We start from the raw sequence: 144,179 nt of genomic DNA on the forward strand, positions 1-144,179 counted from the left end.
TGTTTTAGGGATACGGGGGTGCTCCCAGGAAACAAGGGAGTGATCTCCTTGGACTCTTTGAAAAATAAATTAGGAAACAAGATAATAACCTGCTTGATCAATTGCAGGACACTGCCCAAACATGCCTAACAATGAATGGGATGTGATGTTCCTGACCGAAACATGGTTAAAGCACCAGGGTTTTAAAATCTACTGCGCAAATAGGATAGGTGAAAAAAGAGGGGCAGGTGTAGCCACTATTGTGAGGGATTCTTGTGAAATCTCCACTACAGAGTTACAAACATGGGCATAATAGAAGGTCTGATTTTGGTATAAATACCTTACCCACATCCTCCTTTGTGGGGCTCTTGATCTACTGACCACCAGATTGCCCTCTCAGTTTAATCCCAGATCTATGCAACTTCATTGCCCAAAAGTCATTGCAACATGCTAACTATACGTCCATAGGAGATTTGAACTTACATATTAAGGATCGCGGCTGTGTTTGTGCCTCTCAGCTAACTATGTCACTCAATGGGGCAGGCCACATTTTAGATTTAGTATTCTCGAATATTCCGTCCTTGGAATGCCGAGACCCCACAACAAGTGGTCTGGACAAACCACTACTTGGTCCCTTTCTCGTTTGGTTAGGAAATATTACAATCTGGTAGAGAAATCTGCAACATGCTAAAAAGTAATTGGAAGAAGCTAAAGGCTGATATCCTGTGCCCAGAGTTGTTGGAGAGTCAACCACAATTAACTACCAGGTGGAGCTCTGCCGCCTTGGACAACATAGCTCTGGCCAGATTAGACAGAATATCAAGAAATTCTCCATCGAGCCCATGGTTCTCCGAGGACCTCAGAGTGGAAAAAAACAAATGTAAAAGAAAAGAACGCCACTGGAGGAAAGATTATAGCCCATGGGCCAAATTGACCTATAAGGAAGCCCTAAAAGAGCTACACAAATCGATGAGGGTGGCAAGAAGGGACTGCTTTGTGAAGTGCATTAACAGCGCGGAGAACTTGAGCAAAGAAATCTTCAGGCTAATTAGCTCTTTCACTAATCGTGTGGCACTTGAGAGTAAGATACAACCGTCCCCTTCATTGTGCTTGAAGTTATCGGACTTCATTGAGAACAAAATTCAGAAGGTCTATGACACCTTCAGGAGAAGGATGGAAACAGCAGAAATGAAAGCTGTGGGAATCCGCAACATTGAGGGATCTTTTACAGAATTCTTCTCCATCTCACAGCAGAAATCCCTGGTGGAGATCCTGAAATGTAAATCAGGGTCCCCAGAGGATTCGTGCCCTCCAAAACTGTGGAGGACATTGGCGCACCTGATCAATCCCACCCAGAATCAGATATGGAATACCTGACTCTCCAGGGGAATCTTCCCTGATTCATGGAAGCATGCTATATTATTGCCCCTCATGAAAAAGCCTAATGTGGACCCGAGGAGGTTTACAACTCCCGCCCGATTTCGCTACTGCCAGCACCGGCAAGGAGGCTGGAAAAGTTGATTCAGCGCCAACTGCCCAACTTCATTGATAGGCATGACATTCGCATGATACGCAGTCCATTTTTCGGCACTGCTGGAGGTGGCAGTGTCAGTATGAATGACTGTGGACACGGGAGCTTCAACGATGCTGGTGCTCTTGGACTTGTCCGCAGCTTTCGACACGGTGGATCACCAAATTCTACTAGATAGACCTAAATTGATGGGACTAGGAGGGATGGTTCTCTCCTGGTTACAGTCTTATCTCAGTGACTGCACGCAAAGGGTCACTCTCCAACTCTTTAAGTCGGAAGCCAAACCACTGTGGTGCGGGGTACTGCAGGGCTCAGCCTTGAGCCCGCTACACTTCAATGTATATTTGGCACCCCTTATTTTGCTTTTTTCCAAATGGGAAGTAAAGGCTATATCTTATGCGGATGACACCCAGTTGGTATTCTCCTTCAAGGATCACTCTGTGGACTCTTTCACCAGCTTTAAGGGATGCCTGAAGGAAGTTAAAACTCAATACAGAGAAAACTGAGGTCCTGTTCTTTGTCAAGGTGTGCAGTGATGTACATGTAATCAGATGCCTGACAACTGGCCCACATGTCAGGTGGATGGTGTGAAGAATACTTTGCTACAAAGCTTGTCCAACCAACTACAGCACATCATGATGCAGTGCTGGAACAGCCACTCTGGAAAAATAGGTCCTATCTTGTAACTTCCATAGTAGCCTGGATGGTCGTCTTTTCTTGGGGCACTGACACCGGTGTCTTTTGAGAACTGACAGTAGGCAGCATGTCAAGGCGTTATTTTAATACAATTTTATTGTCTAAAAGTCGCTATTCGCTGTATGCATTTCTAATGTTCTAACAGTTTAAACTAAGCCTAAAAAAGTTACATTGCTTTTTGCACAGCGCAGTGGACGCGTGCATGAGGCGCACTGCACGCGTGCATTAAAATTCAATACGGAGAAAACTGAGGTCCTGTTCTTTGGCAATGCATGTCCTCTATTTTCCTGACTTTGGTGGCCGGCAGAAATGGGACTGCCACCTAACCCCACATCCATGGCAAAAAACATGCTTGTGCTTATTCTCAGAGACCCTACTTATAAAAACCAGAGACGTCTGGAGTAAGTGGTAAAAAACTCCGCCACAGCTGAGTAGGCGAGATATCCTATATATTGGATGTTGGTTAATCAAGCTTGAAAGGAAAATTTCCCAGAATTGTGCATAAATCCTTTGCATAATACCTTTACATAACTTTCTTGGACAGTTAGGGGCCGATTCCGATCATGGAAAACCCCGGTACGAATCGTAGTTCGGAGCGTTTTCTCCATACGACTCGTACCCGGGAAATCCACATTACAAACCAGCAAGTATGATTCGTCCCAATATCCCATTTCCGTACGATTCGTAAAAATTTACGAGCGTGCAAAAAATACCCACAATTGCGATCCGGGACATCTTGTACGTGACGTCCAGACGGAGTCAGGCAGTATTCTACGGACCAGCAAGTACGATTCGTGCCGACGTCACTCCGCACGGATATATTTTTCCGGCTGCCAAAAACTCCCGGGAAACTGAGGACGACGCGAACAAGGCGCAGCGGTACGCGACGGACAGCCATGGACCCCATCCTACGTGTCATCCCGGCCCTCATAGCCTACGACCTGGTGCACCGAAACCGCCACGCACGCCACAGAAGGTCAGAACAACACCCAGGGGCATGGGGGTGCGAGGGGCAGAAAACATAACCTCTACATAATTAAAAATATACCATATACTGTACATACCTGACCTCCAGGGACTGGTCACTTTGGGGGGCGTGTCCACTAATACCCACGCATGCGTACCCATCACCACCACAATGTTGGTACGGCCCGTACCCACGCCCTCAGAGCGTGGGTACGGCCCATAACACCATTGTAGTGTTGACGTACTGGTACGCGTGGAACGGACCCTACCCACGCCCTCAGAGCGTGGGTATGGCCCGTACCACGCGTACCTCTATGTCACCACTACAATGGTGGTACAGGCCGACCCACGCGCTGAGGGCATGGGTACGGGCCGTACCAACATTGTAGTGGTGACGGGTACGCATGCGCTGAGAGCGTGGGTATGGTTCGTACCAACATTGTAGTGGTTATGTTGGGGAATTTGTGGTAAGGATCCTACCCATGCTATGAATGCGGGGTTATGGACCGCATCACCCGTACCCCTAGGGCACCAGTACAGAATGGATACAAGGCGTACACACGCCACAAATGTTGGCTTAGGGCCTGGTGCAGCATTTAATCAGTATATTGGTGTGTGTGTATGCACAGGACAGCAGTGTACTGCACCAAGGGTGTGGGTGGGTGGGTGGGTGGCTGCAGAGGACTCCAACCAGTGCCCAGAGACATGGGGGTGGCTGCATATCACTAACAGCAGTGCCCAGAGACGTGGGGGTGGGTGCATATCACTAACAGCAGTGCCCAGAGACATGGGAGTGGGTGCAGAGGAATTACAGCAGTGCCCAGGGACATGGGGGTGGGTGCAGAGGAATACCAGCAGTGCCCAGGGACATGGGGATGGGTGCAGAGGAATACCAGCAGTGCCCAGGGACATGGGGGTGGGTGCAGAGGAATACCAGCAGTGCCCAGGGACATGGGGGTGGGTGCATATCACTAACAGCAGTGCCCAGGGACATTGGGGTGGGTGCAGAGGAATACCAGCAGTGCCCAGGGACATGGGGGTGGGTGCAGAGGAATACCAGCCGTGCCCAGGGATATGGGGGTGGGTGTACATCAGTATCAGATGCACACAACTTCATGTGTGTATGTACGCATCCCTAAGTTTGAACTATGATGATAGTGCCCTAACAACACATCACTGACAGCAGGGTCCCACTCACAGGAAGATGGATGTCTTTCCCCCAATGCATGACACACCACATGTGGGTGTGAGGACAAATAACACATGCATACCCACCCATGGTAGATGCAGCACAATACACACTCTGAGATCAGGACACAAGACTGTATAGTCATGTAAATGTGCACCAAAATAAGAGATCCAAAGGGAACACACACTGTCAGGCACATCCCAGGACTGATACGAATGTACAGGTGCTGGGCCAGCCACCAAGATCTTGGCACTCATGGAAGGAATAGGGTGGAATTCCCACAGATGCAATGCCCACAATTGTCAGTCAGGTGCCCAAATACTCTGCAGAACAAGTAACATTTGTGTGCTAGACCGGGATTACACACATGAATAGTGCTGAAAATGGAGATTTTCACAATGAATGCATTTACACATACTCAATACACAAGTACAGTGACTACCAAGGATGGCACAGACGATGCAGCCGCAGACATCGGTGAGCAGGCTTGGCCATAGTTTAAGGGATCCGTCATCAAACAAAGGAAATGTAGACACAGGTCAGCACAACAATTGGGCAACTCTTTGCAGGGAAGATGTCAGGTGCCACAGAGGAAGGAACACTCCTTGGGACAATGTCTTCAATCCAAAGCAACACACACTAACAATGAATCTTACCAGAGACATTGTAATGGCACGCAGATACCATGGTAAACCTCATGACCATCAGACTAAAACATTTCTCCGAACCATAACACATTACCACAACACCAACTCCATGAGCCTCAGCACCACCATCAAGTACCTGTAATGCAATAGTGTTCAAAGTAAAAAAAAAGGCTTTATTCAGCACAAAAAAATCTTTGAACATAAGACTATATACAAAGGCCAATGGCCAGTCCATTATTGAAGTCCTTGGGGGGACGTATGGGACAGCGTCTCCCCCTAGCTTGCCTGCTCACTGGAACCCTCAGGTTCGTAGACTGGGGGGGCATCATGTGGGGAAGCCACAGGCACCGCAAGGACAGGAGGGGAAAGGGTAGGTGTGGTGCGTGCAGGGATGGACCTGTCCAACACAGGGGGGTAGCAGCGCCAAAGGTGCAGGTCAGCTCTGCGTTGCACACCGCAGCCAGTGCGTCCAGGGTAGCCCCTGCACCACAGGATTGCCCAGGGTCAAGGGAGGGTGTGGTGGGCGTGGCATGGGGTGCTGCGCTCATGGTGGAAGGGGTTGAGGTGGGAGGTGGACTCAACTTCCCTGCCTGGGGACTTCCTCGCCTGCTTCTGTGGTGGTGGCTCAGCGGGGGTGAGGTCCTGCCCAGCCAGAAACATCTGCTGGGGTGACAGTGTAACAGTGGAGCCAAGAGGGTTTTGAGGCATGCGAACTCACACTGTGGCTGTGTGTCAGCCTTTTAGTGCCCGACCCTGTGGGTGTGCCTAACTCCCCCTGAGTGTGCGTGCCAGGAGGAGTGTGCTTGCCCTTCATTGGTCGTGTGCTGCCTGTGTCTGGTGTGGTGTGTGTGTGGGAAGGTCTGTGTGTGCTTGGGACAGGTATGGGAGAGGGTATTGTAGATGTTTCCGTGATAGGGGGGGACGCAGAGCTGCAGGAAAATCACTGCTGCCTGTAGGGAAGAGTCCGTGTAACGCAGAAGCCGTTGTTGGCCAGACAGCATTGCTGACATGCCCTCCATGAACGACACCATCTGGGTCAGCAGTCTGGTGTGGCCATGGAGGACCTGCAGCACCGATGCCTGCCCAACCTGCAACTGCCGATGGATGTCCACAGACTCTTCACTGAGGGCAGCAGGGGTGACAGGGGCAGGGGGTGCGGTGCCTGGCCCGAAGGAGACATGCAGTGGCTCTGCATGGGCAGAAGGGACTGGAGCTACTGGGAGGGCGCTGATTGGAACAGAGGAGGCGGGGACAGATGGTGGGCTGCTGCTAGATGGTGGAGCAGCCTCCGCCTCCTCGATGAGGTCAGACTCGGACCCGTCGTCGTTGTAGTTGGTGTCGCCACCAGACAGGTCCTCTGACTGACTCTCCACGCCCTCCGTGCCACTGGCTCCAGCAGACTCCGAAGCACTGGTGGCACTGGTGCTGGGTCCCTCCTCCTGGTCCGTGCAGGTGTCTCCCTCGGTTTCCATGGATGACGCTGTGGGCAAGGAGAAAGAACACAAACCATCAGTCACCTGTATACATCTGACACATGAGTACAAAAACATGAGGCAACACTGCATATCAGGAAAGCATCATGAGTACCAGCTACATTATTCCTTACATATCTAAGCCCTGTACTCCCCAGTTGTTAGACCCACTATGCCACTTGGACACAAGGGAAAAAAGGACATACCTTCATTACAAATGCAAAGAGAATATAGTGTCTGTGATCAGGTGAGCACAGCAATACAATGAAGTCATGCCACCTCTTGGTTACCCTGAAACAAACAGTAGTGGTGCACACAATCACAAATGACACACCTCAATACTCCAGGTGTCCCCACACCTTGCGACCTGTAAGTACTGTGCAACACAAAAAAGAAAAGTGTTTCATCCCTTGGTACTCACAAGACTAATCACAATTGACATGTTTAGCATGTTCGAATGTGCCAATTTGTACACAGAACACACATGTGCCTGCATGAAATAAGCCTAACAAGGAGGCGCAAAACGAAACACATTTACACAGTCATTGAAGGATCTGGCAGCTTTGCTAAAGAAGCCACTATTGTAAATAAATGGTGTAGCAGAAAGTACATTTACATGTGCCCACTGAGCTATGGATGACTTGACACCGGTACTTTTGTATCTCCACCATCAAAGGACGTACACAAGAACCATAACACTGTAGTAACATGAATATGGATAATCTGCCAAACACTTTAATTATGACAGTGGCGTATAACAAAATGTCCAAGTGTGTTACATGAAGGTGTCAAAGTGGATTGGTGTGTACCTCCTTTTGAGACATCTGTCATGCAGGCACATTCTTGTGCAGAACCACTAAACATCAAAGTCAAGCATGTTAGACATGGAGAGCTGTTGACGAATGTTGGGATTGGCAAGGGACAATCCTTTCTGACTAACTACTTCAATTATGTTTGTTGGCACATGGGCATCCGTTACCTGATGACACTGTTGTCCACACATAAGACACAATGCCTGTCATGTGGAGTGGAACACATGGCCAAATCCCAGACAATGCATAAGAGAATGGGCCTGCAATAGTGATGGAAATTAGCATAGCTGTACTGTGGAGACACCCTCATGGCAAGGCTGAATGTCCACACACATGTACGCACACCAAGACAAAAGTCCCCTGCACCAGGAACACACACAGGTGCCAAAAGTGCATGATCAGGAATCATGTACTTTAAAAATAACACATCCTGCTAACCTCAAACAATAACCCCACTGCCAACATCACTGGGTCACTGCACGGTGATTCACTGCCGTGCCAATTTGCACACACATGTCAGACCTGGAAAGGAGTAATCAGGGTAGTCCATGAAGGCCCCTACCGCACAAACTCACCATACATGGGACAATGTGATTGAGACAGATCAAGAAGTGACACCTCTTAACCAGGGATAACTAAAATGTTCTGCGAAAAGTCACAAAGGTACACATCAACTCCTGAGTCTGGCATTACATTTTTGTGACATACAACCAGCAACTGATACTTGTGAATAACCACACAGGCAATGCACAGTGTGAGTATGCACAAGACTAATGGTGTATCCCTGTACAGGGGACACATGTATCACATATTGGATAAGTACAAATGAGCACAGTGAAATATGCCACTGATGAAAAACTATGCTGAACACACAGAGAATGGCCAAACTGTCGTGTGACACACATGATTGTGAGGCCTGGGTGTCTCAGGGGATTGTGGTGGTCACAGTGATCCGTGGCCATGGTATTAGCTGACTGTAACCTTAGCAACTGCCATGGCACTATGCATACCTCCCACACATACACATCATGTCTGAGCCCACAACATTGGTCATGCATGCTGCAAGGGTGTGTGGTAGAAACCTCACACTCCTATGTTGAGACTCATCATGAGTGCTTAAGAATATGGACCCACAACATAGTGAACAGGTCAGGGCACAGGCAAGGTACCAACACATGTCACACTCTACCCTCCCACATGATGCAGAAAGCAATGTGCAATGGATTAACTGCCAGCCTAGATGACCATGTGCTAATCTGATTACACACAAACAGGGGACATATGTCAAGGAGGGGAAGGGATGAATCAGAGCACCGGTTGACATTGGGGAACTTTAAATGCAATGCACATATGCACTACAGCAGTGGATCCAGACTGCAGAGCATTGCCAAAAGCTGCTGATACTCAACACAACTAACATCCATGTACCTACCCCCTCCTTGCTGCAGTCTCTCCTGTAACTGCCTATCCAGGTCAGGGAAGACCACCGCCAGGACACGCATCATGTGGGGGGCCAGGCGTCAGCGCCCTCCGTGTTTTCGTGGAGGTGAGAGTCTCAGCTGGACCCGGGCGATCTGCCGCGTCCAGCACCGGATTTCTTGCCATCTCTTCCTCACTTGTGGTAGGCGCCGTCTTTGATCCCCGTGCCCTGACGATCCACTTCCAGATCTGACCCTTCTCATAGGCAGTTACCTGTGATGAGGAAAAAAAGTGAAACAACATCACTACACCAGCTCCATGTACCATAGACACACATTTTAACATCTATGCAATGTTGAACAGGGCAGAGGATGCTGCCAAGGAATTGCTGTATACTCATATACACCTTGTCCTCTGTGGAAGTCCCAATGCACTACATGGCATTAAAAGTACACAGATGGCAGAAGCGGTGCAACACACTCCATTATCATGTCACACACTGTGCTTCACATGCAACAGCAGGCTGATGGACAGCACCTCCAAGCACACACATGCCGCAGTCCACTGATGCAACCCCAGCTGAGTACACAGACACACACAGGCACTGAGCAATCACCTGCCTTCTCAACAGCAGATACAAGCCTCACTCTGCACATGTGCTACTTGACTGTGGGTTGTCACAGGTGTTGTGCGAGCTCAGCAAGTCAGACACACAGCACAGCTTCATTCTCACATCAGATGGGTCGAGCTGTTGCCTCCTCCATGCAGCTGTGGTGCCACACTTCACATACACACTCACCCACATGACAGTGAACATTCACACACATCAATGTACATGTGGCATACACATCACTTGGACACTCCCACCACAGGTCCACTCAACTCATACACATCTGTGGGTACTGTCACCTGTCACACCGGGGGGAACACACATTCACCTCCGGACTGTATTTCTAAAAACTACCAAGGCGTTGCAATGCTGAATGTGTCATGCACTATGCAGTGAATGTCACGAGTAAGCACAATGCAAGGCTGGAGTGGACACAGGAACTACATCATGCTCTGCATAAGGTACATAACCTCCCCCCCCCCCCGGGACACACTCTAAACAACATTGGCTGTCTGCCCCTCTTGGACACAATGCCAGAAGTGTAAGTAACAATAAAGGTGCACAGTCAAAGGTAGTGGAGTCAGCACTCACCTGTTCCCCTGGTCTCACATACAGGCTGGGGTACTGTTGGAGGAGCACATCCAGCAGGGCCTGGTTCTCCTGGGTGAATGGCTGTGCCCTCTCCACAGTCCTAGACATGGTGCCAGAGGAATACAAGGCTGCAACAATTTTGTCGACTGGAAAGTTGTGCAGGCAAGTGCCCTCTCAGGGGTGCTGGCTGCCTTATATTTGCCTTGATCAGGGGCTTTCACTTACAGGAATACATGGTGATTGGTCAGACTCCTTAGCATCCTACGTTTACACCAATCCCTTTAAACCTACACCGATGACACAAATCTGGATGATTCAAATTTTGAGCATCATTGCAAGGAAACCACCACTTTGCAACATTGTCATTTTTGACCAACTGACTCTTCCTGCCCACCTGAAGGCAAAAGTTGAAACTGAAAGCTCTGTACCCATGACAACCAGCATTTTTTAGTGGCCAGAATACTTTTAGAATTTGATTTTTGAAAATACACACACATGTACGGTGCGTTTCACACGTACACGTACACGTAGGGCACCTCTATGATAGAGTTACGAACTGTACACACGCTCGGAGAGTGCGTGTGTACGGTCCGTACCATGCGTACAGGCACGGGGCTGGTGTAGGTCCTGGGGTACAGTGCGTACATATGTGGGTGGGGGGTAGGTGCGTACATACGTGGGTGGGGGTATGTGCGTACATATGCGGGTAGGGGGTAGGTGCATACATATGCGGGTGGGGGGTAGGTGCGTACATACACGGGTGGGGGGTACGGTGCGTACAGGCATGGGGCTGGTGTAGGGCCTGGGGTACGATGCGTACATACGTGGGTGGGGGGGGTAGGTGCATAGATACGCGGGTGGGGGGTAGGTGTGTACATACGCGGGTGTGGGGTAGGTGCGTACATATGCGGGTGGGGGTAGGTGCATACATACGTGGGTGGGGGGACGGTGCGTACAGGCACGGGGCTGTTGTAGGGCCTGGGGTACGGTGCGTACATACGCAGGTGGGAGGGTAGGTGCGTACATACGTGGGTGGGGGGTAGGTGCATACATACGCGGGTGGGGGGTAGGTGTGTACATACATGGGCGGGGGGTAGGTGCGTACATATGCGGGTGGGGGTAGGTGCGTACATATGCAGGTGGGGGTAGGTGCGTACATACGCGGGTAGGGGGGTAGATGCGTACATACACGGGTGGGGGAGGTGTGTACATACGCGGGTGGGGGGTAGGTACGTACATATTTGGGTGGGGGTAGGTGCATACGTACGCGGGTGGGGGGGTACAGTGCGTACAGGCACGGGCTGGTGTAGGGCCTGGGATATGGTGCGTACATACGCAGGTGGGGGGTAGGTGCATACATACGTGGGTGGGGGTAGGTGCGTACATACACAGTGGGGGTAGGTGTGTACATACACGGGTGGGGGTAGTTGCGTACATACGCGGGTGGGGGTAGGTGCGTACACATGCGGGTGGGGGGGTACGGTGCATACAGGCACGGGGCTGGTGTAGGGCCTGGGGTACGGTGCGTACATATGCGGGTGGGGGTGTAGGTGTGTGGAACGGACACTACCCACGCCCTCAGAGCGTGGGTACATTGCGTTTCACAGCTTACAATGGGGATAGTATGCACTCACAAAAGCTATGGAGGTCTCACACTTGCACAAGGCTGTACATCAAGTGATTGTCAGGGCAGTCCTTCATGTGCATGGACAATGCGTGTCAGGCATTGATATGTCACATGTATCATCATGTGTTCTCACAATAGATGTGTGACAACCTGTGTCCACATGTCATGTGTGATGGGGCACTATGTACACACCTCTCCTTCCCACTTAGCACCTGTGTGCATGTAGTACAAACATGTCAAGCACTGCATCACTGGAATGGCACAGTCAACCACACCCGCAAGTGTCCCATGATGCCAGGGACAGTGACACTACCACCTGACATCTAACTACCAGCGTGCCCTGATGTGACTATGTCATGTGTGTCATGTGTTCCCATGAGCTTGCTGTTGCTGGTCCGTCAACTGGATCTGCTGTTTCTGCATCCAACATGTGTCTGTGTGTATATGTGCATGTCGCACATATACGCACAACATGTCACATGTGGCTTCACACGTAACGTGTGTCTGGATGCTCGGAACATGATAGTTGTTTTACATGAGGACATATCTGCGATGTCTCCATGTCTGTGTTTCCATTACTCACGTGTACCCCTTCATTGCAATGTGTGTGATCTGTATATTTATGATGACATGTGACATGTGCGTCTAGGTGGCCGCCAGCTGTCTGTATGAGATGTAATCCTTGTAATGCAGATATGTGGATGTATGTTACTCCTGTGATGTGTCTGGTTGTTCACTTACACTGGCACATAGCTAGTTCCAGGGCATGTAATGTAGAATTTGACAATCAACGGGTGTAGCTGTGTCTTCGTAGGAGTATCACCTGGATAGCAGATGCGTCCGGGATGTGTTGCACAGACCATACTCTGAATTTAGCTGATGTGTAGTAATAGCATAGCATGTGCTCAGTTCATTGACCTAGATGTCATCATGTACTCACCCTTCGTCATTCTTTCTGATTTAATACAGGGCACCGCCTCTACCCCGACCAATGCCAGACTTGGGTGCCATGAGGGAACGTGACTGCATCAGATGCTACCGCTTCTCGCAACAGTTGATTCAGAACTTAACCGCGAGGCTGGCACCACACCTCCAACCGTGACACAGCTATCCTACTGCGCTGACCCCCAAGATGAAGGGGATGGCAGCCCTACATTTTTTTGCCACTGGTATGTTTCAATTCACCATAGCTGATGTTGGTGGCATGTCAAAAACTATGTTCAGCCGTGTCCTGCATGATGTTTTAGAAGCCATGTTGCAGCATATGGATGAATTCATCCATTTCCCGACTCGTGAGCAGTTGACAGGTGTCAAGGGTGAGTTCTATGCCCTGGGAGGGATGCCCCATGTCATTGGGGCCATTGATGGGACACATGTGGCTTTGGTGCCACCACAGGCACAGGAGGTAGCCTTTCGCAACCGTAAGAATTATCACTCTATTAATGCCCTGTGGTGTGTCTTGCTAACATGCATATTTCCCATGTCTGTGCACGTTTTCCAGGGTCAGCACACAATGCCTACATCATGAGGTGTAGCAGGGTGCCAGAAATGATGCAGCAGCTGCACAACGAATGATCATGTCTTGTTGGTGGGTATCCTCTGTTTGTCCTGTGTTTAGTGCTATCTTTGTATCGTACGTCATCTCCTGACCCACTTCTTCACATGATGTTTCCATGTAGGGGACTCTGGCTATCCCAACATGCCATGGCTGATGACTCCTCTCCGCAACCTCAGAACAGCTGCAGATCACAGTTATAACAACGCCCATGGGCAGACCAGGCGAGTGATTGAGAGAACGTTTGGACTCCTGAAGAGCGGTTTTCGCTGCCTTCACAAGACAGGCAGGTCTCTCCCATATGCACCGGTGAAGGTCTGCAAAATCTTCCTCATGTGCTGCATGCTGCAGAACATGGCATTGGAGAAAGCTGTGCCACTCATCCTGGATCCGGATGATCTGGAACATCCACCCGTGGAGGATGAAGGGCTTGGTCACGAGGCAAGCGACGAGGAGGAGGAGGAGGAGGAGGAGGACATCCGGAGTCAGCTCATCCGCAACTTCTTCTCATAATGTTGAGTCCCTGTATCTGAGGGTGGACGCTTGGAGCCTTGTGTGGCATGTGTTGCTTTGTGTGTGTGCAGCTGACTGTATGCTAAGTGCTTTAGAGGTGAGTTCAGATGTGTCCCTCGCGTGATGATGTCATTCAACGCATTGTAGCTGAGACACTCAATTTTCAAGTAGCATGGTGACACACTTATTCCTGTAGGGTAAATGACCATGCATGCGGATGATAATGTTTTGGCTGACTTCTAGTGTGTCTGTCATCCCCAGGTACTTGCGCATGCTGTCTGCTCATGTCATGGTTGGCCTCCTGCTATTGCTCATGGGTATTGCAACGTGTGCTGAATCAGCGTTCCATGCACGGACATGGTGAGTAGTAGTCATTTTGTGTAAGGATTGCTACAAGGCCTTTCGGGTGTGGTAGGTGTTTGTAATGTGTGTGCCCTGCTCCTGTGTATGTAGTGTCACTATGCATACATGTCAACTCACCATGGGGTACATGACATGTAGCATGACTCCCATGACTTGATAGTCACACTTTGTGACAGTCATCTGTAATGGGACAGTGGATTCTGATGAGGGCATCAATGTGTGCAAAACTACCCTGTCAACATACAGGATGCTACAGGTGGACATAGTGTGGGACATCTCCATGACAGGCTCAATGGGGAATTGAAGCCTCTCGGTGTGCAGCAGGGGGTGTTTGGCTCACACACTTCACTTGTGTGCCAGTTCAATGGATTTACGGCCTCTGTGTTGTGAAGGGGGTGCCCAGTTTAGCTCCCACATGTTCAGGCAAAAGATCTGTGAGTCTGTTCAGATCGATGCATGTCCGTTGTTGTGAGCCTGAGTGATAAAGCTGTTCCTCACCCTCCAAGGTGCATCATCTCACTCAATGCAGGTCCCTTGCCACTTTGCATGCATCATCTCTGGCATAGTTGTCAAAGATTGGGAATATGAGTGTATGTGTAGTTTTGCAACCTGCATGCAGTTACTCATGGATTCAATTGTATATTGTGCATGAAGTCCATGTGTGTGTATGTATTTGGGCTTGTTGGTCCCCACAAGGGGCAATCAACGCCTGCTGAGGGTGTGTCTCCTGTGCACATCTCGGCCTTCGGTTTCATGGTCCTGTGTCAGTCATCTTAGGTTATTGTGCATCCATTGTGTCTGTGTGTGCCATGGAAAAGCGGACACTCCATCATGTACATACGCCTGTTGCAGTTGTCCTTACTGACATATTTGTGTTTTGGTGCAACTTGTGGGATATTTTCAAGGACATGCCGCATGCTGATGCAGCCCCAGCAGCAAGGGCACAGAAAGTATCCTGATTCGGCAACACACATGCCTCCAAGATGATCCTCCCTTCCTCCCTCCACCCATTCATTTGGCCTGTCATCATCTTGTCTATGCCACTGTTGCGGTCACACGGTGCCAAAGGATGGTCCGTCAGCGCATGCAACGTGCACATTGCGCGACCCTCATGTCCTTGCATGACCCACATCACACTACAGTCTGATGTTGCTACAACACTCCAAGCAATGTCCATCCGCAAATCTGCTGCATGCTCTCAGGCATAGCCTAAGCACACATACAGCAGCTTTGCATGATGAGTGTGCCACTAGAACTGCCTATACAGCACTGTCACGCATTCCAGGCACTGTCACACCAACCAGGTCATGTCCCTCCTACTCCCCACCGGCGCTCTACCATAGCAAGTACATGGGAGTGGGAGTCAAGCCTTCAGCATGTAGTATGGTGTCGTCATATGGCACATGGCCCAGGTATCATCTCTGAGCGTGTTAATCGTCTATGTGTCCAGGACTACCCTATCCCCCATGGCATGTGCACAGCAACTCCTCATCAGCTCCTATGCCATTGACAGCCAAGTGCTACTCACCCTCACCAAAGACGCAAACATTGCCAGTTCCAATATTCAAGAATGCATGTCATCCATTGATGAATGGCTGTACAGCAGCCACCTGAGGCTGGACTGGTACAGGAATGAGGTAATAATCTGAGGATGGTCCCCTTCCAGCTGGGCAACTGGTTGTGTCCCACACGCAAGACACCTGCACAAGCACATAGTGGCCATGCACACAAGATGGTGTGCATCATGTATTGCTGGCTCACATTTGCCATGCAAATCTCAAGCATCTGTACCTCAGGCTACAACTGACTCGGCATTATGCACATGATCCACAGATAGATCCACTCCGCAGACAGACAGGCCATCCCCCAGGTCCACAACAACATCCGTGTGAAATACTGCCCTGCCCTATACGGTGCAAGTACATCCACACTCACGGGAAACTTGTACACATCCAGGGTGCATCTGCGCACCTCAGCTTCAACATCCTGCACCCCAGCCACATAACCCTCCACCAGAGATAGCTGCTATGGATCACTGTGTGCTGGCGGATGACCTTTACACTCCCCGCAAACACTCATGAGACAGGCCCCAACCCCAGACCCCAAACCAACCTTGTACGTCTGTCAGCTGAGACCCCGTTGGGCCATCTCCCTGCATCCAACCTTGCCCTGGCCACCATTCTTCACATCCACCATACTACAGCATGCCGGACATGTTTTGCACAACTGCCAAGACACACCTGCTACTCCCTCCCAGGCAACATCCACATGAGCCATGTCCTCTACGCATTAATTGTTCCTCTTCCCAATTGGTCTGTCCTCGCAGCATTTGAATCCCCCCCTCAGCAGCATGTGGCCATCACGGGTGAGTATTGTGCTACATGTCTGTTTCAGATGATACATTGTGACCCAGGTGTGTCCTGTACCAGACTCAGCTCCCAGAGTATGGATGGCTGAAGTTAGTTAAACAGTGACATTTCCCCGCACGTAGATTGTAGACACATGCTAAATAACTGCAACATATAGGTAGAGAGTTTAAGATTTATTGTCAGTGGGGGGCGTGTTTAGTGGGGACAAGTAGGTGCTGTACAGTGTCCATAGAATCCAAAGTTCACAGGGGAGGAGCTGGAGATCCTTGTCAACGAAATCATCAGAGTCGAGCCACAGCTCCTTGGAACATTGGTCAGACAGACCAGCGTAGCTGCAAAATCAGCCATGTGGCAGAGGATCGTCGATCCTTTTTTTCCCATCTCTAAACCTGACAATACCTATCATCTAGTTTTATAGACTGCAGACATGTAAATGTGTGCACAAAGTCATTTGCAGTCCAAAATTCACATAGTGCTGCACTAATAAATAACATTGTGCGCAAAAAATACAAAACCACACTGGATATCTCAAATAGATTATTCTGCCTAAATATAGTGCCTGAAAGCAGGTATTTGACCGCATTCATTGCATTGGGATTCCAACGACAATTTTGTTGCCTAGCACAAGGGTATAAAAACAGGCCAGGTGTATTTTCAGCAAGAGTAACAGAGTTACTTCACAAATTCGATGAAGAAGCATTGTCCTATGTAGATGGGGCTTCATTTATGAAAAGTGACACATCGCTGCGAGAAAAAAGCGATGCCTCACTTTTCAGTGCACCCTTTTCGCGACATGCTGGATGCGTCATATTTACAGTATGATGCATCATGTCACAAGGAGTTACAGATACGTCAGTATTTCTGACGTATCTGTAGGCGCAAAAGTGACGCATTGCTGGAGTGTGTCACAAGAGTGACCCAACTCCAGCAATGTGTCCTTTCGCATGGGGCTCGCCCCATGTGAAAGGGCATGTGTCAGTCTTACGCCTGCTGTGAGGCGTAGTGAATTCTCGTAGATTACACTGAGTCACTTCTACGAGGCTTACAAACATAGGACTGGCAACCCTGCATACAGTATACCTGATGCAGGTATAATGTAGCGCAGGGGTTTACAAAGTGATGCATCTGCTTAGATGCGTCACTTTGTAAATAGGCCGCAACAGGAGGCATGTTTTACGTCACCGATGCGTCACAAAAAGTGACGCAACGGAAGCGCAAAACTGCCGCAAGGCCTCATAAATAAGGCCCATGATATCTATTCTACAGACGATGATTTAGAGAGGCACTTGGCCATGGTAAGCACCATTATTATGGGATTTGCCACAGAGGGTTATAAGTTTAATTTAAAAAAATCGAAAATAGCCCACCTCAATGTCCTATTTTTGGGGTATAAGCTGTCAAGTGAAGGCAAAAGTCTGGCAGTTAACTTTTTAGAAAAGTGTGCGCTGCTCCAACCTCTGAAATCATTAAAAAATCTACTATCAATATTAGGATTCCTAAATTTTAGCAGAACACACATTTTAGATCACGCACAGAGAGCAAAACCTTTCTATGAATTAATTAAGCCTGACTTCTCAGCAAAAGATTGGACACAAGAACATACATGTTTACTCCAGGAAGACATGATTGCTTCCAAACACTTACAGACATGCGTAAACGTATGCTACTTAGTGATCCGAATAATTGCGGGTCAATGCAGGTGCACATATTTAACCTTTAATGAGGGAGAAACTGTATCAATCGCATACAAATCACACCTGCATACAAATGCAGAAATGTGTTTCACTTCAACAGAAAAAATTCTAACAGCCGTAGCTAGAGAAAGAGGACTGACTCAGGGCAAACGCAATATTGTCGTAACTCCGGTACCAGCTTTAGAAGCTGTTACAAAGGCCAGCATCCCAAATGAGAAAGCATTATATCCCAGGTGGATACAATGGGCTAATTCTCTAACAGCAACAGATGCTGAGCACAAATTTGATCCAAGTTTAAAAACTCAGGCATTCCTGCAGTATGAAAATTAATATCCTCTGCCAAATGAAATCTTGCCTCTTGATCAATATGAATATATTATTTACACTGACGGATCTGCGCAACCCACAATAGGGAGTAAGCAGCAGTATTTTTCAGCATGTGCTATTGTTAAAGGTCACATGCACGATGGCAAGTTTCATCCAAGCTGCACAAAAACGCAGTCTCCCAGAGACTGCACTGCTCAGTTGGCAGAATTAAAAGCACTAATACTTGCACTTATAAATACGGATCACGAATTCCCCACACTTATCGTGTGTGATTCCTTTTACTGTGTACAGTTGTACAATGAGTACTTACAACATTGGGAACAGAATGGGTTTAAAGATGCAAAAGATGGCACAATCAAGCATAAAATGCTATTGGATCAGGTAGCGGGATTGAAAACCAAACTGCCAAAGACTCACGTGACCCATACACTGAGTCATCAACGTGATAGCGTGCACGTTGAAGGGAATTCATTGGCTGATGAAGCCGCAAAGGGGGCTGTTCGCACAGCTTCCGTGTCAGCGCTGACTCATTCACAAACAAAAATAGACGGATAGATAATGGTAGCTGTCATTGCGTTACGCAAAGACAGCACAGTAGTACCTAAAAAATGTCCACTCATACTCTTACAAGTTAAATGCACAAAACATTCCATATGCTCAGATTCCCGGAGCGGGGGATAGAGTAATACCAAATCAGGATTGTAGGCATGGTTTAATACTAGCTGCACACAAGGGTTTGGTCTCTGCGAACACAGGCGTAAATGCGACTATTTCTTAACTGAAACAGCGCTATTGGTGGCCAGGGTTACCAAAGCAGACTAAAGACTCAGGGGCAGATTTACAAGCCTCTTGCGACACTTTTACGCCGACGTCGTCACTTTTGTGATGCAGCGGTGGCGTAAACCATGCGCCACGCTGTGACTTATTTACAACGTGACGCATCTAGGCAGATGCGTCACGTTGTAAAGCACTGGGCCACAAGAAACCTGCGTCAGGTTTCATGTGGGTGTTCCGTCGCAGTGTGGGCGTTCCGTCGGAGGAAAGCCTCGGAAAACTGACGCAGTGAAATATAAAAGATTTCACTCAGTCACTTTTCTGACGCCTCTGAGTCAAAACCTTGCGCCTGCTTGTAGCAGGCGTAAGGCATGATGCAGCATGTTGGAGATAGGCTGGGTTGGAACAGTGCTGGAGTTGCGACGCACCCTCGACATGACTCTCGCAATGCGCCAACCTTACTCTGGCAGATCTGTCATGCATCTGCCTATCCGTGCTCCATGGTGGCGCACGAGTAGTTTTGTGTGACGCATCTTTCTTGGCACATCCCTGCTGATTTGCAGGGATGAGCCAAGTTGTAACCATGCTTCTTTGTCTTGAAATGCAATATCTGCCAGAAGATGAAAGGCTCCACCGTTACACGCCCGGCACAGACGCCATTACTGAAGTCAGACAAACCTCTCGCATGTGTGTACTTGGACCACTGCAGCCCCTTACAAACAGACGGGGCTTACAGGTATATCATGGTTGCTGTGGATTCCTGCTCAAGATTCCTATGGGTTTGGCCTCAGCGTTCTGCTGACGCTCAAACTGTTATAAAAGATTTGCGAGTCTTTATCGGTACATACGCAGTTAGCATGTTACACTCTGACCGCGGCCCTACATCTAGCTCTCAGGCTTAGAGGCCATGGAAGAAATGGGCATTGCATTACAGTTCTCATCTCTGTATCATCCTGAGGGAAATTCTGTTGTGGAGTGAAAAAAACGGTGATTTAAAGCATTCTTTAACAGCTAGGGTATTAGGCAAGTGCGGTAGTTGGGTCACACACCAGTATGGGATTCGGCGGGCATTAAGTAACCAGCCAAGAAGCTCACTAGGGGAAGTGACTATATATGAAGTTCTCTTTGGTACACAAATGTGGGTACCTGATCTTGATTGTGAAGGCGCAGTGGCGGATGAAAAATCATTTGATATCCATGACCGTTTGGCTGTTTTACAGGATCTGAATGAATCCAGGACAGAACAAAGTAATGTCCATCTAAAACAGACCGCCACTGAAGAAGTCAAGGTAGTCATGGCAAGACCTGTCTGGATCCCAAAAGTCGGGGATCTGGTTAGAGAGAAGATTGCGGCTAAAAAGGAATTTGGACCCTCTTACAGAAAATCTGTACCAGTCCTTGCAGTACACGGAACAAGAACTGTGCTGCTCCTGCCTCTTGCCGGAAAAAAGGAGAAAAGATTTGTCTCAATCAACTTAATCAAACCACACTATGTGGCCGATACTAAACACTAGGCCTAGTGGACTCCGCTGTTGCAGATGACCTCCTCTAGCTACAATCCAAGAAGTTCAAACAGAAAGTCTCATCATGTTTGAAGAGCCACCTGTAAGGAATGAAGGACTCTATGCAACAATGCTATGGAACTTGTTCCACTTGAACCAAACATTAAAATTCAAAATGAAAATCAAAGTAAATTGCAGATAGGTATGAGACCAAATACAAATGTCTACATGAACTTTCCTCTACGAGAGGAAAATAACATTTCAATCATTCTCGATGCAATTCCAACAATTGATCAAACAGCTTCTGGCTATTTCACTAACTTTGATACGTATTCACTGGAAGCAACGCCAGCCAAAACACCGTTCACTCAACAAGCAAATAACTTTCTTCTCTTTCTTCAAAAAACATACCTGGTATTACCTTGGATAGAACTATGGGTGATTTCTGGGACATTATCTTCAGCAAGATTCCACAGCCCAAAAGGTCAACATCCTCCTGAAGCCATACACATCGTCACATTGTAAACAAAGAGACATGTCATCAGTGAACATCACAGCAGTTCCTATACCCGATGGTATAGTATGGGACAAGGTTGATTTCAACATATTTGGACTGGTGAACACCCTAAATATCGATTCAGAAATATTGACTGCCCAGAATACCGAATTCAAAATATAGAGTGGACAGAATATCGAATATTCAAAATATAGATAGGTCAGAATGTCGAAATTGGGGTAAAAATATCGATTTCCATAATATAGAATTTAAAAATATAGAATTCCATAATATCGAATTTTAAAATATAGATTACCATAATATCGAATTAAAAAATATAGATATCTATAATATCGAATTTTTTTAGTGTTATATATGGTAGTATATGTGTTAAAATTATGTAATATTTTTGTAATGTATGTTTAATTTATTTAAACTAATGAATGTTATGTAATGTAATTTTTGCGTAATTTAATTCCGTTGCGGGTTGTGGGTTTATAGGGAAATAGGGTGGGAAGTAATTTAATTATGGTTAATTAAATATTAATTATATGTATACGTTTTGATAATTATTGATTGATAATTAATTATTAATTGGTAATTAATTTTTATTAATTGGTATTTAATTTATATTAATTGAATAATTGATAGTTATGTTAATTTTATTTTTTATTATTAGGAGCGTGTTGTGGGTTTGTAGGGGAATTGGGTGGGAAGTAATTTAATTGTAATAAAGTAAATAATTATTTTTTTATTTATTTGTATTGATAATTAATTGATAATTAATTATTAATTGAGTTATTTAAAATGAAAAAAGCACAGGGAACTCCAATAAGTGTATGGGAGAAAACCTCGGAAGGTCAATATTTTCCACAGCTGTTTCCTACAAGAGAAGGTGGACAGTATAATGATCCACCTGTACCAATTGCAGCTTCAGAATATCAATCAACAAGATTAATCTTCTAAACCTATTACCTGTTCACCCACATTTACAGTTTTGTAATAAATATTGTTCTCTATAAGATATAAGGTAACCTTTTCAACTTTATTAACACCTACAAAATCTTTCCATATTTTCCAACATTTTGTTACTACAACATTTACTAGAATGACTATTGCCTAATTTTCCTCTTTCACTCCAGCAATAGTTTCAATATTTTTCTGTAAATCCAAAGGTAAGTACACCACTCTTCCTTCAAACCTCTTTGCAAGCCTGTTTCCAGTCAGTGGTCATCGTGCCGCCAGATCCCTGCCACCTACTTGTGTGTCCTGCCGATCCCTGGGGCCTATTATCCTTCATCCGGCTACCACGTCTCTCCCCCGCTGTCGCCCGACACCGCGACCGCTGTGTGGGGAGAGTGCTCGGCGGGGACGGGACTTCAATACCCAGGTCCCCTTGCAACCCGGAAGCGGAAGCGGAATTAACAGACTTTGCGCGCCCGGAGGCGCTACTTAATCGACCACGCCCCCCGCGTCGCGGGACCGCGCGCGGGTCGGCGCCGGGCTAAGCCCGGGCAAAGGGCGGGCCGTCCGGGGCCGACGGAGGCTGGGCTGGGCCATCCCCCGTTAATCTCTGTTAGCCCTGCCCGCATACATTGGCCTGGCACCTCGGGGGCACGTTATTGAGTCTTGCTGAGCTTCAAGCCAACAATTCCACCAACGCTAACATGCCGAAATGGAAAGCTGGAGACAAGGTAGTAGGTACTCTAGATGCTTTCCTAGTACGTGCAGAATCAGTGTTGATACACGAAATCGAGGCCACTGAGAGAAGATTATCACTGGATCCCAGGCTATTGGGTGGGGGCCCACTTCTAACACCCCACTTTATGCTCCCAGCCCGCTAAGGCACTCAAATGACTCCCTTGACCAGTCCCTGACCACAGTTAATAGTGATGCTCCAACTGCTCCTGTATCTCCCCCCGCTTCTACTACTCAGAGCAACCAGAGCAGATCCGTAAGGGCGAAGACTAAGGGAACGAAAGTCGCAGGGAAAATTGTTAAGGACCAACACACAAAGGCTAAGAAGGGCTGCCACACACCCAAAATCACTAGATCCAAATCAAAAGCCTCTGCCACATCCGCTAATAACGACCCAGCCAACACTCCTGCCTTAGGCGACCCAAATACTTCCTCCAACGAAGTCACAGCTAGCGACCCTGTAGTGGTAAACCCCTTACTATCATCGAGGGATCTTATCTCGCTCCTAGAAGGAAAGCTAGCCTCCATTCTTGAGCCAATATGCAAACGCCTTGATATGGTAATCCTAAGGTTAAATAAAATAGAGGAGGCCTGCGCTTGCACAGCGGCAGCGGCTACGCTTCAATCTTGTACAGAGGCAGTAGCAGAGGCGCCTTTATCCATGTCACCTGCTAAGGTAAATCGAGACAACCAGACCAGGGGCAACCCTTCCCAAGACCGAATGGGGTATGTGGGAGCACAAGAGGGGGCAGTCAGGGCAAAACCACAGCCACCTATACCCACCATGGTAGTTCCAACGAACAACGGAACCTCGACTCTTGTGAAGACTCGTGGTCAGGCTACCAACAATAAGACAGGCGATTATCCCAGGTGCCCCTCTCTCCACCTGCCACCCCAAGCAACCCCATATACTATTATCTTGGCAAACGTGCCCGTATTACCACATAATACACAAGAGCATTGGTCGTCCCTCAAGAACAAAGCCCTGCATCATTTAAACAAAATGACAAACTTAGGCAACAGACTACATAGGGACTTTAAAATGGCTAGAAGGATAGATTGGGTAGGTCACTCAGAAAAATCTTTTGCTGGGGACTGTGTGGTTCTAAGCTTTAGGTCACCGGATTTGGTCTATGATATCCTTGAATCCACTGGACATCCATCATGCGATTGGTCATCAATCTGGGTACTGCCATTGGGGTATTTCTATAAACAGGACACAGTAAGACACCAAATAAATGATCTCCTTGGGAAAGCTACATCAGGCCCCGAGCAACGATTTGTATCTAAAAATCGCTTTGAAGCATTGTCTTCTCTTGGAGACATAGATTGACAAAGAACAGGGGGCCTAAGAGCATACAGGGAAGGTGCAATCATCACTACCCCAGAGGCCCCGATAAGCAACCAACCTCCACAGCCAAAGCCCGCTGCCCAATCCAGGGCATTTCACATAATACAACCAAGTCCCGATAGACTCCCTGTTGTGCATCCATATGATGCAGGGAACTCGACCAACCCAGCCACAAACGATTCCATGGCCATTGCCTCTTGGAACATCGCTGGCCTGGAATCCAAGGTCGACATAGATGACTGGGCAACCTTAGTTAATGATGTGGATATATGGGCCTTTCAGGAAACATGGGCTGTAGAGAATATACATAACGTTGGATACTTGAATTTTTCAAGACCCGCGAGAAAGGGGCCTAGGGGAAGACCGGTAGGGGGCTTGACGTTTTGGGTTAGACAAATTCCTGGGGTCTCTATTGAAGTAATTCCAATAGATAACCCGGACATCCTGGCTATTAATCTAAAATTCCAGAATGGGCCAGCACTATCCCTAGTCAATGTTTATGCCAGGGGACAAGCGGGTGGAAAGAGCTCCCAGACCATTACAGTATTGGAATCCCTTTTAGCGGAAGGCTCCATTAAAAACAACTTGATCATCCTGGGGGATTTTAATACATGTTTTGAACCCCTGGATGGCGATGATGGTAAGTTAAGTGAGGAGGAGGATGCCCTTTGGGGCATCCCCTTGCTAACCTCCAAACCAGTAAACAAATGGACCGAGGCAGCGCTCCAGCTTAAAGGAATGTGTCTGGAAAGGGGTCTTAGGGCAGTAAATGGAAGAACAAAATCTGATGCCCAGGGCGCACCGACCTTTAACAACGGTCGAACGAAAAGTAGAATCGACTACATTTTAGTCAACCTGGAAATCTGGTATATCGTGTCTGACATGGTTATACAAACTAGGCCAGAAAGTGATCACAATCCACTGATTTTGACAGTGGATATCCAGGGATTTGCACAACAGACCAGTGGTAATCCAATAAAAAGTGGTGCCCCATTAATAATTGGCAACGACTTCAGACGAGTTAAATGGGACAAGGTGGCACTGGACGAGACCAAGGTGCTAGGTATAAGGGCCCTGATATCAAGTGCATTGGGCGAAATAAACACCTGCAACACACAAGAGTCCCTTAACGATAAACTACCAAAAATCCACTCGGACCTCATAAATAGGCTTAAGACATATTTCATTAACATAAAACCCATGGGGAGTAAAAAGAAACATGAGCCCATCACATGGTATAACGCTCACTGTAGGTCCACCCACAAAGCCCTCTTGTCTGCTATTAAATCTAGGTCTTATGTTTTGATTAAGCAGGCACGGATCAATTACAAATCCACCATAAAACACGCTAAAAAAGAGTGGGATGAGGGACGTTGGAAGGACCTGCTGGAAGCCTGTAAAGGCAGGAATATGTCCCATTTTTGGGACCTAATAAGGCGGGGAGATGGACGAAGGACTCAAGCCCCAAACAATAATGTGGAACCTGACAGTTGGGTTGCCCACTTCAAGGCACAATACCAACAGGGCCCAGTTCGAACTCCTTGTCCCGCAATTTTACAAACTAAAATAGAGGTTCCATTAAGATTTAGCACAAAGGAGATTGAAGCGGTTTTAAAAAATATACCTAGCGGCAAGGCCCCTGGTCCTGACTGCATTCCTGCAGACCTTTTTAGACAGGATAAAGATCTTTGGGTCCCCTACATTACCAACTTAATGAATTCCCTGGCCGGAGGAACTTCTTTCCCCGAATCCTGGTCGGGCGCAGAAATAATACCGATCTATAAAAAAGGAGATCGTGCTGCCCCAGGGAATTACAGGCCAATAAGCCTCATTGATGCACTGCAAAAAATTATCGCCCGTGTCATTCTAGGTAGAATACACAGTTGGATTGACGATAATAAGATTTTATCTATCCTCCAAGTAGGGTTTCGTGCACGCATGGGGACACTGGATCAGGTTTTTAAATTTGTTTTAATTTACTGGAAGGAGGTTTTGTTGGGCAAGGGTCTTATCTTTGCAGCTTTTGTGGACCTAAAATCCGCATTTGACCTCGTCCCAAGATTCAAACTGTGGGAAGTCCTACTCAGGCTAGGGATGCCCAGGGAGTTAGTCGACTTCGTGGTCAAGCTCCACAGCTCTAACTATGCTCAGGTTCGGTGGGGGAACCCTGGCGAAGTTACTAATAGATTTAAGGTCGAGAAGGGAGTCCGGCAGGGGTGCGTCCTGGCACCCACACTGTTTTCGTTATTTATTAATGGTGTAGTACACTACTTTGAGGACCATCCCACTGACGCACCTAAACTAGATGGACAAAGGGTCCCTCTACTCATGTTCGCTGATGACACCCTGATATTATCTAAAACCCGTCAGGGACTACAACGGGCGTTACATCGATTTGAGGCTTTCTGCAGCGAACATGAGTTAGAGATTAATGTGGACAAAACTAAATTTATGGTCCTTCATGGGGCAGGTGATGTTGCAGCAAAAGTGTCTATGGGGGGGAAGCCACTAGAACAGGCCAAGGTCTTCACTTATCTGGGCATAACCATTGGTGAGAAAATGAGCTGGGCCCCCCAGATGAAGCTTCTGGCTTTAAAACATTCACAGTTGGCGGGAGCCTTATTAAGAGAACACAGGCTATCCATCACCAAACCTATAGCCCCAGTAATCAAGTTGTACTCAACGAAAATCGCCCCAGCCGTTCTATACGGTGCAGAAATCTGGGGGAATTGTAACTTGTCAGACCTAATACTGGCCCAGAACAAATTCTTTAGATCGCTAGTAGGACTCCCACAATCGACCCCACGAATTCCCTTATTGTTTGATCTTGGTTGCAACCCAATTGAGGAAGTCGTCAAGTTAAAAATGTTATATTTCTGGAGAAGGTTGTGGTCGAATCAGGAATTAGTCCAATTCTCTAAGGCCCTACTCGAAGTAAGGGGGTTGGACCATTCCAATAAGATTTCATGGCTAAAAACCATCAAAAACCTCCTTATAGATATGGGCATGAGAGACCTCTGGTTTTCCCCGTCATCTACTGTAATCCCATCAAAATCGGACTTAAGAGTGGCTTTCTGGAGTTTGGTCAAATCAAGAAGGATCAACATACTATTGGACTCTCCTTTGACCAGAGCCTTTTTGGATTTTAAAGACGAACCCTCTCTTGAAGCTTATTGGGACCTGATCACAAAGCCCAGAGATCGTAGGCTGTTTCACCAGTTCAGGGTGGAAACGCTCCCTCTAAGGGATTTTACCAGAAAATGGAAAACAGGCCTGGGAGACAGGTGTCCGTTCTGCCCTGAGCATTCTGAAAACATAAGCCATCTCCTCTATGTCTGCCCAGCTTACCAATTACCGAGGAACACATGGCTTAAACCCTTGTGTCGCACACTGGGCACAGCCTCTGCCCTGTCTGCTAAAAGGTTGCTAAAAATTGGTGACAAAGACTTAATTATTGTTGGTGTAGCCAAATTTCTTAGTTGGTCTTGGGCAATCAGGGAAAGGAGCGGAGGATTGTAGCCCAACTTGCTTCCCTCCATTTTTACTTATAAAGCTGATTTTATGACCATTTTACATTTTATGAATTGTGTCACCACATTTTAATTATGATGTATTAACTTGATTGCTGCTTTTTAAATTGATTTGTATAGTATGTCTTTTAAGATGAATAATCATAAATAAAGACTTTTTGAATGAATTATTAATTGGTAATTAATTTGTATTAATGGGTAAATAATGTTGTATGAATTGCTAATTAATTGTTATTAATTGCAAAATTCTTTTTATTAATTGATTAATTGATAATAATGGTAATTGTATTTTTTATTATTGGGAGTGGGTTGTGGGTTTATAGGGGAATTGGGTGGGAAGTAAATTAATTGTAATAAAGTAAATATTACTTTTTTATTTATATGTATTGATATTTGATAATTAATTATTAATTGGTAATTAATTTGTATTAATTGGTAATTAAGTTTTATTAATTGCTAATTCATTTTTTTCATTGGTAATTAATTGTTATTAATTGGTAATTATTTTTAATTAACTTTTATTGGTATTGATAATTACTGTAATCTTATTATGAACTCATTACTTTCCCTACTTTTGCACTCTCAGGAGTGGGAATAGTAGTTTTTTACCCTCCCGCTATCCAACTCTTTCCCTACTGTTGCACTCACTGGAGTGGGAATAGTAATTTTTACCCTCCTGCTATCCAATGCTTTCCCTACTGTTACACTCTTTGGAGTGGGAATAGTAATTTTTATCCATACACTATCCAGCTTTTTCCCTACTGTTGTATTCACTTGAGTGGGAATAGTAATGTGTACCCCTACGGTATCCAACGCTTTCCCTACTGTTGCACTCACTGGAGTAGGAATAGTAATTTATCCCTTCGCTATCCAACGCTTTCCCTACTGTTGCACTCTCTGGAGTGGGTATAGTAAATGTTATCCTCCCGCACTCCAACGCTTTCCCTACCGTTGCACTCTTTGGAGTGGGAATAGTAATTTTTACCCCTACGCTATCCAATGCTTTCCCTACTGTTGCACTCTTTGGAGTGGGAATAGTAGTTTTTACCCCTACGCTATCCAACGTTGTCCCTACTGTTGCACTCACTGGAGTGGGAATAGTAATTTTTACGCTCTCACTATCCAACAAAAGCTCTACTTTTTTTACATTACTTTTATTATGTTTACATTTTAAGCTTTTTTCTATTATATTATGTATGTTTTATTTAATTGTTTTTAATATGTAATTACTTTTATATTATTTTTAATACATTTAAAAAATTCGATATTTTAGCTAACTATATTTTAACATTCTGGGGCCGATTCCGATCCGTTAAAAAGTTTCCCCGTACGATTCGTATCCGGATTTTTTCCCGTACGAATCGTACAAGTCCCGTACAAACTGGCAAGTACGATTCATATGGGAAAAAATAAATACGAATGGCATTGGGTACATTTCCCCATACGTCCTCGGGTCGGAAAATGTGTCCGACACGTCCCCGGACGATTTTACGTACAAATTTAAAAAATGAATTCCGAGCATGCAAGTACGATCCGTACCATCCGTCCGATTGTACAACCGCATGGAAAAAACACCGTACGGAGCGAACTCCCATAGCAACCATGGAGACATGTGCCCGCATACGTGCCGAACAACCCCCCCAGCCCCCGTATGTACGGAGCCTACCCCCACCCCCGTATGTATGGAGCGTACCCCACCAGTGTATGTACGGTGCGTACCCCCACCCCACCAGTGTATGTACGGTGCATACCCCCACCCCACCAGAGTATGTACGGTGCGTACCCCCACCCCACCAGTGTATGTACGGTGCGTACCCCCACCCCACCAGTGTATGTACGGTGCTTACCCCCACCAGTGTATGTACGGAGTGTACCCCCACCCGTGTATGGACGGAGCATACCCCCACCCCCGTATGTACAGAGCGTACCCCCACCCGCGTATGGACGGAGCGTACCCCCAACCCCCGTATGTACGGAGCGTACCCCCACCAGTGTATGTACGGTGCGTACCCCCACCAGTGTATGTACGGTGTGTACCCCCAACCCACCAGTGTATGTATGGTGCGTACCCCGACCCCACCAGTGTATGTACGGTGCGTACCCCCACCCCACCAGTGTATGTACGGTGCGTACCCCCACCCCACCAGTGTATGTACAATGCGTACCCCCACCAGTGTATTTATGGAGCATACCCCCACCCGTGTATGGTCAGAGCGTACCCCCACCCCGTGTGTACGGAGCGTACCCCTACCTGTGTATGGACGGAGCGTACCCCCACCCCCGTATTTACGGAGTGTACCCCCACCAGTGTATGTATGGTGCGTACCCCCACCCCACCAGTGTATGTACGGTGCGTACCCCCACCCCACCAGTGTATGGATGGTGCGTACCCCCACTCCACCAGTGTATGTATGGTGGGTACCCCCACCCCACCAGTGTATGTACGGTGCGTACCCCCACCAGTGTATGTACGGAGCGTACCCCCACCCGTGTATGGACGGAGCGTACCCCCACCCCGTATGTACGGAGCGTACCCCCACCCATGTATGGACGGATCATACCCCCACCCCCATATGTACGGAGCGTACCCCCACCAGTGTATGTACGGTGTGTAACCCCACCAGTGTATGTATGGTGCGTACCCCCATCCCAGCAGTGTATGTACGGTACGTACCCCCACCAGTGTATGTACGGTGCGTACCCACACCCCACCAGTGTATGTACGGTGCGTACCCCCACCCGTGTATGTACGGAGCCTACCCCCACCCGTGTATGGACGGAGCGTACCCCCAACCATGTATGTATGGAGCGTACCCCCACTCCCGTATATACGGGTCGAAACACCACCACCGATGGACGGTGCGGACCAACACCCTGCCCGTGTCTGTACGCGCCCTACCCCAGGCCCCTACAGCAGCACCCTCACCCAACATCGAGTCGTACTAAGCCATAGCAAAGGTCAGCACTGAACAACAACATGGCCGATGTACGCACCTTACAGACGCCAAAAACACACGTACTGAACCAGGAGAAAGCAAAACAACACAAGGAGAGTCAATTCCAATCGCCCAACACCACTAAACATGTCCAACAAGCCCAAATACATCCCATACACTGACCTGCAACTGCCAAACTGCTAAATTGAGGCCCAAAACACAACCACTCCTTATAACACACCCACCCAAAATTCAAACATAGCAACACCCACAAATGGACCAATAAAAAGGCCAAACACACACAAACCATGATCCTTTGCAACAGAACCACCACTGCCAGACCCCAGAGACAACACACTGCACCATACGACAACCATCAATACACCATACACTTGCACCCCTTCACACAACCACCATCACAAATTCCCCCTCATCACATTCACACACACACCTTCACAACAACACTCACACACCCACAACCATCCACGCCCACACCCCACACCATGCCCACTAACAAGAATCCAAAGTTCACAAAGGATGAGCTGGAGATCCTTGTCGACAAAATCATCAGAGTCGAGCCACGGCTCTTTGGAACATTGGTCAGACAGACCAGCATAGCCGACAAATCAGCCATGTGGCAGAGGATCGTCAATAAGGTGAATGCTGTTGGGGCCACCAGAAGGACCAGGCATGAATGCCAAGCCAGGTGGTACGATCTGCGGAGGACAGTCCGCCGCAAAATGACCGAAGATCACAACCAGGGGAACATCACTGGAGGAGGGCCCCCCCGCAGACCGATACACTACCAACCCTGGGAGGAGAAGGTGATGGCCACACTGCCGCCGGTGGGAGTACACGGAGTAGAAGGAGTCGCCGAGCCTGGTGAGTACACAAACAACTCATCTCACATGGGGGGAACGCCATCCACAACCAAAATCCAAATCATGCACGCAACCACCCCAAGCCAACACCGGACATAACCACACTCCAAAAACACACACATGCCACTAGTGGCTCCATGCCCCATGCACCTAGCAAGGCCATGCCAAGTCACAGGCCACAAAAAACACCAACACAACACACGAAGTCCCGGATGCCGGGAGGGTGGGCCCCAAAATACACATTGAGCAACTCAGAAGCAGACAACAATGCCCTCCGCCCATATGGCCTAGGGCAGAGACATACAAACAGTGTGACCACACACAGTACTGTGTCACCTGCAAATGGTGCCTGCGTTGCAGGATGACATGGGTATGACGGCGCAAGTTGCACATAACAGCAGCTAATGAAGAGGCATCACTCTCAAAGAGTGTTAGCACACACCGCAACACCAGCAGCGCAGATTCAGACACTCCGCCCAATGGGTGCCTGGAGATTAGAAACAAAGCCACATGAACAAGCCAATGGTCTTTGAAAGAACGGAGGGAGAGGGGGAGAGAGAGGGAGGGAGACAGAGGGGGACAGAGGGAGAAAGACAGAGGGAGGAGGGTGACAGAGGGAGGGAGAAAGGGAGACAGAGGGAGGAGGATGACAGAGGGAGGGAGAAAGGGAGACAGAGGGAGACGGACAGAAGGAGGAGGCTGACACAGGGAGGGAGAGAGGGAGCCAGAGGGAGACAGAGGGAGACGGACAGAGGGAGGAGGCCGACACAGGGAGGGAGAGAGGGAGCCAGAGGGAGACAGAGGGAGACGGACAGAGGGAGGAGGCCGACACAGGGAGGGAGAGAGGGAGACAAAGGGGGAAAGAGGGAGACGGACAGAGGGAGGAGGCTGACACAGCGAGGGAGAGAGGGAGCCAGAGGGAGCCAGAGGGAGACAGACAGAGGGAGGGAGAGGGGGAGAGAGGGAGGGAGACAGAGGGGGACAGAGGGAGATGGACAGAGGGAGGAGGCTGACACAGGGAGGGAGAGAGGGAGCCAGAGGGAGCCAGAGGGAGACAGACAGAGAGAGGGAGAGGGGGAGAGAGGGAGGGAGACAGATGGGGACAGAGGGAGAGGGACAGAGGGAGGAGGCTGACACAGGGAGGGAGAGTGGGAGCCAGAGGGAGACAGAGGGAGACGGACAGAGGGAGGAGGCTGACACAGGGAGGGAGAGAGGGTGCCAGAGGGAGACCAAATCACCCTTGTGTGGTGTGGCCATGTCCGCTCGTCAGCCGGTGGACTGTGTGCATGTAGATAAGGTTTGGCTGTGCGTGAACCCCCCCTTATCACTTTGCTAAACACTGGGCCATGTGTCAATCTGTGCACGAGTCGATCTCTGCTGCAGGCACAAACCTAACCTCACACCCAGTATACCCACTCACTGTGTTTGTTAGAACCCAGTCACAAATGCTTAAGTAACCTACCTGCCTTCTCCAATGGTATGGAAAAAACATTTGGCAACGTACAGTGCAACATGGAATGCGCCTCTGCATGGCTCGCTACGCCCGCTCACTACACTGCTGACTGCGTTCCTAAAATACGCATCAACTAAGAGTGTGTCACACATAGGTAAAGTGTTGAAAGCTGTGGGCAAGGGACATACACATGCACAAGTGCACAGTGAGAGGAATGCTACACATATCCAACTACCCAGAGGAACTGTGCCAACTGTAATTTGAAGGAAACATGGATGTCGCATGTAACACAATTAACATTGTCCCTCCCACACACAGGTCAACGTGGTCGATCCACCCCAACACTAGGGGGGAAGAATCGCAGGACCAGGGTCTGCGTGAAGAGGATCCCACCGGCAGCGACGACTCTCACCACTCCGTGGATGACCCCGACCAACCTGGCCCCTCTGGTGCCCAAGCCCCTGCAGCACCTGCGTCAGGTACAACAGTGCCAACCCCCACCCCCATGCCTGCCACATCCCAGGATACAGCCAGGAGCCCTGCCCGCACACAACAACGCAGCCAGTCTGACCTGGAGGGACAAGGTACTCTGACCACCCAGGAGGAGGCAGGCGACACTGCAAAGGCCATCCCTCAGGGGTCCCGGAGACCTGATGTGCCCACAGCGGCAGGCCAGGCGCAAGTGGGCAGGGGTGGTGGGAGTGGAGGACGGCGGAGGCGGGAACCTGACCAGTTAGCTCAGGAACCGGTAATGTCACACGTCCGCAACATCCTCGACACATACCGGCGTGACACCAGGGGCATCAGCCAGGTAGTGGAGGCCCTCAACGAGTTAAAGAACATGCAGGCCGAGCAATATGCCAGCCAACAGCGACACCAAGGACGGATGGAGGCAAGACTGGCTGAGCTCCTGGCGGTGCACATGGACATGAACCGTTCACTCCATCGGATTGCTGACAACATGGACAACCCTCCCTGTGCCACCAGGCGAACATCACCACCAGCCACAGGGAGGGATCAGGAGGAGGAGGATTCATCCGACGGAGCATCACAAGCATCGTCACGGCCTGCTTCTGAGGGTCCCCGCAGGAAGGTGGGTCGTCCATGCAAAAGACCGTGAGAGTCAGCGGAACATCACCATCTCCCAGGTCACCTGGCCTGGCACCTGGCCCTCTGGCCCAACAGCAGCACATCATCAAATGACATTCTCTGCCACATGGACTTACTGGTCACTGTCTGACCAATGTTGACAAACACCGTGGCATGGACTCTGATGATTTCCAATGGCAAGGACAACAACTCCCCCAGTGAACTTTGAATTCTACACACCCGGAAAGCACCTCTTGTCATCCCCCCCAACACGTACCCCACCACCAATAAAAATTCATCACAATCAAGAGAAGATTCTGTCATTTTGCATGATTCCATCACATGTGTGTGTCGTAAAGTCTAACCATGGCTGAGTTGTTAAATAACTACAACCATCCATGCCCTGGGGTCTGAGTCTGGCACAGGACACACATGGCTCACAATGTATCATCCAAAACAGACCTGGAGCACCATACTCACGCGTGATGGGCCCAACCAGCTGAGGGGGTTTCCGCACAACTGTACTGACAGATATATTGAGAAGAACAACAGCGCGGAGGTTAGGGATCATGTGGAGTGTCCTGGGGTGATACTCCCAGGTATGTGTAGACAGGTGGCAGAACCATGTCCTGCATGCTTGGGTCAGGTGGATGTGGCGAATGGTAGCCAGGCCAAGGTTGGATGCATGGCGATGGCACAATGGGGTCTTGGATGACAGTGCCACAAGGTTGTGTTGTTGTCGTGGCCTACATCCTGAGTGTGTGCGCGGATTGAGAAGGCCATCCTGCAGCTGGCAGTGATCCATTCCCAGCATGTCGGTTGGACGTTGATGTGGCTTGGTCGCCGGATGTACAAGCAGAGCTGTGCAGATGCACCCTGGATGTGGACAAGTATCATGTTAGTTGTAACGTACATGTCCGTAGAGTGCAGGGTAGGATTAGACACGGATGTTGTAGTTGACCTGGGGGATGGTCTGTCTTGCCTTGAGGTGGATGGAACTGGGGATCTTGTGCATAATGCAGAGTGTGCTGCAGCATGAGGCACAGATGCTGCTGATCAGCATAGCACATGTGAGCAAGCAATCCATGATGAACACCAGCTCGTGTGCGTGGTCACTGTGTGCCCTAGCTGCAGTGCCTGCAGCAGCATGAGCCATGTGAAGAAAAGAATGGCGCAAGTTGCACACAAAGACAAGGATGTCATGAAGGAACAATGCAAAAGGTGTATGTTAAGGAAGGAATGTCTCGTTGGACATGGCACACACACACACACACACACAATGGATGCACATGCAGCACAGTGGCCGTTGTGGAGACTGACATGCCACAATACCTACGCAGACATGTACATCATGCACTATACTGATTCTAAGCCCTGAAAAACTGCTTGCATCTTGCTACTCTACACATAGACTCATAGGCACTATCTCTGATAACTATGCCAGACATGCCGCATGCACAGTGGCAACAGACCAGCATTGACATAAATGAGGCACCTTGGAGGCAGAGGGACACCTTTATTAGTCATGTGTGTCGGAATGCAAATGCATGTCTGTGAACACATACACAGGTCATGTGGATGAACATGTGTGAGCGACACTGGCACCCCCCTTTGCACCACAGATGCTGCAAATCCATAGAACTGGCACACAAGTGACGGGTTACAGCTAAACACCCACTACTGCTCATGGAGAGGCTGCTATACACCATTGAGCCTCTAATGGGGAAGTCTCACAACATGTCAACCCAGGGCAACCCATATGTTTCTGAGGGCAGTGTTACACACATTGATGCCTTCATCACAATCCACTATCCCAATAGAAATGACTGTCACCGAGTCTGACCATCAATTCAGGTGAATCCAGCTCCATGTCATGTGGCCCATGGTGATTGTATATGTATGCAAAGTAAACAAACATGAACAGGAGCAGTGCACACACATTCAAGAAAAATGCCACACCCAAAGAGCCGTGCTGCATCCCTTACCCTAAGGAGATGTACAAACTTGTCCGTGCATGTTACGCTGCTGAGACCGTGGAATTGCCCAAAATTCTGCTTTCCGCGGCTTCACGGAATTTTTGCTTGTTTGCGATCTCAAAATGCGTGTTCGCGAGATATTTCCCCCCGAGCACGCAAACAGCGGTCGCGAACAGGAAAAAAGTATTGCAAACAAGCAATTCCACGTGTTCGCAGAATTTTTGGGTGTTCGCGGAGATTTTAAACCATTTCGCGGAGATTTGCATAACGCGATTACGCAAATTCCGCCCACCCCTAGTAATCACCATGTTGGCAAGACACACCACAAGGGCATTAATGGAGTGGTAATGCTTGCGGTTCCTATACGCTACCTCCTGTGCCTGTGGTGGTACCAAAGCCACATGTGTGCCATCTAAGGACCCAATGACATGGGGCATCCCTCCCAGGGCATAGAACTCACCCTTGACACCTCTCAACTGCTCAGGAGTTCAGAACTTGATGTACTCATCCAGGTGAACCAACATGGCCTCTAAAACATCATGCAGTACACGGCTGAACATGGTTTGGGACATGCCACCAACATCAGCTATGGTATGCTGAAAGGTACCCGTGGCAAAGAAATGCAGGGCTGCCATCACCTTCATCTTGGGTGTCAGTGCTGTAGGATACCTGTGTAGCGGTTGGAGGTGTGGTGCCAGCCTTGCCGTCAAGTTCTCAATCAACGGTCGGGGGAAGTGGTAGCGGCGTATACAGTCATGTTCCCTCAGGTCAGCCAAGTATGGAATTGGTCGGGGGAGAGGCGGGGCCCTGCAGTAATTTGGAAGGGACAACGAAGAGTGAGTACAGTACACCAACAATGTCAATGTACGGAGCACATGTTCAACAGCCAATACACATATGCTACATACAGAGTCAGGTCTGTGCAATTTGCCCTGGACACGTATGCCAGGCAGGTGACACTCCTACCAAGAGCCAGCTACAAACGTGGATTCTGAACCTCCACATGCCATGCCATTAAACTAGCTGTGGGCCAGTGTGAGTGAACAGGCAGACGCATTACAGGAGTCACACACATCCACATATGTGCAGAAGAAGGATGTGTGTCATGCAGACAGTTTGCGGAACACTAGAGGCACAGGTCACATGTCATAGTAAAAGGACAGACCACACACCTTGCCATGAAGGAGTACATGTCAAGACTGATCACACATACATTGAGACTACGCATATATGTCCTTGTCTCGCAAGTCCCTGTTTGATGCATACATACAGACGTCACGTCGTATTCCACATGTGGCCTGGTGTGTGTAATAGTGTCCCATGCCCATCTACACAAAGCCACCACTTGGTTGCAGGACCTGCAGATACATTAGACTGTACACCAACAGCAAGCTTATGGGAACACATGTCACACACATGACATAGTGACATCGTGCAACGCGGGTAGTCACATGTCAGGTGTAACTATCCATGTACCTGCCATCAGGGGACAGTTGCGGGTGTTGGTGACTGTGCCATGCCTGTGACGCATCGCACAACATGTCTGTACTACATGCACACATGTCAAAGGAGTGAAGGGGATGTGTGGCAATTGTGCACCATCACACATGACATGTGTACACAGGTCATCACACATCTTTAGGCTTCACACCTCATGAGTCATGTGCCACATCACAGCCTGACACACATATGCCCCACACATGTAGAACTGCACAGACAATGCCTTGATGTGCAGCCTTGGCAAAGTATGACAGCTCAATTCCTTTCTGTGTGCTGCCTGTCACCAGTGTAAGGTGTGATACGCACCGTACATACGCTCTGACTGAGTGTGTAGGGTCCCTATCACAATGGGAGTGCTGCTGTAGGCGTACGCCATAGTAATACGGACCGTACACGCTTGTGCAGGGTCCCTATCACTATGGGAGTGCTGCCGTAGGCGTACGCCATAGTGTTAGGGACCGTACACGCGTGTACGGTCTGTATCACTGGAGTAGTGTTGCCCTAGGGCCGTGGAACGCACCGTACCTGTGTGTGACTCATGAAATTACATTGGGGAAACATGAGGGACAAGTCTAAGGGCCTAAATGCATGCTGGTTGTCATGGAGACCCAGTTTCAAGTTTAAATTTTGCATCAGGTGGCCAGCAATAGTCGGTTGGAGACATATACATTGTTGCAAAGTGGTTGCTGACTTGACATCATGCTCAATTTTTAAACCATGCAAAGGCACTCACTGGGGTAGGTTTAAAGGGATTGGAGGAAACGTAGGATGCAAATTTGAGTGTCCAATCACTCTGTACTCCTGTAAATGAAACAGCCCAGAAAGGCAGATATAAGGCTGCCAGGACCCATGAGAGAGCACTTGCCTGCACATCCTTTCATTCCACAACACTGCTGCTGCTCGTGATTCCTCTGGCACCATGTCCAGGTCTGTGGAGAGGGCCGAGCCATTCACCCTGGAGGAGAATGTTGCCCTGCTGGATGTGATCCTCCCACAGTACCCCATGCTGTATGGTCGACCAGGGGAGCAGGTGAGTGCTGAGTCCACTAGCTTAGACTGTGTCCCTTTTTAGTGGCAGTGACTTCTGGCATTGTGTCCAGGTGTGACTGACATGCAATGCTATTTAGAGTGGGTCCCGGGGGGGATGCCTCATGTCTCCCATGCAGACAATGCTGTAGTGCATGTCTGCACTCCTCACTTGCATAGTGTTTACTGTGACAATCACTGCATGGTGCATTCCACATTCAGCCTGCCTAATCCTCATGGGAATGTCGTTTCTACAGTCCTGTTGTTATTCTGTGGTACCCCCAGTGTGACAGGTGACTGTACCCACAGATGTGTGTGACTGTAGTGTACCTGTGGTGAGAGTGTCCAAATGATGTGTTTGTCCCCTGGACAATGGTGTGTGTGTAAGTCCCCTGGAATGTGGGTGAGTGTATATGTGGAGTGTTGCACCCCAGCTGCAAGAGGGATGCATGAACCCTAGCCTTCTGATGTTAGCAGGGAGCTGTGCTGTGTGTCTGCCGTGCTGAGCCAGCTCCACATCTGTGACACCACCCAGTCTAGTGGCACATGTGCAGTGTGAGGTTTGTACCCGCTGTTGCCAATGGCAGGTGATTGTCCTGTGCCTGTGTGTGTCTGTGTACTCTGCTGAGGTAGTGTCAGTGGCCTGGGGAATGTGAGTGCTTTGAGGTGCTGTACATAATCCTGGTGTAGCTTGTGATGCACAGTGTGATCCTGGATCATTGATTGTGTCGTAGCCCTCATGCCATCTGTGTACTTTCAATGCCACGTACTGCATTTGCCCTTCCCCAGAGGATAATGTCCCTATGGCAAAGGTGCAATGAGTTGGATGCATACTATGCCCTCTTCTAAACTGCTAAATTGTCATTATGTGTGTCTCTGTGACATTTATCATGTGTATTGATGTATTCTCACTTTTGCATCCTCACAGGTAGGCGTCCATGCCAAGGGTGAGATCTGGAAGCAAGCCGTCAGTGCCGTGAGGTCGGTGGAGGGTCGGAAGCGGTGCCTAGCCCAGGTGAGGAAACGCTGGCAGGATATCCGTTGCTGGACGAGGAGGATTGCACGGGTCCTGCTGCGGGACTCACCTGAGAGCCATAAGAACCGTGGGCGCCGGCCAGGGCTTAATTTGTGCCGGTGCTTGCCGGTGCTGAGCACCGGCACTTAATTGACAGGGCCGGGTCTACGCATCTCGCCCGGCCCGTGCCGTGCGTCATTGGTGTTTTTTTCGAATTTAGATTAAATACTCACTGTACACTCAGTCTCATCAGCGTGTGCGTGTTCAATCATGCAGCCTCACCTGGCAGAGCCTGCAGGTCACAGGAGCAGTTCAGTGCGGCTGTGTGAGTTCATCGACATTCGACAGAGTGACTAAGTCACACTACTAGTACTACTGATTTCAATTATTTAATTTTTAGCCTGCTGCTGTACCGCGCATGCACCGCACGGTGCGAAAGAGAATAAATTATTGGTGCCTTGGTGTTGGTGCCGTAGTAGTGTGTGTGTGATCCTCCATCGATCATGGCTGCAGAGAGGCCGCAGCCTGGTAACGGTTTCACTTTCGCCGGTTTAATTGTTTAAATTTTACAGTGAAGTCAGTGAGTGGGGTGGGCTCAGTGGGCCATGCGGCGTGCGTGCACTTAACACAGTTGACTGTGCGTGCGTGCGCGTCACACTGGTTTGTTTATTGGGGCAGGTATAGATCAACAAAAGAAGAGTGTGTCCATCAGGTGTGAACGAGTGCAGAGCAATGTAAAAACGTGAATCACTATGTTGTTAAAAGAACCCTCACTCACCAACCTAGTTGGTGACATGCTTCATCATTGGGTTCCCACCGGAGAGACCGAATGTCTCCCCGGTGTGCTGCGACGCCTGAATTACAGCGGAGCTGGTTTTTCGTGTGTGGATGCAGTGCAAAGGGTGATAGTGTAAGTTAAAATATGCCACAGTTTCAACCAATAAGGAATTTTAATAGTGGTAAACCGGACACAATTAAAAATAGTGTGGCGGACGTTAAAAACTGGTGATAATTGGGCCAGCTACGTCCTAAATCTGGTGCAAAGTGATTAAAGTGGTCAACATGTTTCTGCTTCTGGCGTTAATACACGAAGCATTCTTCAGGACCTAGTGTGAGACCACCACGGCGGTATACGCGCGCTAAGGCGTACCCTAACCTGTGGGGTCTGATACCGCTTTAGACTTACGGTCAAGATTGCCCTTCAGGAATTTCTGAGAGCTTCAGTTCTGTTGAGGCAAAGTAGAAAAAACGACACAGAACAAACAAACAGTGATTCACACAATACATATATAATTTCACATCAAACAGGCTTGGGCTAATCACACAAATATTGTGAAAGTATTTCATGCACACACATGGTGGAAATTTCCCATTACTCTGAACCTACGGGAAAAATCACTAGTATCAACCCGTGTTCAAAAGGTAAAATCATGTGGTGCTCATTAGCGCTATAACTGATCGTGCCGGAAAAGTGCTACACCCTGTTTGGGGGTGATACGGCAAAGCAGCCTGAGTGTATCGCCTTCACACTGATGGTCAGCACTGCACTCTGGCCGATTCTAGGAGGCGAAAGAAGGATAAGTAAAATGCTTGGTTCGTGATGGAGATTCAAAGGAGTATCGTATCGTATGGATTGGTGAACATCGAGAAAACCGATAGCGGTGCTTACGTGATGTTCAAATCAGTTTCACTACATGAGTCCGGGTGGGAGGCGGGACTTGTAGTCACACTCTGGACAGGGAGTGAAAAGAATAAAAAGGTCAAAGACTTACATGGTTGGAGTAAAGGTATGGAAATCCGTACGGCAGAACCTTTACTTACTACTCCAAAGTCACCAGCCCTCTGCAAAACCTACTTGGCCCTCCTGCGGACTCGGATATTGACGTCCGGGTCAGCCAAGAGGAAAAAATAGTATGCGTTTCCCAATCAGGAGGCGTAACGTCATCACGTCTGTCACGTGAGGCGCTAACGTGGAAGGAAACAACTAGACTGCTGACTGTCAGAGGACAAAGTAAACTTGGTAGACTTCCGGGAGAATCGTTAGACTCGTAGAGGTTTTTGGATTGGTGCCAGAAGGATCTCAATGTCACGAAAGAAAGGCTTTGCACATAATGCTGGTTATGCGTACCGACTGCTAAGCAGGTGCACGCGACTATTTTAGCAGAGGAAACCCTTTTTCCGATGGATTTCATTGGGAGAAGTTAAGGGTATTATATGGTATTTCGGGGTTTACAATATTTTAATATTTTTGAACAAGGCAATGACAGGAGTGTGATAATCCCTGCCTAATGAGTGTTCAGGACAGATAGAGCAAAGACTTATTGAAGACCTGTTGTTCATATTGAAAGGCATCTGCAACAAACACGCAGTGTAGTGGTGTCTTGAAAAGTAGGTGGTATACCACAGAGTGACTGGTTAGATGTTTTGCCTTCCAACATATTATCTTTTTGACATATTATCTTTTTAACACTGTGCCCCATGGGATATTATCGTTGAAACCCGTAGTATGACTAGACAGGCGATAGATCCAACGTTGTTCTTTTTCGAACAGAATGTTGGTCGCCCTAATCCCTGGATTGATTTGTTCAATTATAGTCCAGGTCAGGTCGTCAGGGGTGTGTTTTAGGGCTACATAGTGTTCCGTCATTTTGGTGATACTTTTCCCACAACGGATTGTGCTTCTGTGTTCGACAATGCGTTGTTTGATTTTACGTGTGGTCATTCCAACGTATCTGATCCCACACGGACATGTCAGTAGGTAGATGACGTTGGATGAGTTACAATTAGTGTGTGTACGTTGACTCCACACTTTGTCTTGTTCGAGATTCAGAGTCTTGCTTGCTTTCGTGAGGTGGCACACACTGCACTGCCCACATGGAAAATGCCCTGTTACTTTGGGAAGTCCCCAGGATTGTAGGACAGACGGGATGTTGTCAGGTGATGATGTTCGTGGTCTCGTGTGTACTAGGGCATCTTTTATGCTTCTAGCCTTCCTGAAAGAAAACAGGGGTTTTTCCCATTTTAAGTTGTTACTCATAAGGATGCCCCAATATTTTCGAATAGATTTAGTAACAGCATTAGAAGCTGTGCTGTAAGTCGTCACACATGTCAGAGGAATATCTTCTGCTGCTTTTACTGAATCCTCCAGTAACACTTCTCTGTGTTGATTTTTAGCCCTCTTGTAGCTACGTTTTAGAATTTTCTCTGGATAACCTCTTCTTTTCAGTTTTGTGGATAGGTTATCGGATTGAATGCGATAGTCTTCCATATGACTACAGTTGCGTCTGATACGCAAAAATTGACCAAAAGGTAGGTTTTCTCTAAGCGGTCGTGGATGGAAGCTAGAGAAGGCTAAGAGATTGTTTTTTGAGGTCGGTTTGTAATAGGTTTTTGTAAGTAGCTTGCCTTCCCGTCTGGTAATAGTAAGATCCAGAAAGATTATTTCATTCTGGTCATACGTGTTGGTGAATTTCAGACTGGGGTCGCAGGTGTTAATCCATTCAAAAAACTTTACAAGTTGGATTTCAGGTCCTTTCCAGATCACCAAGATGTCGTCTATATATCTTTTCCAAAAAGATATATAAAGTGAGAAAAGATAGTTGGGGGTCAGTATGTACTTTTGCTCGAAATCATACACGTAAAGGCCTGCCACACTGGGAGCAAAGGTACTCCCCATGGAAGTACCAGTGGCTTGGAGAAAGAGGGTCCCTTTGTATTCAAAGAAATTCTTTTCTAGGGCTAGAGTGGCGCAATCAACAATGAACTGTTTCGAGGTCTTGAAGTCCCAAGGACTCACCTCCAAAGTCTCGCTGATGACCCTGATGGTATCTTCCTGGGGTATGCTGGTGTATAGACTTTCTATGTCTAAAGATACCAGGAAGGTTGGATCATCTGTCAAGGTTGCATCTTGTAAAAGAACCAGCAGGCTCTTGGTGTCTTTCAAATAAGTTGATGTACTCTGGATCAAAGGTTTTAGGAAAAAGTCACAGTATATAGAAAGAGGCTCCAGGAGAGAACCAATACCGGAAACAATAGGACGGCCCGGTGGTGGGGACTTATTCTTATGAGTTTTTGGTAACGTATAAAAGTAGGGAATAATCCCTTCACTTTTAGTTAAGAAATCAGCCTCATGTCTGCTTATGTGTCCGTTGGACTCAGCCTCCTCCACCAGGTTGATAATCATTGTTTTCAGCTCAGGGGAAGGGTCAATGGTTAGTGGGGTGTAGCTGACCCTATCCGCAAGAAGGCGTCTGCATTCAGTGTCATAAGCTGTTGAGTCCTGGATTACAAGACCCCCACCCTTGTCAGCTGGTTTGATGACAATGGAAGAATTTGACTGGAGGGTTTTCAATGCCTGGAACTCGTTGGCACTCATGTTCTTGAAGGTGCCAGTGTCTTCATATGCCTCAATGTCATTGAATACTGCCTGCTCGAAAGCGATAAGTTCTGCTGGGACAGTATGAGGCGGTGGTGTGAAGGTGGATTTTGGTCGTAAGCCTGTATCGCTCTCTGGCGAGGAGGGGCTATTAGCTTGATGTTTTTCAAAAAAGTGTTTGAGTTTTAGCTTTCTAAAGAAATCAGACAGTTCACAGTGTAAGCGAAAACGGTCAAGGCGAGCAGTTGGAACAAACCCTAACCCCTTCTCTAAGACTTGTTTTTCAGTGTCTGTGAGTACGAGGGAAGACAGGTTGGTCACTAGGGTCTCTGGTTGCTCGGTCCTGCTTGCTGAGCTCCCGACTTGCTCCTCGTGTTGATCCCTGTCTCTTCGTCTGGTCCCCAGTGTACCTGATTTCTTCTCCTTCCCCTGCCTCTTCGGCCTCTCTCTAAAAAAGGGGGGCGGTACATATTAGGTGGGTAAGGGGGAATCGGCATGAAGGCTGGGTTCCAACCCATCATAGGAAATTGTGGAGGTTGGTGGTATTGGTTGGGGAGGTTGATGCCTTGATTAGGAAAAACAGGCCAATGTTGTTGGTAATGTTGGTACCTACCCTTACCCCGACCCCTCTGTCTGCTCTTGAAACTACCACTGCTTGAACCACTGGTGGTGGATGTGTCATCCTCAGATGTATTGTCTGAGTTGTTGGGATTCCGTTGGGGTGGTGTATAGTTCGGTTCAGCGTAAGGGTATACCTTGGTGAATGCAAAGCGTTTAAGATCTTTTTGGAATTTTTGTGCCTTGGATTGTGTCAGGTTCTCCTTATACTCGTTGATTTCTTTATTTAGTTCCTCAAGCTTCTTCTTATACCCTGTTAGGGTCGTCCTGAAATGGGTTTCAGTAAGTTGGATCTCGACCATTAATGCTTCGGACAGCCTGAGGGCCGTCTTAATGATCAGGACCAACCAATCACGGGTACAGTGCCATGCTATTTGTGCCCACTCTATCCTGAAGACGGAGTCTTCTAGAAAGATGCGCGGGGCATTGGTCACCAATACACCTCTAGGAGCTATGTTGTTACGTAAGTATTCAGTAAGAATAGTGCCGTGTAAGATGGTACGAATGCGGTCACGTTTTTGCTCAGATAGTTTATCCCATTCTGTTGTTTGTGAGATAGTCTGGGCAATGGACGGGTCTGAGAAGAGGGAAGGGTCAGCCAGTAGGGTATCAACCTCCTCATCAGTGTAGGATAAACCAGGATTCTCCATATTGAAACCAAGCGTAAGGACAAAAAAAATTTAGTTTTAAACACCAAACTATGGGTCAAAAAATGATTTTTGTCCAAGAGAGAAATTTTTCAAAGAAAAACTCTCGCAGCTGTGCGCTGCCGAAATATAAATTAACAACAGGAGAGAGAGGGAGTTTTTTGGAGCCACTCTTAGTCCCCCAGGGCTAGTATAGATCAACAACAGAAGAGTGTGTCCATCAGGTGTGAACGAGTGCAGAGCAATGTAAAAACGTGAATCACTATGTTGTTAAAAGAACCCTCACTCACCAACCTAGTTGGTGACATACTTCATCATTGGGTTCCCACCGGAGAGACCGAATGTCTCCCCGGTGTGCTGCGACGCCTGAATTACAGCGGAGCTGGTTTTTCGTGTGTGGATGCAGTGCAAAGGGTGATAGTGTAAGTTAAAATATGCCACAGTTTCAACCAATAAGGAATTTTAATAGTGGTAAACAGGACACAATTAAAAATAGTGTGGCGGAAGTTAAAAACTGGTGATAATTGGGCCAGCTACGTCCTAAATCTGGTGCAAAGTGATTAAAGTGGTCAACATGTTTCTGCTTCTGGCGGTAATACACGAAGCATTCTTCAGGACCTAGTGTGAGACCACCACGGCGGTATACGCGCGCTAAGGCGTACCCTAACCTGTGGGGTCTGATACCGCTTTAGACTTACGGTCAAGATTGCCCTTCAGGAATTTCTGAGAGCTTCAGTTCTGTTGAGGCAAAGTAGAAAAAACGACACAGAACAAACAAACAGTGATTCACACAATACATATATAATTTCACATCAAACAGGCTTGGGCTAATCACACAAATATTGTGAAAGTATTTCATGCACACACATGGTGGAAATTTCCCATTACTCTGAACCTACGGGAAAAATCACTAGTATCAATCCGTGTTCAAAAGGTAAAATCATGTGGTGCTCATTAGCGCTATAACTGATCATGCCGGAAAAGTGCTACACCCTGTTTGGGGGTGATACGGCAAAGCAGCCTGAGTGTATCGCCTTCACACTGATGGTCAGCACTGCACTCTGGCCGACTTCTAGGAGGCGAAAGAAGGATAAGTAAAATGCTTGGTTCGTGATACATTGGTGTCTGGAACGGATGGGCAGGAAAGCCGTGGAACAGAGGTGGTGGAGGTGCTTTTAGTAATCCATTGACTACTTCTGCTTCCCGCTGTGGATTTACATAGCGATACAGTAATTCCACGATCTTCTACTCCTTAACCATTTTAATATGGCCGCTTCGTTTACTGCTGAGCTCACAACCTCCACTCGCAGCGAGTACACGTTACCACCTGCAGCCCGCGTTCGTACCGATCACGGTATTTAATTCAGCACTTTATGACATTATTTTTGGAAAGAGGGTACCAATATTCCCTTTCTTTCATGCTCTAGGAGTCGTGCTTTTATAACCCATGGACTACTTCCGCTTCCCGCTGTGTATTCACACAGCGATACAGTAATTCTTCATTGCTTCCCTTCCACTCCTTAACCATTTTAATATGGCCGCCTCGTGTTCTGCTGAGCTCTCAGCTCCCTCCCCACACGCAGCGGGTCTACGTCATCACCTGCAGCCCGCGTGCGTACCGATTACGGTATTTAACTCAGCACTATCCTTGTCAGTTATGCTACCGGCTGTACGGCAGTACGGGTAGGTTTTCCCGTTCGTGAGGCAGGACTTCTAGTAAGTAACCCTTCTTTCCTTTATCGTACAGCCTCAGGAAACTCTTGCTCTTGGCACCGTTAATGTTACCTTTTTGCATTCCCCTGTCTGAATTTTTAGCCTCACTCTGCGGTACCGCCGACGGAACCCTTCTTCTATCCAGGGAGGGTAAGCTCTACTTTTCTTTGCTTTTATTTATTTAATTTATTTGGCATGCACTTTGCACCTAGGGGTGCTCCTAGTATTCTACCACCTTTTAGATGCTTACTTGTGACATGCCATCTAATCAGCGGTTGTTTCGCCCGCGCCCATTCCGTTTGGGGTAGCGACATTACCAGCGTGATTTCCCTCTCACTGCCACCCCGTCAGGTCGGGGTTCCCTTATAGCGTTAAGATATTGTATCCCAGTGTGGGGTTGCTATGCACTTCCACCTGAGCCTCCTCCATCTTATGGCATGACCACGTTATATACCGCCCCCAATTATTAATATTTTTTGTAGTGATTATGGGTACACACCATCCGCACTACTCCTCCATTACCATATCATTGCGGCGGTTTCACACACCTGGTACATCCTCGTCCATGGGAGTATATTATATACTCCATCGCTCCTCTTCACCCTTATGTAGGGCCACCTATAGCACCACTATTGATATGCATGAGTCTAAGAGGCGTACACACGTCCGTTGTACAGTCTAGTTGTTTCCTTCCACGTTAGCGCCTCACGTGACAGACGTGATGACGTTACGCCTCCTGATTGGGAAACGCATACTATTTTTTCCTCTTGGCTGACCCGGACGTCAATATCCGAGTCCGCAGGAGGGCCAAGTAGGTTTTGCAGAGGGCTGGTGACTTTGGAGTAGTAAGTAAAGGTTCTGCCGTACGGATTTCCATACCTTTACTCCAACCATGTAAGTCTTTGACCTTTTTATTCTTTTCACTCCCTGTCCAGAGTGTGACTACAAGTCCCGCCTCCCACCCGGACTCATGTAGTGAAACTGATTTGAACATCACGTAAGCACCGCTATCGGTTTTCTCGATGTTCACCAATCCATACGATACGATACTCCTTTGAATCTCCATCACGAACCAAGCATTTTACTTATCCTTCTTTCGCCTCCTAGAATCGGCCAGAGTGCAGTGCTGACCATCAGTGTGAAGGCGATACACTCAGGCTGCTTTGCCGTATCACCCCCAAACAGGGTGTAGCACTTTTCCGGCACGATCAGTTATAGCGCTAATGAGCACCACATGATTTTACCTTTTGAACACGGGTTGATACTAGTGATTTTTCCCGTAGGTTCAGAGTAATGGGAAATTTCCACCATGTGTGTGCATGAAATACTTTCACAATATTTGTGTGATTAGCCCAAGCCTGTTTGATGTGAAATTATATATGTATTGTGTGAATCACTGTTTGTTTGTTCTGTGTCGTTTTTTCTACTTTGCCTCAACAGAACTGAAGCTCTCAGAAATTCCTGAAGGGCAATCTTGACCGTAAGTCTAAAGCGGTATCAGACCCCACAGGTTAGGGTACGCCTTAGCGCGCGTATACCGCCGTGGTGGTCTCACACTAGGTCCTGAAGAATGCTTCGTGTATTAACGCCAGAAGCAGAAACATGTTGACCACTTTAATCACTTTGCACCAGATTTAGGACGTAGCTGGCCCAATTATCACCAGTTTTTAACGTCCGCCACACTATTTTTAATTGTGTCCGGTTTACCACTATTAAAATTCCTTATTGGTTGAAACTGTGGCATATTTTAACTTACACTATCACCCTTTGCACTGCATCCACACACGAAAAACCAGCTCCGCTGTAATTCAGGCGTCGCAGCACACCGGGGAGACATTCGGTCTCTCCGGTGGGAACCCAATGATGAAGCATGTCACCAACTAGGTTGGTGAGTGAGGGTTCTTTTAACAACATAGTGATTCACGTTTTTACATTGCTCTGCACTCGTTCACACCTGATGGACACACTCTTCTGTTGTTGATCTATACTAGCCCTGGGGGACTAAGAGTGGCTCCAAAAAACTCCCTCTCTCTCCTGTTGTTAATTTATATTTTGTTTATTGGGGCGCCAGGGGCGGGCTGGATTTGTGGGTCGGACTCGGTTCTGTTGAGTGTTCTGATGGGGTAGGGGGCGGGGCCGCTGTACGCGCAGCGCGTGGCAGCTTCTTGTCACATGCCCACGCGCGCCACCGCCGCCACGCCCCAGCACAACTGCAGCCTGCCAGTGCCCACTGCTAACCAGTCCGGGAGTCACACTGCGGTTCGGAACCGTTCGGTGCACCACCACGCCTAAAATAATCAGTTATTCCTCTGAGCCGGACTGCCCACGGCCCACCACGAGTAAACACGGTAAGAAAGATTGAAGGAACGTCATTTTTTTGCCACTGGCACTACTGTGATACCGTGTGTCCGTGGTGCGGCCTGCGTTCGTGGCTGCCTATTGTGTCGTGACGTGTGCGGGAAATTATGTTTCACTTTCCCCAAAGTCTGATGATCACCCGTGCGGGAGTATGTACAAAGCAGTTTCAGAGCTAGAAGAAACCAACTTCGGACCCCATTATTGTTCACGAAATATTACCGAATAATCTTTCGGCAATGATGGGCTTCGATTATATACATAACGTGCCCTGAAACAATGGCTGCCGGCGGTGGTAGCTGAGGAAATCACCTGTACCGATTTCCGGCCTCTCGATTGTTATAAGGCGCGTTATATAATTAATTGAGTGATTGAATCTGCTCCGCGTAAATGGTTGCAGTGGGCGGGCCGAGATTTTGTACTTCCGCTGCTTTGCTCTGCTTTGTTGTAGACGTCATGTAATAAATAAAGTGACGAGTGCCTGGTTAGTGTATGACTAGAAAAAACTGACTGGGGAACCGGAGAGGAAGGTCGTGTGTCTTAACCTGAATAAAACTTGAAAAAAACTGGATTACAAGCCCCTGAGTCCAACGTTCTGCACGGCATCAATTGAAGAATGCCTTAAACCCCCACGACATTGTGGCCATACACAACTAGCCCCCAGCTCACCTGACAAAAACTGCAGACTTGATGCACGGCGAGCTTTTTGAGGCCCTTGGAAGGCGCTCCAGAGGAGCCACACACAAATTTTTTTGTATAGCTTTCTTTGGGTTATTTGAGTATTATTGTTTTTTTTTACATGTAAACTAAACGTCACGTTCATGAATGAGCAAGTGGTGTTCGATTTAACAGTCTAGGTTTTTATTTATAAGCATTTGCTACATAAAGAATCCATCATTATACATAACTGCTGGTAAACGTAGATAATCAGAAAGTAATAATACGTGAATTCATATTAATGCTACATTTATTATGTTATAGACGGTAATATGGAGTGTGTTCACAATCCTAAACTCACCTCATGACCGGGTCTAGGCGCTATAGATGGCAGCACTGGCTGAATTAGCGAAGAATATCGCATTCCTGAAGCGGCACAAGGGCGGAGACGCTGCTGTCTAGGCGCTGGAGAGGAATCTAGGATATGTTGGAACCCATCACAGTTCATGTCTGGGGGTCTCGCGCCGGCCGCGGCTAATCCGCGCTGCCCCTAATCTGTACTAGATAGCGACTGTGTGCTGATTTTATTTTTTTAGCTTCAGGTAGATTGCGATGTTTTTGGGAGAGAATGATAAAAGGCTATTACAGCGCGATGTCAGAGAGACTAGAGACGTAAAGAGATATTTAAGAGCATTCTTTTCTTTCGTCACTTCATTAGGCAATGAAAATGTCTCTAGCCCATTATGATCAAAGCAAGACCTTGCCTGTGAATGACTTTTGACCATAATTATTAAAACTGCAGACACTTTTTTGTGGTTGGTCTGATCCCGGATCTTGGTTGCTGCGCTGCACCTGTGTGTATTAAGGTCTCCGTCACAAAAAACACACCCCTTAAGGGGCACATTGGCAACAATGAAACGTAGGAATGTTGAGGACGCTAGCACAGTTACCTCTCTTTCTCTTTTGGGGGAGATTTCCATTCTCTTGTCTTCAAGGGAAAACGGTGTGCAGTGTGTGTATGCCATGGCACTGGCAGTGCCAGTGGAAACAAATGTGGGCCAAAAATACCTTATTTAGTGCAACTGAATTCATAAACAACATTCACACATTTATCACTGTAGTGCAGACATCAAACTGCTTGCCATTAAAACTCCGCACCCGAGTACTTCACACTTCACAGGTCTTTAAAAGACCATGTTATATGTTAACGAGGCTTTGTTTGTTTACCCCTTCATCTCCACATGGCAAAGGCCACAGTGTTCTGCTGCGTGGATATTTCTTTTTCTATGCAGCAGGCAGCAGCGCAGGAGATAAGAAGTTTGTTTATTCCTATTCACCTTTCCTAACCCATGCAGCTGCTGATCACATCAGGCTGTGACACAAAGTTTTACCTATTAGTCAGAGAATGTGTTACTACTAGTTTTTCTTTTTAAAAGCTGCGCAGGCCCAGCAGGACACATACTTCGTGTGTGCTTCATTTAAACAGTTTTTAGCATTATCATGGCCGATGCAGGACAACAATAAGACAATACAAAATGCCCAGATCACGCTGGTGATTAACGATCCTGCCGGAGAGCAATCATTTGTCTGTTAGTAGTTTTTAAATGCAGATAAACTGTATTTTATGTGGAAGCTCAGTGGGTTACTGCCTTTGTCACAGAGATCCTTGTGTTACTTGCAGTTCAGAAGGTACAATCCTAACATAGGACAGTGACCAATGAACTGTCACCAAAGAGCTGAATACAAACAGGAATGGTATAGTTAGAACTTCGCTTTCTTTTTTTGTGATATAGACAAGTTAGAACTTCCTCAGTCTTTCATTATTCTAATGTTGCCAAAATGAGTATGTTTGGGCAGATATACATTTTTATCAGTAAAGCTGACCTCCATTGAATACTCTTTAAATCCTAAGGTTGTATTTCACCAGCCCAAACCCTCGTAAAATTTCCGTCCCACAGGTATGGATGACACGTGATTCATACACCTTGTAATCCTCAGTGGCTTATGTGACATTCCCTGTAGACTGATTTACATACTTGTATGATTCATTGTCTCCTGTATAATGTGTGAGTGGTGTAAAGTACTGACACACACTACACTGATATGAGTAGCGCTATACAACAAATGAAATGCATATGAGAGAGGGGCTACATAAAGATGAGGGGCACTGTTGGAGGGTGGCAGTGAGGGAATCTGAGGAAGAGGTCAATAGGGGGAGGGGCTATGGAGCGATGAGGGACACTATTGGAGGGCAGCAGATTGGGAATCCGAGGAAGAGGTCATGGGGTGGAGGAGGGAGCGATGAGGGGCACTGCTGGAGGGTGGCAGTGAGGGAGTCTGAGGAGGAGGTCATGAGGGGATGGGCTACAGAGAGATGAGGGACACTGGTGGAGGGTGGCAGTGAGGGAATCCGAGGTGGAGGTCATGAGGGGGAGGGGCTATGCGGAGATGAGGGGCACTTGTGGCATGTGGCAGTGAGGGAATCTGAGGAGGATGTCAATAGGGGGGGCATGGAGGGATGAGGGGCACTGTTGGAAGGTGGTAGTAAAGGTTATTTACGGAGAGAGAGGTTATTGGTGCAACGCCAAAAAAGACTTTCGCATCAGCGCTGAAGCCGGCCCTGTCATGGCCTTTCTGAGTTTGTTTATTTAATTAGCAGTCGGGGTCATAAGGGCTACTGTGGAACATACTTTGAAGTTCGTGGTAATTATATTTACCACTATATTCAATGTTTTAAGTTTGAAGGTGATTTTACTATTGTTTTTACTGGGATAAACAAGCCTGTAAGGGAGTGCGTTGCAGAGTCCAGGGTCAGGGAGGTAGTAATGAAGAGGGATTCTCCCTGAAGGCTCGCACAGAGGGAGCCCGAGAAGTGTCACTTGCCTGATACTCCCACCTCAGAAACCTCCTCTTCCCATCAAAGCTACTCAACTGTCCAAAGCATCAGCCGATATGCAGGTATTCTACCACAGCACTGGATAGAGCAGGAAGTTGAGGCAATTGGGGTTGGTGAGTTTAGGATTGTGGAAAGATTTGGTTCATACAGTTGAGTTCACCAACACCACTCAACAAGCAGTGGGCTTCTAAATGCTCCACTGCAACATACCACACTCTCACCACCTCCACCGGAATGGGCAAGGCTCATTTGCTATGTTTGTCCTTAGTGTGTGTGATGTTTGCATTTTTCTCAATCTTATGACTTCATTCAGTGATGTAACATTGAGGGCAGCACCAACACTCTGAAAATTGTTCCAGCCCCACTGGCTTGGGTACCTTTCTTTGACATTTTCATGCTTTCTGGCCGGCTGGCCCGGGTGCCTTTGTGTGACTTTTCTATGGTTTCTGGCCTGGGTGCCTTTGTGTAACATTTCTATGCTTTCTGGCCTGGGTGCTTTTGTGTAACATTTCTATGCTTTCTGGCCTGGGTGCCTTTGTGTGACATTTCCATGATTTCTGGCCTGGGTGCCTTTGTGTGACATTTCCATGTTTCCTTGTCTGAGTACTTGTGAGTGTGAGATTTCCATGCTTTCTGGCCTGGGTGCTTATGTCAGGTCATCATTTATGATTTACTATGCTTTGAAAGTTGATACAGCTAAATATGTAATGGAAAATGTGTTGTGCACCATTTTGGTTTTTCTTTTTGCAAAATGTTTTTGAGGGGAGAATTCCCCCATGCAAACACCTGTGGAGGTCATTACGCTTGCTGTGCTTGTGTGCTATGTTCCGTATGGGGGCTGGTGTAACAAAACTTGCCAGGGCTGCTTTGGGTTCCCAGTCCGGCCCTGAGTGTCAATTAATTTATTAATTTTTGTGAATCACAGTGTGTAACTAACTCTGCACACTGCCACCTTACCCTGCTTTTGCTATACCAGAAGCCAAAGCTTAAAATTGAGGCAAACTGTATAGACTTTGTGTCTCTTTCGAGTGAGCGCTGCAGGGCAAGCAGGGGTATGATTTGGAAAAGGCCTGAATTTGGGTGGGCAAAGTAGGAGGAGGAGTATTGTCCTTTCCCCAAATTAGCACATAGAGCACTGGAATTGTCCCTTTTCAATGCATTAGTGATTTTATCTAATTTATTTCAAAATTGTGCTTTAAATGCACTTTTGATTTAATCTTTTTGAAAATGTTCACAGGGCAGGGGAACTTCCTGTCTAAACCTTACTATGAGGAAGGCAGGCTCCCTTGCTGAAATTCATCTGACTTTTCGCAGTGCCAGTTGACGATGTGGGTGGAGCTAATAGAGGAAGTGGGTGGAGCCACTGGAGGAAGTGGGTGGAGCCAAAGAAAAAGTAGGTGTGGCCTCCAACAAAGATTTGAGCACCTGCACTTCAAATTTCACAAATTAAGCACTGGCGCCGGCGCCTGACCCACATCCAGAAGCGTGTGTTGGCAGTGGTCTTCCCTGACCTGGAGAGGCGACTACAGGAGAAGCAGCAGCAGGAAGGGGGTAGGTACATGTGTTTGTGTTGTGTGTCATCAGCTTTTGGAAGTGCGCAGTTGCATGGATGCACTGCCAGGGTTTAAATGTGCAGTGCAGATCCAGTTCCCCAGAGTAAAGCGGTGCTGTTTTTCCTCCCCTCCCCTCCTTGACATGTGTTCCGTGGTCTGTGGCTAGTCACTCTTGCACAAGGTTATCTAGCCTGCCAGTTTATCCACATGCCCATTGCTTGCAGCATCATATGTGGGGGTGGTGTGTAACAGGTTTTGGGACCCTGCCTGTGCCCTGTCCCATTCAGTAATTGTGGGGTCCATGTTAGTTGGCACTTATGCGGATTCCCGACATAGGAGTGTGTCTTAACAGTGTACTGCCTTACAGCATGCATCTCCGATGTTGTGCCCTCTGACATGATGTGCATGAGTGGGAGAGATGCATGGTGCAGGGACGGTTGCTTCAGTTGCAGTCATATCCATCCAGGAGCATGGAGGAGTGTGGCCACTACAGTCCCCTGGGGCACCTTTTCCTAGGTATCATGTGTGTCATCCAACAATGTGGACATTCTCTGTGTCTTCAGAATAGGTTGGGCTCTGTGGCATTGTACCCTGGCCTCATTTGTATTTACGTAAACTGTGCTACATGTGTCCACTGTACAGGGTGACCCAATTTTGCTTGTGCAAACTCACAGTGGCCAGTGCCTGTGTTTGTTGGTACAACTATCTGATGAGGGTAGTTTGTCAATGATATCTGTGGACAGGCGCACGAGGGGTAGTTTGTGTACAATCAGGATTTATTGCAGGCCATGTGTTTTTATCCCACAATAAGAGGTGTAAGTACTTCCTCTGTCTCACTCACATTGTCTCAGGTGGGGGGGGTTTGAGCGGGTAAGGCCTAAATGTCAATACCTGAAGTCTCCTTGCCAGGTCTGGCCTGTGTGTGATGTTTGTCTGGACATACACTCAAGGTGCAGTGACCCAGTCATGTTGGGCATGGTTTAATGTATTACCTTTGCAGCATGTGTCAATATTTGAATTCCATGGTTCCTGCTCATCCCTTTTTTGGCAACGCTGTGTGGTGCAGATGCTGTGGTTGAGTGTCCCCAGAGCCTGACTCCTCTGTCTAATTTGATATCAAGTTATTTGCTGTTGTGTCATGCTCTCCATTGTTTCTCAGTGGCATGGTGGGTCAACCAACTGTGTGTTGCAGGGCCTACATATATGCCTTGTATTGTAGATGTTACTCATGTTGCTTTTCAGGCTATGCACTGTGACCTATGTAGATTTGACTCATGTGACATATGTATACGGGTGTCTGATTATTTCCTGTCTCTTCACCTTGCCCACAGCATCGTCGGGGGACTCCGAGGGAGACACTGGCACGGACCCTGAGGAGGGCTTGAGCACCAGTGCCAGCAGTGCCGTCTTGTCTGGTGCATCACGTGGCACGGAGGCCGAGGGGAGTGAGGCGGAGGACCTGTCCAGTGTCACCACCGACTATAAAGCTGACGGGTCCGAGGCTGAGCTCTCAGAGGGGGCGGAGGCTGCTCTCACAGCTGAAAGCAGCACTCCATCTCAACCCACCCCCTCCATTCCCATCACCGGCCTCCCACTTGCTCGTGTCCCTTCCCGCCGTGCTAGGCCAACACGTGTCTCCTTCTTGCCAGGCACCGCACCCAGTGCCCCTGTCTCCACTGCTGCCGTGAATACCGAGTCTGTGGACATCCTGCGCCAGTTGCAGGTTGGTCAGACATCGATGCTTAATGTCCTCCATGGCCACACACGAGTGCTGACCCAGATGGAGTCATACATGGAGGACATGTCAGCTGCGATGTCTGACCAATGCATGTTGCTGAGGTCCATAGACTCGACACTGACTGCAGCAGTGGGTCTCCTGCAGCGCTGTGTCCCCCCATACCCCTGCCCCATCCACAATTCCCACTCCCATGCCTGTCCCAAGCACACCCAGACGTCCCCATGCACGCACCCCACCAGACACAGGCACCACACCACTAGGGAAGGCCAAGCGCACACCTCCAGTCACGCACACACAGGGTGAAGTAGGCACACCCACTGGGTCAGGGGGCAAACAGAAGACACACAGCCACAGTGGGAGTCCACATTCCTCACAACCCACTCCCTCCAAATCCACTCCCCTCAGCTCTCCTGGCCAAGATTCAAGCACAGATTCCTTCATGGCCGCTCTGTCCCTGAGCCCCAGTGTGACACCACCCCGCAAGCAGTCAAAGGAGTCCCCGGTCAGGGTAGTTGAGTCCCCCCCCTGTCCACACCCTCCCCCAGTAGCGCTGCGACCCATCCCTCTGACCCCCCCTCCTTGGGGCCTGTGGTTGCTTCGGGTGCAGGGGAGACGCTGGGGGACCTTGCAACCGTCTGCAGCGCCATTCTCACCACCACCTTTGGCGCTGCCCCACCCCCTGTGGTGGAGTCCTCCGTCCCTGCACCCACAACGCCTTCCCTTGCCCCTCCTGTCCCTGCGGTGCCTGGTCCTTCCACCCCACATGATGCCCCCCCCTGTGGAAGACAAGGGATTCTGAACTGTGCAGGCAAGCCAGGGGACACGTTTCCCAATGTGTCCCCCACCAGGATGTAACATATGGACTGCCCTATGGGCTTGTAAATAGTGTGCAATTTCACAAAAATATTGTTTCATGCTGAATAAAGCAAATTTTGTTTCCTTTGCACACTACTGCTCTTCTGGTATTGCTGTTGGTGGTGCTGCTCCAGGATTTGGGATGGTGATAATGTGTTAGGTGTCTGGGAAATGTAGTAGTGTGCTGGTCATGGGGTGGACCCTGGTATCTGTCAGTCATCACAAGGTATTTGCTAACAATCTTTGGTAATGTAAGCTGTTACTGCATGGTGCCATTGTCCCAAGGTGTGTTCCTTCCTCTGTGGACCCTAACATCTTCCCTGCAGGGTGTTTTCAATATGTTGTGCTGAGCTGTCTCTACATTTGCTGGGTGTGTGACGGACCCCTTCAACTTTGGGCATGCATGCTGAGCAATGTCTCCACCTGCATCATTAGTGGCATCCTTGGTGGTCACTGTACTTGTGTGTGGAGTATATTGACATGACTTCATGTGGACATGTTCCCTTTTACGCAATATGCATGTGTGTACTCCCAACCTCGCACACATGTGTTACGTGTTATGCAGGGTCTTTGAGCACCTGACAGCCAATTGTGGGCATTGTGACTGTGGGTACTCCACCCCTTTCTTTCCATGGGCACTGCTGGGGGGACTCTGCACACACCCCTCCTATGTCTGGGCACTGCTGGGGGGACTCTGCACCCACCCCTCCTATGTCTGGGCACTGCTGGGAATGATAGGCAGCCACCCCTCCTATGTCTGGGCACTGCTGGGGGGACTCTGCACCCACCCCTCCTATGTCTGGGCACTGCTGGGAATGATAGGCAACCACCCCTCCTATGTCTGGGCACTGCTGGTGGGACTCTGCACACACCTCTCCCATGTCTGGGCACTGCTGGGGGAACTCTGCACCCACCCCTCCTATGTCTGGGCACTGCTGGGAGTGATAGGCAAAATCACAATGGATGGTTTCAGTTCCTTTAAAGAGAGGGATTTACAGCAGGAAAGTAAGCTGTAAAAATAGGGAATGTCTCCATATAGTCGGTGAGTGTGCAGAGAGGAGAGAGAGTGTACTCCTTTGTATGGTACTAGGTGCCCTCACACACCCTTGTGAGTGTATAGCATCATCATTGGGCAAGGTTGCTCCTCGTGGGGGTGGCGCTGCAGTCCCTCACGGGCCCTGGTTAGGGGCTCTCTGGCGGAGATCTTTTCAGGAGTTGCCGCATTTGAGTCTGAGGGTATGTGGGTTGGGGAGTGATAGTGAGTGAAAGATAAAATGAGCCAGGATGCCCTAGTGATTTATTCAGAGGACCCCTGGTTCAGAGTAAAATATTCACGGGGATGGAGATGCACTATAGTGCCAATTGGAGAGGGGAAACAAGACCAAATAGAATCCCACTTCTCTCAACCCGTGTAGTATGTGATTAAAGTGATTTGTAAGCAAGGGTCGACATGTTTGGCGCTGTAAAGTGGTCCCTAGTGGATCCCAGAGCGCTTCATCAGGACCTTATAGAAAACAGAGTAACGGGAATCAGGAGGAGGCAACCTATATTCCCGTGTATATCCTACTTCAGGTTAGTTCGACAATTATTGTCTAAGGACACGTTATTGTATGTAAGTCCTGTTCACAGCCTAAAATGAGACAAAAAAAAGGGGGGGAGGAAAAAACAAAGACAAGAAAGCATAGTAACATATCAGTTGTATATGGTACTCATAGTCAAAAGTGGAATCACATGTGCACATTATGTGCCTAAGTGCTGGGTGTATGAAACGTACAACGGACGTGTGTACGCCTCTTAGACTCATGCATATCAATAGTGGTGCTATAGGTGGCCCTACATAAGGGTGAAGAGGAGCGATGGAGTATATAATATACTCCCATGGACGAGGATGTACCAGGTGTGTGAAACCGCCGCAATGATATGGTAATGGAGGAGTAGTGCGGATGGTGTGTACCCATAATCACTACAAAAAATATTAATAATTGGGGGCGGTATATAACGTGGTCATGCCATAAGATGGAGGAGGCTCAGGTGGAAGTGCATAGCAACCCCACACTGGGATACAATATCTTAACGCTATAAGGGAACCCCGACCTGACGGGGTGGCAGTGAGAGGGAAATCACGCTGGTAATGTCGCTACCCCAAACGGAATGGGCGCGGGCGAAACAACCGCTGATTAGATGGCATGTCACAAGTAAGCATCTAAAAGGTGGTAGAATACTAGGAGCACCCCTAGGTGCAAAGTGCATGCCAAATAAATTAAATAAATAAAAGCAAAGAAAAGTAGAGCTTACCCTCCCTGGATAGAAGAAGGGTTCCGTCGGCGGTACCGCAGAGTGAGGCTAAAAATTCAGACAGGGGAATGCAAAAAGGAAACATTAACGGTGCCAAGAGGAAGAGTTTCCTGAGGCTGTACGATAAAGGAAAGAAGGGTTACTTACTAGAAGTCCTGCCTCACGAACGGGAAAACCTACCCGTACTGCCGTACAGCCGGTAGCATAACTGACAAGGATAGTGCTGAGTTAAATACCGTAATCGGTACGCACGCGGGCTGCAGGTGATGACGTAGACCCGCTGCGTGTGGGGAGGGAGCTGAGAGCTCAGCAGAACACGAGGCGGCCATATTAAAATGGTTAAGGAGTGGAAGGGAAGCAATGAAGAATTACTGTATCGCTGTGTGAATACACAGCGGGAAGCGGAAGTAGTCCATGGGTTATAAAAGCACGACTCCTAGAGCATGAAAGAAAGGGAATATTGGTACCCTCTTTCCAAAAATAATGTCATAAAGTGCTGAATTAAATACCGTGATCGGTACGAACGCGGGCTGCAGGTGGTAACGTGTACTCGCTGCGAGTGGAGGTTGTGAGCTCAGCAGTAAACGAAGCGGCCATATTAAAATGGTTAAGGAGTAGAAGATCGTGGAATTACTGTATCGCTATGTAAATCCACAGCGGGAAGCAGAAGTAGTCAATGGATTACTAAAAGCACCTCCACCACCTCTGTTCCACGGCTTTCCTGCCCATCCGTTCCAGACACCAATGTATCACGAACCAAGCATTTTACTTATCCTTCTTTCGCCTCCTAGAAGTCGGCCAGAGTGCAGTGCTGACCATCAGTGTGAAGGCGATACACTCAGGCTGCTTTGCCGTATCACCCCCAAACAGGGTGTAGCACTTTTCCGGCATGATCAGTTATAGCGCTAATGAGCACCACATGATTTTACCTTTTGAACACGGATTGATACTAGTGATTTTTCCCGTAGGTTCAGAGTAATGGGAAATTTCCACCATGTGTGTGCATGAAATACTTTCACAATATTTGTGTGATTAGCCCAAGCCTGTTTGATGTGAAATTATATATGTATTGTGTGAATCACTGTTTGTTTGTTCTGTGTCGTTTTTTCTACTTTGCCTCAACAGAACTGAAGCTCTCAGAAATTCCTGAAGGGCAATCTTGACCGTAAGTCTAAAGCGGTATCAGACCCCACAGGTTAGGGTACGCCTTAGCGCGCGTATACCGCCGTGGTGGTCTCACACTAGGTCCTGAAGAATGCTTCGTGTATTACCGCCAGAAGCAGAAACATGTTGACCACTTTAATCACTTTGCACCAGATTTAGGACGTAGCTGGCCCAATTATCACCAGTTTTTAACTTCCGCCACACTATTTTTAATTGTGTCCTGTTTACCACTATTAAAATTCCTTATTGGTTGAAACTGTGGCATATTTTAACTTACACTATCACCCTTTGCACTGCATCCACACACGAAAAACCAGCTCCGCTGTAATTCAGGCGTCGCAGCACACCGGGGAGACATTCGGTCTCTCCGGTGGGAACCCAATGATGAAGTATGTCACCAACTAGGTTGGTGAGTGAGGGTTCTTTTAACAACATAGTGATTCACGTTTTTACATTGCTCTGCACTCGTTCACACCTGATGGACACACTCTTCTGTTGTTGATCTATACTAGCCCTGGGGGACTAAGAGTGGCTCCAAAAAACTCCCTCTCTCTCCTGTTGTTAATTTATATTTCGGCAGCGCACAGCTGCGAGAGTTTTTCTTTGAAAAATTTCTCTCTTGGACAAAAATCATTTTTTGACCCATAGTTTGGTGTTTAAAACTAAATTTTTTTTGTCCTTACGCTTGGTTTCAATATGGAGAATCCTGGTTTATCCTACACTGATGAGGAGGTTGATACCCTACTGGCTGACCCTTCCCTCTTCTCAGACCCGTCCATTGCCCAGACTATCTCACAAACAACAGAATGGGATAAACTATCTGAGCAAAAACGTGACCGCATTCGTACCATCTTACACGGCACTATTCTTACTGAATACTTACGTAACAACATAGCTCCTAGAGGTGTATTGGTGACCAATGCCCCGCGCATCTTTCTAGAAGACTCCGTCTTCAGGATAGAGTGGGCACAAATAGCATGGCACTGTACCCGTGATTGGTTGGTCCTGATCATTAAGACGGCCCTCAGGCTGTCCGAAGCATTAATGGTCGAGATCCAACTTACTGAAACCCATTTCAGGACGACCCTAACAGGGTATAAGAAGAAGCTTGAGGAACTAAATAAAGAAATCAACGAGTATAAGGAGAACCTGACACAATCCAAGGCACAAAAATTCCAAAAAGATCTTAAACGCTTTGCATTCACCAAGGTATACCCTTACGCTGAACCGAACTATACACCACCCCAACGGAATCCCAACTACTCAGACAATACATCTGAGGATGACACATCCACCACCAGTGGTTCAAGCAGTGGTAGTTTCAAGAGCAGACAGAGGGGTCGGGGTAAGGGTAGGTACCAACATTACCAACAACATTGGCCTGTTTTTCCTAATCAAGGCATCAACCTCCCCAACCAATACCACCAACCTCCACAATTTCCTATGATGGGTTGGAACCCAGCCTTCATGCCGATTCCCCCTTACCCACCTAATATGTACCGCCCCCCTTTTTTAGAGAGAGGCCGAAGAGGCAGGGGAAGGAGAAGAAATCAGGTACACTGGGGACCAGACGAAGAGACAGGGATCAACACGAGGAGCAAGTCGGGAGCTCAGCAAGCAGGACCGAGCAACCAGAGACCCTAGTGACCAACCTGTCTTCCCTCGTACTCACAGACACTGAAAAACAAGTCTTAGAGAAGGGGTTAGGGTTTGTTCCAACTGCTCGCCTTGACCGTTTTCGCTTACACTGTGAACTGTCTGATTTCTTTAGAAAGCTAAAACTCAAACACTTTTTTGAAAAACATCAAGCTAATAGCCCCTCCTCGCCAGAGAGCGATACAGGCTTACGACCAAAATCCACCTTCACACCACCGCCTCATACTGTCCCAGCAGAACTTATCGCTTTCGAGCAGGCAGTATTCAATGACATTGAGGCATATGAAGACACTGGCACCTTCAAGAACATGAGTGCCAACGAGTTCCAGGCATTGAAAACCCTCCTGTCAAATTCTTCCATTGTCATCAAACCAGCTGACAAGGGTGGGGGTCTTGTAATCCAGGACTCAACAGCTTATGACACTGAATGCAGACGCCTTCTTGCGGATAGGGTCAGCTACACCCCACTAACCATTGACCCTTCCCCTGATATGAAAACAATGATTATCAACCTGGTGGAGGAGGCTGAGTCCAACGGACATATAAGCAGACATGAGGCTGATTTCGTAACTAAAAGTGAAGGGATTATTCCCTACTTTTATACGTTACCAAAAACTCATAAGAATAAGTCCCCACCACCGGGCCGTCCTATTGTTTCCGGTATTGGTTCTCTCCTGGAGCCTCTTTCTATATACTGTGACTTTTTCCTAAAACCTTTGATCCAGAGTACGTCAACTTATTTGAAAGACACCAAGAGCCTGCTGGTTCTTTTACAAGATGTAACCTTGACAGATTATCCAACCTTCCTGGTATCTTTAGACATAGAAAGTCTATACACCAGCATACCCCAGGAAGATACCATCAGGGTCATCAGCGAGACTTTGGAGGTGAGTCCTTGGGACTTCAAGACCTCGAAACAGTTCATTGTCGATTGCGCCACTCTAGCCCTAGAAAAGAATTTCTTTGAATACAAAGGGACCCTCTTTCTCCAAGCCACTGGTACTTCCATGGGGAGTACCTTTGCTCCCAGTGTGGCAGGCCTTTACGTGTATGATTTCGAGCAAAAGTACATACTGACCCCCAACAATCCTTTCTCACTTTATATATCTTTTTGGAAAAGATATATAGACGACATCTTGGTGATCTGGAAAGGACCTGAAATCCAACTTGTAAAGTTTTTTGAATGGATTAACACCTGCGACCCCAGTCTGAAATTCACCAACACGTATGACCAGAATGAAATAATCTTTCTGGATCTTACTATTACCAGACGGGAAGGCAAGCTACTTACAAAAACCTATTACAAACCGACCTCAAAAAACAATCTCTTAGCCTTCTCTAGCTTCCATCCATGACCGCTTAGAGAAAACCTACCTTTTGGTCAATTTTTGCGTATCAGACGCAAGTGTAGTCGTATGGAAGACTATCGCATTCAATCCGATAACCTATCCACAAAACTGAAAAGAAGAGGTTATCCAGCGAAAATTCTAAAACGTAGCTACAAGAGGGCTAAAAATCAACACAGAGAAGTGTTACTGGAGGATTCAGTAAAAGCAGCAGAAGATATTCCTCTGACATGTGTGACGACTTACAGCACGGCTTCTAATGCTGTTACTAAAGCTATTCGAAAACATTGGGGCATCCTTATGAGTAACAACTTAAAATGGGAAAAACCCCTGTTTTCTTTCAGGCAGGCTAGAAGCATAAAAGATGCCCTAGTACACACGAGACCATGAACATCATCACCTGACAACATCCCGTCTGTCCTACAATCCTGGGGACTTCCCAAAGTAACAGGGCATTTTCCATGTGGGCAGTGCAGTGTGTGCCACCTCACGAAAGCAAGCAAGACTCTGATTCTCGAACAAGACAAAGTGTGGAGTCAACGTACACACACTAATTGTAACTCATCCAACGTCATCTACCTACTGACATGTCCGTGTGGGATCAGATATGTTGGAATGACCACACGTAAAATCAAACAACGCATTGTCGAACACAGAAGCACAATCCGTTGTGGGAAAAGTATCACCAAAATGACGGAACACTATGTAGCCCTCAAACACACCCCTGACGACCTGACCTGGACTATAATTGAACAAATCAATCCAGGGATTAGGGCGACCAACATTCTGTTCGAAAAAGAACAACGTTGGATCTATCGCCTGTCTAGTCATACTACGGGTTTCAACGATAATATCCCATGGGGCACAGTGTTAAAAAGATAATATGTCAAAAAGATAATATGTTGGAAGGCAAAACATCTAACCAGTCACTCTGTGGTATACCACCTACTTTTCAAGACACCACTACACTGCGTGTTTGTTGCAGATGCCTTTCAATATGAACAACAGGTCTTCAATAAGTCTTTGCTCTATCTGTCCTGAACACTCATTAGGCAGGGATTCTCACACTCCTGTCATTGCCTTGTTCAAAAATATTAAAATATTGTAAACCCCGAAATACCATATAATACCCTTAACTTCTCCCAATGAAATCCATCGGAAAAAGGGTTTCCTCCGCTAAAATAGTCGCATGCACCTGCTTAGCAGTCGGTACGCATAACCAGCATTATGTGCAAAGCCTTTCTTTCGTGACATTGAGATCCTTCTGGCACCAATCCAAAAACCTCTACGAGTCTAACGATTCTCCCGGAAGTCTACCAAGTTTACTTTGTCCTCTGACAGTCAGCAGTCTAGTTGTTTCCTTCCGCGTTAGCGCCTCACGTGACAGACGTGATGACGTTACGCCTCCCGATTGGGAAACGCATACTATTTTTTCCTCTCGGCTGACCCGGACGTCAATATCCGAGTCCGCAGGAGGGCCAAGTAGGTTTTGCAGAGGGCTGGTGACTTTGGAGTAGTAAGTAAAGGTTCTGCCGTACGGATTTCCATACCTTTACTCCAACCATGTAAGTCTTTGACCTTTTTATTCTTTTCACTCCCTGTCCAGAGTGTGACTACAAGTCCCGCCTCCCACCCGGACTCATGTAGTGAAACTGATTTGAACATCACGTAAGCACCGCTATCGGTTTTCTCGATGTTCACCAATCCATACGATACGATAATCCTTTGAATCTCCATCACGAACCAAGCATTTTACTTATCCTTCTTTCGCCTCCTAGAAGTCGGCCAGAGTGCAGTGCTGACCATCAGTGTGAAGGCGATACACTCAGGCTGCTTTGCCGTATCACCCCCAAACAGGGTGTAGCACTTTTCCGGCACGATCAGTTATAGCGCTAATGAGCACCACATGATTTTACCTTTTGAACACGGGTTGATAATAGTGATTTTTCCCGTAGGTTCAGAGTAATGGGAAATTTCCACCATGTGTGTGCATGAAATACTTTCACAATATTTGTGTGATTAGCCCAAGCCTGTTTCCTGTGAAATTATATATGTATTGTGTGAATCACTGTTTGTTTGTTCTGTGTCGTTTTTTCTACTTTGCCTCAACAGAACTGAAGCTCTCAGAAATTCCTGGAGGGCAATCTTGACCGTAAGTCTAAAGCGGTATCAGACCCCACAGGTTAGGGTACGCCTTAGCGCGCATATACCGCCGTGGTGGTCTCACACTAGGTCCTGAAGAATGCTTCGTGTATTAACGCCAGAAGCAGAAACATGTTGACCACTTTAATCACTTTGCACCAGATTTAGGACGTAGCTGGCCCAATTATCACCAGTTTTTAACGTCCGCCACACTATTTTTAATTGTGTCCGGTTTACCACTATTAAAATTCCTTATTGGTTGAAACTGTGGCATATTTTAACTTACACTATCACCTTTTGCACTGCATCCACACACGAAAAACCAGCTCCGCTGTAATTCAGGCGTCGCAGCACACCGGGGAGACATTCGGTCTCTCCGGTGGGAACCCAATGATGAAGCATGTCACCAACTAGGTTGGTGAGTGAGGGTTCTTTTAACAACATAGTGATTCACGTTTTTACATTGCTCTGCACTCGTTCACACCTGATGGACACACTCTTCTGTTGTTGATCTATACTAGCCCTGGGGGACTAAGAGTGGCTGCAAAAAACTCCCTCTCTCTCCTGTTGTTAATTTATATTTTGTTTATTGGGGCGCCAGGGGCGGGCTGGATTTGTGGGTCGGACTCGGTTCTGTTGAGTGTTCTGATGGGGTAGGGGGCGGGGCCGCTGTACGCGCAGCGCGTGGCAGCTTCTTGTCACATGCCCACGCGCGCCACCGCCGCCACGCCCCAGCACAACTGCAGCCTGCCAGTGCCCACTGCTAACCAGTCCGGGAGTCACACTGCGGTTCGGAACCGTTCGGTGCACCACCACGCCTAAAATAATCAGTTATTCCTCTGAGCCGGACTGCCCATGGCCCACCACGAGTAAACACGGTAAGAAAGATTGAAGGAACGTCATTTTTTTGCCACTGGCACTACTGTGATACCGTGTGTCCGTGGTGCGGCCTGCGTTCGTGGCTGCCTATTGTGTCGTGACGTGTGCGGGAAATTATGTTTCACTTTCCCCAAAGTCTGATGATCACCCGTGCGGGAGTATGTACAAAGCAGTTTCAGAGCTAGAAGAAACCAACTTCGGACCCCATTATTGTTCACGAAATATTACCGAATAATCTTTCGGCAATGATGGGCTTCGATTATATACATAACGTGCCCTGAAACAATGGCTGCCGGCGGTGGTAGCTGAGGAAATCACCTGTACCGATTTCCGGCCTCTCGATTGTTATAAGGCGCGTTATATCATTAATTGAGTGATTGAATCTGCTCCGCGTAAATGGTTGCAGTGGGCGGGCCGAGATTTTGTACTTCCGCTGCTTTGCTCTGCTTTGTTGTAGACGTCATGTAATAAATAAAGTGACGAGTGCCTGGTTAGTGTATGACTAGAAAAAACTGACTGGGGAACCGGAGAGGAAGGTCGTGTGTCTTAACCTGAATAAAACTTGAAAAAAACTGGATTACAAGCCCCTGAGTCCAACGTTCTGCACGGCATCAATTGAAGAATGCCTTAAACCCCCACGACATTGTGGCCATACACAACTAGCCCCCAGCTCACCTGACAAAAACTGCAGACTTGATGCACGGCGAGCTTTTTGAGGCCCTTGGAAGGCGCTCCAGAGGAGCCACACACAAATTTTTTTGTATAGCTTTCTTTGGGTTATTTGAGTATTATTGTTTTTTTTTACATGTAAACTAAACGTCACGTTCATGAATGAGCAAGTGGTGTTCGATTTAACAGTCTAGGTTTTTATTTATAAGCATTTGCTACATAAAGAATCCATCATTATACATAACTGCTGGTAAACGTAGATAATCAGAAAGTAATAATACGTGAATTCATATTAATGCTACATTTATTATGTTATAGACGGTAATATGGAGTGTGTTCACAATCCTAAACTCACCTCATGACCGGGTCTAGGCGCTATAGATGGCAGCACTGGCTGAATTAGCGAAGAATATCGCATTCCTGAAGCGGCACAAGGGCGGAGACGCTGCTGTCTAGGCGCTGGAGAGGAATCTAGGATATGTTGGAACCCATCACAGTTCATGTCTGGGGGTCTCGCGCCGGCCGCGGCTAATCCGCGCTGCCCCTAATCTGTACTAGATAGCGACTGTGTGCTGATTTTATTTTTTTAGCTTCAGGTAGATTGCGATGTTTTTGGGAGAGAATGATAAAAGGCTATTACAGCGCGATGTCAGAGAGACTAGAGACGTAAAGAGATATTTAAGAGCATTCTTTTCTTTCGTCACTTCATTAGGCAATGAAAATGTCTCTAGCCCATTATGATCAAAGCAAGACCTTGCCTGTGAATGACTTTTGACCATAATTATTAAAACTGCAGACACTTTTTTGTGGTTGGTCTGATCCCGGATCTTGGTTGCTGCGCTGCACCTGTGTGTATTAAGGTCTCCGTCACAAAAAACACACCCCTTAAGGGGCACATTGGCAACAATGAAACGTAGGAATGTTGAGGACGCTAGCACAGTTACCTCTCTTTCTCTTTTGGGGGAGATTTCCATTCTCTTGTCTTCAAGGGAAAACGGTGTGCAGTGTGTGTATGCCATGGCACTGGCAGTGCCAGTGGAAACAAATGTGGGCCAAAAATACCTTATTTAGTGCAACTGAATTCATAAACAACATTCACACATTTATCACTGTAGTGCAGACATCAAACTGCTTGCCATTAAAACTCCGCACCCGAGTACTTCACACTTCACAGGTCTTTAAAAGACCATGTTATATGTTAACGAGGCTTTGTTTGTTTACCCCTTCATCTCCACATGGCAAAGGCCACAGTGTTCTGCTGCGTGGATATTTCTTTTTCTATGCAGCAGGCAGCAGCGCAGGAGATAAGAAGTTTGTTTATTCCTATTCACCTTTCCTAACCCATGCAGCTGCTGATCACATCAGGCTGTGACACAAAGTTTTACCTATTAGTCAGAGAATGTGTTACTACTAGTTTTTCTTTTTAAAAGCTGCGCAGGCCCAGCAGGACACATACTTCGTGTGTGCTTCATTTAAACAGTTTTTAGCATTATCATGGCCGATGCAGGACAACAATAAGACAATACAAAATGCCCAGATCACGCTGGTGATTAACGATCCTGCCGGAGAGCAATCATTTGTCTGTTAGTAGTTTTTAAATGCAGATAAACTGTATTTTATGTGGAAGCTCAGTGGGTTACTGCCTTTGTCACAGAGATCCTTGTGTTACTTGCAGTTCAGAAGGTACAATCCTAACATAGGACAGTGACCAATGAACTGTCACCAAAGAGCTGAATACAAACAGGAATGGTATAGTTAGAACTTCGCTTTCTTTTTTTGTGATATAGACAAGTTAGAACTTCCTCAGTCTTTCATTATTCTAATGTTGCCAAAATGAGTATGTTTGGGCAGATATACATTTTTATCAGTAAAGCTGACCTCCATTGAATACTCTTTAAATCCTAAGGTTGTATTTCACCAGCCCAAACCCTCGTAAAATTTCCGTCCCACAGGTATGGATGACACGTGATTCATACACCTTGTAATCCTCAGTGGCTTATGTGACATTCCCTGTAGACTGATTTACATACTTGTATGATTCATTGTCTCCTGTATAATGTGTGAGTGGTGTAAAGTACTGACACACACTACACTGATATGAGTAGCGCTATACAACAAATGAAATGCATATGAGAGAGGGGCTACATAAAGATGAGGGGCACTGTTGGAGGGTGGCAGTGAGGGAATCTGAGGAAGAGGTCAATAGGGGGAGGGGCTATGGAGCGATGAGGGACACTATTGGAGGGCAGCAGATTGGGAATCCGAGGAAGAGGTCATGGGGTGGAGGAGGGAGCGATGAGGGGCACTGCTGGAGGGTGGCAGTGAGGGAGTCTGAGGAGGAGGTCATGAGGGGATGGGCTACAGAGAGATGAGGGACACTGGTGGAGGGTGGCAGTGAGGGAATCCGAGGTGGAGGTCATGAGGGAGAGGGGCTATGCGGAGATGAGGGGCACTTGTGGCATGTGGCAGTGAGGGAATCTGAGGAGGATGTCAATAGGGGGGGCATGGAGGGATGAGGGGCACTGTTGGAAGGTGGTAGTAAAGGTTATTTACGGAGAGAGAGGTTATTGGTGCAACGCCAAAAAAGACTTTCGCATCAGCGCTGAAGCCGGCCCTGTCATGGCCTTTCTGAGTTTGTTTATTTAATTAGCAGTCGGGGTCATAAGGGCTACTGTGGAACATACTTTGAAGTTCGTGGTAATTATATTTACCACTATATTCAATGTTTTAAGTTTGAAGGTGATTTTACTATTGTTTTTACTGGGATAAACAAGCCTGTAAGGGAGTGCGTTGCAGAGTCCAGGGTCAGGGAGGTAGTAATGAAGAGGGATTCTCCCTGAAGGCTCGCACAGAGGGAGCCCGAGAAGTGTCACTTGCCTGATACTCCCACCTCAGAAACCTCCTCTTCCCATCAAAGCTACTCAACTGTCCAAAGCATCAGCCGATATGCAGGTATTCTACCACAGCACTGGATAGAGCAGGAAGTTGAGGCAATTGGGGTTGGTGAGTTTAGGATTGTGGAAAGATTTGGTTCATACAGTTGAGTTCACCAACACCACTCAACAAGCAGTGGGCTTCTAAATGCTCCACTGCAACATACCACACTCTCACCACCTCCACCGGAATGGGCAAGGCTCATTTGCTATGTTTGTCCTTAGTGTGTGTGATGTTTGCATTTTTCTCAATCTTATGACTTCATTCAGTGATGTAACATTGAGGGCAGCACCAACACTCTGAAAATTGTTCCAGCCCCACTGGCTTGGGTACCTTTCTTTGACATTTTCATGCTTTCTGGCCGGCTGGCCCGGGTGCCTTTGTGTGACTTTTCTATGGTTTCTGGCCTGGGTGCCTTTGTGTAACATTTCTATGCTTTCTGGCCTGGGTGCTTTTGTGTAACATTTCTATGCTTTCTGGCCTGGGTGCCTTTGTGTGACATTTCCATGATTTCTGGCCTGGGTGCCTTTGTGTGACATTTCCATGTTTCCTTGTCTGAGTACTTGTGAGTGTGAGATTTCCATGCTTTCTGGCCTGGGTGCTTATGTCAGGTCATCATTTATGATTTACTATGCTTTGAAAGTTGATACAGCTAAATATGTAATGGAAAATGTTTTGTGCACCATTTTGGTTTTTCTTTTTGCAAAATGTTTTTGAGGGGAGAATTCCCCCATGCAAACACCTGTGGAGGTCATTACGCTTGCTGTGCTTGTGTGCTATGTTCCGTATGGGGGCTGGTGTAACAAAACTTGCCAGGGCTGCTTTGGGTTCCCAGTCCGGCCCTGAGTGTCAATTAATTTATTAATTTTTGTGAATCACAGTGTGTAACTAACTCTGCACACTGCCACCTTACCCTGCTTTTGCTATACCAGAAGCCAAAGCTTAAAATTGAGGCAAACTGTATAGACTTTGTGTCTCTTTCGAGTGAGCGCTGCAGGGCAAGCAGGGGTATGATTTGGAAAAGGCCTGAATTTGGGTGGGCAAAGTAGGAGGAGGAGTATTGTCCTTTCCCCAAATTAGCACATAGAGCACTGGAATTGTCCCTTTTCAATGCATTAGTGATTTTATCTAATTTATTTCAAAATTGTGCTTTAAATGCACTTTTGATTTAATCTTTTTGAAAATGTTCACAGGGCAGGGGAACTTCCTGTCTAAACCTTACTATGAGGAAGGCAGGCTCCCTTGCTGAAATTCATCTGACTTTTCGCAGTGCCAGTTGACGATGTGGGTGGAGCTAATAGAGGAAGTGGGTGGAGCCACTGGAGGAAGTGGGTGGAGCCAAAGAAAAAGTAGGTGTGGCCTCCAACAAAGATTTGAGCACCTGCACTTCAAATTTCACAAATTAAGCACTGGCGCCGGCGCCTGACCCACATCCAGAAGCGTGTGTTGGCAGTGGTCTTCCCTGACCTGGAGAGGCGACTACAGGAGAAGCAGCAGCAGGAAGGGGGTAGGTACATGTGTTTGTGTTGTGTGTCATCAGCTTTTGGAAGTGCGCAGTTGCATGGATGCACTGCCAGGGTTTAAATGTGCAGTGCAGATCCAGTTCCCCAGAGTAAAGCGGTGCTGTTTTTCCTCCCCTCCCCTCCTTGACATGTGTTCCGTGGTCTGTGGCTAGTCACTCTTGCACAAGGTTATCTAGCCTGCCAGTTTATCCACATGCCCATTGCTTGCAGCATCATATGTGGGGGTGGTGTGTAACAGGTTTTGGGACCCTGCCTGTGCCCTGTCCCATTCAGTAATTGTGGGGTCCATGTTAGTTGGCACTTATGCGGATTCCCGACATAGGAGTGTGTCTTAACAGTGTACTGCCTTACAGCATGCATCTCCGATGTTGTGCCCTCTGACATGATGTGCATGAGTGGGAGAGATGCATGGTGCAGGGACGGTTGCTTCAGTTGCAGTCATATCCATCCAGGAGCATGGAGGAGTGTGGCCACTACAGTCCCCTGGGGCACCTTTTCCTAGGTATCATGTGTGTCATCCAACAATGTGGACATTCTCTGTGTCTTCAGAATAGGTTGGGCTCTGTGGCATTGTACCCTGGCCTCATTTGTATTTACGTAAACTGTGCTACATGTGTCCACTGTACAGGGTGACCCAATTTTGCTTGTGCAAACTCACAGTGGCCAGTGCCTGTGTTTGTTGGTACAACTATCTGATGAGGGTAGTTTGTCAATGATATCTGTGGACAGGCGCACGAGGGGTAGTTTGTGTACAATCAGGATTTATTGCAGGCCATGTGTTTTTATCCCACAATAAGAGGTGTAAGTACTTCCTCTGTCTCACTCACATTGTCTCAGGTGGGGGGGGTTTGAGCGGGTAAGGCCTAAATGTCAATACCTGAAGTCTCCTTGCCAGGTCTGGCCTGTGTGTGATGTTTGTCTGGACATACACTCAAGGTGCAGTGACCCAGTCATGTTGGGCATGGTTTAATGTATTACCTTTGCAGCATGTGTCAATATTTGAATTCCATGGTTCCTGCTCATCCCTTTTTTGGCAACGCTGTGTGGTGCAGATGCTGTGGTTGAGTGTCCCCAGAGCCTGACTCCTCTGTCTAATTTGATATCAAGTTATTTGCTGTTGTGTCATGCTCTCCATTGTTTCTCAGTGGCATGGTGGGTCAACCAACTGTGTGTTGCAGGGCCTACATATATGCCTTGTATTGTAGATGTTACTCATGTTGCTTTTCAGGCTATGCACTGTGACCTATGTAGATTTGACTCATGTGACATATGTATACGGGTGTCTGATTATTTCCTGTCTCTTCACCTTGCCCACAGCATCGTCGGGGGACTCCGAGGGAGACACTGGCACGGACCCTGAGGAGGGCTTGAGCACCAGTGCCAGCAGTGCCGTCTTGTCTGGTGCATCACGTGGCACGGAGGCCGAGGGGAGTGAGGCGGAGGACCTGTCCAGTGTCACCACCGACTATAAAGCTGACGGGTCCGAGGCTGAGCTCTCAGAGGGGGCGGAGGCTGCTCTCACAGCTGAAAGCAGCACTCCATCTCAACCCACCCCCTCCATTCCCATCACCGGCCTCCCACTTGCTCGTGTCCCTTCCCGCCGTGCTAGGCCAACACGTGTCTCCTTCTTGCCAGGCACCGCACCCAGTGCCCCTGTCTCCACTGCTGCCGTGAATACCGAGTCTGTGGACATCCTGCGCCAGTTGCAGGTTGGTCAGACATCGATGCTTAATGTCCTCCATGGCCACACACGAGTGCTGACCCAGATGGAGTCATACATGGAGGACATGTCAGCTGCGATGTCTGACCAATGCATGTTGCTGAGGTCCATAGACTCGACACTGACTGCAGCAGTGGGTCTCCTGCAGCGCTGTGTCCCCCCATACCCCTGCCCCATCCACAATTCCCACTCCCATGCCTGTCCCAAGCACACCCAGACGTCCCCATGCACGCACCCCACCAGACACAGGCACCACACCACTAGGGAAGGCCAAGCGCACACCTCCAGTCACGCACACACAGGGTGAAGTAGGCACACCCACTGGGTCAGGGGGCAAACAGAAGACACACAGCCACAGTGGGAGTCCACATTCCTCACAACCCACTCCCTCCAAATCCACTCCCCTCAGCTCTCCTGGCCAAGATTCAAGCACAGATTCCTTCATGGCCGCTCTGTCCCTGAGCCCCAGTGTGACACCACCCCGCAAGCAGTCAAAGGAGTCCCCGGTCAGGGTAGTTGAGTCCCCCCCCTGTCCACACCCTCCCCCAGTAGCGCTGCGACCCATCCCTCTGACCCCCCCTCCTTGGGGCCTGTGGTTGCTTCGGGTGCAGGGGAGACGCTGGGGGACCTTGCAACCGTCTGCAGCGCCATTCTCACCACCACCTTTGGCGCTGCCCCACCCCCTGTGGTGGAGTCCTCCGTCCCTGCACCCACAACGCCTTCCCTTGCCCCTCCTGTCCCTGCGGTGCCTGGTCCTTCCACCCCACATGATGCCCCCCCCTGTGGAAGACAAGGGATTCTGAACTGTGCAGGCAAGCCAGGGGACACGTTTCCCAATGTGTCCCCCACCAGGATGTAACATATGGACTGCCCTATGGGCTTGTAAATAGTGTGCAATTTCACAAAAATATTGTTTCATGCTGAATAAAGCAAATTTTGTTTCCTTTGCACACTACTGCTCTTCTGGTATTGCTGTTGGTGGTGCTGCTCCAGGATTTGGGATGGTGATAATGTGTTAGGTGTCTGGGAAATGTAGTAGTGTGCTGGTCATGGGGTGGACCCTGGTATCTGTCAGTCATCACAAGGTATTTGCTAACAATCTTTGGTAATGTAAGCTGTTACTGCATGGTGCCATTGTCCCAAGGTGTGTTCCTTCCTCTGTGGACCCTAACATCTTCCCTGCAGGGTGTTTTCAATATGTTGTGCTGAGCTGTCTCTACATTTGCTGGGTGTGTGACGGACCCCTTCAACTTTGGGCATGCATGCTGAGCAATGTCTCCACCTGCATCATTAGTGGCATCCTTGGTGGTCACTGTACTTGTGTGTGGAGTATATTGACATGACTTCATGTGGACATGTTCCCTTTTACGCAATATGCATGTGTGTACTCCCAACCTCGCACACATGTGTTACGTGTTATGCAGGGTCTTTGAGCACCTGACAGCCAATTGTGGGCATTGTGACTGTGGGTACTCCACCCCTTTCTTTCCATGGGCACTGCTGGGGGGACTCTGCACACACCCCTCCTATGTCTGGGCACTGCTGGGGGGACTCTGCACCCACCCCTCCTATGTCTGGGCACTGCTGGGAATGATAGGCAGCCACCCCTCCTATGTCTGGGCACTGCTGGGAATGATAGGCAACCACCCCTCCTATGTCTGGGCACTGCTGGTGGGACTCTGCACACACCTCTCCCATGTCTGGGCACTGCTGGGGGAACTCTGCACCCACCCCTCCTATGTCTGGGCACTGCTGGGAGTGATAGGCAAAATCACAATGGATGGTTTCAGTTCCTTTAAAGAGAGGGATTTACAGCAGGAAAGTAAGCTGTAAAAATAGGGAATGTCTCCATATAGTCGGTGAGTGTGCAGAGAGGAGAGAGAGTGTACTCCTTTGTATGGTACTAGGTGCCCTCACACACCCTTGTGAGTGTATAGCATCATCATTGGGCAAGGTTGCTCCTCGTGGGGGTGGCGCTGCAGTCCCTCACGGGCCCTGGTTAGGGGCTCTCTGGCGGAGATCTTTTCAGGAGTTGCCGCATTTGTGTCTGAGGGTATGTGGGTTGGGGAGTGATAGTGAGTGAAAGATAAAATGAGCCAGGATGCCCTAGTGATTTATTCAGAGGACCCCTGGTTCAGAGTAAAATATTCACGGGGATGGAGATGCACTATAGTGCCAATTGGAGAGGGGAAACAAGACCAAATAGAATCCCACTTCTCTCAACCCGTGTAGTATGTGATTAAAGTGATTTGTAAGCAAGGGTCGACATGTTTGGCGCTGTAAAGTGGTCCCTAGTGGATCCCAGAGCGCTTCATCAGGACCTTATAGAAAACAGAGTAACGGGAATCAGGAGGAGGCAACCTATATTCCCGTGTATATCCTACTTCAGGTTAGTTCGACAATTATTGTCTAAGGACACGTTATTGTATGTAAGTCCTGTTCACAGCCTAAAATGAGACAAAAAAAAGGGGGGGAGGAAAAAACAAAGACAAGAAAGCATAGTAACATATCAGTTGTATATGGTACTCATAGTCAAAAGTGGAATCACATGTGCACATTATGTGCCTAAGTGCTGGGTGTATGAAACGTACAACGGACGTGTGTACGCCTCTTAGACTCATGCATATCAATAGTGGTGCTATAGGTGGCCCTACATAAGGGTGAAGAGGAGCGATGGAGTATATAATATACTCCCATGGACGAGGATGTACCAGGTGTGTGAAACCGCCGCAATGATATGGTAATGGAGGAGTAGTGCGGATGGTGTGTACCCATAATCACTACAAAAAATATTAATAATTGGGGGCGGTATATAACGTGGTCATGCCATAAGATGGAGGAGGCTCAGGTGGAAGTGCATAGCAACCCCACACTGGGATACAATATCTTAACGCTATAAGGGAACCCCGACCTGACGGGGTGGCAGTGAGAGGGAAATCACGCTGGTAATGTCGCTACCCCAAACGGAATGGGCGCGGGCGAAACAACCGCTGATTAGATGGCATGTCACAAGTAAGCATCTAAAAGGTGGTAGAATACTAGGAGCACCCCTAGGTGCAAAGTGCATGCCAAATAAATTAAATAAATAAAAGCAAAGAAAAGTAGAGCTTACCCTCCCTGGATAGAAGAAGGGTTCCGTCGGCGGTACCGCAGAGTGAGGCTAAAAATTCAGACAGGGGAATGCAAAAAGGAAACATTAACGGTGCCAAGAGGAAGAGTTTCCTGAGGCTGTACGATAAAGGAAAGAAGGGTTACTTACTAGAAGTCCTGCCTCACGAACGGGAAAACCTACCCGTACTGCCGTACAGCCGGTAGCATAACTGACAAGGATAGTGCTGAGTTAAATACCGTAATCGGTACGCACGCGGGCTGCAGGTGATGACGTAGACCCGCTGCGTGTGGGGAGGGAGCTGAGAGCTCAGCAGAACACGAGGCGGCCATATTAAAATGGTTAAGGAGTGGAAGGGAAGCAATGAAGAATTACTGTATCGCTGTGTGAATACACAGCGGGAAGCGGAAGTAGTCCATGGGTTATAAAAGCACGACTCCTAGAGCATGAAAGAAAGGGAATATTGGTACCCTCTTTCCAAAAATAATGTCATAAAGTGCTGAATTAAATACCGTGATCGGTACGAACGCGGGCTGCAGGTGGTAACGTGTACTCGCTGCGAGTGGAGGTTGTGAGCTCAGCAGTAAACGAAGCGGCCATATTAAAATGGTTAAGGAGTAGAAGATCGTGGAATTACTGTATCGCTATGTAAATCCACAGCGGGAAGCAGAAGTAGTCAATGGATTACTAAAAGCACCTCCACCACCTCTGTTCCACGGCTTTCCTGCCCATCCGTTCCAGACACCAATGTATCACGAACCAAGCATTTTACTTATCCTTCTTTCGCCTCCTAGAAGTCGGCCAGAGTGCAGTGCTGACCATCAGTGTGAAGGCGATACACTCAGGCTGCTTTGCCGTATCACCCCCAAACAGGGTGTAGCACTTTTCCGGCATGATCAGTTATAGCGCTAATGAGCACCACATGATTTTACCTTTTGAACACGGATTGATACTAGTGATTTTTCCCGTAGGTTCAGAGTAATGGGAAATTTCCACCATGTGTGTGCATGAAATACTTTCACAATATTTGTGTGATTAGCCCAAGCCTGTTTGATGTGAAATTATATATGTATTGTGTGAATCACTGTTTGTTTGTTCTGTGTCGTTTTTTCTACTTTGCCTCAACAGAACTGAAGCTCTCAGAAATTCCTGAAGGGCAATCTTGACCGTAAGTCTAAAGCGGTATCAGACCCCACAGGTTAGGGTACGCCTTAGCGCGCGTATACCGCCGTGGTGGTCTCACACTAGGTCCTGAAGAATGCTTCGTGTATTACCGCCAGAAGCAGAAACATGTTGACCACTTTAATCACTTTGCACCAGATTTAGGACGTAGCTGGCCCAATTATCACCAGTTTTTAACTTCCGCCACACTATTTTTAATTGTGTCCTGTTTACCACTATTAAAATTCCTTATTGGTTGAAACTGTGGCATATTTTAACTTACACTATCACCCTTTGCACTGCATCCACACACGAAAAACCAGCTCCGCTGTAATTCAGGCGTCGCAGCACACCGGGGAGACATTCGGTCTCTCCGGTGGGAACCCAATGATGAAGTATGTCACCAACTAGGTTGGTGAGTGAGGGTTCTTTTAACAACATAGTGATTCACGTTTTTACATTGCTCTGCACTCGTTCACACCTGATGGACACACTCTTCTGTTGTTGATCTATACTAGCCCTGGGGGACTAAGAGTGGCTCCAAAAAACTCCCTCTCTCTCCTGTTGTTAATTTATATTTCGGCAGCGCACAGCTGCGAGAGTTTTTCTTTGAAAAATTTCTCTCTTGGACAAAAATCATTTTTTGACCCATAGTTTGGTGTTTAAAACTAAATTTTTTTTGTCCTTACGCTTGGTTTCAATATGGAGAATCCTGGTTTATCCTACACTGATGAGGAGGTTGATACCCTACTGGCTGACCCTTCCCTCTTCTCAGACCCGTCCATTGCCCAGACTATCTCACAAACAACAGAATGGGATAAACTATCTGAGCAAAAACGTGACCGCATTCGTACCATCTTACACGGCACTATTCTTACTGAATACTTACGTAACAACATAGCTCCTAGAGGTGTATTGGTGACCAATGCCCCGCGCATCTTTCTAGAAGACTCCGTCTTCAGGATAGAGTGGGCACAAATAGCATGGCACTGTACCCGTGATTGGTTGGTCCTGATCATTAAGACGGCCCTCAGGCTGTCCGAAGCATTAATGGTCGAGATCCAACTTACTGAAACCCATTTCAGGACGACCCTAACAGGGTATAAGAAGAAGCTTGAGGAACTAAATAAAGAAATCAACGAGTATAAGGAGAACCTGACACAATCCAAGGCACAAAAATTCCAAAAAGATCTTAAACGCTTTGCATTCACCAAGGTATACCCTTACGCTGAACCGAACTATACACCACCCCAACGGAATCCCAACTACTCAGACAATACATCTGAGGATGACACATCCACCACCAGTGGTTCAAGCAGTGGTAGTTTCAAGAGCAGACAGAGGGGTCGGGGTAAGGGTAGGTACCAACATTACCAACAACATTGGCCTGTTTTTCCTAATCAAGGCATCAACCTCCCCAACCAATACCACCAACCTCCACAATTTCCTATGATGGGTTGGAACCCAGCCTTCATGCCGATTCCCCCTTACCCACCTAATATGTACCGCCCCCCTTTTTTAGAGAGAGGCCGAAGAGGCAGGGGAAGGAGAAGAAATCAGGTACACTGGGGACCAGACGAAGAGACAGGGATCAACACGAGGAGCAAGTCGGGAGCTCAGCAAGCAGGACCGAGCAACCAGAGACCCTAGTGACCAACCTGTCTTCCCTCGTACTCACAGACACTGAAAAACAAGTCTTAGAGAAGGGGTTAGGGTTTGTTCCAACTGCTCGCCTTGACCGTTTTCGCTTACACTGTGAACTGTCTGATTTCTTTAGAAAGCTAAAACTCAAACACTTTTTTGAAAAACATCAAGCTAATAGCCCCTCCTCGCCAGAGAGCGATACAGGCTTACGACCAAAATCCACCTTCACACCACCGCCTCATACTGTCCCAGCAGAACTTATCGCTTTCGAGCAGGCAGTATTCAATGACATTGAGGCATATGAAGACACTGGCACCTTCAAGAACATGAGTGCCAACGAGTTCCAGGCATTGAAAACCCTCCTGTCAAATTCTTCCATTGTCATCAAACCAGCTGACAAGGGTGGGGGTCTTGTAATCCAGGACTCAACAGCTTATGACACTGAATGCAGACGCCTTCTTGCGGATAGGGTCAGCTACACCCCACTAACCATTGACCCTTCCCCTGATATGAAAACAATGATTATCAACCTGGTGGAGGAGGCTGAGTCCAACGGACATATAAGCAGACATGAGGCTGATTTCGTAACTAAAAGTGAAGGGATTATTCCCTACTTTTATACGTTACCAAAAACTCATAAGAATAAGTCCCCACCACCGGGCCGTCCTATTGTTTCCGGTATTGGTTCTCTCCTGGAGCCTCTTTCTATATTACTGTGACTTTTTCCTAAAACCTTTGATCCAGAGTACGTCAACTTATTTGAAAGACACCAAGAGCCTGCTGGTTCTTTTACAAGATGTAACCTTGACAGATTATCCAACCTTCCTGGTATCTTTAGACATAGAAAGTCTATACACCAGCATACCCCAGGAAGATACCATCAGGGTCATCAGCGAGACTTTGGAGGTGAGTCCTTGGGACTTCAAGACCTCGAAACAGTTCATTGTCGATTGCGCCACTCTAGCCCTAGAAAAGAATTTCTTTGAATACAAAGGGACCCTCTTTCTCCAAGCCACTGGTACTTCCATGGGGAGTACCTTTGCTCCCAGTGTGGCAGGCCTTTACGTGTATGATTTCGAGCAAAAGTACATACTGACCCCCAACAATCCTTTCTCACTTTATATATCTTTTTGGAAAAGATATATAGACGACATCTTGGTGATCTGGAAAGGACCTGAAATCCAACTTGTAAAGTTTTTTGAATGGATTAACACCTGCGACCCCAGTCTGAAATTCACCAACACGTATGACCAGAATGAAATAATCTTTCTGGATCTTACTATTACCAGACGGGAAGGCAAGCTACTTACAAAAACCTATTACAAACCGACCTCAAAAAACAATCTCTTAGCCTTCTCTAGCTTCCATCCATGACCGCTTAGAGAAAACCTACCTTTTGGTCAATTTTTGCGTATCAGACGCAAGTGTAGTCGTATGGAAGACTATCGCATTCAATCCGATAACCTATCCACAAAACTGAAAAGAAGAGGTTATCCAGCGAAAATTCTAAAACGTAGCTACAAGAGGGCTAAAAATCAACACAGAGAAGTGTTACTGGAGGATTCAGTAAAAGCAGCAGAAGATATTCCTCTGACATGTGTGACGACTTACAGCACGGCTTCTAATGCTGTTACTAAAGCTATTCGAAAACATTGGGGCATCCTTATGAGTAACAACTTAAAATGGGAAAAACCCCTGTTTTCTTTCAGGAAGGCTAGAAGCATAAAAGATGCCCTAGTACACACGAGACCATGAACATCATCACCTGACAACATCCCGTCTGTCCTACAATCCTGGGGACTTCCCAAAGTAACAGGGCATTTTCCATGTGGGCAGTGCAGTGTGTGCCACCTCACGAAAGCAAGCAAGACTCTGATTCTCGAACAAGACAAAGTGTGGAGTCAACGTACACACACTAATTGTAACTCATCCAACGTCATCTACCTACTGACATGTCCGTGTGGGATCAGATATGTTGGAATGACCACACGTAAAATCAAACAACGCATTGTCGAACACAGAAGCACAATCCGTTGTGGGAAAAGTATCACCAAAATGACGGAACACTATGTAGCCCTCAAACACACCCCTGACGACCTGACCTGGACTATAATTGAACAAATCAATCCAGGGATTAGGGCGACCAACATTCTGTTCGAAAAAGAACAACGTTGGATCTATCGCCTGTCTAGTCATACTACGGGTTTCAACGATAATATCCCATGGGGCACAGTGTTAAAAAGATAATATGTCAAAAAGATAATATGTTGGAAGGCAAAACATCTAACCAGTCACTCTGTGGTATACCACCTACTTTTCAAGACACCACTACACTGCGTGTTTGTTGCAGATGCCTTTCAATATGAACAACAGGTCTTCAATAAGTCTTTGCTCTATCTGTCCTGAACACTCATTAGGCAGGGATTCTCACACTCCTGTCATTGCCTTGTTCAAAAATATTAAAATATTGTAAACCCCGAAATACCATATAATACCCTTAACTTCTCCCAATGAAATCCATCGGAAAAAGGGTTTCCTCCGCTAAAATAGTCGCATGCACCTGCTTAGCAGTCGGTACGCATAACCAGCATTATGTGCAAAGCCTTTCTTTCGTGACATTGAGATCCTTCTGGCACCAATCCAAAAACCTCTACGAGTCTAACGATTCTCCCGGAAGTCTACCAAGTTTACTTTGTCCTCTGACAGTCAGCAGTCTAGTTGTTTCCTTCCGCGTTAGCGCCTCACGTGACAGACGTGATGACGTTACGCCTCCCGATTGGGAAACGCATACTATTTTTTCCTCTCGGCTGACCCGGACGTCAATATCCGAGTCCGCAGGAGGGCCAAGTAGGTTTTGCAGAGGGCTGGTGACTTTGGAGTAGTAAGTAAAGGTTCTGCCGTACGGATTTCCATACCTTTACTCCAACCATGTAAGTCTTTGACCTTTTTATTCTTTTCACTCCCTGTCCAGAGTGTGACTACAAGTCCCGCCTCCCACCCGGACTCATGTAGTGAAACTGATTTGAACATCACGTAAGCACCGCTATCGGTTTTCTCGATGTTCACCAATCCATACGATACGATAATCCTTTGAATCTCCATCACGAACCAAGCATTTTACTTATCCTTCTTTCGCCTCCTAGAAGTCGGCCAGAGTGCAGTGCTGACCATCAGTGTGAAGGCGATACACTCAGGCTGCTTTGCCGTATCACCCCCAAACAGGGTGTAGCACTTTTCCGGCACGATCAGTTATAGCGCTAATGAGCACCACATGATTTTACCTTTTGAACACGGGTTGATACTAGTGATTTTTCCCGTAGGTTCAAAGTAATGGGAAATTTCCACCATGTGTGTGCATGAAATACTTTCACAATATTTGTGTGATTAGCCCAAGCCTGTTTCCTGTGAAATTATATATGTATTGTGTGAATCACTGTTTGTTTGTTCTGTGTCGTTTTTTCTACTTTGCCTCAACAGAACTGAAGCTCTCCTGAAGGGCAATCTTGACCGTAAGTCTAAAGCGGTATCAGACCCCACAGGTTAGGGTACGCCTTAGCGCGCGTATACCGCCGTGGTGGTCTCACACTAGGTCCTGAAGAATGCTTCGTGTATTAACGCCAGAAGCAGAAACATGTTGACCACTTTAATCACTTTGCACCAGATTTAGGACGTAGCTGGCCCAATTATCACCAGTTTTTAACGCCCGCCACACTATTTTTAATTGTGTCCGGTTTACCACTATTAAAATTCCTTATTGGTTGAAACTGTGGCATATTTTAACTTACACTATCACCCTTTGCACTGCATCCACACACGAAAAACCAGCTCCACTGTAATTCAGGCGTCGCAGCACACCGGGGAGACATTCGGTCTCTCCGGTGGGAACCCAATGATGAAGCATGTCACCAACTAGGTTGGTGAGTGAGGGTTCTTTTAACAACATAGTGATTCACGTTTTTACATTGCTCTGCACTCGTTCACACCTGATGGACACACTCTTCTGTTGTTGATCTATACTAGCCCTGGGGGACTAAGAGTGGCTCCAAAAAAACTCCCTCTCTCTCCTGTTGTTAATTTATATTTTGTTTATTGGGGCGCCAGGGGCGGGCTGGATTTGTGGGTCGGACTCGGTTCTGTTGAGTCTTCTGATGGGGGTAGGGGGCGGGGCCGCTGTACGCGCAGCGCGTGGCAGCTTCTTGTCACATGCCCACGCGCGCCACCGCCGCCACGCCCCAGCACAACTGCAGCCTGCCAGTGCCCACTGCTAACCAGTCCGGGAGTCACACTGCGGTTCGGAACCGTTCGGTGCACCACCACGCCTAAAATAATCAGTTATTCCTCTGAGCCGGACTGCCCACGGCCCACCACGAGTAAACACGGTAAGAAAGATTGAAGGAACGGCATTTTTTTGCCACTGGCACTACTGTGATACCGTGTGTCCGTGGTGCGGCCTGCGTTCGTGGCTGCCTATTGTGTCGTGACGTGTGCGGAAAATTATGTTTCACTTTCCCCAAAGTCTGATGATCACCCGTGCGGGAGTATGTACAAAGCAGTTTCAGAGCTAGAAGAAACCAACTTCGTACCCCATTATTGTTCACGAAATAATACCGAATAATCTTTCGGCAATGATGGGCTTCGATTATATACATAACGAGCCCTGAAACAATGGCTGCCGGCGGTGGTAGCTGAGGAAATCACCTGTACCGATTTCCGGCCTCTCGATTGTTATAAGGCGCGTTATATAATTAATTGAGTGATTGAATCTGCTCCGCGTAAATGGTTGCAGTGGGCAGGCCGAGATTTTGTACTTCCGCTGCTTTGCTCTGCTTTGTTGTAGACGTCATGTAATAAATAAAGTGACGAGTGCCTGGTTAGTGTATGACTAGAAAAAACTGACTGGGGAACCGGAGAGGAAGGTCGTGTGTCTTAACCTGAATAAAACTTGAAAAAAACTGGATTACAAGCCCCTGAGTCCAACGTTCTGCACGGCATCAATTGAAGAATGCCTTAAACCCCCACGACATTGTGGCCATACACAACTAGCCCCCAGCTCACCTGACAAAAACTGCAGACTTGATGCACGGCGAGCTTTTTGAGGCCCTTGGAAGGCGCTCCAGAGGAGCCACACACAAATTTTTTTGTATAGCTTTCTTTGGGTTATTTGAGTATTATTGGTTTTTTTTACATGTAAACTAAACGTCACGTTCATGAATGAGCAAGTGGTGTTCGATTTAACAGTCTAGGTTTTTATTTATAAGCATTTGCTACATAAAGAATCCATCATTATACATAACTGCTGGTAAACGTAGATAATCAGAAAGTAATAATACGTGAATTCATATTAATGCTACATTTATTATGTTATAGACGGTAATATGGAGTGTGTTCACAATCCTAAACTCACCTCATGACCGGGTCCAGGCGCTATAGACGGCAGCACTGGCTGAATTAGCGAAGAATATCGCATTCCTGAAGCGGCACAAGGGCGGAGACGCTGCTGTCTAGGCGCTGGAGAGGAATCTAGGATATGTTGGAACCCATCACAGGTCATGTCTGGGGGTCTCGCGCCGGCCGCGGCTAATCCGCGCTGCCCCTAATCTGTACTAGATAGCGACTGTGTGCTGATTTTATTTTTTTAGCTTCAGGTAGATTGCGATGTTTTTGGGAGAGAATGATAAAAGGCTATTACAGCGGGATGTCAGAGAGACTAGAGACGTAAAGAGATATTTAAGAGCATTCTTTTCTTTCGTCACTTCATTAGGCAATGAAAATGTCTCTAGCCCATTATGATCAAAGCAAGACCTTGCCTGTGAATGACTTTTGACCATAATTATTAAAACTGCAGACACTTTTTTGTGGTTGGTCTGATCCCGGATCTTGGTTGCTGCGCTGCACCTGTCTGTATTAAGGTCTCTGTCACAAAAAACACACCCCTTAAGGGGCACATTGGCAACAATGAAACGTAGGAATGTTGAGGACGCTAGCACAGTTACCTCTCTTTCTCTTTTGGGGGAGATTTCCATTCTCTTGTCTTCAAGGGAAAACGGTGTGCAGTGTGTGTATGCCATGGCACTGGCAGTGCCAGTGGAAACAAATGTGGGCCAAAAATACCTTATTTAGTGCAACTGAATTCATAAACAACATTCACACATTTATCACTGTAGTGCAGACATCAAACTGCTTGCCATTAAAACTCCGCACCCGAGTACTTCACACTTCACAGGTCTTTAAAAGACCATTTTATATGTTAACGAGGCTTTGTTTGTTTACCCCTTCATCTCCACATGGCAAAGGCCACAGTGTTCTGCTGCGTGGATATTTCTTTTTCTATGCAGCAGGCAGCAGCGCAGGAGATAAGAAGTTTGTTTATTCCTATTCACCTTTCCTAACCCATGCAGCTGCTGATCACATCAGGCTGTGACACAAAGTTTTACCTACTCGTACTCTATTAGTCAGAGAATGTGTTACTACTAGTTTTTCTTTTTAAAAGCTGCGCAGGCCCAGCAGGACACATACTTCGTGTGTGCTTCATTTAAACAGTTTTTAGCATTATCATGGCCGATGCAGGACAACAATAAGACAATACAAAATGCCCAGATAACGCTGGTGATTAACGATCCTGCCGGAGAGCAATCATTTGTCTGTTAGTAGTTTTTAAATGCAGATAAACTGTATTTTATGTGGAAGCTCAGTGGGTTACTGCCTTTGTCACAGAGATCCTTGTGTTACTTGCAGTTCAGAAGGTACAATCCTAACATAGGACAGTGACCAATGAACTGTCACCAAAGAGCTGAATACAAACAGGAATGGTATAGTTAGAACTTCGCTTTCTTTTTTTGTGATATAGACAAATTAGAACTTCCTCAGTCTTTCATTATTCTAATGTTGCCAACATGAGTATGTTTGGGCAGATATACATTTTTATCAGTAAAGCTGACCTCCATTGAATACTCTTTAAATCCTAAGGTTGTATTTCACCAGCCCAAACCCTCGTAAAATTTCCGTCCCACAGGTATGGATGACACGTGATTCATACACCTTGTAATCCTCTGTGGCTTATGTGACATTCCCTGTAGACTGATTTACATACTTGTATGATTCATTGTCTCCTGTATAATGTGTGAGTGGTGTAAAGTACTGACACACACTACACTGATATGAGTAGCGCTATACAACAAATGAAATGCATATGAGAGAGGGGCTACATAAAGATGAGGGGCACTGTTGGAGGGTGGCAGTGAGGGAATCTGAGGAAGAGGTCAATAGGGGGAGGGGCTATGGAGCGATGAGGGACACTATTGGAGGGCAGCAGATTGGGAATCCGAGGAAGAGGTCATGGGGTGGAGGAGGGAGCGATGAGGGGCACTGCTGGAGGGGGGCAGTGAGGGAATCCGAGGTGGAGGTCATGAGGGGGAGGGGCTATGCGGAGATGAGGGGCACTTGTGGCATGTGGCAGTGAGGGAATCTGAGGAGGATGTCAATAGGGGGGGCATGGAGGGATGAGGGGCACTGTTGGAAGGTGGTAGTAAAGGTTATTTACGGAGAGAGAGGTTATTGGTGCAATGCCAAAAAAGACTTTCGCATCAGCGCTGAAGCCGGCCCTGTCATGGCCTTTCTGAGTTTGTTTATTTAATTAGCAGTCGGGGTCATAAGGGCTACTGTGGAACATACTTTGAAGTTCGTGGTAATTATATTTACCACTATATTCAATGTTTTAAGTTTGAAGGTAATTTTACTATTGTTTTTACTGGGATAAACAAGCCTGTAAGGGAGTGCGTTGCAGAGTCCAGGGTCAGGGAGGTAGTAATGAAGAGGGATTCTCCCTGAAGGCTCGCACAGAGGGAGCCCGAGAATTGTCACTTGCCTGATACTCCCACCTCAGAAACCTCCTCTTCCCATCAATGCTACTCAACTGTCCAAAGCATCAGCCGATATGCAGGTATTCTACCACAGCACTGGATAGAGCAGGAAGTTGAGGCAATTGGGGTTGGTGAGTTTAGGATTGTGGAAAGATTTGGTTCATACAGTTGAGTTCACCAACACCACTCAACAAGCAGTGGGCTTCTAAATGCTCCACTGCAACATACCACACTCTCACCACCTCCGCCGGAATGGGCAAGGCTCATTTGCTATGTTTGTCCTTAGTGTGTGTGATGTTTGCATTTTTCTCAATCTTATGACTTCATTCAGTGATGTAACATTGAGGGCAGCACCAACACTCTGAAAATTGTTCCAGCCCCACTGGCTTGGGTACCTTTCTTTGACATTTTCATGCTTTCTGGCCGGCTGGCCCGGGTGCCTTTGTGTGACGTTTCTATGGTTTCTGGCCTGGGTGCCTTTGTGTGACGTTTCTATGGTTTCTGGCCTGGGTGCCTTTGTGTAACATTTCTATGCTTTCTGGCCTGGGTGCCTTTGTGTGACATTTCCATGATTTCTGGCCTGGGTGCCTTTGTGTGACATTTCCATGTTTCCTTGTCTGAGTACTTGTGAGTGTGAGATTTCCATGCTTTCTGGCCTGGTTGCTTATGTCAGGTCATCATTTATGATTTACTATGCTTTGAAAGTTGAAACAGCTAAATATGTAATGGAAAATGTGTTGTGCACCATTTTGTTTTTTCTTTTTGCAAAATGTTTTTGAGGGGAGAATTCCCCCATGCAAACACCTGTGGAGGTCATTACGCTTGCTGTGCTTGTGTGCTATGTTCCGTATGGGGGCTGGTGTAACAAAACTTGCCAGGGCTGCTTTGGGTTCCCAGTCCGGCCCTGAGTGTCAATTAATTTATTAATTTTTGTGAATCACAGTGTGTAACTAACTCTGCACACTGCCACCTTACCCTGCTTTTGCTATACCAGAAGCCAAAGCTTAAAATTGAGGCAAACTGTATAGACTTTGTGTCTCTTTCGAGTGAGCGCTGCAGGGCAAGCAGGGGTATGATTTGGAAAAGGCCTGAATTTGGGTGGGCAAAGTAGGAGGAGGAGTATTGTCCTTTCCCCAAATTAGCACATAGAGCACTGGAATTGTCCCTTTTCAATGCATTAGTGATTTTATCTAATTTATTTCAAAATTGTGCTTTAAATGCACTTTTGATTTAATCTTTTTGAAAATGTTCACAGGGCAGGGGAACTTCCTGTCTAAACCTTACTATGAGGAAGGCAGGCTCCCTTGCTGAAATTCATCTGACTTTTCGCAGTGCCAGTTGACGATGTGGGTGGAGCTAATAGAGGAAGTGGGTGGAGCCACTGGAGGAAGTGGGTGGAGCCAAAGAAAAAGTAGGTGTGGCCTCCAACAAAGATTTGAGCACCTGCACTTCAAATTTCACAAATTAAGCACTGGCGCCGGCGCCTGACCCACATCCAGAAGCGTGTGTTGGCGGTGGTCTTCCCTGACCTGGAGAGGCGCCTACAGGAGAAGCAGCAGCAGGAAGGGGGTAGGTACATGTGTTTGTGTTGTGTGTCACCAGCTTTTGGAAGTGCGCAGTTGCATGGATGCACTGCCAGGGTTTAAATGTGCAGTGCAGATCCAGTTCCCCAGAGTAAAGCGGTGCTGTTTTTCCTCCCCTCCCCTCCTTGACATGTGTTCCGTGGTCTGTGGCTAGTCACTCTTGCACAAGGTTATCTAGCCTGCCAGTTTATCCACATGCCCATTGCTTGCAGCATCATATGTGGGGGTGGTGTGTAACAGGTTTTGGGACCCTGCCTGTGCCCTGTCCCGTTCAGTAATTGTGGGGTCCATGTTAGTTGGCACTTATGCGGATTCCCGACATAGGAGTGTGTCTTAACAGTGTACTGCCTTACAGCATGCATCTCCGATGTTGTGCCCTCTGACATGATGTGCATGAGTGGGAGAGATGCATGGTGCAGGGACGGTTGCTTCAGTTGCAGTCATATCCATCCAGGAGCATGGAGGAGTGTGGCCACTACAGTCCCCTGGGGCACCTTTTCCTAGGTATCATGTGTGTCATCCAACAATGTGGACATTCTCTGTGTCTTCAGAATAGGTTGGGCTCTGTGGCATTGTACCCTGGCCTCATTTGTATTTACGTAAACTGTGCTACATGTGTCCACTGTACAGGGTGACCCAATTTTGCTTGTGCAAACTCACAGTGGCCAGTGCCTGTGTGTGTTGGTACAACTATCTGATGAGGGTAGTTTGTCAATGATATCTGTGGACAGGCGCACGAGGGGTAGTTTGTGTACAATCAGGATTTATTGCAGGCCATGTGTTTTTATCCCACAATAAGAGGTGTAAGTACTTCCTCTGTCTCACTCACATTGTCTCAGGTAGGGGGGGGTTTGAGCGGGTAAGGCCTAAATGTCAATACCTGAAGTCTCCTTGCCAGGTCTGGCCTGTGTGTGATGTTTGTCTGGACATACACTCAAGGTCCAGTGACCCAGTCATGTTGGGCATGGTTTAATGTATTACCTTTGCAGCATGTGTCAATATTTGAATTCCATGGTTCCTGCTCATCCCTTTTTTGGCAACGCTGTGTGGTGCAGATGCTGTGGTTGAGTGTCCCCAGAGCCTGACTCCTCTGTCTAATTTGATATCAAGTTATTTGCTGTTGTGTCATGCTCTCCATTGTTTCTCAGTGGCATGGTGGGTCAACCAACTGTGTGTTGCAGGGCCTACATATATGCCTTGTATTGTAGATGTTACTCATGTTGCTTTTCAGGCTATGCACTGTGACCTATGTAGATTTGACTCATGTGACATATGTATACAGGTGTCTGATTATTTCCTGTCTCTTCACCTTGCCCACAGCATCGTCGGGGGACTCCGAGGGAGACACTGGCACGGACCCTGAGGAGGGCTTGAGCACCAGTGCCAGCAGTGCCGTCTTGTCTGGTGCATCACGTGGCACGGAGGCCGAGGGGAGTGAGGCGGAGGACCTGTCCAGTGTCACCACCGACTATAAAGCTGACGGATCCGAGGCTGAGCTCTCAGAGGGGGCGGAGGCTGCTCTCACAGCTGAAAGCAGCACTCCATCTCAACCCGCCCCCTCCATTTCCATCACCGGCCTCCCACTTGCTCGTGTCCCTTCCCGCCGTGCTAGGCCAACACGTGTCTCCTTCTTGCCAGGCACCGCACCCAGTGCCCCTGTCTCCACTGCTGCCATGAATACCGAGTCTGTGGACATCCTGCGCCAGTTGCAGGTTGGTCAGACATCGATGCATAATGTCCTCCATGGCCACACACGAGTGCTGACCCAGATGGAGTCATACATGGAGGACATGTCAGCTGCGATGTCTGACCAATGCATGTTGCTGAGGTCCATAGACTCGACAGTGACTGCAGCAGTGGGTCTCCTGCAGCGCTGTGTCCCCCCATACCCCTGCCCCATCCACAATTCCCACTCCCATGCCTGTCCCAAGCACACCCAGACGTCCCCATGCACGCACCCCACCAGACACAGGCACCACACCACTAGGGAAGGCCAAGCGCACACCTCCAGTCACGCACACACAGGGTGAAGTAGGCACACCCACTGGGTCAGGGGGCAAACAGAAGACACACAGCCACAGTGGGAGTCCACATTCCTCACAACCCACTCCCTCCAAATCCACTCCCCTCAGCTCTCCTGGCCAAGATTCAAGCACAGATTCCTTCATGGCCGCTCTGTCCCTGAGCCCCAGTGTGACACCACCCCGCAAGCAGTCAAAGGAGTCCCCGGTCAGGGTAGTTGAGTCCCCCCCCTGTCCACACCCTCCCCCAGTAGCGCTGCGACCCATCCCTCTGACCCCCCCTCCTTGGGGCCTGTGGTTGCTTCGGGTGCAGGGGAGACGCTGGGGGACCTTGCAACCGTCTGCAGCGCCATTCTCACCACCACCTTTGGCGCTGCCCCACCCCCTGTGGTGGAGTCCTCCGTCCCTGCACCCACAACGCCTTCCCTTGCCCCTCCTGTCCCTGCGGTGCCTGGTCCTTCCACCCCACATGATGCCCCCCCCTGTGGAAGACAAGGGATTCTGAACTGTGCAGGCAAGCCAGGGGACACGTTTCCCAATGTGTCCCCCACCAGGATGTAACATATGGACTGCCCTATGGGCTTGTAAATAGTGTGCATTTTCACAAAAATATTGTTTCATGCTGAATAAAGCAAATTTTGTTTCCTTTGCACACTACTGCTCTTCTGGTATTGCTGTTGGTGGTGCTGCTCCAGGATTTGGGATGGTGATAATGTGTTAGGTGTCTGGGAAATGTAGTAGTGTGCTGGTCATGGGGTGGACCCTGGTATCTGTCAGTCATCACAAGGTATTTGCTAACAATCTTTGGTAATGTAAGCTGTTACTGCATGGTGCCATTGTCCCGAGGTGTGTTCCTTCCTCTGTGGACCCTAACATCTTCCCTGCAGGGTGTTTTCAATATGTTGTGCTGAGCTGTCTCTACATTTGCTGGGTGTGTGACGGACCCCTTCAACTTTGGGCATGCATGCTGAGCAATGTCTCCACCTGCATCATTAGTGGCATCCTTGGTGGTCACTGTACTTGTGTGTGGAGTATATTGACATGACATCATGTTGACATGTTCCCTTTTACGCAATATGCATGTGTGTACTCCCAACCTCGCACACATGTGTTACGTGTTATGCAGGGTCTTTGAGCACCTGACAGCCAATTGTGGGCATTGTGACGGTGGGTACTCCACCCCTTTCTTTCCATGGGCACTGCTGGGGGGACTCTGCACACACCCCTCCTATGTCTGGGCACTGCTGGGGGGACACTGCACCCACCCCTCCTATGTCTGGGCACTGCTGGGAATGATAGGCAGCCACCCCTCCTATGTCTGGGCACTGCTGGGGGGACTCTGCACCCACCCCTCCTATGTCTGGGCACTGCTGGGAATGATAGGCAACCACCCCTCCTATGTCTGGGCACTGCTGGTGGGACTCTGCACACACCTCTCCCATGTCTGGGCACTGCTGGGGGAACTCTGCACCCACCCCTCCTATGTCTGGGCACTGCTGGGAGTGATAGGCAAAATCACAATGGATGGTTTCAGTTCCTTTAAAGAGAGGGATTTACAGCAGGAAAGTAAGCTGTAAAAATAGGGAATGTCTCCATATGGTCGGTGAGTGTGCAGAGAGGAGAGAGAGTGTACTCCTTTGTATGGTACTAGGTGCCCTCACACACCCTTGTGAGTGTATAGCATCATCATTGGGCAAGGTTGCTCCTCGTGGGGGTGGCGCTGCAGTCCCTCACGGGCCCTGGTTAGGGGCTCTCTGGCGGAGATCTTTTCAGGAGTTGCCGCATTTGTGTCTGAGGGTATGTGGGTTGGGGAGTGATAGTGAGTGAAAGATAAAATGAGCCAGGATGCCCTAGTGATTTATTCAGAGGACCCCTGGTTCAGAGTAAAATATTCACGGGGATGGAGATGCACTATAGTGCCAATTGGAGAGGGGAAACAAGACCAAATAGAATCCCACTTCTCTCAACCCGTGTAGTATGTGATTAAAGTGATTTGCAAGCAAGGGTCGACATGTTTGGCGCTGTAAAGTGGTCCCTAGTGGATCCCAGAGCGCTTCATCAGGACCTTATAGAAAACAGAGTAACGGGAATCAGGAGGAGGCAACCTATATTCCTGTGTATATCCTACTTCAGGTTAGTTCGACAATTATTGTCTAAGGACACGTTATTGTATGTAAGTCCTGTTCACAGCCTAAAATGAGACAAAAAGAAGGGGGGGAGGAAAAAACAAGGACAAGAAAGCATAGTAACATATCAGTTGTATATGGTACTCATAGTCAAAAGTGGAATCACATGTGCACATTATGTGCCTAAGTGCTGGGTGTATGAAACGTACAACGGACGTGTGTACGCCTCTTAGACTCATGCATATCAATAGTGGTGCTATAGGTGGCCCTACAGAAGGGTGAAGAGGAGCGATGGAGTATATAATATACTCCCATGGACGAGGATGTACCAGGTGTGTGAAACCGCCGCAATGATATGGTAATGGAGGAGTAGTGCGGATGGTGTGTACCCATAATCACTACAAAAAATATTAATAATTGGGGGCGGTATATAACGTGGTCATGCCATAAGATGGAGGAGGCTCAGGTGGAAGTGCATAGCAACCCCACACTGGGATACAATATCTTAAGGCTATAAGGGAACCCCGACCTGACGGGGTGGCAGTGAGAGGGAAATCACGCTGGTAATGTCGCTACCCCAAACGGAATGGGCGTGGGCGAAACAACCGCTGATTAGATGGCATGTCACAAGTAAGCATCTAAAAGGTGGTAGAATACTAGGAGCACCCCTAGGTGCAAAGTGCATGCCAAATAAATTAAATAAATAAAAGCAAAGAAAAGTAGAGCCTACCCTCCCTGGATAGAAGAAGGGTTCCGTCGGCGGTACCGCGGAGTGAGGCTAAAAATTCAGACAGGGGAATGCAAAAAGGAAACATTAACGGTGCCAAGAGGAAGAGTTTCCTGAGGCTGTACGATAAAGGAAAGAAGGGTTACTTACTAGAAGTCCTGCCTCACGAACGGGAAAACCTACCCGTACTGCCGTACAGCCGGTAGCATAACTGACAAGGATAGTGCTGAGTTAAATACCGTAATCGGTACGCACGCGGGCTGCAGGTGATGACGTAGACCCGCTGCGTGTGGGGAGGGAGCTGAGAGCTCAGCAGAACACGAGGCGGCCATATTAAAATGGTTAAGGAGTGGAAGGGAAGCAATGAAGAATTACTGTATCACTGTGTGAATACACAGCGGGAAGCGGAAGTAGTCCATGGGTTATAAAAGCACTACTCCTAGAGCATGAAAGAAAGGGAATATTGGTACCCTCTTTCCAAAAATAATGTCATAAAGTGCTGAATTAAATACCGTGATCGGTACGAACGCGGGCTGCAGGTGGTAACGTGTACTCGCTGCGAGTGGAGGTTGTGAGCTCAGCAGTAAACGAAGCGGCCATATTAAAATGGTTAAGGAGTAGAAGATCGTGGAATTACTGTATCGCTATGTAAATCCACAGCGGGAAGCAGAAGTAGTCAATGGATTACTAAAAGCACCTCCACCACCTCTGTTCCACGGCTTTCCTGCCCATCCGTTCCAGACACCAATGTATCAAGGACCTTGGATGGGTCCCCAACCTGTGTGGAATTGCCCAATGGGACAAAACCCAATACAAAATTACCAACAGTATCAGAACCCCCCTTTTTTCAACAGAGGGAGTGTCAGAGGAAGAGGCAAAAGAAGAGGAGGAACCAAAATTGTCCATTGGCAGGACCCGGAACCGATGGTCCTACGAAGCAAGACAGCAAGACCCTAGTGGTGAACCTATCCTCCAGACCTCTGACTGAAGGTGAGAACAGTCCCCTAGAGAAAGGCCTAGGATTCGTCCCTACTCCCAAGGAAGACGACTTTATCTTACATCAAGAACTCCATCAATTTTTCCGTACGGTTCGCCTAAGAGCTTTCTTTCAAGACAAACCCGAGACTCCACCTGTCGGCTCAGGTCTCAAGAATAAATCTAGTATCACCCCCACCTCAGCTATGACCCTAAACGAGGTATTGACTTTTGAACAAGCCGTCTTAAAAGAGGTAGGGAATATTACCACCACTCCCCCCTTCAATAATCAAAAAACGAAAGATTACTTCTCAAAAATTTGACAGAGGATGGAACCATTATTCTGAAACCCGCGGACAAAGGAGGTGCCATTGTCGTTCAGGATAAGACCACCTATGATGATGAATGCCTACGACAACTGTCGAACACCACGTATTACGAACTCATTGAAGAAGACCCTACCACACGTCTCTCAACCATGATACAGCAAATGACATTCGAAGTAGAGGCAGAAGGGTGGATAACTAAGGATGAGGCTTCATTCCTTATGAATAAGAACCCCCGCACTCCGTATTTCTACTGCCTTACAAAAATTCACAAGGGGATCACTCCTCCACCTGGGAGGCCTATAGTATCTGGGATTGACTCCCTACTTGAACCTTTGAGCAAATTCTGTGATGTGTTTCTACGCCCGTTGGTAACTAAGACCCCCACGTACCTGAGAGACACAACTGAAGTTCTCAACCTCATTGAAGAATTCGAAGCACCAGAGTCCATAACCCTTTTAGTGACCTTAGACGTGGAAGCTCTATACACGAACATTCACCAAGATGCCACCATAGCAGTCTTGGATCAGGTTCTACGTTATGTCAATCCATGGACCTCCACGACACCTGTCACTTTCATCTGCGATTGTGCGACGTTAGCACTGAAAGAGAACTACTTTGCCTTCGAGGACAAGCTTTACCATCAAGTACAGGGTATCAGCATGGGGAGTACCTTCGCGCCGAGCCTGGCCTGCCTGTACATGGCGAATTTTGAAGAGGAACACATCCTGACAGATACCAATCCTTACATAAACAATATTCTATTATGGCGAAGGTACATCGACGATATCATCATCTTCTGGAAAGGGGACGAAGAGATATGTGGGGCTTTCTTCACCTGGATTAACACCCTCAACCCATTCCTACAATTTGTTGGTACTCTGTCATCTGAGTCCATTCCATTTCTCGATCTCCTAATATCCCTTAAAGATGGATCTCTCATGATCACTAACTACAAAAAACCGACAGACAGGAACAGCCTCCTGTTGTTCCAAAGTCACCACCCTAAGTCCTTAAGGAACAACTTACCGGTTGGTCAGTTCCTCCACCTACGACGTAACTGTAACACCATCACAGAATTCGAAAAAGAGGCAGATACTCTAACTGAAAATTTGAGAAAGAGAGAGTATCCCAAAAGAATCGTGAGACAAGCATACAAACGAGCAAGGAACAACCACAGAGAAGCCCTATTGGAAACAAAAGAGAAGACTACCACAGATATTTTAACCTGTGCTACATCTTACACTCCCAGTTCAAATAGGGTCCAGAAAATCATCAAAAAGAATTGGAAGATCCTGGAAACCGGGGAGCTCCGACCAGGTCCCAAACCACTCTTTGCATTTAAGAAAACACAGAATCTGAGGGATATTTTAGTGCATACATGCTCAAAGAACACTATCCGGACTCAACCCACACTATGGAACTTACCACCGGTAGTAGGCCATTACCCATGTGGTTCATATGCAGCATGTCCCCAGACAAGTGCGACTAAGGAACTTGATTTGGGACTACCCAGACTTTGGAAGCAGACACATCATACGATTTGCAATACTAAGAACTGTGTGTATTTGATTACCTGTCCCTGCGGCTCACAATACATAGGCATGACAGCCAGACCGGTCAAGGTCCGTATTGGGGAGCACAAGAGTACAATCCGTTGTAAACGCACAGCAATGAGACTGCAAAGCCACTTCCTGGAAATGAATCATCCTCCAGATAGCTTGCGATGGACTATCATTGAATCCAACCCGCATTGGACAGCCTCCATACTATTTAAACAAGAACAACGATGGGTGTTTAAACTCAGAAGTAATAAATGTGGACTCAATGAAGATATACCCTGGGTCGATCTCTCTCATTGATCCTGCACCATGGTAATACTTCCGAGTAGTACATGTCTTATACCATTCTAGGCACCATCCAGATTCCCCGCATTGCTACTCTTAGTACAGCAGACCACACGATCATCTATAGCTCGGTTACCCCCCTTATATTGCTCCAGAGTAAGAGTGTTTAACACTACGCTTTAATTCTAGCTATTCCTTTACATGAATGTATTGATGGCACCTTACCATGTCATCATAAGACTTCTCTCTTTCATCCACGACCGAACCTACTATGATCCGGTTGAGGATACACACCCCTTTCAGTCTTTGGTATGCATTGGCTCCTAAGCATCACTGATCAACATGCATTACCAGCTGTTCTCGTGATCCGTCACATCCCTTTAACATCACGTCTTTATGACATAAATTTTGGAAAGAGGGTACCAATATTCCTTTTCTTTCATGCTCTAGGAGTAGTGCTTTTAGTAATACATTGACTACTTCTGCTTCCCGCTGTAGATTAACACAGCGATACAGTAATTCCATGATCTTCTACTCCTTAACCATTTTAATATGGCCGCTTCGTTTTCTGCTGAGCTCACAACCTCCACTCGCAGCGGGTCCACGTTATCACCTGCAGCCCGCATTCGTACCGATCACGGTATTTAATTCAGCACTTTATGACATTATTTTTGGAAAGAGGGTACCAATATTCCCTTTCTTTCATGCTCTAGGAGTAGTGCTTTTAGTAACCCATGGACTACTTCCGCTTCCCGCTGTGTATTCACACAGCGATACAGTAATTCTTCATTGCTTCCCTTCCACTCCTTAACCATTTTAATATGGCCGCCTCGTTTTCTGCTGAGCTCTCAGCTCCCTCCCCACATGCAGCGGGTCTACGTCATCACCTGCAGCCCGCGTTCGTACCGATTACGGTATTTAACTCAGCACTATCCTTATCAGTTATGCTACCGGCAGTACGGCAGTACGGGTAGGTTTTCCCGTTTGTGAGGCAGGACTTCTAGTAAGTAACCCTTCTTTCCTTTATCGTACTGCCTCAGGAAACTCTTCCTCTTGGCACCGTTAATGTTTCCTTTTTGCATTCCCCTGTCTGAATTTTTAGCCTCACTCCGCGCTACCGCCGACGGAACCTTTCTTCTATCCAGGGAGGGTAGGCTCTACTTTTCTTTGCTTTTATTTATTTATTTTATTTGGCATGCACTTTGCACCAAGGGGTGCTCCTAGTATTCTACCACCTTTTAGATGCTTACTTGTGACATGCCATCTAATCAGCAGTTGTTTCGCCCGCGCCCATTCCGTTTGGGGTAGCGACATTACCAGCATGATTTTCCTCTCACTGCCACCCCGTCAGATCGGGGTTCCCTTATAGCGTTAAGGTATTGTATCCCAATGTGGGGTTGCTATGCACTTCCACCTGAGCCTCCTCTATCTTATGGCACGACCACGTTATATACTGCCCCCCATTATTAATATTTTTTGTAGTGATTATGGGTACACACCATCTGCACTACTCCTCCACTACCATATAATCGCGGCGGTTCCGCACACCTGGTACATCCTCGTCCATGGGAGTATATTATATACTCCATCGCTCCTCTTCACCCTTATGTAGGGCCACCTATAGCACAACTATTGATATGCATGAGTCTAAGAGGCGTACACACGTCCGTTGTATGTTTCATGCACCCAGCACTTGAAACAACTGATATGTTACTATGCTTTCTTGTCCTTGTTTTTACCTCCCCCCCTTCTTTTTGTCTCCTTTTAGGCTGTGAAGAGGACTTACGTACAATAACGTGTCCTTAGACAATAATTGTCGAACTAACCTGAAGTAGGATATACACGGGAATATAGGTTGCCTCTTCCTGATTCCCGTTACACTGTTTTCTATAAGGTCCTGATGAAGCACTCTGGGATCCACTAGGGACCACTTTACATCGCGAAACATGTCGACCCTTGCTTACAAATCACTTTAGTCACATACTACACGGGTTGAGAGAAGTGGGATTCTATTTGGTCTTGTTTCCCCTCTCCAATTGGCACTATAGTGCATCTCCATCCCTGTGAATATTTTACTCTGAACCAGGGGTCCTCTGAATAAATCACTAGGGCATCCTGGCTCATTTTATCTTTCACTCACTATCACTCCCCAACCCCCATACCCTCAGACACAAATGCGGCAACTCCTGAAATGATCTCCGCCAGAGAGCCCCTAACCAGGGCCCGTGAGGGACTGCAGTGCCACCCCCACGAGGAGCAACCTTGCCCAATGATGATGCTATACACTCGCAAGGGTGTGTGAGGGCACCTAGTACCATACAAAGGAGTACACTCTCTCTCCTCTCTGCACACTCACCGACCATATGGAGACATTCCCTATTTTTACAGCTTACTTTCCTGCTGTAAATCCCTCTCTTTAAAGGAACTGAAACCATCCATTGTGATTTTGTATTAATCTTAGGAGCATTGGTTCAGGACCTCTTTCTAATTAGCTCCTTGTCCCCCCTCTGTTTTGGGAGTGATAGGCACCCACCCCTCCCATGTCTGGGCACTGCTGGGAGTGTTGGACATCCACCCCTATGTCACTGTCCACTGTTGTGGATCGTTGCACGACACCCACTCACCCGCCTGCACCCTTGGTGCCTTGGTGCGGTACACTGCTCACCTGGCCATCAACCCCCCCATCTACTGGTCAGATGCTGCACCAGGCACTATGGCATCATTCGTGGCATGTGTACGCCATGTATCAATGATGTACTGGTGCCCTAGGGGTAGGCGTGGTACGACCCTTACCCACGCTCTGGAGGCCTGGGTACGGCCCATTGACAGGCCTTTAGTAGGTGGGTACGGTGCGTACCCCCATTGTTGGTGTGCCGTAGGGGTATGCATCGCACCCAGGCCTCCAGAGCGTGGGTACGGGTCGTACCACGCGTACCCCTACATCACCCCAACAATGCTGGTACGGCCCGTACCCACGTTCCACAGGCCTGGGTACGGGCCGTACGAGCATTGTTGCGGTGACGTAGGGGTATGCGTGGTACGACCCGTACCCACGTTCCAAAGGGCTGGCCACGGGCCGTACCAGCATTGTTGCTGTGACATAGGGGTATGCGTGGTAAGGCCCGTACCCACGCTCTGGAGGCCTGGGTACGGTGCGTACCCCTACGGAACCCCAACAATGCTGGTACGGCCCATGGCCAGGCCTTTGGAACGTGGGTACGGGTCGTACCACGCGTACCCCTACGTCACTGCAACAATGCTGGTACTGCCCGTACCCTGGCCTGTGGAACGTGGGTAGGGGCCATACCAGCATTGTTGGGATGATGTAGGGGTACGCGTGGTACGACCCGTACCCACGCTCTGGAGGCCTGGGTATGGTGCGTACCCCTACGGAACCCCAACAATGCTGGTACGGCCCGTGGCCAGGCCTTTGGAACATGGGTACGGGTCGTACCACGCGTACCCCTACATCACCCCAACAATGCTGGTACGGCCCATACCCAGGCCTTTAGAACGTGGGTACGGGCTGTACCCCCATTGTTGGGGTGACGTAGGGGTGGGCATGGTACCACCCGTACCCACTCTCTTCAGGCGTGGGTACGGTACATACCAGAATTGTTGTGTTGCCGGTTCGCGTCAACATCCACTTCCGTTGTGGCGGACGCAGGCGTTGCTGGACACGCTCCCACCCCCTCGAAGTGACCAGGCCCTGAAGGTCAGGTATGTCCAGGGCATGTATGAATTGTGACTTGGGTGGGGGTTATGTGTCCTGCCCCTGCCCCCCCCTTTGCCCCAGGGTGTTGTTCTGACCTTCTGCGGCGTCTGCGTCGGTTCCTGTGGAGCAGGTGGACAGCTATGAGGGCCGGGATGACACGTAGGTTCGGGTCCATGGCTGTCCGTCGCGTACAGGTGCTCCTTGTGCGCGTCGTCCTGATTTCCCGGCAGTTTTTGGCAGCCGGAAAATATAATCCGTGCGGGGTGACGTCGGTACGGATCGTACTTGCTGGTTCGTGAAAGGCAGCCTGAATGCGTCCCGACGTCACGTCGGCGCTTTCCCGGATCACATTTGTATGTACATTTTCATCGGTCGGTGTTTTGTACGATTCGTACGGAAATAGTGTTTCCATACGAATCGTACTTCCATATTTGTAATGTTTTTTAACCGGGTACGAGTCGGACGGAGAAAATGCTCCGTCCGACGGTTCATACCCGGTTTCTCCAGGATCCGAATCTACACCTTTATATTTTGGAATCGATATTTTAGTACTTACCTGTTTGTAGATAGGGAGTCGATATTCTGTCATTCTATATTTTGGCATCGATATTTTGGGCATTCTATATTATGTCCCTCGATATCTAGTCACTGAACCATTTGGACCCACCAAACTTTTAAAAATTAATCATGTATTTAAAATATCATTGAGTGATATCATTACCTCCACAAAATCAATCTGGGGTTCAAGAGACTGCCAATTCCAGGGTCAAGAGGAACTATTTAGAGCATGCCTCATTCCACTGCAGATGATTTTTTTAAATGAGACTGTGCAACAGATATCCTGTCATGGCTAGCCAAGATAAAAGACCTGAACACTCCAAGGCTACCTAAACCATCACGTGGGTGGCAGAATTCTTCTACACCGGAAGAGGCAATACTTGATGACATACTGAAGTATAATAGAACAGATCCCAACTGGAAGAAGTGGGCAGTTTGGGTCACAGACACAAACACATGTCAGAAGCGGTTCTTGCGCATAACTGACGGACTAAATATGCATAGGCCTGACCCACGTTATGTATAGAGAAAACATCCAGGGGTAGTGAGAAACTATAGAGTTGTGTCTACAATGGCTAGAAACCTCAACACTTCCTGAAGTGAAACAACACTTATCTTTACTCTCACAAGACATGGATCTAAGGGACTTTTTACTAGGACCTAGCAAACAACGTTTCATAGATGCAGGCATTTATGCTGCCTATAATGAAATCTGGAAGATTTCCCAACAAGAAGCCGCAGAGAGAATACGGGAAATTTACCGTATTAACTTAGAAAAAGCTTTTGCTCTGGTGGATGATGGGTTAACAACTTTGACCTCCAGAGTATATTCTTTGGGCAACATCGTATCTTCTGCTATTGACATACTGGAACAAGATTTAGCCATACTACAACAAGGCCAATCACAGTCATGTTCTATCATGTTATTGAGCTGGACGCTACAATCTTTGCGTGCAGGCCTTGTGCCTTGGCGTTTTATAAACAGTACGTCTCTGTTTTCAGACTACAACCTAACTGATACACAGATAGAAATGGCACAAAGGGAAGCTAAATATACAATGCTGCAAATTGAAAAACTGGACAAGCTTCCATTTACAGTAGCTGAATCACCATCAACTGAATGGCTAATCCATAGCCAAATCACTCTCCCGTCACTACTTTCCAGTTTCACTATTGACTTGAGCAAAGGCAGTTAAGCACATATGAAAAATTGGGTAAAGAATACATTAATAAATCCTGGTATTTACCATATAAGTTTCGATGCCGGAATAGGGATTGAGGAGTGTTTCTTAGTGGTACCAACTGCAATAATGCTTTAAGCGGTTCTCTCATGTGCCAAGATATTGTTTTGCACGGAGCCTGTAATGGTTCAGTTTCGAATCTGTCTTGCCACATGAAAGGAACACCAGCTGCCATGATATCGCCAGTGTTTGAGTTACTTTCGAATGGGAGTTACTTGATGCTGAACAATCACGGTTGCTGTGGCATGCTCCCAGGCATTGCCTATCTGGTCACAGTGAACACCAAGGTTACTTGCTTTGTGGAAGTATTGTTCCCTTCGACAAGAACAGCCAGGGAGGTGCTAGTTTGGCTTTCTCTGAATGTTTCGCTGATACAGTTTGATGCTTTGAGCAGAATGAAAGCCATGCTTTTACAGCAAACCATGCCACTGATCTCTGCTCGAGGAACCTTTCAACTTCAAGTTGCGAGGACCTCGACGGAGATGTAGGCACTAATCCGCATAAATTGCCCCGTACATTTTGTAGAAGTTGTGGGTCATATCTTTGACATGTCTGATACGAGTGGCATTATTCACCTATTTAAGACCATAGTGTCTGGATTCCTTAGCACATTCCAAACTATCCTCTGAGTTATTCCTAACTTCATACACTCCATGTTTGGAAGCATCTTTGGGGGTCTACCTCTGATCCTGCTCGCTATAGCTGGAATCCTGATTATCGTCTAACTGCTGCGCAATGGATGGACCATCCGCTAGCGAGATTGCAAAAGCTCTCTTGGAGGGATATTGCCGTGAGTGCATGGTTCAACTTCTAGGTGCACCTCGACCACGAGAACTCAGTGCTTCTTGGTTCTTATCATTCAGACCAGTCTTTGAGGACTGCGTCGTACCTGTCTTTGGATGCCTGTTCTGCAGAAGCGAATGCGAGTTGGACATCTGTCTGACACCTTTGACGGAAACGTCAGTGGATTTATATTCCAGGATGGAGCCCTTGTGGCCCCATGCATGACTCTGTCCCCAGTGTATTCCCATCTTGACGCATGCCTTCCTTGAAGAGCCGCAGGTGCCCTTTTCGACTGAATTAAATTTCAGCTCCAGCATTGGCACCGAAGTATCAAATTCAGCACCGGCTGCCCACACACCATCTGTTGGCAACATGAAAATTCATCTATGCACACTGGACGTGCTATGCGAGGTATTGCAATGTTTGTCCCCTGCTGTAGCAGGCAGCGATAATATTATGTCTACCAGCCAGGACTTCTATTCTGAATCTGGCTAACCGTGTGCTGGGAACCAAAATATGGAACTTTTTCCTTTCGTTCTATTTTTCAAAAACCTTTTGCTAATTGACACTTCCTATTTCGAAGCATGGTCTTCTAAGTACTCTTACTGTAGTTCAACTTGGATTATCGAACTTGTTTAGAACTGTGATTTGCGGAACATCACCAAAGAATTTTTTTTATTGTTTTTTAAACTGTTTATAAATGACTTTTTAACGTTTTTAGGAACTTTTAAATTGACTACTTGATAATTTTACACACTGTCACTCCTATGACTATGTGGTACAAAATGTTTAATATTATTGTTAATTTTAAGGAGGAGTGGGTGCTATATTTCATTTCGGCACCCTACTATAGATCCTGGGAACAACATACACTTTCCCTAAATCAGCTTCCGTTATTTCATATGAACGAGCCTTATAAGGAAATTACTCCAAATAAGGACAGACTGTCTTGTATAGACATAACACCTTATAAGGACTGTAACCTTTTATGGACTAAAGCTATTACCTAGTTCCATGCTGAGGTTGGCTTTTTCCCAATCGATATTGCTAAGACGTCATCCTTAGCGCATATGAATAATTGATGGGTACACTGTCCAGGGGGTATACTTCACCTCTCCCATTGACGCACAAGGTTTCATCACTAACGTCTTCCTCATACTGAACAATAGGGAACATACGCACATAGACTGTATAAATACAGCACCTCTTGCTATCAGAAGGCAGAAGGGATGAGAGACTTCACGGCCGACACACTGACCAGAGACTCTGCAGCTCCGGCATGCCTTCGCTTCAGCTGACAGTGGTCCAACGATCCCTTGCGGGGTGTCCAGCTCCAGGATGAAGTCCCACACTCTCACTATTCAGGTAAGGGGGTTTGACTAATGCCTAGTGGGATTATTGGCTCTTAGGCCTAGGCTACAAAGCACCTATCACATGCTAGGTACACTTAGGTACACCTAGATACGCATCTTAGGAGTACGCACATCCTTTTATTAATGCATTTCTTACTCATGTTTATGTTCAGGACTATTAAAAAATGGTAGAACAATACTGTTCCTTTTTATTCACTGTACTACTGGTGCTCTATCTCTGCTTCTATGTTACAGTTGTAACTGCACACCTATTCTACATGAGAAGAACTACTGTACAATAAATTCTTATTGAAAGCACGTTTGACTGTTTCTTCTCTGTATCTCTCTGGGAGCAAAAACAAGCATGCAAGAGTGGCTGGGTGAAAAGTAATAAATATATTGTTTCCACGAGTCTGAGGTTATTGTGTTCTGAGGTGGCCAAAAACTAATCTTTCCGAGAACAGGGGATTCTAGTAGGCACTGCGAGCTAGCTAATGCAAACCATAGGCTGATATATGCGGCGGGGGTGTACAAAGTTATTCTGCCATCTGACCAACAGTATATGTTATCCGTGATCGTCGTAGGTTATGCATGACAGGGTATTATTAGGGCTACACTACACCACTATCCCTCTCCCCTCTGTACCTAGACCTGGGCCAATTCACATGGTGGAGTTTGTTTACCAAACTAGAATGTATCAAGTTTTTACTCCTAGGCTCGTTGCTAGCCAAATTAGGAACAAAGGTTAAGGTTGAATTTTGGGCACACAGGTGTTCTGGTCTAGTTACAGAAGTTTGTTTAGGTCCTTTGTCAGATACTTGTGTGACTGTGTCTGCCTGGCAGCTGACATCTAGGCATTTCCCTGATACTGGCATCAGCCTAACCACCCAGAGTTCAAAAGTTTCTGCCAATTTATCAAACCGTACTGACAGAGAGCTAGGGTCTTCTTTCAAAATGGATCTGACTTTAGTCTTTAGGTCCACCACCAAGTTCCTTACCTATGCTGGGTAGTTCAGAGATACTTGACTGTTCCTTGTACTGTCTGAGATCATATCTGGGTCATCCTGGTGTCTTCCAGTATCGGGCGTCTCATTATTATGCTTCTCTCTTTTTGTACCCATTCTACAGGGTTGTTTAGGTTTCCCAGTTTTGGAGAGCCCACAGTCAATTACCCCTTTACGTTGACCAAATATTGGTGTTTCCCTCCTATTTGTATTGGGATTAGCCTGCAGAGCCTGAGAGACGGGTCCTGGGTAAGAGGTAGATTGGGGTGAGAGCATGTGAGGTGCCGAAAAATAAAGGTCAGATGTTAAGGATAGACATCACTCAGTACGTTTAATTTCTGTTGCCACCACACCAATGCCCTCTGTAGCATTTTCAATTGAAGTGGGAGCCACTGTAGGAGCAATCTGGAGGGGCAAAGTTTGCTGTTTTGCAGGGAAATCCCGTTTCCCCTTTTTTGCAGGTATCTAGAGTTAAAAGAGAGGCCACAGGATCTAAGCAATTGCTCTATTACAGGCAGACAACCCTCAGTGGTGCCACCCCGATTGCTTGGACACTACAGGAACCTGATAGCTTGGTGCTTCCATTACTTGCAATAGTAAAAAACAGTTCAGTGCATGAAGACAGTAACCTTTATCTTGCTCTAGATGCTGATTTCTGGGAGCAGATCCTCCTAGGGCAGATGTCGTAAGGAGCCACAAAGCAGGATGGGAGCTTTGGACAGCTACTCCCCCTCGCTCCACTCTGGAGCCTGGAGCCTGTAAATATTGGGTCCCTTGCTGTGGGAGCCCCGGGCAGGTTTTCAAGTACCTCCTGGTGCAGTGTGGATGTCGGCAGTAAGGAGCCACAAAGCAGGCTGGGAGCTGTGGTTCACTGCTCCCCCTTGCTCCCCTCTGGTGCCTTGAGCCTGTTATAACGGGGCCCTGTGCTGTGGGAGCCACGGACAGGTTTTCAAGCACCTCAATTAAATAATTAATTCACAATGAATATTTAACTGTTAATTATGTATTACTTAATTTTCTTCCTAGCATAGACTGTGTAAATTTAGCAGCCCCCAACAAAGGTACATTTAAACTAATTAAAAATTGCATAATATATATATATTACAAATAATAATAAATAATACATGAATCATTAATTAAATAATGCTCCACTCTATACACATACAAACCTAACATCGCACAACTAAAACATTAGCACAATAACTCAGTATTTCATAGTTTACATAATTAAAAATTAATTGCATAATCATTCAAATGTAATATTAAAATATTAATTATTATTTAACTTCCCACCCGGACCCTTTCAATCAGAACACAACTAAAATGTAAGTGAAATAAATAGGTATTCCATACATTGCATAGTTGGAATACATTTAATAATTAATTACAAATAAATCATTAATTGTTAATGAATTAATTCTTAATTTACTTCTCCTTATAACACTACTATTTACAAGCTATGTTAAAAAAGCCTTTCTATAAAGATGGTAACATGTAAAATAATATATCAAATAAAACACAAAAAAATAAGTTAAAAACACTTTTTTTTTACCATTATGGTGCCGATTCCGATCCTGTAAAACCCGGGTACGAATCGTCATAGGGAGCGTATTCTCCATACGACTCGTACCCGGGAAGTCCACCGTACAATCCAGCAAGTACGATTTGTACAGAAATACCATTTCCGTACGAATCATACAAAACACTGTACGGGAAAAAAATTCCTACAAGTCTGATGCGGGACACCACGTACGTGATGTCCATACGGAGTCAGGCAGCGTTTTACGGACCCGCAAGTACGATCCGTTCCCTACGTCACTCCGTACAGCAATTTTTTTACGGCAGCCAAAAACTCCCGGAAATCTGAGTCCGACGTGGAAACGGAGCCCCGGTATGCGACGGACAGTCATGGACCCCATCCTACGTTTCATCACCGCCCTCATAGCCTAGAACCTGGTGCAACGAGCCCGACGCAGATGCCGCAGAAGGTCAGTACAACACCCAGGGGCCAAGGGGGGGTGAGGGGCAGGAAACATACCCCATAGCACAAGCAAAACCTACAACAATCTGGACATACATTACCTCCAGTGTCTGGTCACTTCGGGGGGCGTGTCCACCAATCCCAGCGCCGGCAACACCGGAGGCCCCAATACAATCGTCATACGGCCCATACCCACGCTCTCTTTGCGTGGGTACGGTCCGTACAGGGGCCGTAGGGTGACGTGTGGTACGGCCCGTACCCACGCTCTGAGGGCGTGGGTACGGTCCGAACAGGGGCCGTAGGGGGACGCGTGGTACAGCCCGTACCCACGCTCTGAGGGCGTGGGTACAGTCCATACAGGGGCCGGAGGGGGACTCTTGGTATGGCCCGTACCCACGCTCTGAGGGTGTGGGTACGGTCCGTACAGGGGCTGTAGGGGGACACGTGGTACGGCCCGTACCCATGCTCTGAGGGTGTGGGTGCGGTCCGTACAGGGGCCGTAGGGAGATGCATGGTTCAGATGTTAAGGAAAGACACCGTTCAGTAAGTTTAATTTCTGTTGCCATCACACCAATGCCCTCTGTAGCATTTTCAATTGAAGTGGGAGCCACTGTAGGAGCAATCTGGAGGGGCAAAGTTTGCTGTTTTGCAGGGAAATCCCGTTTCCCCTTTTTTGCAGGAATCTAGAGTTAAAAGAGAGGCCACAGGATCTAAGCAATTGCTCTATTACAGGCAGACAACGCTCGGTGGTGCCACCCCGATTGCTTGGACACTACAAGAACCTGATAGCTTGGTGCTTCCATTACTTGCAATAGTAAAGAACAGTCCAGTGCATGAAGACAGTAACCTTTATCTTGCTCTAGATTCTGATTTCTGGGAGCAGATCCTCCTAGGGCAGATGTCGTAAGGAGCCACAAAGCAGGATGGGAGCTTTGGACAGCTACTCCCCCTCGCTCCACTCTGGAGCCTGGAGCCTGTCAGAATTGGGTCCCTTGCTGTGGGAGCCCCGGGCAGGTTTTCAAGTACCTCCTGGTGCAGTGTGGATGTCGGCAGTAAGGAGCCACAAAGCAGGCTGGGAGCTGTGGTTCACTGCTCCCCCTTGCTCCCCTCTGGTGCCTTGAGCCTGTTATAACGGGGTCCTGTGCTGTGTGATCCACGGACAGGTTTTCAAGCACCTCAATTAAATAATTAATTCACAATGAATATTTAACTGTTAATTATGTATAACTTAATTTACCTCCTAGCATAGACTGTGTAAATTTAGCAGCCCCCAACAAAGGTACATTTAAACTAATTAAAAATTGCATAATATATATATATTACAAATAATAATAAATAATACATGAATCATTAATTAAATAATGCTCCACTCTATACACATACAAACCTAACATCGCACAACTAAAACATTAGCACAATAACTCAGTATTTCATAGTTTACATAATTAAAAATTAATTGCATAATCATTCAAATGTAATATTAAAATATTAATTATTATTTAACTTCCCACCCGGACCCTTTCAATCAGAACACAACTAAAATGTAAGTGAAATAAATAGGTATTCCATACATTGCATAGTTGGAATACATTTAATAATTAATTACAAATAAATCATTAATTGTTAATGAATTAATTCTTAATTTACTTCTCCTTATAACACTACTATTTACAAGCTATGTTAAAAAAGCCTTTCTATAAAGATGGTAACATGCAAAATAATATATCAAATAAAACACAAAAAAATAAGTTAAAAACACTTTTTTTTTACCATTATGGTGCCGATTCCGATCCTGTAAAACCCGGGTACGAATCGTCATAGGGAGCGTATTCTCCATACGACTCGTACCCGGGAAGTCCACCGTACAATCCAGCAAGTACGATTTGTACAGAAATACCATTTCCGTACGAATCATACAAAACACTGTACGGGAAAAAAATTCCTACAAGTCTGATGCGGGACACCACGTACGTGATGTCCATACGGAGTCAGGCAGCGTTTTACGGACCCGCAAGTACGATCCGTTCCCTACGTCACTCCGTACAGCAATTTTTTTACGGCAGCCAAAAACTCCCGGAAATCTGAGTCCGACGTGGAAACGGAGCCCCGGTATGCGACGGACAGTCATGGACCCCATCCTACGTTTCATCACCGCCCTCATAGCCTAGAACCTGGTGCAACGAGCCCGACGCAGATGCCGCAGAAGGTCAGTACAACACCCAGGGGCCAAGGGGGGGTGAGGGGCAGGAAACATACCCCATAGCACAAGCAAAACCTACAACAATCTGGACATACATTACCTCCAGTGTCTGGTCACTTCGGGGGGCGTGTCCACCAATCCCAGCGCCGGCAACACCGGAGGCCCCAATACAATCGTCATACGGCCCATACCCACGCTCTCTTTGCGTGGGTACGGTCCGTACAGGGGCCGTAGGGTGACGTGTGGTACGGCCCGTACCCACGCTCTGAGGGCGTGGGTACGGTCCGAACAGGGGCCGTAGGGGGACGCGTGGTACAGCCCGTACCCACGCTCTGAGGGCGTGGGTACAGTCCATACAGGGGCCGGAGGGGGACTCTTGGTATGGCCCGTACCCACGCTCTGAGGGTGTGGGTACGGTCCGTACAGGGGCTGTAGGGGGACACGTGGTACGGCCCGTACCCATGCTCTGAGGGTGTGGGTGCGGTCCGTACAGGGGCCGTAGGGAGATGCATGGTTCAGATGTTAAGGAAAGACACCGTTCAGTAAGTTTAATTTCTGTTGCCATCACACCAATGCCCTCTGTAGCATTTTCAATTGAAGTGGGAGCCACTGTAGGAGCAATCTGGAGGGGCAAAGTTTGCTGTTTTGCAGGGAAATCCCGTTTCCCCTTTTTTGCAGGAATCTAGAGTTAAAAGAGAGGCCACAGGATCTAAGCAATTGCTCTATTACAGGCAGACAACGCTCGGTGGTGCCACCCCGATTGCTTGGACACTACAAGAACCTGATAGCTTGGTGCTTCCATTACTTGCAATAGTAAAGAACAGTCCAGTGCATGAAGACAGTAACCTTTATCTTGCTCTAGATTCTGATTTCTGGGAGCAGATCCTCCTAGGGCAGATGTCGTAAGGAGCCACAAAGCAGGATGGGAGCTTTGGACAGCTACTCCCCCTCGCTCCACTCTGGAGCCTGGAGCCTGTCAGAATTGGGTCCCTTGCTGTGGGAGCCCCGGGCAGGTTTTCAAGTACCTCCTGGTGCAGTGTGGATGTCGGCAGTAAGGAGCCACAAAGCAGGCTGGGAGCTGTGGTTCACTGCTCCCCCTTGCTCCCCTCTGGTGCCTTGAGCCTGTTATAACGGGGTCCTGTGCTGTGTGATCCACGGACAGGTTTTCAAGCACCTCAATTAAATAATTAATTCACAATGAATATTTAACTGTTAATTATGTATAACTTAATTTACCTCCTAGCATAGACTGTGTAAATTTAGCAGCCCCCAACAAAGGTACATTTAAACTAATTAAAAATTGCATAATACTCTATACACATACAAACCTAACATCCCACAACTAAAACATTAGCACAATAACTCAGTATTTCATAGTTTACATAATTAAAAATTAATTGCATAATCATTCAAATATAATATTAAAATATTAATTATTATTTAACTTCCCACCCGGACCCTTTCAGAACACAACTAAAATGTAAGTGAAATAAATAGGTATTCCATACATTGCATAGTTGGAATACATTTAATAATTAATTACAAATAAATCATTAATTGTTAATGAATTAATTCTTAATTTACTTCTCCTTATAACACTACTATTTACAAGCTATGTTAAAAAAGCCTTTCTATAAAGATGGTAACATGCAAAAAATATATCAAATAAAACACAAAAAAATAAGTTAAAAACAATTTTTTTTTACCATTATGGTGCCGATTCCGATCCTGTAAAACCCGGGTACGAATCGTCGTATGGAGCGTATTCTCTGTACGACTCGTACCCGGGAAGTCCACCGTACAAACCAGCAAGTACGATTCGTACAGAAATACCATTTCCGTACGAATCGTACAAAACACTGTACGGGAAAAAAATTCCTACAAGTCTGATGCGGGACACCACGTACGTGATGTCCGTACGGAGTCAGGCAGCGTTTTACGGACCCGCAAGTATGATCCGTTCCCTACGTCACTCCGTACAGCAATTTTTTTACGGTAGCCAAAAACTCCCGGAAATCTGAGTCCGACGTGGAACCGGAGCCCCGGTACGCGACGGACAGTCATGGACCCCATCCTACGTTTCATCACCGCCCTCATAGCCTAGAACCTGGTGCAACGAGCCCGACGCAGATGCCGCAGAAGGTCAGTACAACACCCAGGGGCCAAGGGGGGGTGAGGGGCAGGAAACATACCCCATAGCACAAGCAAAACCTAAAACAATCTGGACATACATTACCTCCAGTGTCTGGTCACTTCGGGGGGCGTGTCCACCAATCCCAGCGCCGGCAACACCGGAGGCACCAATACAATCGTCATACGGCCCATACCCACGCTCTCTTTGCGTGGGTATGGTCCGTACAGGGGCCGTAGTGTGACGCGTGGTACGGCCCGTACCCACGCTCTGAGGGCGTGGGTACGGTCCGAACAGGGGCCGTAGGGGGACGCGTGGTACAGCCCGTACCCACGCTCTGAGGGTGTGGGTAAAGTCCATACAGGGGCCGGAGGGAGACTCATGGTATGGCCCGTACCCACGCTCTGAGGGTGTGGGTACGGTCCGTACAGGGGCTGTAGGGGGACGTGTGGTACGGCCTGTACCCATGTTCTGAGGGTGTGGGTGCGGTCCGTACAGGGGCCGTAGGGCGATGCATGGTGCGGAACCTACCCACGCTCTGAGGTCATGGGTACAGTCTGTACAGGGGCCGTAGGGCGACACGTGGTATGGCCCGTACCCACGCTCTGAGGGCGTGGGTACGGTCCGTACAGTGGGCGTAGGGGGACGCATGGTACGGCCCGTGCCCACGCTCTGAGGGCATGGGTACAGTCCGTACAGGGGCCGTAGGGGGACGCGTGCTACGGCCCGTACCCACGCTCTGAGGGCGTGGGTACAGTCAATACAGGGGCCATAGGGGGACGCATGGTACGGACCGTACCCACGCTCTGAGAGCTTGTGTATGGCCCTTATCACTGGAGAAGTGTTGGTGTAGGAGTACACCTGGTACAGGCCATACACACGCTCGCTGAGCGGAGGTACGGGACGTACCACGCATCCCCCTACGGCCCCTGTAGGGACTGTACCCGCACCCTCAGAGCGTGGGTACGGGCAGTACCACGAGTACTGCTGCGCGAACATTACATTTGGGGTACAATGCGAACATACGCCATGAATGTTGGCTTACGGCCTGGTGCAGCATGTTACCCACATATCGTGGTGTGTTTTTGGCCAGGACAGCAGTGTACTGCACCAAGAGGGAGGAAGGGTGGGTGGGTGGTTGCAGAGGAATACCAGCAGTGGGCGGAGACATGGGGGTGGCTGCAGATGAATGCCAGCAGTGTGCACAGACATGTGTGTGTGTGCAGAGGAATACCAGCAGTGGGCACAGACATGTGTGTGTGTGCAGAGGAATAACAGCAGTGGGCAGAGACATGGGGGTGGCTGCAGAGGAATACCAGCAGTCGGCAGAGAAATGGGGGTGAGTGCAGAGGAATACCAGCAGTGGGCAGAGACATGGGGGTGTGTGCAGAAGAATACCAGCAGTGGGCACAGACTTGGGGGTGGCTGCAGAGGAATACCAGCAGTGGGCAGAGACATGGGGGTGGCTGCAGAGGAATACCAGCAGTGGGCAGAGACATGGGGCTGGGTGCAGAGGAATACCAGCAGTGGGCACAGACATGGGGGTGGCTGCAGAGGAATACCAGCAGTGGGCACAGACATGTGTTTGTGCAGAGGAATATCAGCAGTGGGCAGGGACATAGGGGTGGGTGCAGAGGAATACCAGCAGTGGGCAGAGACATGGGGGTGGCTGCAGAGGAATACCAGCAGTGGGCAGAGGCATGGGGTGGCTGCAGAGGAATACAAGCAGTGGGAAGAGACATGGGGGTGGGTGCAGAGGAATACCAGCAGTGGGCACAGACATGGGGGTGGCTGCAGAGGAATACCAGCAGTGGGCAGAGACATGTGTGTGTGCAGTGGAATACCAGCAGTGGACAGAGCCATGGGTGTGTGTGCAGAGGAATACCAGCAGTGGGCACAGACATGGGGGTGGCTGCAGAGGAATACCAGCAGTGGGCAGAGACATGTGTGTTTGTGCAGAGGAATACCAGCATTGGGCACAGACATGTGTGTGTGTGCAGAGGAATACCAGCAGTGGGCAGAGACATGGGGGTGGCTGCAGAGGAATGCCAGCAGTTGGCAGAGAAATGGGGGTGAGTGCAGAGGAATACCAGCAGTGGGCAGATACATGGGGTGTGTGCAGATGAATACCAGCAGTGGGCAGAGACATGGGGGTGGCTGCAGAGGAATACCAGCAGTGTGCAGAGACATGGGGGTGGCTGCAGAGGAATACCAGCAGTGGGCACAGACATGGGGGTGGCTGCAGAGGAATACCAGCAGTGGGCACAGACATGTGTGTGTGCAGAGGAATATCAGCAGTGGGCAGGGAAATGGGGATGGGTGCAGAGGAATACCAGCAGTGGGCAGAGACATGGGGGTGGCTGCAGAGAAATACCAGCAGTGGGCAGGGACATGGGGGTGGCTGCAGAGGAATACCAGCAGTAGGCAGTGACATGGGTGTGTGTGCAGAGGAATACCAGCAGTGGGCAGAGACATGGGGATGTGTGCAGAGGAGTACCAGCAGTGGGCAGAGGCATGGGGTGGCCGCAGAGGAATACAAGCAGTGGGCAGAGACATGGGGGTGGGTGCAGAGGAATACCAGCAGTGGGCACAGACATGTGTGTGCAGCGGAATACCAGCAGTGGACAGAGACATGGGTGGGTGTGCAGAGGAATACCAGCAGTGGGCAGAGACATAGGGGTGGGTGCAGAGGAATACCAGCAGTGGGCAGAGACATGGGGTTGGGTGCAGAGGAATACCAGCAGTGGGCAGAGACATGGGTGTGGGTGCAGAGGAATACAAGCAGTGGGCAGAGACATGGGGGTGGGTGCATATGAATCCCAGCAGTGGGCAGAGACATGGGGTGGGTGCAGAGGAATACCAGCAGTGGGCAGAGACATGGGGGTGGGTGCATATGAATACCAGTAGTGGGAGAGACATGGGGGTGGGTGCAGAGAAATGCCAGCAGTGGGCAGAGACATGGGGTTGGGTGCATATGAATCCCAGCAGTGGGCAGAGACATGGGTGTGGGTGCAGAGGAATCCCAGCAGTGGGCAGAGACATGGGGGTGGGTGCATATGAATCCCAGCAGTGGGCAGAGACATGGGGGTGGGTGCAGAGGAATACCAGTAGTGGGCAGAGAAATAGGGGTGGGTGCAGAGGAATACCAGCATTGGGCAGAGACATGGGTGTGTGTGCAGAGGTATACCAGCAGTGGGCACAGACAGGGGGGTGGCTGCAGAGGAATACCAGCAGTGGGCAGAGACATGGGGGTGGGTGCAGAGGAATACCAGCAGTGGGCAGAGACATGGGGCTGGGTGCAGAGGAATACCAGCAGTGGGCACAGACATGGGGGTGGCTGCAGAGGAATACCAGCAGAGGGCACAGACATGTGTGTGTGCAGAGGAATATCAGCAGTGGGCAGAGGCATGGGGGTGGGTGCAGAGGAATACCAGCAGTGGGCAGAGACATGGGGGTGGCTGCAGAGAAATACCAGCAGTGGGCAGAGACATGGGGGTGGCTGCAGAGGAATACCAGCAGTGGACAGAGACTTGGGGGTGTGTGCAGAGGAATACCAGCAGTGGACAGAGGCATGGGGGTGGCTGCAGAGGAATACAAGCAGTGGGCAGAGACATGGGGTGGCTGCAGAGAAATACCAGCAGTGGGCAGAGACATGGGGTTGGCTGCCGAGGAATACCAGCAGTGGGCAGAGACTTGGGGGTGTGTGCAGAGAAATACCAGCAGTGGGCAGAGTCAAGGGGGTGGCTGCAGAGGAATACCAGCAGTGGGCAGAGACTTGGGGGTGTGTGCAGAGGAATACCAGCAGTGGGCAGAGGCATGGGGGTGGCTGCAGAGGAATACAAGCAGTGGGCAGAGACATGGGGGTGGGTGCAGAGGAATAACAGCAGTGGGCACAGACATGGGTGTGGCTGCAGAGGAATACCAGCAGTGGGCAGAGACATGTGTGTGTGCAGAGAAATACCAGCAGTGGACAGAGACATGGGTGGGTGTGCAGAGGAATTACAGCAGTGGGCAGAGACATGGGGGTGGGTGCAGAGGAATACCAGCAGTGGGCAGAGACATGGGGTTGGCTGCAGAGGAATACCAGCAGTGGGCACAGACATGGGGGTGGCTGCAGAGGAATACCAGCAGTGGGCAGATACATGGGGGTGGCTGCAGAGGAATACCAGCAGTGGGCAGAGACATGGGGGTGGGTGTAGATGAATACCAGCAGTGGGCACAGACATGGGTGTGGGTGCAGAGGAATACCAGCAGTGGGCAGAGACATGGGGGTGCCTGCAGAGAAATACCAGCAGTTGGCAGAGACATGGGGGTGGCTGCAGAGGAATACCAGCAGTGGGCAGAGACATGGGGGGCTGTGCAGAGGAATTCCAGCAGTGGGCAGAGACATGGGGGTGGCTGCAGAGGAATACCAGCTGTGGGCATAGACATGGGGGTGGGTGCAGAGGAATACCAGCAGTGGGCAGAGACATGGGGTATGTGCAGAGGAATCCCAGCAGTGGGCACAGACATGGGGTGGCTGCAGAGGAATACCAGCAGTGGGCAGATACATGGGGGTGGCTGCAGAGGAATACCAGCAGTGGGCAGAGACATGGGGGTGGGTGCAGAGGAATACCAGCAGTGGGCACAGACATGTGTGTGTGCAGAGGAATACCAGCAGTGGGCAGAGACATTGGGGTTGGTGCAGAGGAATACCAGCAGTGGGCAGAGACATGGGTGGGTGTGCAGAGGAATACCAGCAGTGGGTAGAGACATGGGGGTGGGTGCAGAGGAATACCAGCAGTGGGCACAGACATGTGTGTGTGTGCATAGGAATACCAGCAGTGGGCAGAGACATGGGGGCTGGTGCATATGAATCTCAGCAGTGGGCAGAGACATGGGGGTTGGTGCTGAGGAATACTAGCAGTGGGCACAGACATGGGGGTGGCTGCAGAGGAATACCATCAGTGGGCACAGACATGGGGGTGGCTGCAGAGGAATACCAGCAGTGGGCACATACATGGGGGTGGCTGCAGAGGAATACCAGCAGTGGGCACAGACATGGGGGTGAGTGCAGAGGAATACCAGCCGTGGGCAGAGACATGGGGTGGGTGCAGAGCAATACCAGCAGTGGGCACAGACATGGGGATGGCTGCAGAGGAATACCAGCAGTGGGCAGATACATGGGGTGGGTGCAGAGGAATACCAAAAGTGGGCACAGACATGGGGGTGTGTGCAGAGGAATACCAACAGTGGGCACAGACATGGGGGTGGCTGCAGAGGAATACCAGCAGTGGGCACAGACATGGGGGTGGCTGCAGAGGAATACCAAAAGTGGGCAGATACATGGGGGTGTGTGCAGAGGAATACCAGCAGTGGGCAGAGACATGGGGGTGGGTGTGCAGAGGTATACCAGCAGAGGTCAGAGACATGGGGGTGGGTGCAGAGAGGAATACCAGCAGTGGGCACAGACATGGGGGTGGGTGCAGAGGAATACCAGCAGTGGGCACAGACATGGGGGTATGTGCAGAGGAATACCAGCAGTGGGCACAGACACGGGGGTGGGTGCAGAGTAATACCAGCAGTGGGCACTGACATGGGGGTGGCTGCAGAGGAAAACCAGCAGTGGGCAGAGACATGGGTGTGTGTACACCATTATAAGATGCACACAACTCCATGTGTGTATGTACGCATCCCTAAGTTTGGACTATGATGATAGTGCTGTAACAACACATCACTGACAGCAGGGTCCCACTCCCAGGAAGATGGATGTATTTACCCCAATGCATGACACACCACATGTGGATGTGAGGACAAATAACACATGCATACCCACCCATGGTAATGCAGCACAATACACACCCTGAGATCAGGACACAAGACTGTATAGTCATTTAACTGCACACAAAAATAATAGAGCCAAAGGGAACACACACTGTCAAGCACATCCCAGGACTGATTGGAATGTACAGGTGCTGGGCCAGCCACCAAGATATTGTCTCACATGGAAGGAATAGGATGGAATTCCCACAGATACAATGCCCACAAATGCCCTGCAGAACAAGTTACATTTGTGGGCTAGGCCGGAATTACACACATGCATAGTGCTGAAAATGGAGAATTTCACAATGAATGCATTTCCACATACTCAATACACAAGTATAGTGACTACCAAGGATGGCACAGACAATGCAGCCGGAGACATCGGTGAGCAGGCTTGGCCATAGTTGAAGGGATCCGTCATCCAACAAAGGAATTGTAGACACAGGTCAGCACAACAATTGGGCATCTCTTTGCAGGGAAGATGTCAGGTGCCACATGGGAAGGAACACTCCTTGGGACAATGTTTCCAATCCAAAGTAACACACACTAACAATGATTCTAAGCAGAGACATTGTAATGGCATGCAGATACCGTGGTCCACCTTATGACCATCAGACTAAAACATGTCTCAGAACCATAACACATCACCACAACCCCAATTCATGGAGCCTCAGCACCCACATTAATTACCTGCAATGCAATAGTGTCAATAATAAAATAATTTATTCAGCAGAAAAATAAAGTTGATTTAAATAAAACTATGTACAAATGCCATATGGCAAGTCCATCACTGTAGTCCATGGGGGGAAAACATGGGAGACTTTCCCCCTAGCTTGCCTGCACACTGGAACCCTCAGGTTCGTCGACCGTGGGGGGGGGCATCATGTGGGGAAGGCACAGGCACTGCAGGGGCAGAAGGGGGAAGGGTAGGTGTGGTGGGTGCAGGGGTGGACGTATCCAACACAGGGGGGGTGTCAGCGCAAAAGGTGGTGGTGAGCTCTTCGCTGCACACCGCAGCCAGTGCGTCCAGGGGAGCCCCTGCACCACAGGATTGCCCAGGGTCAAGGGAGGGTGTGGTGGGTGCAGGATGGTGTGCAGCGCTCATGGGGGAGGTGGTTGAGGTGGTGGTGGACTCAACTCCCCTGCCTGGGGACTTCCTTGCACGCTTGTGGGGTGGTGGCTCGGCAGGGGCGAGGTCCAGCCCAGCCAGAAACTGCTGCTGGGGTGACCGTTTGGCAGGAGAGCCAAGGGGAGTTGTCGTGGAGGGACAGGGTTGTGAGGCCTGCGGACTCAGACTGTGGCTGCGTGTCTGCCTGTGAGTGCCTGACCCTGTGGGTGTGCCTAACTCCCCCTGAGTATGTGTGCCAGGAGGTGTGCGCTTGCCCTTCATTGGTGGTGTGCTGCTTGTGTCTGGTGGTGTGCATGTGTGGGAATGTCTGGGTGTGCTTGGGACAGGTATGGGAGAGGGAAGTGTGGATGGGGCCATGGTAGTGGGGGACGGAGCACTGCAGGAGACTCACTGCTGCCGTTATGGAAGAGTCCATGGAACGCAGAATCCTGCGTTGGTCAGACATCGTTGCTGACATGCCCTCCATGAATGACACCATCTGGGTCAGCAGTCTGGTGTGGCCATGGAGGACGTGCAGCACCGATGCCTGCCCAACCTGCAACTGCCGCAGGATCTCCACAGACTCTTCACTGATGGCAGCAGGTGTGACAGGGGCAGGCGGTGCGGTGCCTGGCCTGAAGGAGACATGCCGTGGCTCTGCACGGACAGAAGGGACTGGAGTTACTGTGAGGGCGGTGATTGGAATGAAAGTCGATGAGGTCAGCCTCGGACCCATCTGCGTCGTAGTCGGTGTTGCCACCAGACAGGTCCTCTGACTGACTCTCCACGCCCTCCGTGCCACTGGCTCCAGCAGACTCCTCAGCACTGGTGGCACTGGTGCTGGGTCCCTCTTCCAGGTCCGTGCATGTATCTCCCTCGGTTTCCATGGATGATGCTGTGGGCAAGGAGAAGCAACACAAACTATCAGTCTCCTGTATACATCTGACACATGATTCCAAAAACAATAGGCCACACTGCATATCAGGCAATGCATCATGAGTAATAGCTACATTACTCCGCACATATCTAAGCCCTGTACTCCCCAGTTGGTAGACCCACCATGCCACTTTGACACGAGAAAAAAACGTACATACCAGGCCAATTCTTACATGACAAATGCACTGAGAAGCTAATCTCTGTGAACAGGTGAGCACAGCAATACAATGTAGTCATGCCACCTCTTGGTTACCCACAAACAAACAGTAGTGGTGCACCCAAGCACAAATGACACACCTCAATACTCAAGGTGTCCCCACACCTTGAGACCTGTAAGTACTGTGAAGCACCATTTCCAAAACACATTGATACCTTGGGACTCACAAGACTTTACACAATCGACATGTTTAGCATGTTAGAATGTGCCATTTTGTATACAGAACACACATGTGCCTGCATGAAAGATGCCTCACAAGGAGGTGCACACAAAAACAGATTTACAGTCATTGAAGGATCTGGCAGCTTTTGTAAAGAAGCCACTGTTCGAAAAAAATGGTGTTGCTGAAAGTACATATACATGGGCCCACTGAGCTCTGGATGACTTGACACCGGGACTTTGGTATCACCACCATCAAAGGACGTAAACAAAATCCATAACACTGTTGGAACATGAATATGCATAATCTGCAAAACCGTTTATTTAGGACAGTGGCTTCTCTAAAAATGTGCCAGCGTGTTACATGAAAGTGTCAAAGTGGATTGGTGTGCACCTCCTTTGGAGACATCTGTCATGCAGGCACATTATTGTGCAGAACCACAAAACATCAAAGTCAAGCATTTTAAACATGAAGAGCTGTTGACGAGTGTTGGGACTGGCAAGGGACAATCCTTTCTGACTAACTACTTGAATTATGTCTGTTGGCACATGGGCATCTGTTACCTGATGACACAGTTGGCTACACATAAGACACAATGCCTGTCATGTGGAGTGGCACACATGTCCACACCCCGGACAATGCATAAGATAATGGGCCTGCAATTGTGTTGTAAAAAAGCATAGCTGTACTGAGGAGACACCCTCATGGCAAGCCGGAATGTTCACACAGATGTCAGCACACAAAGACCAAACTCCCTTGCAGCTGAAACACACACAGGTGCCAAAAATGCATGACCAGGAATCATGTTCTTAGACAAATGACACAGGCTGCAAAACACAAATAATAACCCCTGCGACAACATCACTGGGTCACTGCACGGTGATTCACTGTCGAGCAAATTCACACACACAGGTCAGACCTGGCAAGGAGAAATCAGGGTAGTACATGTAGGCCTCTACCGCACAAACCCACCATACCTGAGACAATGTGATTGAGACAGATCAAGAAGTGACACCTCTTAACCAGGGATAACAAAAATGTGCAGCAACAATTCCCAAATGCACACAACATCACCTCCTGAGGCTTGCATTACATTTTTGTGACACACAACCAGCAACAGATTGTTGTGAATAGCCACACAGGCACTGCCCAGTGTGAGTATGCACAAGACAAATGGTGTCTCCCTGTACAGGGGACACATGTAGCACACATTGGATAAGTCCACAAAGGAAGAACTATGCTGAATACACAGAGAATGGGCAAAGTATTGGGTGACACACATGATTGTGGACTGTGGTGGGCACACTGATCCGTGGGCATTGTATTAGCTGACTGTAACCTGAGCAAACCCATGGCACTATGCATACCTCCCACTCATGCACATCATGTCTGAGACAACAACATTGGTCATGCATGCTGCAATCCTATGTTGAGACTCATCATCATAAGAGCTGTGGTAGATCTGCTTACGCCATTCTCCTTTAGTTTCAGTTGGGCACCCCAAGTTCCTTTCTCGTCAAAGGTGACTCCTAAATAGCAAAAAAAGGGTACCCTCGAAATAGGAGAATTGTTACAGCTGAAGGACCTAACCTTCATATACTTCTTCCGTGAACCTGTAACCATAACATGAGATTTAGCAGTGTTGATCTTTAGGTCCAAGGCTTCCATGAAACCACCAAAATGATCTAATAATCTTTGCAGGCCCGTACCAGTCCGAGCTATAAGAACAGCGTCATCCGCGTATAGGAGGACCGGAATAGGTAGCCCCCCTATACGCGGTATGTCCAAGGTAGCTGAGTTCAGGGATTGCCCCAAAGAGTTAATATACAGTGTGAAAAGGAGAGGGGCCAGAATGCAGCCTTGTCTGACCCCTCTCCCTGACCTAAACTTCGCCGTGCATCTTCCTTCCCTTGTTACCCTAACCGAGGCGAACAGATTTTGATGGAGGTCGTGCAAAAAATTAACCAAAGTACTGTCCAAACCCAAGTCACGCAAAATAATCCACAGTTTTGAACGGTTAACCAAATCAAAAGCAGAAGATAAGTCCATAAATCCCAGATAGAGAAGCCCCCCCTTCGCCACGGTGTATTTGCTAATAATAAGGTGGAGGTTTAAACATTGGTCCATGGTCCCTCTATGTGCTCTGAAACCATACTGTAGTTCCGAAAGGGTCCCGCTCTCCACTAGCCAATCCCCCATTCTTTGTAAGATGACTCTGCCCAGGATCTTAACGGCAGAGTCCAACAGGGAGATTGGCCTGTAGCAGGCAGGGTCCCCCCTATTCCCTTTCTTGAAAATGGGCACAATAATAGAGGTAGACCAGGAGGAAGGAAAACCAGCTGCAGGTATCGCATTAAAAACATTGGTTAATATTTTTGACCAAAATTGCGGATACTGGATGTAGAGATCTGCGGGGACCCCATCAGGTCCCGGGGCCTTGTGTTTACTTGTGTCTTTAATCGCCCTTTCAACCTCGGTGGTATTAAACTCCATAACCAGGTGGGATACAACATGGGCACTGACTGGTGAAGTTAATGCTGTGGATTCATAAATCTGTTTGAAGTGGCCTAGCCATCTATTGTCTTCGATCACACAGTCCATATCGGTTTTCCCATCCTCGGAAAAAAAAGGCTGATTCACAATGGCCCAAAACTTGTTGCTATCTCTCAATACATCAATGGATAGTAAACTATCCCAAGCTTCCTCCTTAACTTGGGTTTTGCGATTAGTGACTGCAATTTTGTATTCCTTCCTTAGGTTAGCCACTAAGGGCCTGTCTCTGGGTTTATGTTTTAGAGCTTTCAACAGGGCACTGTGTTTTAGCGAGCAATCCTTGTTGAACCATTTATAAATCTTCTTGTTCCTTAGTGCGCCTGGCCTTGGCTCCAAGTTCTTAGAGATCCTTGCACATATTTCCTCATACGCAGCCACAACATCAGAGCCAAGGGTAGTTGGATCTAAGCACACTGCCAAGTTAGCCTCCGACTCTTGGGCTAATGTTTGGAAGAATTGATCAGGGACAATCATCCCCCAATTAAGACCCCTCCCCTGGTCCTTGGTCGTCTGGACTTTTGAAGCTGCCACACTTGTCAATCTACTAATCCGGAAACAGTCTAGGTCCAGCATTAAGAGGACAGGAGGATGATCACTGAAACTAGCAGTAACAACCCTATACTCACATGCCTTTGAGAGGACCCCGGATGATACAAAAATATAGTCTATGACGGTGTTGGCGTATCTCCCTATAAAAGTTGGGGCTCTGGGTTCATTTTTGCCCTGCTCAATTTCGAATAGGTTTAAGTTCGCAAGGAAAGTCTCGAGACACTCTCCCTCATTCGTGTGTTCAAAATGGGGAATGCCCTCGGTCGGTAAACCCCCATATCTATCGTTAAAACAATCTCCCTCACAAGGATGAATGTTAAAATCACCCAGGATGACCATCTCTGGGACGAAAATGCAATCTTCTCTATAGACTGACAGAAAGTCTAACAAGGAGGTCAAATGCTCATTCGCATAAGAAACCTCCTTGGAATTATAAAAATTGATAAGCAAGAACATTTTTGAGTCAGATAGAGTCCACTCCACAACTAACGTGTTCATGGGTGCGGAATCTAATTTTTTAAAAACCCCCACCAAGTCCAGAGAACACAGTGTAAGTAGGCCACCCTTTGCTCTCCCTCTTGCTCCTGGGACTGCTGGAGTAGAAAAACTGCGGAAACCATCCAATGAAAAACTTGTAGTGGTGTCCCATGTTTCTTGGATTGCCAGGACGTCATATTGTTTTACGAACCCTTGCCATATGGGATCTAGAGCCTTTACATTTAAACCCGCCACATTCCAAGTGAGAATTTTACAATATGTTGAATCTGCGTTAGGAGGGGTAAGCGCACCCCGGCGCTCGCCCTCCACTGGGCCTTTATCAGGCGTAGGAGACAAGTTTGATTTAATCGAGTCCTCCGTGGCAACAACCTTACCTGGTTGAATAGGGATAATCTGGTAACTCCGTCCAAATGACGAGCCCTGTGTTTGTCAGTCAACCCAGTCTGTGGTTGACAGGCATTCAAAGCGATTGGCTATTGGAAAGTGCAAGGGATTATCTAGACCATTTGTAAGCTGGTGGTAATGATAAGGTTGGCTGTGATGTGGACCAACAAGAGGGCCGCCTTGGCGCGGTCTACCTCTTCTGCTCCTTACCAGGTTCCATCCCGCATCCCACCCCTCCTCCCACCCAAGGGATTGTATTTCCCAGGGGGGATTAAGTCTCTGTCTGAATTTACTGTCATATGGTCCTTTTAACCAGCTCCATCGGTTGTCAGCTTGATTTTGTGGGAGATAAAAATAGGAAAGAGGTCTAGCAGCCACCGTACTCGTCTGGAATCTAGGGGATCCACTACTACAAATAAAATCTACAACCTCCGTATTCTCGAAAGTGACCACTACGCAGTCCCCTTGTAGGTTTTTTCTGTTGCCTCCCACCCACGGAGCTCTCTCAATCATTAGAATATTGCTCGGTATGTTTGGCGGGAGGGGATAGTTTCTGGATAGCCAGTGACATACTTTGATTTTAAGAGCCTGATACGATTCTACTTCTGATGGAGGGATTTCGGTAACACCAGTGAGAATAATCACGTAGGGGCAGGCATCAGGAGGAAGGTGAATGTTTCTGCGGGCCATGCCCTTGGCTCTGTCGGGTGCATCAAGATTTAAAGGCTGTGATAAGCGATCACTTAATGTAGCCTGAGCGGTTGGATTAATTTTAGTTGTTGTCTGAGTTTGGTCAGTTACGGGGGCCTTTGTTGAGGTGCCAACCTGGTTTGGAGTGTTACTGGGTTTCTTGGGGGCCACATTTATGGTCTCCAGCGATCTGGTAACAGCCACCGAAGGCTTATTGGCCGTTTTAGGTGGAATGGTAACCTGGGCAATTTTGTTATTCAAGGTAAAACTAGGGGCACTTATATCCTTATGTATGTTTTTTAGGACAGTTTCCAAGCAGTGTAATCTAGCCTCTATGGGTTCCAGCAATACTTTTAACATATTAAAACAAGCATTTGCAATGCAATAGGTCTCGCATTTATAAGAGTTTGAGCTATTGGCATTGTAAAATTACAATGCCTTTTATTTATGTTTTGGTTTTAAAACAAATAAAAGTCATTGTCATTTACAATGTCAGTAGCATAAACTCGCATAAAAGCAGTGTGTGGAGTGCAGCAGTGTGCGGCGTGCAGCAGTGTGCGGCGTGCAGCAGTGTGCGGCGTGCAGCAGTGTGAGGCGTGCAGCAGTGTGCGGCGTGCAGCAGTGTGCGGCGTGCAGCAGTGTGTGGCGTGCAGCAGTGTGCGGCGTGCAGCAGTGTGTGGCGTGCAGCAGTGTTTCGTGTAGCAGTGTGAGGAATGCAGCACTGTGTGGCATGCAGCGGCGTGCAGCAGTGTGCGATGTGCAGCAGTGTGTGGCGTGCAGCAGTGTGTGCCGTGCAGCAGTGTGTGGCGTGCAGCGGCATGCAGCAGTGTGTGGCATGCAGCAGTGTGTGGTGTGCAGCAGTGTGTGGCGTGTAGCAGTGTGTGGCGTGTAGCAGTGTGCGGCGTGCAGCAGTGTGTGGCGTGCAGCAGTGTGTGGCGTGCAGCAGTGTGTGGTGTGCAGCATTGCGTGGCGTGCAGCAGTGTTTCGTGTAGCAGTGTGCAGCGTGCAGCAGTGTGCGGCGTGCAGTAGTGTGCTGCATGCAGCAGTGTGCGGTGTGCAGCAGTGTGAGGCGTGCAGCAGTGTGAGGAGCGCAGCAGTGTGTGGCGTGCAGTTGGGGTAAGGGCAATGGGTTGGGTGCAGCTAAAGGTTACAGTTTCCCATTAATTTGACCATTGAGGAAAATATTGGTTTTAGTATCATTAAGGCATAACCCTCTTGTTCATTATTTATTTTTGAACTTTAGTTTGAGACTTTTTGGAACACTAAGACATAGCCAATTGTTTGTTATTCATTTTTGCACTTTTTGGAGCCCATTGAGTTATTTCGAACGATTTATTGGTCCTTAGTGACTTTTATTTGAATTATGCTGTTGAGAATCCCAGTGAGGCGGGGGATTCTGTTTTAGAGCGAGCAAGGGAGAGGAAATAGCCTTGGGAGAGGGCATCGTGATTTTCGATGCGAATAAATCAAGTTCTAACTGATGGCTGCAGTTGTCTAATAAGAATGTAAACTACTGGAAAAAACAGCAACTCTGAGCCTATATGTTAACTCCAAATGAGCAAGAAAAATGTTGTGGTCGATCTTATCAAAGCCATGCAGAGTGACACAATAGAATTACACGTTTGTGTTCAGCCTGACAACAAGGGGTCACTTTGACTGACGTCCTTGCCAAAGCACCTCCTAGCCTCAGTGCACCATGTTAAGTCACGTGCTGCGCTACCATATGCCAAATATAACACGTGATTGTCCTTGAAAGGCAGATGGTGGGGTTTACAGTGACAAAGGAGGCGAATTGTTAATATCAGTAAGATTTAACACAGCTCTCCAGTCCCAGAACTACATCTTAACGAAGTATGCTTGTTATATGAAACATTGCTGTTGAGCAAGCTGCAGAAAGATGTGAACCCCTGAGGGCAGAGCTGCTCCACTAGCAGAAGCTGGTGCACATCCTCCAGTTCTGTGGCCGAGGGATAGGGACAAACAAGACATGGATTCGCCAAACCCTATGATAGAGGGAGCCGTGTGTGTTGATGGAACTGTAGGACCTGCCTGTGATGATATCGCAAACGTGGAAGCTGCAGGTTTTGACACCAATAGTCTACCGCAGGGCAAGACTGTGGTAAGGAGGGGGCGAAAGGGCCTGAGGGTGAGGTATAGGGCATGATGGGATGTTTGCGCCACGAGGCTCAAGAAAAACAAGCATTGGCCGCGCGGCCGTGAAAGTAACGGCCGCGCGGCCGTGAAAGCGAAAGTAATAGCGATCGCGATCAAAGCGATCGCTAAGACGGGACGGCATGCGAGTGATGCGCGCGCATCAGTGATTGGCGGCTGCGCGCGTGCACGCTCGCGTGCACTCAAGCTTTAGGCCACAGGCAGCACTTGAAAATTCCCAGATACAAAATGTCTCTCCGAGCCAGCGCAAGCGCTGGGGCTCAGCGAGACCTAAATAGTGGTGTTATTCGTGCTTGAACCATACCCCTCCTGTAATGGTGATTTTGCTAAGTTACCAACTTCCCCGGTCAGCTCCAGAATTTCCTCCAGACTTTGATCGATAATAGTGTCGTCTGGAAGGCTCAAGGGTAAACCACTCTTAATAGCATGCGGTCCCCCTGTGGAACTGGGTAAAACTACTGGCAATTTATCCATGTCAGGGAGGTTAGGGGGAATTCGAACCTTCTTTCCTTTAGGAATTGATGGTTTATTGGTCTTTCGAATTTGCTTAGGGATAGCCCCTTCTATCCGGCCCCTTTCTTTTGTAACGGATATGTTGTTAGAGGTGTTTAACTCACATTGTTGCACTCCACTCTCTGTTAGGAGGTCCTGTAAAGTGTTTGAGGCATCAAGATCCCCAGTCTCTCCAGTGCTATGAACTAGGGCCCGTATATCTGTTTGAGAATCAGTGTTGGGTGTCTGTGCCTGTGCAATAAGTCCCAGGGAGGATCGCTTGGCCATGGCCAGGTCTTGGGACACTCTCCTATCCATTAATGTTATTCCCTCGTCAATTAACGCATGAGTGCGGGTAATAAAATCATCCAAGGTTCCGGTAAGATTTTTAGCTCCTACAGCGGCCATACTTCTGGTTTCGCGGCAGTTCATGGCCTATATTTCCTATCAGTAACAACAAAAGGAAGCTATGTGTAACCGACTAGGGATTATGGCCCAGTCCAGCCTCTTCTGGCCTCTGAGGGCCACAGAGGGCCCGCCCTTTGCCCGGGCTTCGCTCGGCGTCCCGCTGAGCGGAAGAACACTGTTCTTAAAGGAGGCGTTGCGGCCGGGGGCGTGTCTTGCTGGGGGCGCGGCCGTGCACACCTGTGCAGCGCAGGGACTCCTGGTCTAGAGAGTCCCTGCAGCACGCGCCCTCTGTTACCACCCGCAGTTGTTCCCTCCTCCTTCCGGGCACTCACCGGCACCCCTGCCGCCTCGACCCCACGCCAAATGCCACGCAGCTGCACCCGCAAAGCGGGAGCTGCAAGTTGTTAGATGGCGATATGGCGGTCAATCCCTCCAGGGACACGGGGAGGCCACAAGGCGAGTCGGCGTTATCCCTACTCACCCAGTCGGCAAGTGGCGGCGTCCAGGTAAAGTTTCTTGTAAATAAGGGTCAACTGATCTGGGTTTAATCCATCACCGTTCTTTAGCCCACTATGCCACCCCAGTTCAGACATGGCCATATGCAAATCAGTCTGACCCTGTGCCTCATGGGAACAGGCCAGCCCGAACTGCCAAGCCATGTCTTCCCTGGACCGGAAACAAGCTTCCTAGGACCGGTTTCTGGCATTACAGCCGTCTTCAGCCAGGCTTGCTTGAATCCAGTGGCAAAGTGATCAAGGGACTCACGTCTGAGCATACCCTGCCAACTTATGGCGAACAAAGCAAAAACCAAAGGAAATGATGGACGGAGTGTTGAACATTGCAAGCACTCACCCCCAGTCAACTGATCTGGGTTTAATCCATCACCGTTCTTTAGCCCACTATGCCACCCCAGTTCAGACATGGCCATATGCAAATCAGTCTGACCCTGTGCCTCATGGGAACAGTCCAGCCCGAACTGCCAAGCCATGTCTTCCCTGGACCGGAAACAAGCTTCCTAGGACCGGTTTCTGGCATTACAGCCGTCTTCAGCCAGGCTTGCTTGAATCCAGTGGCAAAGTGATCAAGGGACTCACGTCTGAGCATTCCCTGCCAACTTATGGCGAACAAAGCAAAAACCAAAGGAAATGATGGACGGAGTGTTGAACATTGTAAGCACTCACCCCCAGTCAACTGATCTGGGTTTAATCCATCACCGTTCTTTAGCCCACTCTGCCACCCCAGTTCAGACATGGCCATATGCAAATCAGTCTGACCCTGTGCCTCATGGGAACAGTCCAGCCCGAACTGCCAAGCCATGTCTTCCCTGGACCAGAAACAAGCTTCCTAGGACCGGTTTCTGGCATTACAGCTGTCTTCAGCCAGGCTTGCTTGAATCCAGTGGCAAAGTGAGCAAGGGACTCACGTCTGAGCATACCCTGCCAACTTATGGCGAACAAAGCAAAAACCAAAGGAAATGATGGACGGAGTGTTGAACATTGCAAGCACTCACCCCCAGTCAACTGATCTGGGTTTAATCCATCACCGTTCTTTAGCCCACTCTGCCACCCCAGTTCAGACATGGCTGAAGAGGGGTGAAACCCCGAAACCGGTCCTAGGATGCTTGTTTCCAGTCCAGGGAGGACCTAGCTTGGCAGTTCGGGCTGGACTGTTCCCATGAGGCACAGGGTCAAGACTGATTTGCATATGGCTGGGTTCAAACTGGAACGGCATGGTGAGCAAAAAACCGATGGATTTAGGCCCAGATCTCTGTAGTGGGGTGAATGTATGACATTGTTCTGCATTCTGTCCATCAATTGTTGTTTTTGCATTTGTCACCCCGAGTGGGAAGGGTATGCCCAGACGTGGGTCCCTTGCTCTCCATGCCACTGGAATCAAGCTATCCTGACTGAAGAGGGGTGAAACCCCGAAACCGGTCCTAGGATGCTTGTTTCCAGTCCAGGGAGGACCTAGCTTGGCAGTTCGGCTGGACTGTTCCCATGAGGCACAGGGTCAAGACTGATTTGCATATGGCTGGGTTCAAACTGGAATGGCATGGTGAGCAAAAAAACGATGGATTTAGGCCCATATCTCTGTACTGGGGTGAATGTATGACATTGTTCTGCATTCTGTCCATCAATTGTTGTTTTTGCATTTGTCACCCCGAGTGGGAAGGGTATGCCCAGACGTGGGTCCCTTGCTCTCCATGCCACTGGAATCAAGCTATCCTGGCTGAAGAGGGGTGAAACCCCGAAACCGGTCCTAGGATGCTTGTTTCCAGTCCAGGGAGGACCTAGCTTGGCAGTTCGGCTGGACTGTTCCCATGAGGCACAAGGTCAAGACTGATTTGCATATGGCTGGGTTCAAACTGGAACGGCATGGTGAGCAAAAAAACGATGGATTTAGGCCCAGATCTCTGTACTGGGGTGAATGTATGACATTGTTCTGCATTCTGTCCATCAATTGTTGTTTTTGTATTTGTCACCCCGAGTGGGAAGGGTATGCCCAGACATGGGTCCCTTGCTCTCCATGCCACTGGAATCAAGCTATCCTGGCTGAAGGGGGGTGAAACCCCGAAACCGGTCCTAGGATGCTTGTTTCCAGTCCAGGGAGGACCTAGCTTGGCAGTTCGGCTGGACTGTTCCCATGAGGCACAGGGTCAAGACTGATTTGCATATGGCTGGGTTAAAACTGGAACGGCATGGTGAGCAAAAAAACGATGGATTTAGGCCCAGATCTCTGTACTGGGGTGAATGTATGACATTGTTCTGCATTCTGTCCATCAATTGTTGTTTTTGTATTTGTCACCCCGAGTGGGAAGGGTATGCCCAGACATGGGTCCCTTGCTCTCCATGCCACTGGAATCAAGCTATCCTGGCTGAAGAGGGGTGAAACCCCGAAACCGGTCCTAGGATGCTTGTTTCCAGTCCAGGGAGGACCTAGCTTGGCAGTTCGGGCTGGACTGTTCCCATGAGGCACAAGGTCAAGACTGATTTGCATATGGCTGGGTTCAAACTGGAACGGCATGGTGAGCAAAAAAACGATGGATTTAGGCCCAGATCTCTGTACTGGGGTGAATGTATGACATTGTTCTTCATTCTGTCCATCAATTGTTGTTTTTGTATTTGTCACCCCGAGTGGGAAGGGTATGCCCAGACATGGGACTCTTGCTCTCCATGCCACTGCCAAAGACTGCGACATGTTGCCAGAGGATTAAGAGGCTGCAGCAGTGTGGTAAACAGGAAAGTTGTGCAGCCAAGTGCCCTCTCATGGGTGCTGGCTGCCTTATATCTGTCTTGCTCAGGGGCTTTCACTTACAGGAATACATGGTGATTGGTCAGACTCCTTAGCATCCTACGTTTACACCAATCCCTTTAAACCTACACCGATGACACTAATCTGCATGATTCAAATTTTGAGCATCATTGCAAGGCAACCACCACTTTGCAACATTGTAATTTTTGCCCAACTGACTCTTCCTGGCCACCTGATGGACACATTGCAACTGAAAGCTCTGTATCCATGACAAACAGCATGCATTTTGTGCCTAATGCTTGTACAATATGATTTTTGAAAATATACACACATGTACGGTCCGTTTCATGCATACACGTACATGTACGGCACCTCTACAATAGTGATAGGGACCGTACACACGCTCTCCGAGCGTGTGTACGGTCCGTACCAGGCGTAATCCTATGCCAACACCACTATAGTGGTACGGACCGTACACACGCTCTCCGAGCGTGTGTACGGTCCGTACCAGGTGTACTCCTATGCCAACACCACTATATTGGTATGGACCGTACACACGCTCGGAGAGTGCATGTGTACGGTCCGTACCAGGCGTACTCCTACGCTAACAACACTATAGTGGTACGGACCTTACACACGCTCGGAGAGTGCGTGTACGGTGCGTTTCATAGGTTTACACTGGTGATAGAGGCGCACACACCAGGAATGGATGTCACAGACTCACACAAGGCTGAACATCAACTTATTCTCATTGCAGAATTACCTGTGCAGGTCCTAGGTGTGTCAGGCGGAGATGATGCACATGTCTCCTCATTTATGTTCACTATTGATGTGTGATGAGGTGTGTTCACATGTCATGTGTGATGGGGCACTATGTGGCACACTTCCCCTTCTCACTTCGCACATGTGTGCCTGTAGTACAAACGTGTGAAGCACAGCCTCACTGGTATGGCACAGTCACCACCAACCTCAGCTGTCCCTTGATACCAGGGACATGGACACTCGATCAACTGACATGTCACGACCAGCGTGCCCCTATGTGACTATGACCTGTGTGTGTCCTGCGTTCACATGAGCTTGCTGTTAGTGTTCCGTCAACTACATCTGCAGTTACTGCATCTGACATGTGTCTGTGTGGAGATGGTTCTGGCACACATCTACACACACCATGCCCCATGTGTACTTCCACGGAGGCAGGCTCTGTGTGCATCGGCCATCATCTTTTCACAGGAAGACATATCATCGTCATCGCAATGTCTGTATATTCTGTTTACACGTGTACCCCTTCATCGCAATGTGTGTGAGCTGTACATTCCATGTGTCCTGTGCGTATCGCTTGCCGTCAGCTGTCTGTATGAGATGCCCTGCTGTAACTGCAGCTTGTCGGATGTATGTCACTCCTGTGATGTTTCTGGCTGTTCACTCCGACTGGCCCCCAGCTAGTTTCATGGCATGTCAGGTACACATGATGATCAACAGGTATATCTGGCTTTTCGTAGGAGTGCCAGCAAGCTGGCATATGTGTCCTGGATGTATTGCACACACCAGACTCCATAGTTACATGAAGTTTAGGAGCAGTTTAGCATGTGCTCTGTTCTTTGACATTGATGTTTGTAGACTCTCAATCTTCGTTATTCAATCCAATTTTCTGCAGGGCACCGCCTGTCCCCCGACCAATGCCAGACTTGGCTACCATGAGGGAACGTGACTGAATCCGGCGGTACAGATTCACTTAACAGTTGATTGAGGATTTGACAGACAAACTGGCACCACACCTCCAACCGCAACATAGGTATCCTTCTGCGCTGACCCCCAAGATGAAGGTGATGGCATCCTTACATTTTTTTGCCACAGGTACGATTCAATTTACCAGACAATGTTCAGCCGTGTCCTGCGTGATGTTTTGGCAGCCATATTGGCGCACCTTAATGAATTCATAACATTTCCCACTCCTTGGGAGTTAAGAGATGTCAAAGCTGAATTCTATGCCCTGGGAGGGATGCCCCATGTCATTGTGTCCATTGATGGCACACATGTGTCATTGGTACCGCCACAGGCACAGGAAGTAGCCTATCGCAATGTAAACATTACCACTCCATAAATGCCCTTGTGGTGTGTCTTGCTAACATGCTAATTTCCCTTGTCTGTGCGCGTTTTCCAGGGTCAGCACATGATGCCTACATCATGAGGCGTAGCATGGTGCCACAAATGATGCTGCGGCTGCACAATGTATGAGCATGTCTTGTTGGTGGGTATACTCTGTTTGTCCTGTGTGTTGTGGTATCTTTGGTTCTCACGGCATCTCCTGACACACTTATTTCCATGATGTTTCCATGTAGGGGACTCTGGATATCCCAACATGCCATGGCTGATGATACCTCTCCGCAACCCAAGATCAGCTGCAGATCACCGCTACAACAATGCACACGGGCAGACCAGGCGAGTGATTGAGAGGACGTTTGGCCTCCTGAAGAGCCGATTCCGGTGCCTTCACAAAACCGGTGGCTCCCTCCCATATGCACAGGAGAAGGTCTGCAAAATCTTCATTGTGTGATGCATGCTGCACAACATGGCAGTGGAGGAGGCAGTGCCACTCATCCTGGATCCGGATGAGCAGGAACAACCTCCCGTGGAGGATGAAGAGCTTGGGCACGAGGAAAGTGAAGAGGAGGAGGATGATATTCGGAGTCAGCTCATACACAACTTCTTCTCATAATGGTGAGTCACTGGGTCTGAGTGTGGACGCTTGTATCCTTGGGTGGCATGTGTTGCAATGTTTGTGTCCAGCTGAGTTATGGCAAAGTGACTTAGATGTGTGTTTTGATGTGTCACCTGAGTGATGATGTAATGCCACACTGTTTTCCTGAGAGACTTTCTTACCAATTTGCAAGGGTAAAACATTGTTCATGTTCAGTGACTGACCATGTGTGCAGAGGAAAATCTTAGTGCTGACTTCTTGTCTCTCTGTCATTCCCAGGTTGTAGCACCTGTTGTCTGCTTGTGTCATCGTTGGCCTCCTACTATCCCTCATGAGTATTGCAACGTGTGCTGAATCAGCGTTCCATGCACGGACCTGTGGATATGTCAGTTTGAGTAAGATTTGCAGCAAGGCTGTTTGGTAGTGGTACGGGTTGGGAATGTGTGGGGACTGCTTCTGTGCATGTTGTGTTGCCATGCATACATTTGTACTCACCATGGAGCACTTTACATGTATCATCACTCCCATGAATTGATAGTCACCCTTTGTGACAGTCACGTGTATACGTTTTTTGATTCTGATTAAGGCATCAGTGTGGGTGACACTTCCCTCAGAAACATATGTGATGCTACGGGTGGACATAGTGTTGGACATCCCCATTACAGACTCAATGGTGAATTGCAGCTGCTCTGTGTGCAGCAGGAGGTGTTTGTCTCCTCCCCTTAACTTGTGTGCCAGTTCAATTGGATTTCTAACATCCGTGTTGTGAAGGGGGTGTCCAGCGTATGTCCCACATGTTAAGTCAAGTGACATGTGAGTCTGTTCATATGGGTGCATTTCCCTTGGTGTTGAGTTTGTGTAATCAAGATGTTCATCAGCCTCCAAAGTGCCTCATCTCTTGTCACTGCATGTCTCTTGCCACTTTGCAGGCGTCATCTATGGCATAGTTTTCACAGATTAAGCATATGAGTGTATGTGTACTTTGGCAACGTGCATGCAGTTCTTAATGGCTACTAATCTCTATTGTGCATGAAGTCCATGGTTGTGTATGTATTTGTGCAGGTTGCTCCCCACAACGGGCTGTCACCGCATGCTGAGGATGTGTCTCCTGTGCGCTGCTCGTCCTTCTGTTCACAGATCCTGTGTCAGTCATCTTTGATGATTGTTCCTCCATTTTCTCTGAGTGAGACATGAGTTACCTGACCCTCCTTCATTTACGTACACCTGTTGCAGTTGTCCTTTATGGCATCCTTGGCTTTGTGTGATAGTTTTGGCATATTTTCAAGAGCCTGCCACCTGCTGCTGCAGCCCCTGCCGCAGGGGCCCACCCAATTCCATGTTTCTGAATGCCACACGGCTCCAAGATGCTGCTCTCTTCCTCCCTCCACCCATTCATCATGCTGCATCAGCTTGTCTGTGCCACTGTTTCGCCAACGCTGTGCCAAATGCATGACCATCAGCACATGCAACGTGCACAGTGAACGTCCCTCTTGTCCTTGCATGACCCAAATCACACAACAGGCTCATGTTGCAGCCACCCTCAAAGCAATGTACACACCAAATTCTGCAGCATGCTCTCAGGCATCCCCTAAGTGCACACACAACCCCTTTGCATGCAGGGTGTGCAACTCCAACTGCCTACACAACGATGCCCCGCCTTCCAGGCCCTGTCACACCAACCAGGTCATGTCCCTCCTACTCCACAGCATCTCCGTCCAACAGAACGCCATTTGAGTCTGTTACCTCCTCAACACAACAGGGCGACACATCACCCTCATTGCAGTGAGCTTGCTAAATGCGCCCAAAGCACACATCTTCTTCATGGCCATCTCAGACGGATACAAGAACACCCGCAGGGACGTCCCCAAGAACCCCATAGGATGAATTTCAATTTATTCACAAGTCCACCCTCAAAGTTAGATATCCCGCTTGGCACCAACCCCCTGGCAACCCTCAGGGCAACACTCCTAGACAGATCTCCAGGCCGACATCCCCAATTTGGCAAAGCCATCAACACGTCCATCTTCACGCACACCTTTACCTCCACAGGCTACATGTGGATGTGTGCCAGTGAGTTCTAGCTGGTGGAGAGCAACACCACCATCCATCATTGGTCCATCAACATTTACATCCATGTCTCGGACAGGCAACACACTAACACACATCCCACTAACAATCCTCCAAAGATGCTTGATGGTAGTCACTCCAGACAAGCTGTGTCGGACAGTGTAACCAACACCACCGCCACACCCTGCAACCTCACACACTGGATCAGCAAATGATCCACCAATGTTCCCACATTGACGGACTTTCCTGTGAAGCACAACAAGAGGTAATCCACCTGTGACAAGGCAGACCTACTGGACTCATACAGGTGTGGCCGGACTCTTGTGCCAAGTTTGCGACACAATGAACCATCGTTTGACTTCAAAGCCTGTAAAACGGCACACACAGACATCACCATATCAGCATCAAGGACAATTAGAGATCCTTCTGATAGGGCCGAGGCACCAAAATACAGGACATCAAGACGCTCATCAGCATTGTGAGTGCACTGACATTAGCTCCCAATCCACAAGACTTCCCCCCCTTGCAAGGCAGAGGCAATTCCTTACAACTTTCTAGCACTGCAGGCTCATGGACATACACGCAAGGCTTGGCACGCAGAGGCAGACAGCACTGTTATCCGCGAGAACAAACCCCCTCAGGTTCTGGACTTCCATCTGCAGGAAATAAAACACCTGGGTCATGTGCAACATCCACTGGGGATCTCATCAGGCCCCTTTCAACACAACATCTGTTACACATCATTCCCCATCCTTGTTGCCCCCGTCCAGCACGTTATGTAGGTATCATTTGAGTTAGGCACATTCCATGGTAGATGGAGGCATGCAGTGACCCAGGCCCTTCTTCGACAACGTATGGCAGACCCGCAGGCTCTCAAGGAACATCACCACGCTTCCCTACCCAAGAAATGTCATCAAGAAGACAGTCAACGAGCAACTGACAAACTGAGGAAAACGGTAGGAGCTCCAGGCAACCTGTACAAGAACATCTTCCACAGTAATCACACCACTGCAACCGTCAGCATGGCCACCACCAAGTTTGCACCACTCAACAATGGGGAGGCCACCCCCTTCGAACTCTGAACAGCCTTCTACACAATGTGCTACCACACTGTCAGCTCACACATCTTCAACACTGGTATCGAGAGTCTAGACTATATTGAAATGAAGTATTAGCTCACAAGCAAGTCCCGGGAACTCTGCCTGTAGCCTTAGACATGTAGTACACTGTGGTCATCCAGACCATGCCCCAGGGGTCATCTCTCAGCGTGTGAAAATTCAATGTGTCCATGACCCCCCTCTCCTCCATCACATGCGCACACAACCTCATCATCATCTCGTATGCCATTGACAGCCAGCTGCTCATCCCACTCACAAAAGACCATGCCGTTTCCAGTTCCTAACTTAAAGGAGACATGAGGTGTGTTACAAAATGGCTAAACATCAGCTACCTGAGGATGGGCTTGAGCAAGAATTGGGTATTCATCTGAGGATTGTCCCCTTACAGCTGTGTCAACTCCTTGTGTACCAATGACCGGGGCACTGCACCAGCACCCATTGGCAACTCACACAAATTGGTGTTCATCATGGACTGGTTGCTCACAATTACCATGCAAATGAACAGCATCTGTACCTCATGCTGCAACACCCACCGCATGATGCACATGATCCAAAGATAGATCCACTTCAAGGCAAGACAGACCATCACCAAGGTCCCCAACACCAGCCGGGTCAACTACAGCACCACCCTCTACAGAGCAAGAACAGCAAAAATCCTGGCTGACTTGTCCACATCCCGGGTGCATATGCACAGCTCTTCTTCAAGATCGCGCGCTCCAAACACATCACGGTCCACCTGAGATAGCTGCAATGGCCAAATGTCTGCTGCAGGATGACCTTCAGCCACCTCACCCACACTCAGGAGGCAGGCCCCAACCCAAGACCCCAAACCGACCTTGGACATCTGTCATCCAAGACCCCATTGTCAAACTCCCTGCATCCAACCTTGCCCTGTCCACCATTCGTCACATCAACAGGACAACAGCATGCAGCCGATAGTTCTCCCACCTGGCCAAACAGACCTGGGACTCCCTACCCGGGCCCCTCCACATTCCCCATGACCTCTACGCCTTCATGATACTCTTCCACATTGGTCTGTCTGCACAGTATTGCAAGCCCCCCCTCATTGGCTTGAGGCCATCACGTTTGAGTATTGTGCTCCATGTCTGTATTGAATGATACATTGCGCCCCATGTGTGTCCTGTACCAGACCACGATCCCAGGGTATGTATGGCTGACATTAGTTCAACACTCAGGCTTGGTTTAACATTTACCCACACATATGTTGTTGACTCATGCAAAATGACTGCAACATCAAAATCAAAATGATGTGTTTTATTGTAGGTCTGGTGTGTGACCTGTGCTAAGAAATAGGTGCTGTACAGGGATCCTAGACTCCAAAGTTCACAGGGGGAGATGGCATCCTTGCCATTTGAAGTCATCATAGTCCAGACCACAGTCTTCGGTATCATTGGTCAGACTGTGACCAGCAAGTCGTTGTGGCAGAGAATGTCAGTCAATGAGGTGAATGATGTTGCTTTTGAAGGCCAGGTGCCATGCCAGGTGTCCTGGGAGATGTGGATGTCCCGCTGCCTCTCAGGGTCTCTTCCATGGACGACCCACCTTCCTTGCGGGACCCTCATATGCAGGTCTTGACGATGCTTGGGACGCTCTGTCGGAAAAATCCTCCTCCTCCTCACTCCCTGTGGCTGGTGGTGGTCTTCGCCTGGTGGCACAGGGAGGGTTGCCCATGTTGTCGGCGATCCGACGGAATGAATGGCTCATGTCCGTTTGCACCACCAGGAGCTCAGCCAACCTTGCCTCCATCCGTCCTTGTTGTTCTTGTTGACTGGTGTGTTGCTCGGCCTGCTGGTTTTTGATCTCTGTGAAGGTCTCAACTACCTGGCTGAGGACCCTGGTGTCACGCCGGTATGCGTCGATGATGTTGCATTAGTGTGTCATACCGATCCCTTCAGCTGGCTGGTCTGGTTCTCGCCTCCGCCTGCCTCCACTCCCACCACCCCTGCCCACACGAGCCTGGCCTGCCGTTGGGGGCACATCGGTTCTCCGGGACCCCTGAGAGATGGCAGTTGCTGGGTTGTCAGCCTCCTCCTGGGTGCCCGGCAGACCTGGTCTGTCCAGGTCAGACTGGCTCAGTTGTTCAGTGCGGGCAGGGCTCCTGGGATGTGGCAGGAATGGAGGTGGTGGTTGGCACAGATGTTCCAGACGCAGGTGCTGCAGGGGGTCGGACACCAGAGGGGCCAGGTGGATCGGGGTCATCCACGGAGTGTTGAGAGGCGTCACTGCCGGTGGGATCCGATTCCTCCCAAGCCTGGGACTGTGATTCTTCCCGCCCATTGTTGGGGGAGATCCATCTCGGTGCCCTGTGTGTGAGAGAGAAAGACAATGTTAATGCTGTATCATACGACATCCATTTTTCATACATATTCAAGTTGTCACAGTTCCTCCAGGTAGTTGTATGTGCCTAGCATTCTCATGCATGTTCACTTGTGGATGGGTATGTTGCGGGGGCAAGATTGATATGTGCTCCTGACCCTTTGACCTGTTGGTTTTCGTCTTGGTTGCTTCTGGGGCTATGTATTGGTCTTGTTGTGAGACATGTCCATTGTGGGCGTGGGTAAATACTTCGGCTATCCCAGGGGTGTGTGGTTGTGTGAGGGGTGTGTGTGACAGGGCCTGCTGGTGGGTGTAGTGTGATTTGGCAGTGGGTCTCCCAGGTGATGTATCTGTCCCCCCATGGAGCATGCTGCAATGACAGTGAGTGTGAGTTCCTGTCCTAGATATCTGAGCTTGTTGTGTTGGTGTTTGAGTTTGTAGTGTTCAGAGGAGGGCCTTGTGCTGCCTACAGCAGGGCCAAGTGTCAGCTATCTTGTCAGTACTTTGCCAGTTCCTGTGCATTGAGCAGGGTGCATGGGTATGTACCTGTGCCATATGGGATGAGGCCAATGGTGTGTGATTGTGAGTTGATGAATGCGTTTTGTGAGGCCCCCCTCCCAGCATCCATTGTTGTGTTGGTGGTTTGTGTAGCATGGGACATGGCATGGCCTTGCTTTGTGAATGTGGCATACACATGTTAGTGGCATGAGCGTTGTTTTTCAGTGTGGTTGTGTCTGGTGAGGGCTCGGGGGTAGTTGCGTGCATTTTGTGTAGTTGGGGTGTGGCTGTCATTCCCCCATGTTCCATGAGTTTTTTGTGTACTCACCAGGCTCTGGAAGTCCTCGTAGTCCGTGTACTCCCACCGGCGGGAGCAGGGCCATCACCTTCTCCCCCCAGGGATGGTAATGTACTGGTCTGCGGGGCAGCCCACCTCCAGTGATGTTGCTCTGGGCGTAGTCCTCGTTCATTTTGCGCTTGACCACCCTCCGCAGATCGTACCACCTGGCTTGGCATTCGTTCCTGGTCCTTCTGATGGGCGCAACAGCATTCACTCTATCGACGATCCTCTGCCACAGGGGTGTTTTTTTGGCTATGCTAGTCTGTCTGACCAATGTTCCAAAAAGCTGTGGCTCGACTCTGATGACTTCGTTGACAAGGATGTCCAGCTCCTCCCTTGTGAACTTTGGATTCTTGTCTGTGGGCATGGTGTGGGGTGAGGGTGTGGCTGGTTGTGGGTGTGTATGAATGTGAAGGTGTGTGTGTGAAGGTGAAGAGGGAGTATGTGTGAAGGAGGTTGTGTGAAGGTGTATGGGTTAAGATGTATGGGTGTAGTTGTTTGTGTGTGCTCTGTTGCTGTGGTGAGTCTGTTGCAAAGGCTCATGGTTAGTGTGTGTAGGCCCTTTTTATTGGTCCATTTGTGGGTGGGCCTGAGTTTGAAATGTTGGTGGGTGTGTTATAAGGGGTGTAAGTGATTTTGGGCCTCTGTTTGTCTGTTTGGATGTGGCCATGGTAGGTGAATTTGATGTTTTGTGGAGTGTAGAGGTGTTTTGTGGTGTTGTGCGAGTCAAACTGGGCCTTCTTGTGGTGTTTTCCAGTGCCCTGGTTCAGTGCGAGTCGATTCAACCTTGCGTATGTAAGGTGCATACATACGCAATGTTGTTGTACCGCGCTGGCATACCCGAGGTTGTTGTAAGGTCCGTACATACGTGATGCTGGGGGACGGGGCTAGGGTACGGTGTGTACATGTACGGGGCTGGTGTACGGGGCTAGGGTACGGTACGTACAAGTACGGGGCTGGTGTACGGTGCTGGGGTACGGTGCGTACAAGTATGGGGCTGGGGTACGGGGCTGGGGTACTGTGCGTACGAGTACGGGGCTGGTGTATGGTGCTGGGGTACGTTCATCCAAGTACGGGGCTGGGGTACAGGGCTGGGGTATGGTGCGTCCAAGTACGGGGCTGGTGTACGGTGCTGGGGTACGGTGCGTACAAGTACGGGGCTGGGGTACGCTGCGTACAAGTACGGGGCTGGTGTATGGTGCTGGGGTACAGTGCGTACAAGTACGGGGCTGGGGTACGGTGCGCACGAGTACGGGGCTGGTGTATGGTGCTGGGGTATGGTTCATCCAAGTACGGGGCTGGGGTACGGTGCATACAAGTACAGGGCTGGTGTACGGTGCTGGGGTACGGTGCATACAAGTATGTGGCTGGGGTACGGGGCTGGGGTACGGTACGTACAAGTACAGGGCTGGTGTACGGTGCCGGGGTATGGTGCATACAAGTACAGGGCTGGTGTACGGTGCTGGGGTACGGTGCGTGCAAGTATGGGGCTGGGGTATGGGGCTGCGGTACGGTGCGTAAGAGTACGGGGCTGGTGTATGGTGCTCGAGTATGGTTCGTCTAAGTACGGGGCTGGGGTACGGGGCTGGGGTACGGTGGATACAAGTACGGGGCTGCTGTACGGTGCTGGGGTACGGTGCGTACAAGTACAGGGCTGGGGTACGGTGCTGGGGTACGGTGTGTACAAGTACTTGGCTGGTGTACGGTGCTGAGATACGGTACGTACAAGTACGGGGCTGGGGTACGGGGCTGGGGTACGGTGCATATGAGTACGGGGCTGGTGTACGGTGCTGTGTACGGTTCATCCAAGTACAGGGCTGGGGTACGGTGCATACAAGTACGGGCCTTGTGTACGGTGCTGGGGTAATGTGCGTACAAGTACGGGGCTGCGGTACGGTGCTGGGGTACGGTGTGTACAAGTACGGGGCTGGGGTACGGGGCTGGGGTACGGTGCGTCCAAGTACGGGTCTGGGGTACGATGCCTACATACAGGGGGGTGTACGGTGCTGACATGCAACGTCCCGCATGGACAAAACTCCGTACGACTCGTATCCCGGGCACAAGTTCACCCGTGAATCGGCTCGTACGGACCGTTCGGTACATTTTCCATATGCTTGTGAATTCGGGATGCCCGTACGGATCGTACTTGTGCGGTCGGACTTCAGTTTTACGATTTGTACGTAAAACTGTCCGGGGACGTCTCGGGGACTATTTCCCAATACGATTCATATGTATTTTTCACATACGAATCGTACTTCACCGTTGGGACGGCCCTTGTACGATTCGTACGTGAAAAAATACGGATGCGAGTCGTACAGGAAATAGTTTTAACGGATCAGAATCGGCACCTATATTGTTAAAAACAATATTAAAAACATCAGTAGTAGTCAACACGCTATTATTTACCAAAACAGATGATAGTCTTGTCAATAATATTTATACATCATGATATTTGTGTATCATAATATTTACTTACCAATGATACTGCCTCCCGATATTTTTAATTCAATATTTTGTCCAACTACTACTACATTGTGATGCAGTGTTCTTTAAGGAGTTATGTCTTTAACTCTTTCCTAATACAGCATCATTGGGTAGGCTCTGATGGATACAGGGATGTTGTTCTAGGTTCTGTGTGCAGAAATAAATAAAAATACAAAAGCCCACTTAACTGCTTGGCTGGTAAGTCTTTCCTCCCCTGGTGCTTATCCATTTTAATTATGTTCTCAAAAGATAGTAGGTTGAATTTACATGCTTTTTCCCTAAATCTGTAGGATTCTTCACTGATGGTCAGCTACATAACATGTGTATTGATAGGAGTGGGAAAACACTGAGAAGAAATCATTCTATGCATCCTTACAGATTCCCAAATAATTCCTCACTGAAATATTGGTAAAATGTGTGATTTTTAAGCACAGTTTGAGGTTTCAGAGCATTCTGGGTAAGAAAAAGTAGCAGTAGGCATGCAAGCAGGATACCCTTGATTCATCTAATTCTCTAGGTTTTAGAAATGCTAGGGATTTATACGTTTACCTGTTTCCCGATTGGTCCAAAGCCCAAACGGTCTTTGGTCATGGCAAGTAAGAGGAAATAGGGATAGACTTACTCTCCATTGGCCCATTTGTCAAAATTACAACCAAAATAATTCAAATTTCCTTTAGGCTGCAATGAGTATAAGGATAATCTGGGCCCTAGGGAGGCAGAAAGACTGTTGTGGCTTGATGGGTTGGATAAGATCTCCTGTGTAGCCTGATCTGCAAAAACCAAAAGGGAATCCTTTTGCTGCGCTAGGTGCTTGGCTGTGATCTCCCAATCAACAGCACTTGATTTAGTAACTTTGACAATGACCTATCTATCAAGACCCAGATCTACTTAGTCACCAGGCACTGTATATAGATACTCAAGGCTCTCAGGAAATTAATTTTCCTTCTCCCATGGGAGGGCCAGTAAAACTTTGTTTCAAGCCACAATTCTATTCAGGCTGGACCACACGAATGTCCTGCTCCTGGGGCTACCTGAATACCTAATCAGGTGACTGTAAGTGGTCCAAATCACAGCAGCGCTCCTTCTCTTCAATTTGTGAAAAAACACCCACTTCACGCTTCCTCAACAAACTGCACTGTCTTCCAGTCAACAAAAGGATCACCATCAAAGCTCTCACTTTAGCACACTAGGCCCTGCACAATGCCGTCTCTGGCTATCAGAACAAAAGAATCATTGAGTACCCGCCCACCATAAATCTGCATTCCAGTAAGGCCAACCTCATAGCAACCCCCTGCTTACAAAAAAACTAGACCTTGTGAGACATCCTTAATAGTATAAACTGTCAAAATCTGCAGCCAACTCCCTCTTCAGCTCAGAAGTATAGAAACTGAATCTGCCTTCGCAAATCCCTAAAGATCTATTTGGTCAGCCAGTTATTCCCTCTGTTCTTTTCTTTCCTTCTTCACTGTTACTTCTTGTGGTAGTGCCGGGACACACTTATATTGAGTAGCTATTTGCACTTGTTAAAAATTGGGTCTCTAGTTGGCTGAGGCATGCACCCTGTCCAAGTAGAGGCTGCAATCCTAGTAAGGGTAATCTAAATACACACTTTAAATGAACCTGTGCTCAACCTCTGGTAGCTTCACACAGAGCAGGCAGGCTTAACCTAAGAGGCAAGGTGCAAAGTATTTGTGCAACACACACAGTGATAGAATGGATACACCACACAAAGACTTCATTAAGGGTTACAG

This window comes from Triturus cristatus, chromosome 2_1 (genome assembly GCF_964204655.1).
Source record: "Triturus cristatus chromosome 2_1, aTriCri1.1, whole genome shotgun sequence".
Classification (NCBI taxonomy): Eukaryota; Metazoa; Chordata; class Amphibia; order Caudata; family Salamandridae; genus Triturus; species Triturus cristatus.